This window comes from Malurus melanocephalus, unplaced genomic scaffold (genome assembly GCF_030028575.1).
Source record: "Malurus melanocephalus ecotype Western Australia unplaced genomic scaffold, MMel_1.1 scaffold_10, whole genome shotgun sequence".
Taxonomy (NCBI): Eukaryota; Metazoa; Chordata; class Aves; order Passeriformes; family Maluridae; genus Malurus; species Malurus melanocephalus.
The window spans coordinates 5,116,002-5,260,180 of NW_026623242.1; the positions used below are offsets into that span (position 1 = coordinate 5,116,002).

The 144,179-nt window shown below is 40.4% G+C and overlaps 5 protein-coding genes across 7 annotated transcripts; 2 read left to right on the forward strand and 3 right to left on the reverse strand.

Moving 5' to 3' along the window:
• Positions 1 to 6,503: 6,503 nt before the first annotated feature.
• CAPS2 (calcyphosine 2) lies at positions 6,504 to 35,328 on the reverse strand. Its single transcript, XM_057377982.1, is given in 18 exon segments — positions 6,504 to 7,524; positions 8,787 to 8,883; positions 9,918 to 10,037; positions 10,587 to 10,741; positions 12,223 to 12,298; positions 15,193 to 15,312; positions 16,576 to 16,669; positions 16,777 to 16,872; positions 18,386 to 18,460; positions 19,585 to 19,704; positions 22,042 to 22,109; positions 25,769 to 25,891; positions 28,176 to 28,325; positions 31,087 to 31,111; positions 31,113 to 31,183; positions 31,309 to 31,354; positions 32,915 to 32,961; positions 35,251 to 35,328. Coding segments are annotated over 18 exon segments (1,737 nt in total). The 3' UTR covers positions 6,504 to 7,348.
• A 2,667-nt stretch (positions 35,329 to 37,995) lies between these two features.
• CCDC107 (coiled-coil domain containing 107) lies at positions 37,996 to 46,217 on the reverse strand. Its single transcript, XM_057377994.1, has 6 exons — positions 45,995 to 46,217; positions 43,018 to 43,223; positions 41,811 to 41,877; positions 40,459 to 40,549; positions 39,270 to 39,379; positions 37,996 to 38,674 (listed from the first exon to the last, which is right to left on the reverse strand). The coding sequence occupies exons 1-6, from the start codon at positions 46,161 to 46,163 to the stop codon at positions 38,379 to 38,381; spliced, it is 939 nt and encodes a 312-aa protein (XP_057233977.1). The 5' UTR covers positions 46,164 to 46,217; the 3' UTR covers positions 37,996 to 38,378.
• A 5,800-nt stretch (positions 46,218 to 52,017) lies between these two features.
• On the forward strand, positions 52,018 to 60,257 carry LOC130579778 (glioma pathogenesis-related protein 1-like). Its single transcript, XM_057376839.1, has 6 exons — positions 52,018 to 52,294; positions 54,469 to 54,714; positions 56,431 to 56,543; positions 57,233 to 57,315; positions 59,043 to 59,069; positions 59,156 to 60,257. The coding sequence occupies exons 1-6, from the start codon at positions 52,112 to 52,114 to the stop codon at positions 59,386 to 59,388; spliced, it is 885 nt and encodes a 294-aa protein (XP_057232822.1). The 5' UTR covers positions 52,018 to 52,111; the 3' UTR covers positions 59,389 to 60,257.
• Positions 60,258 to 61,285: 1,028 nt separating this feature from the next.
• LOC130580487 (glioma pathogenesis-related protein 1-like) lies at positions 61,286 to 72,389 on the forward strand. The gene is made up of 6 exons (XM_057378033.1): positions 61,286 to 61,634; positions 66,281 to 66,526; positions 68,223 to 68,332; positions 70,044 to 70,126; positions 71,274 to 71,300; positions 71,385 to 72,389. The coding sequence occupies exons 1-6, from the start codon at positions 61,392 to 61,394 to the stop codon at positions 71,534 to 71,536; spliced, it is 861 nt and encodes a 286-aa protein (XP_057234016.1). The 5' UTR covers positions 61,286 to 61,391; the 3' UTR covers positions 71,537 to 72,389.
• A 1,144-nt stretch (positions 72,390 to 73,533) lies between these two features.
• Positions 73,534 to 80,385, reverse strand: KRR1 (KRR1 small subunit processome component homolog). Of its 3 annotated transcripts, none has more exons than XM_057378002.1 (10): positions 79,348 to 79,497; positions 78,924 to 79,099; positions 78,313 to 78,447; positions 77,865 to 77,990; positions 77,697 to 77,780; positions 77,041 to 77,097; positions 76,380 to 76,550; positions 76,133 to 76,210; positions 75,912 to 76,005; positions 73,534 to 74,378 (listed from the first exon to the last, which is right to left on the reverse strand). In XM_057378002.1, the coding sequence occupies exons 1-10, from the start codon at positions 79,490 to 79,492 to the stop codon at positions 74,236 to 74,238; spliced, it is 1,209 nt and encodes a 402-aa protein (XP_057233985.1). In that variant the 5' UTR covers positions 79,493 to 79,497; the 3' UTR covers positions 73,534 to 74,235. The 3 variants fall into 3 exon arrangements, with proteins under 3 accessions (XP_057233985.1, XP_057234002.1, XP_057233992.1); XM_057378019.1 differs by lacking the exon at positions 79,348 to 79,497 and adding an exon at positions 80,231 to 80,385 and having other exon boundaries at positions 73,535 to 74,378; XM_057378009.1 differs by lacking the exon at positions 79,348 to 79,497 and adding an exon at positions 79,504 to 79,638 and having other exon boundaries at positions 73,535 to 74,378.
• Positions 80,386 to 144,179: the final 63,794 nt, after the last annotated feature.

Below are 144,179 nucleotides of genomic sequence, written 5' to 3' on the forward strand. Positions count from 1 at the left end.
AGAGCTGCCAACTTAAGTATACCTTTAAGTTTCTCCCACTACTATGAATAAAAGATTGCTACTCCTCCTTCATAAAAGGAAGCTCTAATTTAAAATCTAGCAGCATCATAATTAATGTGAATCTTATGCTAATCTTGAGGAAAAAATAAAAAAAMCCCACTGCTTATCAGGTTCATTTACATTTTTTAATAACTCCTTGGCTTAGGCTTTTGGTATTAATTTTGAAAATTTTCTTAGGAGGTTTCCATGCGCCTGCTCCCACCCTGCAGCCACCCATCCTTTTCCTTAGGCAAAACGCATTCGAAAATACAGATGGGCAAGAGGACCTGTGGTTCATCGTCTCTCCTAAGGGAAAAGCATCTCCACGTCCTGTTTTAGCAACAGGACAATCAGCCTCATGGCATAGACTGGACACAAGGCATTTCCAGAAGCACAGATATGACACCAGCCTCCACTTACGTTTTATTAGATCACTAAACTTGACACCTACCATGTCAATTCTTGTTTGATACTTCTGAATACTTTCTATCAAGACAGATATTAGAAACCAGCAATTAAAACTCAGTCTAAACTGAGTATTGTTATGTTGTCATCATTCTGGGTTGATTTTTTTAGGTGTCAAAAGCATCTTTTTCCACCTTTAAATTGCTCATAGATACGAGTTAAAAAATCACAGCCTACATTTGTGCTGCTATCAAATATTCTCTACAGCCCAAGAGTACAATTCAATCTAACAAGTTATCAAAAAGACTGTCTTTGAAGTGAAAATGCAAAGGAACAGTTTGTAGTCCACATTTATTTGGAACGAATACAGCTACAGTTTTTAGTACTCCTTTCATTTTAGTGAGAGAAGAATGCAGTTAAGCCAGTACTATAAAGTTAGTAATCTTGACCTAATTTTGACTAGTGTCTAAAGCAACCTTGTGGACTGCTCCTTCAGGGTGAAAGGCAGTTCATAGTTTTATGTATTATTTATGTTAGTTAATTCACTGGGGAGAAGGAGGAAGGCACTGCAGACATTTATACAGTAGCAAGCTGACAGGGGGCTGAAGAAAAATCTCACCTGGAAACAGCAGTCCTCCACTATGTTTACTGAATAAAAGCTTTCACTTTACGAGGTTAGAGGCAGCCTAACTTAAGTAAAAGAAGAAAAAGGAGGAACAGGAAATAATAGACATCCTACATCTTGAACATTGTTATAGAGAAGCAAGCTTTGGCTTGGGAATTACAGTAAAGTAATTGTAGACTGAAGGTTGTCTACCTGCATTTCCGTGCATCAGACAGCAACAGGGATTACTACACATCTCAAAGTCTAATAAAGATATTTTCAGCTGAGACAAAGTATTTTCCATATATTCCATTTMCATATGGGATAAAAAATAATCAATGCTAAAACCTATTCTTATAATTTCCTGCATACATCATTACATTACATTTATTAAATACCTAAGAAACCTAAGTTACATACAATGTCTGAAAAAAGCTGTTAAACACCTCACATTTTGGTTCAGCTTTCCTCTACCCTTACCCCTGCTCGTAAAAAAATAATAATTTAAAAAATAGAATTGTCTAGTTCGTCTTTATTTTCCATTAAAAGATTCCATGCTTATGCTGTGGATTTCACAGATGTGTATCCTATGAAGCAAAACTAGGAAGGAGAAATAATACTTCCAGTCAGGTAAAGCTGATGTGAACCTGTTAGCAGCCTGAAAAGAAGCGTAAGTACAACTGAGACCCTCAAGGCCAGGTTTTCCAGCAGAAACATCTCCCCATATCTCTAAGTGTGGCAGAACTTCACCATTTCACTTCAACTGAAATGATGCAAGAAAAATCAGTTCTTGACAAGAAAATTTGTAGGTTAAAACCACAATGTTAGCAATACTTAATAAAATCAGGTTGTTGTGAAAGGAAAGACGAGAAAAAAGATATTGGATATAAAAGTAAGATCTGTAATGCAAGTACATCACTGGCAAGACCTTAAACAGAGCACCATACCTTGTGCAGAACATTCCATTCAACAAAAGGAAAGCACCAAYTGGCACTTATGGGAGAAAAATGAGAATGGTCTTCAATCCATCCAGTTAATACAGTTTTTCTAAACAATCATATTTAGCAGACTTCAGATCAAAAGGGATGTAATACTAGTTTTCAAAGCTGTTACATAAGGAAAGGAGGAGATAGCGGAAACAGTAATCAGCTTAAACCAAAGCAAGAAATATTCAGGTCAATAGCAGGCAACTTCTAACAGTGAAGCAACAGAACAGATTACCTGGGAATGTGGTGGAGCCTCCATCACAGATGAGAAAGCAGCACATCAGGTTTTTCCAGCTAATACAGGATAATGGAGTAGACAACCTTGTAAAATCTCTTCCAGACAGATTTCTTCTGACTTTAGGTAAGAAAGAGTATTTACACTGACCAATACCACAGAGTAGGCTTTGCTTCATGACTGGTATTCCAGAAGGAAGAGGGAAGTCAAAAGATATGAATGAACAAAAACATATTAAAGACTACTAATGCCATTGCAGCTACTATTAGCTTCTATCTTCCCTGTTTCCTTTCCTTTTCCCCAGAGATTTTTCTTTCTAAATGTTACTTCATATTTTGATTTTCGAACGTATTTTAGCATTATGGCTGTTACTGAAGAAGCTCATTTCCAAGAAGAATGCTCCCAAAAGGAAAGTTTGGAGGCATACCAAGATAAAATTGGGAAGAGAACTTACAAATCACATAATCTCAAATAAGGGGCAAAGTGTCAGAAAAGAAACACACGGCATATGGAAAGTTAATTATCTGGCACTGACAACTGATTCCCTTTTCACTGTGCTGGTTTTAATAAATAAATAACTAAGATTATGGATCTGTGCAACACTACTACCTAGAACAGATATCTCTCAAAAGCATATTAAACCCATAAAAAGCAGAATATTATAACTTGGTTTAAACTATGTTGCTACATAAGACACTTCCAAAATGATTGTTTTAAGGGAAAAATAAAAGCATTGGTTTGACTTCTGTTGTTGTTTCCTTTTGTCATTAAACATTGAGAATGGAGGAGAATTCAAGCATGCCTAGAGAATGAAAACAACTGAAACCTGCAGTTAATCACTGCATCTGCAAGGCAAATGCTATTGTCAAAAGAAATTACTTCAGGGGAATAATTTTACCACTGTGAGTGCAGGATTTAATTCATGCTAAGACAAATCACAGGATCCCAGAATTAGACACAGGAGTGATTAAGTGTTCACTTAGTCAACTTAGGTTGTAAGAAAAAAGGAATATTGCTTTAAGATACATCTCCAAAGGTGTTATTTTAGCTTCCACTGATATTAACCTGTGCTTTACTATAGCGGAATGGGGCTCCTCCATGTGAAGTATCAAGCAGTGTAAAGCAGTTATCCTCCAAGTGAATTTTGTGACCCCTCATGTGGGCCACCCAGGTTGCTGAGAACCTCAGCCCCCAGGCACCATGAGGGTTTGTGTAAGGCTTTAGAGTGTCACAAAGCCTACAGCTCCAGGGATACCAGCACTAGAAAAGGCATGCCAAGGGGAGCACAGCTCAGCACGGACATTGCTCCTTTCACACCTTTGTAACTGCGGACTCCCATCGTCCTGGGGTTCTCAGGCTCAACCCCAAGATGCTGCTAGGATTAGGGCTGATTACAGTTGATTGCACTGGAACAGACTGCCAGAGAGGCTGTGGAGTCTCCCTGATAGTAAAAGATCAGAAGACAGGAGCTAAAAAAAACATGTACAAGCCAGCAAAAAAACATTAAAATATTAAACATCTTTAATGAGAATGCAGCCTGCAAGAATTCAAACCACGAAGAAATGGCAATTACTTTCCTTATCTTGAAGCTGCTTCTCTGAGGAGACTGGACACACCAAACTATGACAGTGGCAACAAATGCTGATACTGAGGTTTCTGTGCACATTTGCCATTAATTCCATGCAAAACTTAACACATGAGAGAGGAGGGAAAAATAGCCAGAAAAGAGGTAACCGGATACTATAARTTCCAGGTAAATACAACAGATGCTCTCATAAATGTTAAGAAACCTGTGATAAACAGATCTAATTTTTTTTTTCCTCAAAGGTACTTTTAGTCAACTTTAGGCTTCAAGTTCCTCTCAGTGAAAAAGGTGCCCCACAGAAGTACGGGAGCCACAAAACAAACTATTTCATAGGGTCATTGTGCCATTTCATAATGTCTTACCACATTTCTTTCCTAAGAACCTTCCAGTTTGGTTAATATTTTGAAATGTCCCCTGTGGAACAAATAGCCYAAATATACCTCTTGCATCACTGGAGATGTCTGATGGTTACAACAGAGTAGCTTCTCAAAGACAAGATGGTTAACAACATGAAAAGCAAGTACTGAACTATCTCAGTCTCTGAATCTAAGTATGAAGAAGAAGGATAAACTATTAAAATAATATCCAGAAAAAAATGCATGTGATTGTCCATCTTCCATTTTTTCTGCCACAGAAACTTACCTGCTTTCTTCAACACATCAGAAATCAGTTCTAGGCTTTTTACTATGTAGAGATAGCATGCTCAAAACCAAACCAAACAAAAATTAAAACCAGCAAACTCCAAAAAATCCCTTACACAATAAAAAAAAACAAAATGCACAAACAAAAACCCCAACAAATCAAATAACCAAAGCCCATAGAAACAAAATAACCAAACTCCAAAAGTAAACAACTCCTCCCTACAAACACACAGTAGTAGATACATTTTTAATCTTTTCCTTGTTCTGCCCACAAAGACACACACAATTTTAACAGCTGGCAATAATTCTTAGCTTTTCAGTGTGAAGTAAAAATGCCTCCTCTCAGCAACAATGCCATCCCTGGTGAAGATGCTGTATTTCCACCAGCAAAATGAAGTTACTGAAGGTTTTGCTCTGTGTGCCTGTGCTTTGATTTTTCAAAGCACTCTTAAACATTCCAGCTTAGTGTCAGTGCATATTCATTTCATGAAGTAGTTACAGACCTTAAGAATAAGGATTTAAATCACTTAACTAATTTCCACTTGTCTTCTGGGAGCCTGCACATCTAATAGGACAAAATACATTCACACCATAATGCACTTCCAATGTTCTCAATTACAGCAAGCTGCTACAACTTTTTAGCAGAAGTGTTAAGTCATGGTGGCATGAAGAAAATCAGTTTATTAAGCAGTGAATTTCAGTGAAGAAGCTTCTTTGAGAACCCTACTTTAACTAAGAACATACTCTAATTTGGAAAACATGGGTAATTGTTAAAAAAGAAGCAAATGTAGAAAGTTTTGTTTGAAATACATTGAAAGGCAGTAAACCCCACAGATATTTCCCAAAAGTTTAAAAGCTACAAAACATTGATTAAAGAAAAGGATTCAGGTTCATTAAATGTTCACAAGTAAATAAGATCAAGTCAGAACACAATCAGGGCACTGAGACTACTCTTAATGAAAAGTCAATGACAGACCTTGGTTTGAATAATTTCTGTGTTTTTCTGCTGACAGTAAGCGTGGTGGGCAAACCTTGAGTAGCAGTTGGTTCAAATTCTTTGCCACCATCTGAAGTTTAAACAATGAGAGACTGTGGGCAGAGACTTTTGTGACTGCATTAAAAATCCACCATAGATATCACATCTGATGTTTTGAGGCAGCTACTGATCACAGAACCACTAAGGCTGGAAAAGACGTTCAAGATCACAGAGTCCAACCTTTGACCAAACACCACCATGTGCCAAGTAATTTCTTGAACACTTCCAGGGATGGTTACTCTCTGGGCAGCCAATGCTTAATTACCATTTCAGGTAATTTCAGAGTATTTTCCTCAACAACCCTAATTAACAAAACCTTTCCAGTGAGAGAAATTCCACCAGGAATGGGCAACAAGAAAATCATGAGTCAAAATTCTTGCTCAGAACAAGCATTGACAAAATCTGCCTTTCCCTAGAAAGCAATACATACAGACTTTTGCAGCCCCAAAAGAATCCCCCAAAGTCCCTCATTTGAGGACCTAGAGTAGAACCTCCGATACTTGTTACGATTGAGGGCAAAGTCAAACAGTCTAAAATAAAAATGCACAAGATTTTAGAACAAGGAGGTACTATATCTAGGCAAAACTAGTTAACCCCGGGGGACCAAAGTCCCTCATTTCAGCATCCATTGCCCTTTCCTTCTATGAAACACAAATTCTGTGTTAGAGGAAGGTTCTTTTAACCACAGACTATAAATTCAAAACCAGACACTCAAGCTCAGAGGAAACTTATATATTTTAATTGCACAGGTTTACGAAATGCAGTTCAGCATACAGTTAATTTCAGTGACAGGTCTATCAAAACTGAAGTGTCTCTCTCTCTCATTAACTATATGTTTTTATTTCTTAGCACAAAAAGTCTTACAGAATTAACAAGACACATTACATTGAAAAGAGTATATCAGAACATTCTGTCAGAACATTTGAAGTAGCAAAGAATATTTTAATTTATGATTTAATTTTTATGGTGATTGTTTTGGGGTCTTTTTTAAATATGTTTCTTTTTCATACTTTCAGAGTTGATAGGAAATGCTATATATCAGTTTGATAAAATATATAGTTGCTAAATTTTAGTTAAAAAAGACACAGCAGTATAAAGAAAACAAGTATTTAAATATAAAATATTTGTTTTGAAAATCACTTAGTAAAATACAGGAAAAGAAGATATGCATTACAAAATACCTATGTGATTACTAAAACCTTTGAGATTCAATGCTCAGCTTCAGATGCCTGACCAAAATGACAAATATCAGCCAAGATAGTGCACAGGCCAAGGGGCTAAATGCTGTGAACACCTCTGCACCTTGAAACTGGAAAAAGAAGACCTGCTCTCTTTCAAGCTAAGTACCAGCATAAGAAAAAATACACAAGAAAAAGAATGTTGTAAGAAAATTTCTGAAGAAAAGCTACCATTGATATTTATGCAGTCAAATCTGAAACTTTTCACAATGCATCATTAAAAAAATTTTTTTCTCTTGCACATACCCTTCAGGCATTTTGGTATTCTAATTCCCTCTTATTTTAAAATAGGCTACTTTACTCTAATATAAAAACATTATGGCTTTTGGTATGGGAAACAGCCTTAATTATTTCCAATAAAAAGACATGAACGGTATTTTTCTTAGAAGACTGGCTACCATAACTCAACAGACAATTAAAGAAATTTACCACCTATTAYTCTGAAAGCATCTAAAGTTTTCAGACCCTAAAATCAGTTTCAGACAGTAATTATAAAGTAATGCACATCAAGACTAATTCCTCTTTTAAAAATTCCTCTTGTTTAAAAAATGTCCCTTCTTCTTTTTGTCGTYTTCCACTCTAAATTCCCCACGAATTCCTTAGGATATTAACAAAATCATCATCACTCACGATTCCAAAACTTAATCCTTCATAGTAATCTTCAAACTCAGAATAGGACACTTCATTGGGGTTGCTGCATGACTCTCCTAATGTTTCTAGAAATGACAATTTAATTTCTTCTTCTGCAGCTTTGCCTATGAAAGTATATTCTTCTATTAAACACATTTTAAAGAACAGTGAATATGTAGCATTTAATATACTTCAGGCAAGAAACTTTCGAATTTTAGCTTGCAGATTCTTTTTCATGAGCAAATTCAATATTCTGACTTCAGAATTAAGTCATTGGTTCAATTAATACCATCTGTAGAAATTACCTACTTTAATGGCATGRCAGAATTAAGTATCAACAGAAAACATGGAGTCAGCCAATTGCAATGAATTATGAGGTCAGGAAGCTTTTTTTTCTTCAAATGACTGCAAAAGCTGCCAAACACATTTGTCAACTAAAATTTTGACATCATAAAAAAGCTTATGTCTACTGTAATAAAACGTCAAAGTTCTAGGAAAACTTTAAGATGGAAATTGGCAGGAAAAGTGTCCTGCAATTTACATCTGTGTCCTATCGATTTTATAAAAGTAATACTCAAGATTATTTTATAACATTGAGAAAAAAAGTACAAAAAATACAACACTATAGCATTGGAAAAAAATCACATATTGTATTCCTATACCACCATGTAACTTCAAGTGTTACCATTAAAATCACTGGCAATATAAAAATAATCCTTTCTTCTACAGGTAACAATAAAAGGGTCATGACACCATGGAGACTTTCCCAGTGATTAGTTTGGTTCATGGAGATACTGTTTTAGAAACTGACATACAAATATTTAAACTCCTATTTTTCAATGGCAGACTTTAAATATTTTTGAGAATCCTGAAAAAATAATGAAGAAACCAGCATTTCCCATGTAAAGGATGACAAACCTGTCCCAGAAATAAAGTTCCTTCCAAATAAATAATTCAAGTGCTGAGTATATTCTGTGTCAATTGGAATCCTTGCATATCTTGACAGAAAACAGCAATGTGAAAATGAGAGTATCCTATTAAGTAAAAATTTTTAATATTGTATTTGCCACTGATAACTTACAGATGAAAGCTGAGAAATAACTGCTTACAGAGGTAGGGAAAAGAACTGTTTTACATACAGGCAGTGTTTGTAGCTTGATAAAGAACAAGTATTAAAATTGTGTAAACGAACTCCATTATTATTTATAGTCTGTTCTGGAGAGACTCATTTTAAGTCCACAGATGAAAAAAGTTYCCCTTTAATGGCTCACATCTCAGCCAATATGAAAACAGTTTGTGTTTCCAACAAATTTCTGGATTTGTGATCCCTGCTAACAAGATGACTTCAGTAGTAATAGGTCTTTGTTTATTTGTTCCAGTGAATTACCTGCCAATACTAGAGGATGTTTCTTTGCACAGTAACATTTTCTGACATCTACCATAGGTACACTCCCAGTTTTGTTGAAATCTAGTTTCATATAAGCCTATAGGGGAAGAAAAGTTTCATATAAGCATCTAAGGGGAAAAAAAAGAGTGGAAAGATGGAAAGATGAAACACATTTAAGTACCTAGCACATACTTTTAGACCTTGTGCAATGGATTATATCAATTTACCTATTTTACGTGAGGTGCTGGATATCAGAAAATCATTCTAGATTATGCTGTTTCATAATTATTTAACCTCAAAACTTTTCACATCAAATATGTGTCCCCATGTCAACTCAAAAAAAATTGTCTTCTCTCCATGATTTCTAGCTCACCCTTAGAATCAGAAGTTAAGCTGCTTCCCTTCTGCCTCCTCCAATTATTAAGATTCCGCGTCATTCTGACAGAAGCCTCCAYACAGCCTCTTCAGCACTGCTAACAGCAGTTTCATTTTCATTTCAGTTTATCAAATACACAAGCTTGATATGTAAGGCTAGGACAGTCAGATCCTCCATGATTGGAAGCATGAAAGTCTGTGTCATTTTTCTTGATCTTGATATCCAGTTGCTACTAATTTGGCTGGTTTGTGATCAGTGTTTGACACTGCAAACAGCTCCACATTATATTATAGACAAATAACAAATGTCAAATATAACATGGCTCACAAATATAATAACTCTTACTGTAGGTTTCAGAAGAGACAAGTATTACTGCCTCCTGTTTCAGACACTGCAGGAAAGMAGTCTAAACATATATAGCCATTTGCCAAAATAAGAAAACAGACTGCTGCAAGAGATTGCTTCAGGATGCCAAATGCTTTATACACTGGACTGACCTATAAGCRAATATGCATGAAGACTCAAAATAATAAAGGAATTAATCCTAGATTTTAAAATTAACTAATTTAACAATGAAATGACATGTAGTCCACTATTTACTTTTATTTAGAAAAACTGATCTGAAACTTTAAGAAGTCAATTTCCAGGTACAGAACTTCAGAAAAACAACAAAGCCCAGAAAATAGAGTATGATGAGTAACTCCAAAGTTAGACTGCAACACATTTACACTTAGAATATCTGCAATAAAACTTACTTTTCTTACAAATGCTTTCCTAGATTCATTCATTTCTCCAAATACGGCATGAATAAATTCTCCATAGTTGACCTTATCACTCTTGCTATCATCAAGAAGAAACCATATGGATTCAAAGTCCTGCAATTAAAAAATATTTTGCCAAAATTCTTCACTACATCCTAGAATGAAACAATAGCTATATTGGAAAATTACAGTATTCTCAGAAAAMCCCCCAAACTTCTAGATCCAAACTCACTTAAAGATTTGTAAAAATAATGTATGTCATCAGTGGTCACTGATGATCATCATTGACATTATTCACAGTTTTAATAGCTGTGAGCTATTTTTAGAATGTAGCTTACAAAACGAAGAAAAAACCTAAATAAAGAGCATAAACTAAATTTTTCAAGCCAAAAGAGAACAAAATGGATTGTAATCACACCCACTTCTTTCCATCAAATTGTAAAAATATTGCATGTTTTAAAATATATTGGTTTTTTATCTTTAAGAACTTCACATAGAACTGAATGCAGAAATGCCAATGTACCACAAGGAAGAAAAAAAAACACTATCCAAAGGAAAATATGCAAAACTCAGGTATTAAACTACAGCAATAGGCAAAAAAAGAAGAGATTCCATAAATTAGAAAAAGATAATATCCACACTTACAATTGCCACTAGACTTACCCCTTCAGGCATATCCAAATGGAATACTTTTAGAGCTTCTTTAAAGGCAGACTGAGCCAGAAAACCATTTCTGTTCTTGTCTATTTGTCGGAAATATTTTCCTAAGCCTGTTACAACCCAAACTCCTCTTTTACGTAGTGTTTCTCTGAATATACCTAAGGATTTAGAGAAATAAAGGACACATCTGCCTGAAGTTGTCCTCTTGGTATGGAGACAATACAGAAGTGAAGAACACAATGTCTGCATATGATGGTGCTGGTAAGAAAGATGTACCCATGCATTTGGGCTCCATTGTCTTTGATGAGGGAATGTCAGTCCAAAAGGAAACCATCAGTTATTTAATGATTGAGTGGAAATCATATAAAGCATGTCTAACAAGCAATATATAACAAAGTTCTTTTAAAGAGACCACAAAAGGGAAGAAAAAATGGTTATTGTCTTATATCTGCTCACTTTATAAAACTGCCTACCTCTGTGAGAACTGACTACAYGCCCTGATTCAACACACAAAGTATGTTTGGAGCAACCACTTCAGAACCAGACAAACATTCCATTATGAGACACCTGCTTCTTTATTGTACACACTTGTTAAGTACATGTGGAAACAAGAACAAGCATTAGTAATTTGGCAAAATCATTCCCAAATTATATGCAGAGATCAACTCTCTGTGGTAAGACTTAGGAAAGTCTTCAGCATATTTACTTAGGCATGTCTGAGTTTCTCAGCATACTCTGTAAACACAGTTTACCTGCTATTTKCTTTAAATTAATCCTACCTACAATTTTAAAGACAAATAAGGGAAAGGTGAAAGAACGAAGATTTTTCTAATGAAGCTGAAACTCAGATATATGTTAAAAGATGCCTTGAAGTATACACAAACAACATTCTTCCAGGCCACACCAGCAAACCTTAGATGCAGTCAGATAACTGAAAAGTCAGATTGTACCTATTACGCAAGGGGAAAAAAGGAATAACTAGGGAATTAAAATATAACCCTAATTATTATTCCAACATTTTTTTGGTAAATGTCCAAGCAGATTCTAGTGACCAAATAATATCTACTTAAAACAGGTTTAGTTAATGACAGCAAACAGGGGAGATTGTACAAGCTTTGAGCTGCTCAGATCAACTGCTTTTGTTGACMAGGTTAAACAAATAATACACAGCACTGTAAAAACATCTTTCCATAATTTTCAACTAAAAGCTATGCCTTTGTCCTAAAAATTGTAGATAGGAAAGTGGCAGAATTTATTTACACATTCCAATGTGTACTACTCCATTATGCTCATGATTAATTAAAAGCATAATAATACAGAATATTAAAATGCAACTTATTGATGTATAGAAATAATGGCCAAAAGAAGTATCTACCACAAAATTAATGGATGAAATGAGTGTTTGTACACTCATTGTAAAGATCTTTACCCAGACTGTTTACTTGAAGAGATGGAAAAAAGCATTCTTATGACTAATTTGTGCTGGTATCAGATTCTAATGATATTCTCACAAATAGTTAACTTTTGTTTCATTTCATTTACACAAATAAAATCTTTGTAATCACTATTGTTCATTGCACTGAGCTGTAAAGATAGAGATAAGGAAATTAAAATTAAATGGGTTCTGGTAGATACAAACCTTGAATCTTCTTGAAAACTTCACTATCATCAGCCACTTGCCTGGAACATTCCTGCTTGAATACYAAGAGGAAGCTCTAAAGAAATCAAAATTAATGTTGATTGGTGAAATTACATGTAATATGACTATATTCAAAACAGCTGTAGTAAAACTCCCAACATATTGAATTTTATATTTAATTCAAACACTACTCTTATAAGCACACAATATCCACTTTCTTGAGTTTGAGAGGGACTCACGACAGCCTTTGCTGACCAGCTGCAGATATGCAGAAACCCTTTCCTACAATATTACACTGTCATCTCCTCTAGTAATTCAATAATTACGGATAATTCTTCCCATGCATAAAATCTCCAGAAATTTATTTCAAGACAATTCTAGTATCACACCACTGAAAGAGTTTGCTAAAGMTACTACATTAAATCACCAACAGGAAAAGAACATTAAATACATCTCTTTAGAAGACAAATAGCAAGGGTGTAGACCAAAAGTATATCTAGGAATTATGGTTAAATTTTGTGGGTTTTTTTCTGGTAAAATCCCTTCTGAGAAGAGCTTCCCATAAGCCCTCATCAAAAATTATTATAAAGGTTGATAAAAAATATTGTGGAAGAATCTAATTGAAGAAAAAAAACCAAAACAAAAGCAATAAAGTCCTATAATTATTTTATATCAGAATATGAAAGCAAATGGAAAAGCACTACTGTCAACTCTGAGGTGCTTGCTAACCAGTGCTTTGCCATGGCATACTCCTCCTCCTGCTCTCTGAGGCCAAAGACTTATCTCTCTGCTATCTAGTAGGATGTTTCATCTCCACTTTGGGTACTTCCCACTATGAAGGCCCTAAAATCTTACCTACATCAAATCACCTAAACTGAAAAGTCAACAACCACCTACAGAGAACAATATACTCCCTCTAGAACACATGTAAACCAAAATTTCATAGTTCGTGACAGCAGGACATTGCTGCTCCTGGGAACCTGCAATAGACCTTTTGGACTGTAGCTGAACAGGATTTTCTGTCAGTAGAGCAATGGAGGTCAGAGGACTCAATTCAAGAGTTTTGCAGCAGAGAATAGAGATCAATAACATCCTCAAATAGAAGGAAAATAAAAACTGAAATTTAATCACTAATGGAAAGAACACAGAGAGATATAAAAAAATTAATAATCTATTCCATCCATAGATAGCAGAAAATTAGAACCCACTGAGCAGGTCTTGTTTCTGGTCCTTCAGAGATAACATTGGTTCAACTCCAAATTTCACAGGTATAAGATTAGCAACAAATGAAAGAAAATGCTGTTTACTTGAGTAATAGGCTTCTGAGATGTAAAATGTCTTTCATAAACTATCTGAAATTAAACTATATTGTGTTTTATTTCACTGAAACCTTACCGAGAGGGAGCAATTAGCACTAACCATCATACAACTATATATTTCTAGAAGGAATTAAATTTGAATTTACTGTTCTATGCACTGTTAGCTCACTATGGTTCCTTTGCAAAGCTTTCCGTGTAAAGGGACTTAAAGTGAATATTACCATAACTAAGAACAAGCTTCACGTATCTAAACCCTTCAAGAAAGAAAAATAATAAAGTTCTGCTAACAAAGTAGACTTTAGATAGTGAGCATATTTAATTGAGATTAAAATTATTGCTCTGCCTCATCAGGAAGGGATCAAAACATATGATATATGAGGAGAGGCTGGAGGAACTTGAACTGTTTAGCCCAGAGAAGAGAAGCCTYGAGGGATCTTACCCTCAAGTACGTATGACTACCTGACAGAAAGGAGTTAAGAAAACTGAGACAGGCTCTGCTCAGTGGTGCCTGATGACAAGACAAGAGGCAATGGGCACAAACTGAGACACAGGAGGTTCTCTCTGAACAATAAGGAAAGACTTTTTACTGTGATGGTGACTGAACACTGGGATAGGCTGCCCAGAGAGGCTGCAGTCTTCATCACTGGAGGTATGTAAAAGCCCAACTGGATGCAGCCTTGAGCAATCTGCTGTACTGAACCCAGCTCTGAGCAGGAGAGGAGACCCTCTTGAGGCACCTTTCTATGATACCATGATTTTATGAAAATTTCTACTTTGTAACAACCTGCTATCAGTTAACACAAAATTTGAGAAATCAAACCCTGAGTGTATTTCCAACTCTGTTAAATAACTTCTGTGTTCAGGCAGGCACAGCAGTGTGATAAATTTAATACCAGGATTTAATTTATGCTAAGAAGCAGTATACATACAGTAAAAGCTAGAAACCACAGAGAAAGATACTTAATTCTCAAGACTGATCACTTCTGCATAGATAGTGGTATGAGATACATACTCAAAATTAACCATTTACCTAATCATTTGAAAAAGTTCTAAAAAATTCTCATTTTTCAAGCTCTGGAACAATATAAGTTAATAAAAACTATTTTGAAAGAGTAAATGTAGAAATCCTGTCCAAATGCCTGAAGCCTTCAACATGTAGCAATATCTGGAAGAATGAGGAGAGAGGAAGGAAAAAGAAAATGGAAAAGTAAAAACAGAGAGATAAACCCTTCAGATTCTTCTGCATGTGTTCAAAACACTTCCATTATCATGAATGATAGAAGCTTCAAATCTACAMATCACAAAAGATTAAACAATAATAATGTTGATCATAATAAAATTCCACAGATGTAGTATTTTCGTTCATTACATATAACAATTTTCAGTATATGATTTGTATATAAAAACATGTGACTTCAAACAAAGCAACTAGAACAGCTTCATAATTCAATTCTTACATTAAAATTACTTCTTATTATTCTAGGAAGTCACTGGATTACGCAAAATCCACTAACATCTATAACTAATTTCTCCTAACAACCTAAATATGGATTCTGTTTTTAGCAGTATAAGTATTAAGGTTTTAGCAGCTAAAAAAAATCTTTTTTTTGCTTAATAAAGGAAAGGTAATTTGAAATGCAGTTAGGAGCACTTACTTTAGATAATCCATAGCTGCTTCATCAATACTTATCACACGAAGAGTGAAGATAGGGATCTGCTTAACGCTTTCTGGAAGGTTATGATCAACACTTCGGAAAGTTAGATTAGCTCCCTGTTGGTAAAGTACACAATGATTTTAAAATAGGTCCTATATTTCATAAATAGCAGGAAAGGGGAAAGAGAGAAAAGCAGCAAAATAAAAGCAAAGAATGCTTTCCTTGAATAAAAAGAATAATTTAAAAAAAAGAGTAACTCCAACTGTAACATCTGTGCAGGTTTGGCKTATAGTCTCCCAAACTCATGAATTTGGAAGGAGGAGACAGAGACACTGTTATTGTGCAAGTGTCTCAACCACTAGGACTTTATGAGAGATCTGCATATCTTAATGTCAGCCCAGAAAGCATGATTGCAGATACAGAGATTCACAGACACAACATCATTCCAAAGAGCTACTGAACTCAAAGCAGTACATTTTCTGGATGACTTTATGATGCATCTCAATTCAGAACACATTTCCATCTGCAGGCTGCATAAATACACATGACAWTAAAATATGAAAATCTCTAACAAGTGGCTTCACCTTCCATATCATAAWTTCATCTATTTCATCTTTGAAATTCTTAGATGGTCATGCAAGCAGTTAGGATAAGCATGTGATTAGACAAAACACACTAAAAACTTATGTTGGCTTCTTTTACTTTCAACACTTCACACAAACATGGTTTTTGCTCTAAACTTCAGATTTGCAGGAGCATGTGAACAATTTGGTGAAAACAGTCTGTACTTGAAAACTTCTGAAGTATTTATAAACCATGAACACTTAACCCAGTACAGAAGGACTGCGGTACAGAAGGTGCAATATGATTTGTAGTCAGTCATCAGATTAGCTGGTAGATAAAACTTAACATTGTTTCCTATATTTGCTATAAAAGCTGGTGGTGCACATTTCAAATTGCAGGTTAAAAACAATYGACCTGCGATTTTTTCATGCTTAAAAAACATTTAATCATTGCTTCGAGTTAATAATGCCAGCAGACCTTGCAAAGAGTATTTACTTTTAACAAGTACTTTGGTCTACCTTCTCTTCAGAACACTCCTTCCCGAGAGGATCATTGCGCCTACAAAAAGTCCACGCTATCTGCAGTCTTGTGCCCTCTAGGGGGAAAATTGCAAACTACAGTCTAGTCTGAAACCTAAATCGGAATCTCTAAAACGTGGGACAGCAAAATAACCCAGACTTCCGAAAATCTTTAATTAAAAAAACGTTTTTAAGGGGAARACTTTTGGTCTTCCCAGAAAGATAAATAACAATTTTCAATTCAAATATGCAAATATTGCTTTCCAAAAAAATTACATTCAGCAGAAGAATACTTACAACGTAGAAGTCACTAAGATCAYAAAGTTTTCCCTTTCTTTGTCCATGATGATGTTGATAAACTCCCTTCTGAATGAATGGAAGGGCATTTGTTCTGTGAAATAAGTCAAAACTGGTATTAAAACCATTACATTTATTTAAGCTTCTTAGATATAGTGAAAAATGTTTTCTGAAACCTTTTTAAAAACTAATTTATCCTACCTGTTTTTTCCAAACTGTCGAAATTCATACACAGTAAGGGATTTGTCACATGCAAAGAAAAATCCAATCAACTCTCTACAAGCATCATGACCATTTCTAGAAGAAAAAATGAAAAGCACCTTTACRTTTTTCATCTATACAAATCCAATTCAACCCAAACTTAAGTAAATTTATTTTGGAATCAGAGTGGTTTGAGTTGGAATGGCCCTTAAAGATGATCTAGTTCCAAAACCCCTGGCATAGGCAAAGACACCTTCCACTAGACCAGGCAGCTCAGAGCCCCGTCCACCTGGGCCTTGAACACTTCCAGAGATGAGGGATCCTCTGTGCAACCAGTTCCAATGCTTCACCACCCTCACAGTAAAGAATTTCTTCTTAATATTGAATCTAAACCTGCCCTCTTTTAGTTTAAAGCTACTCCTCCTCGTCCTATCACTACATGCCCTTGCAGAAAGTCCCTCTCCAGCATTCCTATAGCCCTCCTGTAGGCACTGGAAGGCTGCAAGAGGGTCTCCCTGAAGCCTTCCCTTCTCCTGACTGAACAATTCCAACTCTCTCAGCATGTCTTCCTAAGAGAGGTGCTCCATCTCTCTGATCATCTTTGTGACCTTCCTCTGGACTCACGCCAACAGGTACTTCTCCTGTTGGAGACCCCAGGGGTGGATACAGCACTGCAGATGGGGTCTCACARGGGAGAAGCAGAGAGGCAGGATCCCCTCCCTTGGCCCGCTGGCCATGATTCTTTTGGYGCAGCCCAGGACATGGTTAGTTTTCCGCAAACTGCTGGATCACGTTGAGCTTCTCATCCACTAGCACCTCCGAGTTCTTCTCATCAAAGCTGCTCCCAGTATCCATTTTATTTCCAATGTTGCATGCTGTACAATTTATTTTTTTAAGAGCTATTTGACTATTTTCTCTAACCCACCATGAAATTCAATTTGTGGATTTGGTCACATATTTTAATTCAATATTCCATTCTCCATAATGCTAAAAACACCTCTTGAGGCYTCATGTTTTAGGATACCCAATATAATTTTCACTCTTTAACTAAAGGATTACATACAGCAGGACTACTGCATTCATTGAGGTATATGAAATTATGCTGCTGAATACTCTGCTGTGTCTAACAAGTACACAAATCACAGCTGCAGAAAAACATCACTTTCAGAACTGAAAAATGTCTATGCCACCACTACTCAAATCAGAACATTTTCAAAGATGTTCTACAATTTAATACATAAGGAGCTATGAACAAATTGCAAAGCCCTTCTTTCCAATTATAGTAGTTGTCACATCTAAGACAAGGCAAAAATAATTTTAATCAACTGAGATGCAAAAGCTAACAGCACTGTTTTACACAGCCCCAGTGTTAACTGTCCTGAATAGAGCTATGGGTTATTATTTACAGATCTTAACACTGTACAATGGAACTGTGAAACCACTTTCCATCAGCCATGTCAAAATTTGTACTAGACATGTACACCCACACATACTTTTCTTCTTCAGCATAGGGAGCAGAAATATTCAGTGCAATTAAGTAGTTCAAAAGACTAAATACCATCATTTAAAAATTCACAGAATTGAAAAGCTTCACAAAATTTGTGATTACCTCGATATAATCCTACTATCAAAGCGTAGCTTGTTGGAGAGCATGTTCTCAGTTAGTCCTGTTTTGGTCCTTATTCTGTGAAAATAATGCAGCATGTTCATGATACCTATATGCTCACAGATAAACGTTACATAAAAATCAACCATTTCCAAACAGCAAAAACATGAAATACRGTATCCTTGGCAACTGGCTGAGGAGATAATCCCTTGTAGTTGAATTAGAAAGCAACTCAGAGTTGCAAAGTCTTCTGGTATTATATAATATGAGAGTACATTCACAGACAGCATAGATATGAATGGGAAATTTTGTTTACATACACTGACATAAAAAATTAAACCTCTACCACTCACCAAACTTCCATGAATCAGTATGTTCTCTTGCAAAAATACCCAGGTTAGGGTGTTCTTTACCCATCTAAATATTTTATATTGATGCTATTACTAGCTTCAGAAATGTGATGGATATGTATGAATATAGATATGTCTATGTGATGGATACAAGAAATTGAGACTGGTTTTGTTGTCTTTTTATTAAAAAATACATTGATGCCATTTGATGAGAAAGGCTTTAGACCRGGATGTTAAAATGCACAAAGCAGAGATGCCTGCCTGAACATTGAGAAAAAATAACAGAATAAAACTCAGACCTGAAGATTTGTTTTATTTTATGGATCACAGTGTTTGCTTGGGTTTTTTTTTAAGCCCTTGGAGTTACTAATTCAATGCTGATAGTCCAGGAATGTCAATTAAATGCCAATAGGGTTAATTATTGCAGCAGAAATCAAAACATGAAAGAAAAGTCTGATTATATTGTGAAGATCTACATTAGATTTACAGATGCATATTTATGCAATTTATGCATCTCTAGGATAGGAATCTCTAAAAGGATATGACAGGATTGCAAGCATCCTACAGTTTGGAAAAGGCTGGCAAAACCTTGTGATGAATAATATCAATATAAACTTAACAATATTCTCCCAGGTTTCATAAACTCTATGAATCAATCATAACACACAGAGAATCCACATAAAAAGGTCCCTGTTATCTCACTAGGCAATAATAAGCACAGGAAGGCTACAAAAAAGGCCTCCCATTAAGCTGGTGGATCCAAGCCAAAAATAAAACATCTGGAAAGGCAAACAGACTTCACAGTGCCAAAAAAAAAAAAATACAGCAGAAAATGTTTTTCAACAAACTTACTTCGTTTCGTGGAGTGTCCTTTTTCTAAAACRCATTGGTGCTGTCCCAACTCCCAGAAGTCCTTGAGCTTCCTTGCAAGCATCAGAATGTGTGGACTGCTCTGGATCACTTATAACAGCTCTGACCACAAAGAGCAGGGAGAAGTCCTCTATTAGTATGGCTGAATTTCAGGTCTTAAATATTCTTACTCAGAAAGAAAACACCCAAGAATACTACAGTAATCCAACCCTGGAGTAATCCATTAAGATTGCATGAATTTGTGGGCCTAATTTTTCATTTGTTTTTACAAATTCTTGAGTCTATTTCTCAAAATCAAACATATGCAATAATATTCTGTCAGTATACTACTATGCAGTAATGTTACATGTAGACATGTATTATTTAAAGTATATATCTCTTAATATAAAATAAATCTTAGTATTTTGAAGATTTGTGGGATTTTTCATCATTTCCACTATTTCTTAAAATATTCCAGCAATTACATTCTTTAACCATGGCTCCCTCCAATAGCAGTGATTTCAGTTACTAATACTGGCCAATGACACCATCAGAGAATTACAGAATAGCTTGGGTTGGAAGGGATCTTAAAGATCCTCTAGTTCCAACCCCCATGCTTTGGGCAGGAGCACCTTTCAGGTGCTCAGAGCTCCACCCAATCTGCATCCAACAAAAACACTGGCATTTCCTCCCTCAAAGCACTGACTACACAGCCAAGAGGATCTCAAACCCCCAACAAGCAGAAAATAAATAGAGGAACTGGTTTTGGAACATTTTGATATTCTCAGTATCAGTTTAACAAGTACACAAAAGAAGAGACCCTTTAAAAATAAATGAGGTGCTTGTTATTCTATTGAAATGGTTTGTTATCAGAAGGAAAAAAATAATTTTGCATGGCTATTACAGTTTTCTAAACTTGCTCTCTGATCTATACAGATCCATCTTTGTACACATCAGTTATACTGATTAACTGGAAGACTTGCTCTACTAAAAAAATATTCAAAACACCTTTGTGTTTCCTTTAACAGTTTTTTTCATGAAACAGTTTTGAACTAATCTTTTCCGATTAACATCCTGATATCTGATACCAATTTGTTTGGAAGTACTGGCAGAGTTATATTTGGAACATAAACAGAGAGATTTTTTAAATTAAAACTTCATTCTGGTGCAGCTGCAGCACTACTGAATATTGTTTTGATGTTACCAACAGAAGGCTCCAGAGTAGGAGAAGGAATACGTGGAGAAAATAAGGCAAAGCAGCAGAAGGAGGTTAAACACAGAAYGGACATCCATGACTCAAGATGCAGAAAGCTGGACATTTAATGCAACATCAGTAGTACTGAAACACTTCAACATAACCAGCGTATTTTTAAGATCATCTCCATAATAATCTTTAAAAGGATATGACACAGGCCAAGCATTTATTTGAAAACTGGGGATTTCTACCCTGTATARTTCCATAATTTTAATCCTGCTAAATGATACTTGGAATTTAGCATTGTGTTTTGAGACAATTGTTTCCCTCAGGTAACCTTCTTGTCATCTCAGCTTTTAAATAGGATAAAACYATTAATAGACTGTTAAATAATATAGGTAATTTAAACTGCCATTGAAACAGAAACAAAGAAGAACTAAAATAGTGAAGTGCAACAACATTTYAACCTCAAATTCTTGGATCTGAAGGACTGGAGCACCAGTGCAGATGACTCCAGAGACTGTAAACTATGCACAGAATGCAAAATAATCTAGAGATACCCATAGATAATTTTTAGTAAGTGTAAAGTAACACACAACTATATTAAACTAGCTTGCATCTTGCTATATTGTCATAACTAGACAGCTTGCATAAAGCCCTGAATTATTAAAGCATGCTTAAAATAGAGGGATCTTTCTGCACAGAAGCAATGCTTTCTGGAAGCTAAACGGATAGCTATGAAGACAGGAGATCTSAACAGCCTGGATCCACTCAATTTATAACAGGGTCTTTGCCTGTTATACAACACGCCCAGCGTTGGTGTAATAGCCCTTTATGACTGAAAGGTGCTGTGTCAGTATTAATAAAGAATTAATAAATATTAATAAAGCTAAGATTTTTAGAAAAGACAATAAATATTGAAGAAGTGTAATTTATAACACCATGCATGTATTTTCTTGATGTGCAAGAGAGGTATTTTCATGAGCTAGTGCTATTCTAAAGCCCTTAAAATAGGTACTAGTAGAAAATTAAAAATTATTTCCAGAAAAAAAATTTACATACACATGGCACTTTAAACTGATACTTAAAAGTTGCATTTAAAAGATTTTTCATTTAAAGAGCTTTTGCAGATAATAGTACTATGTAAGATTTAATAAGACTTGGAACAAGATGACCAAACACGTCTTAAGCAAGAAAAGCCACACATTCACAGATCTAAATTCTTCTGTACAGAAAGCTGAAACTTTACATCATAAAGCCATTACCTACATAACTGATCCACCATAACTTGTTCTACAACAGCCTGTTTTCTCCTCTCTGCAGCAACATCCTCCTGCAATGAAAAACTGTCTGAGAACAATGGAAGTATGTAACAGCAGGCACTTCAAATAGTAAATTATCCTTTAAGATAGCATACAGAGGTCACAAACTTAACAATGTCACAATTTATATTTTTTTACATTTTTCATAGAGTTCTGTTTGCATAAAAAATAGACATATAATATTCTCTGCTACACACTCGATTTGTCTATGGATATTAGTTGTAATAAGTGTGAGAATTCTAGTATTGAAGCTGACAGACAAAATCCTTATTTCTGTATTGTTTCCAATACATTCTGTAAGTACAACAGAGCCTGAGGAAATTCACATTATTCCAGGCTTTATGGTTGACACAGATTCCAACTAAGAGAAGGAAACTTSACCTCCAGCAATATTTAGTCAAAAAAAATCTTTTAAGACTTAATCTCAGTTGCAAGATTTTTCTTTCCTGCATGCCACAATAATYTTCTGCTGAGACAGGCCAATCTGTGAAACCTTTCAGGAAATATCATCCTAAAGAGGAAAGAGAATTTAACATGATCTTCTTATTTTTATTAGAGTAACACTGAACCATAACCTTGTGCCATTCACTGTAACGTGTGCCAGCATTGATCACAACCTGTTACATAGAGAGAAACCAAAGCATAAGAGGATGCCCCAGAAGATATTCTGAAGCTACAGAATTCAGCTACTTTTCTAATTGGTCTTGCGTGCAAGCCAGACTCTAGAGAGATGAGCTTGAAATCCAAGCCTTTGCATGGATGAAGAAGAACTGAAAGGATCCCAAGTACCTGTAAGAGATAACTCCTAATTCCACAGAGATGTTATGGGTCAAATTCACAATCTTCACATAAATGCTGATTGGCACTATCCAAAAAAAAAAAAAAGTCCAACTGAAAAAAAAACAATTAACTAATGTAACACCAGACCAGGCTGTTGATTATTCCAAACTTATTTTAAGCCTTAGAAGATGTCTGAATTACAGGAGATAGGGAGCTTTTTAGTTTACTTTCATGTTTCAGTTTTGCACCTATCAGAAGTGCAGGATGCTTTATTCTGAGTTATTAATTCTTTGCCCATTAACTGTTGCGACAGATATATTAAAAAGCATGATGTAAAGGAGGACAYAGCGATAATACAGAGCAATGTTTGTCCATGAACCCTGGCTTACAGATCCAAACTAGTTAGCATGCTGAAAAGAATCTGATTTCTAAAAACACCAAGCAAAAAATGCCTTCCACCTTAAACTTCAATTGAATATTAGGTCAACAATCTTCCATGAATCATCTTCCATTCTGTTCTTGGACAGATGCTCTACTTAAGAATTTGCAAAAATGCAGAGGGAAAAGGCAAACACTGAACTTGCAACAGCTCTCACAGGTAAAAAAGTAGCAACAGTTGTTCCTTAAATACGACCATTCAGTGAAAAACAACCTTCTTCAGAGGTTATGCATCACATCTATAAGGAATTACACATGGACTCATGGAATTACATGAGTCACAAAATCACAGCATGAGCTGAACTGGAAGGGGCCTACAAACATCAAATCCAACTCCTGGCACCACACAGGACCATCCCTGACTCACATCATGTGCCCGAGAGCATTGTCCAAACGCAGATTGAATTCTGACACGCTTGGTGTTGTAACCATTTCCCTGGGGAGCCTGTTCCAGTGCCCAATCATACACTGGGTGAAGAACCTTTTCCTGATATCCAACCTAAACCACGCCTGACTCAGGCCATTCCCATGGGTCCTGTCACTGGTCACAAGAGTGAAAAGATTGGTATCTGCAACTCCTCTTCCCCTCATGAGGATATTGAAGACTACCATGAGGTCTCCCTTCAGTCTCTTCCAGGCTGAACAAACCAGGTGACTTCAATCTGCTCCTCACAAGGCTTCCCCTCAAGGACCATCACCATCTTTGTTGTCCCCTTTTGGACACACTTTAACACCTTTATATCTTTCTTATATTGCAGTCCCAGCACTGGAGGTGAGGCTGCCCCAGGTCAGAGCAGAGCAGGACAATCCCCTCCCTTGCCCGGCTGGCGATGCTGTGCCTGATGCCCCCCAGGACAGRGCTGTCCCTCCTGGCTGCCAGGGCACTGCYGGCTCATGTTCACCTTGCCATCGACCAGGACCCCCAAGTCCCTTTCCAGAGGGGCAGTGGYGCTGCTTTCCAKMCYCTCATTCMCCAGTCTGTCTGTTCATCCAGGATTTCCCTGTCCCAGGGTGGAATTCAGGCCTTTCCCATGTTGAACTTCACATGGTTGATGATTGCCCAACCCCTGATTTGTTGAGGTCTCTCTGCAGGGCCTCCCTGCCTTCAAGGGAGTCAACAGCTCCTCCCAGTTTTGTATCATCTGTGAATTTGCTCAGTATCCCTTCCAGTCCTGCTTCCACATCATTTATGAAGATGTTGAAGAGCACAAGGTCTAAGATGGAACCCTGCAGAACCCCACTAATGAACTTTCATCCCAAACCATAGAAAAATAATGAGAAATTCTACTGTTAACATTGGACTTTTTGGTAATGATTACTGTTAAAGAACACGTTCACATTGTATATTCTTAAACAAAATTTAATTGCACCTTAAAATCAAATGCCAACAATTGAGGCAACATATACAGAATGGAATTAATATATGTGCAGTTACCGCTGCCAATTTTCTCCAGTATTCCTACCACTATCAGAAGCTTGAACCTAGAAGAGCCTGAGATGACCCTCAAAAGACAGTCAGCCTGTGTAACCGTGAGTGCTCATCAATTACAAAAGGGCTTCTGAAGGTCCCAGTAAAAACTTGCTCAGACACCTGCTGGCTTTATTTTAAAGCATGCCAGCTACAGAATAACTTCTGTTTTCTAGTTCTGCACTGCTCCCTTTCTCAGTGCTTTCACTGTACCTGCTGTAGCATTAAGTAGTTACTCTAGGGATACTTCAWGATTTTTTTCCATTATCGTCAGTCTATAGTATAGATTTTTTACTTTATTCTAAAAATAAAAGCTTCAGTACTTTCTCAAAAGATTTTCTTATCATGAAAATGAATAGTGACCTCAGTAGTGCAACATCTGCATTCACTTCAACAAGACTAGAAATCAAATAAATGCTTGCAATGATGCAAAATTCAGAGCATAGTGATGAGCAAATAAAATGAATTAAAATTGCTATTTACTTTTAAAAATCATTATATTTCTCATGGCTTAATACTCCATGGAATCCATGGACCACGGTATACAAGCTCAGCTAAAAGCTACAGATCAGAGGAAATCACAGAATATCCTGAGTGGGAAGAGACCCACAGGGATCAAAATCCAGCTCCTAGCCCGGAATGTAACGTATGTTTAGGTTCACTCAACTCCCTGCTATTCTTTTTAATCTATCAACTCCCTGTAATTCTTTGTTGTATATATCTGTATCTATTACTCATAATTTGCATTCCCATTTATGTATATCACCGCATAAAATACAAGCATTGCAGGCAAGATTTAAAAAATGCTCACTGGACTGCTCAGTTCAGCTCCCACTGAAAGAAATATTTTAACTCACATGATTTCAATGGGTTTCAATTAGTTACCAGACCCAAATCCCCAGAGGTGTAACTTCTGTTGAACATCTGGGAAGTCATTCTCCATGTCTAGGTGCTTAGCACCATAATACCAGTCAAAATACTTACAGCTTCTGATTTCCTTATATTGTGCTGCATGTTATAAGGCTTGTTTGTGTAGCATTGTTGCAGGAGAGCTTTCTGATCACAAGTTATAAACTCATCATTATGTCCATCTTCAAGCTGTGTACCCTATACAAAAATACATTCTTTTCATAAAACAAATTTAATTAATTGTAATAAAAACAAACTAAAAAATCCACACACATTTTCAACATTTTAAAGTACCTCTCTTTCTTTCTTCTTTAAAGTATCTATTTCTGCTTCATTCTAATCAAAAGAGAATTTTTTTAAGCCTTTTCTACAGAAACCAAACTTTTAAGGAAAGAATAGAGAACAAGATTTATATCTTTTGAATACTTACCAGTTTTCATTCCTGCTGAAATAAATAATTAATAAAAAATCTCAAAAATACGGTGTTCCTACAAGCTTTGTGAAGAAACAGCAGCAAGTCACAGAAGGCAGACTCTAGTATCTCTGAGAAGACAAGAATGCATCCATTTTCTGTTCTCCTCAAGAACAGCCAAGAGGAAGCAGAGGATTTGCTTTTTGATATAAGGCTCAAAGTTCACTGCAGAGATACCGTTTTTTGACCAGTGAAGAAGTTAAATATACTTTAGACAAGGAAAAGCCAAAGGATGCTGCTGAACTGGTTCTAACAAACTAGTAAACCAGTCCCAGGACATTATGGAAATATCGCCTACATGTAAGATATGAAAAAAAAAAAAAGTATACAGGATGTTTTTACAAAACTCAGGAGGGAGGTAACATAGGAAAGAAATTGTAAGAGTAGGTTTCATTAGCAATCTCCTCCATGAGCAGCTTCTTTCCAGAAAACAAATGTTGTTACAAGTTCCACTAATAAAGTAAAACAAGTGTATTGAAATCTTTTGATTTATCCAGCTAATAGGGTACTGACAATATCACAAAAAAAAATTGTTCTGATAGACMTTATATTAAAATCTGTAAGAAGAATTGACACAGATGCTTCTAGTGTTTAGCAAGTATCTTCCTGGAATCCAAAATTACCAGAAAAAAAGCCAGTCCTGCTTTTTCTCTCCCAGTATACACTTGCCACCTATTTTCAGATAAACTTGGCTGCTCCTGTAAATGCCCTTTTGATGGGCTTCCAATAAAGCATATAAAGGACTCACTCCTTGAAAAACAGATTGATATGACAGTGTCAGACTGCYACATTAAAGTGGAATCATTAAAAGAAAGAAAAAACCAAAACAAACTACAACAAATCTCCAAAACAGACAATCTTAACTGTCACCAAACATAAAACTAAATCACAAAATAACTCASCTTTTTTTTTATTCAGCTCTTATCCACAGAAAGTTTATTAATAGGCTTTTCAGGTTGTCCTTTTTCTGATCATTAGAAGCACGACTACAAGAGGAGAAAGCTCTTTTAAAGCTATCAACAGTATGTGAAACAATCTTGGTCTTATCTAAGACCTTCCCTTTTCGTTCTACTGAATGCTAAGAAAGTAAAATCAATAAACTCATAGTTATTTATCACAAATCTTTTTTGCTATCAAAGCAATGAGCACAGTATGTTCCATCAACATCTGCATACTTTTTCATTAAGAATCTTAAATGGTCATATACCCTCAGCAGAATCTAGCATTCAACCAATCCCAGTTGTTGCTTACTTAGGTTTCCTGCTTCCTTACACCAACAATGATGCATCTTTCCCTGCTCAACCACCCTCCTCTGCTATCTCCTCCAGAACAAGATGAAAGCTGGGTTTTTTCACCCCTTTGTTCTCCAGTTTCTCTCTACTGATCTCATCTTTGCACCTTAGTTTTAATTTAAAATCATGAAAGAAACCTGGCAGAATTAATACAGCTTGCAGTACAGCTGTATGGAAYCTCATACAACATCAAAGCAAAAAGTACATATAATATCTTTCATTATTTTAACCCCATATAACTTTGCATTTTCAGTGTTAGTAGTTCTATAAGGAACAGTAACATCTTTCGTTTCTCCTTTTTTAAGTCCTGTGTACAGTCACAATTTAAAAGAATAATAATTAAAATCCTCCTACATGTAAAAAATAAAATGGCTTGGATGAATTTCTGGTTTTGGAAACAACATTTCACCAAGATTTTCCTGCTGTCTCTCCTCTTCTTATAGGCTATACCTTCATGCTAAGGCTGGAGGTGCACTATGAGGACCAGTGCTGCCTACCTTACCAGAGAACACAAGTTCTCAGAGCACCTCAGTTTCTCTGCAACAACAGAAACTTCTTAATTTTATTTCCTCCTCACCATTAGATGCTGAAATCACGTTTTTATTTCTTTACTCTAAAAACATGAAATTAATTACACACATGTGCAAACCTTTCCAAAAAGTGTAATTAGTGATATACATTTGCAATCTAAAAATGCAATTTCTATTTTGCCAGCTACCTTTATTGAAGTGTCTGGACACCGGAGGTGATCTTTCTTCTTTTCTGCAATTGTCTGAGGATGCTGCTTGGCTGATGTCTCTGCTTCATACTGACCATTCTTCGGTTTGTATCTGTCTGTGGTGGACGGCAGGTTTTCTGGTCTTGTCTTCTRCTCCAAAACAGAATGTTAAAGCAATGAGTAATCAATACAAAAGCCTSTGGCTGGTCTACTGAATGAGAACAGCATTATTTTAATTCTACCCAGTATAACATCTGAAACTTCTTGACATGATGCTTCAAATTAAGAAAAAATGCAAACAGGACAGCATATTCAGGTTTAATTTTCATAGAGTTCTTCAAATTCTACCAATTTTAAATATAAAAAGTACATAATTTCTTTACATCACTTTTCAAGAAAGAATTCAGGTTCCTTGGTTGGTCAGATAAGTGGTTCTGCCTTATAACATCACTACAATGGAAAATGTGACATTTGATTTTGGATGACTGAAAATGGGTGGGTGGATGTTTTTCAGCCAGTTCTTGCACGGCAGAAGAGTACTGGGACACTGTTCAGTACCAGCTGCACAGCTAAGCACCTTTCTAACCTCACACCTGTTTCAGGGCTTTACACAACAGAGGCTGGGATCAATAGAAAGAGCAGCAATGACAGAAATCCAAGATTCCATCCTTTTCTGTCTCCCTGAATAACTAATATCTTTAATATTTAAGGTGCTAATATTAATATTATATTCCTTCAGGGCTAACGAAAGTAAGGTGGCTTTGTCTGGCATCTCTACTCAACAGTTGCAACTCATCTTGCAATAACAATGTCACAGTGCTGCTCTAGAAAACCATTTCTCTAAACCCAAAAATATTTATGTTTTTTGAACTGCCAACTTGCTTTTTCAAAAGAGGATTCACATGCCTTCGCTGGTTAATTCCTGAATTACAAGAGTATATTTAAATTTTTCTTCCAACAGTGACCTGTTTTAGGAAGATTTACTTACACAGTTACTGAAGAAGCTGGACTCTGTCTTGCTAAAGGAAAGCTTGATCAGAGCCCCAGAAGCAAGCAATGCAGAAATAAAGGCCGCTCAGAGGAATACATTAAAACTTAAAAAAAAGCTTGAAAAACTTAAAAAAAAAAAAAAAAAAAAAAAAAAAAAAAGAGGGTGGAGTAGTCAGGCAAAAATAGGGAAAAGGAGAGAGGGAGACAGGTAGACAGGAACGGAGAGAAAGCAAAGAAGGGTTAAGTAAACAGAAGATATATTCCAGCACATTGAGCACTCAGTATTTCGGACATAATGAAGGGAGAAAGGAAGCAACAAGAGATAAAGAAAAGCAGAAAAGAAAGAAAAGACCCTGAGAAACAAACAAAGCCACACCAACCTTCTGTTAGCACTCCTGCAGCTTGACATAATGATACATATGAACTTCATTTTTTAAAAAAGGGGAAAGCAAGCAATGAAATCATAACCATGAAGAYCCAAAAAGGCCACAGTAACTCAAGTATGTTTGCAATGCACATTTACAAGGCAGTAGAAAGGAAAACAACCTATCTGCACTTACATGTTTACAGTTACATCTTAAGACAYGTATAAATACCTATGTTGGACACATATTCTAAAAACTAGTACATTCTTAGTATATTATTTTAAAACTACCAGGAAAACACCATTTCAATGTTACTGAAATTGTTTTTTCAAGTAGAGAAACCATTTGCTTATATAGGGAAACATACAAAATAGTGATCTTGGCAGATTCACCTTCAACTCCAGCCAATCTGGAGTTCTGCTCTTCAAGTTACAATATTATTTGTTTCAAGATGCACAGGTTATGTACAAATTAATTTAAAATTTGTTTTCCCTCTAGTTAAAATTCTGGTGGGTTTTTTAAACACTCATTTGAATATTTCTTAGGTTAATACAAGTTAAATACTTTTGAAAAAAAATACTTTTTATTAGTGTATCTTTTAATAGTTTCTCCAATAAGCCAGTTTCTGTCCATAAAAGAAAGTAAAACATATTACATTTTCAGACCATGCACCATAGTACTGAACTGATAATGCTTTTTGTCTGTATTTTTTCAACTAATTTACCTCCATTTTGTCCTGACAAAATTTTCTAGACACCTGTTTAAAGGAAAACAGGAATTAATATGTACCATGATCAAATAAAAAATTGTCACGTTCATTTTGTTCACATTTCATTCAGATATGAGTTTAGAAAAGCTATTTTCTTGCATTCAGTGAAGTGTAATAATTGAAAAATTAAATTAACTCTTACCACTATTATAGTGGGTATTGATCCTGAACAATACTGTAAATCAGAATGTTAACATCTGGGTTACTGATTTTCCTTATAAAACACCTCAGACTAGTGGTGATTAAGTTTCTTAGTCATCCAAGGGAAACAATGCTAACGTGATGAGGAAATTTTAACAATAAAAGAGCACTGACAAATTAGACATAATTCCAAAATTTATGTCACAGTACTGTTTTAAAGACAAAAGCCCTAACAAAAACACTATGACATGGCTCCAAGTAACTGCCAAAGTTTTCACCAGAAAGAACTATTCTTCCATAGAAATAATACTTAGTATTTGTAAACACAGGTTTTGTCTTCAATCACTACTTACTACTACTAATCTTTATTATTACTACCATTAATATATCTCTTCAAAAAYAAGTACAACAAAGGGTAAATGTATCAATCAACAAAGAGCTAAGCCATGCAATAAAACAGGCCTTTCTACATATTCTGAAAAATCTCAGTAAGAGGACTTAGCTAAAAATATTTCGGACCAACATCATTTGGAGATAGGAGATTAACCAAAAGGAAAAAAAAAAGTACATAAGAAAAGCTATGTACATTTTTCTAAATTACTGCTTAAAGGGTRTATTATAAAGATATTTGTAGTGACAGACTGACATGCTGATGCGGTGCATATGGAGCACCAATCTGAAGATGAATCTAGTTGGCACCCATGAGAACAACTTGGAGTATACAGTATGTAAGAGTCTCCATCCTAAAATCAGAGACAAAAAAGGACAAGCAATCATAATTGTTTTTACATTTCGARTGATACTTTTATAAACTCCTGAAACATGTGAATTCTAAAAACTATTTGAGAAATAATTAATTTACAATTACCTCTTCATCAGAATCTCTCAGCCTCCCTAGATCTAGGCATGGCACMCTGCAGGGAGTTAAAACAATTTTAACAGCAATACATTCCCTTATTTTTTAGATATAATAAAAGCACTGCCTATTAGTTATTATTAGACCCTTCACAAAAATTTCCCTGCAACTGGATATGGCCTAATCAGCAAACCTCTATTAGCCCCTCTTGCTAACAATAAGCAAGTGGCCACTGAGCTTCTCTTCCCCAGCAGCAGAGTACAYTGGCAGCCAAAAAGGACCCTTCTTTATTCCTGCGTTGGCTTCTCTTCACTCCCCAACTGGAGCTACTGCAACAAAATCATAAATCAGGGATATCTTACTCTTGTCTTCCACAGCAGGTCCATGTCAACATTGCTCTATAATCAGTCAACCGAGAGGCAATAAGAAAGCAATCGCTACTTGGGATGAAAATCTTCTGAAATTTTTGTGAGATATTAACACAGTGGAAGAAAACCATATCTCGATATTTTGTTCTGCTTAAAGAAATTAAAAACATTTCCAATTCATCAAAGCATCTCTGTGCCTTCTTCCTTAACTCCATGTATATTGCAGAGCACCATGAATATGTATTTTTTATATTTTACCACCAATATGCAACTCTATTCTAAATTCTTGGAATAAGAGAGCTTGTTATTTTGCAGTCTTTTTTAATAGAAAATGACAGAGAGTAYACAAAAATTGAATTTTTTTTACTTTGGTATGAACAATCAAAGGTCATGGTCAGATACACATATAAAATAATGGAGAAAGATACACTGGCTTTAAGGCATTTCAGTAAACAAAACTGCCTGAACCATTAAACATTGTCATTGGATGTGTGGATGTTCCTTATCTGCCAAAGTCACATAAGGTTTTAAATTTTAAAACCACAAACAAAATTTCCCATTGCTTGTAAAAGCCCTTCACAACAGTTTCTCTGTATTGTTTACTGTAATACCTGTAAAAGTGTCAATAGTAAAAGACAGTTTTTCTCCTTTTGAAGACATATTAAACAGATTCAAGAAAAACAATGCATAAATGTGAAAGCTCTGAGTGACACCCTCTGGAGACAATGTCAAGAGGATGAAGCCAGGATTTTTTTCAGTGATACCCAGCAACAGGGCAGGAAGCAATGAGCAGAAACTGACAACCAGGAAGTTCCACGTCAATATGAAAAAGAACTCCTTTACTGTGCAGGTGGAYTGAGCACTGGAACAGATTACCCAGAGAAGTTGTGGAGTCTCCCTCACTGCAAACATTCAAGAACCATCTGAACACAGTCCTGTGCAAGGTACTCTGGGATGACCCTGCTTGAGCAGGGAGGTTGGACCACATGGCCCAGTGGGTTGGATCCACTGTGGGGTCTCTTCCATCTTTAGCCATTCTGTGATTACACCTCCAGTCAGCCAAATGCAAATCAACTTAATTCCAATGTAAATAATGCATCAAATATTCTACTCCAAATATAAATCACAGAAAACAAACTTATGATGATAAATTTCATGGAACACTAAGTTGCACGTCACTACAAATGCACATGCATTGTGTAATAATGCACACAATTAAACAAGATGATCAAAAATAGAAGCAGACTTACTCTGGTGGGTGAGGACTGTGAGTAGCCTGTCTATTTGGTCTCCAGCCCTAAAAGAATGACACATTATTACATGCCTAGAGGATCTGGATTAAAATACATGGTTCTCTCTTTCAATTTCCCCTGAAATATTTAAAATTAATGGCTCAAAGTATCTGTCCAACATACTTGATTAAGATGCTATTAACAGTGAAAAAAAAACAAAAACTTCTCATTGAAAGCTAATTCTTACGCATCATGAGACTAAAGACTGAATATTCATCATGACAGAAAGTTTTCCAGCCATTAAGAATCTAGAAAGCATCCACATCCGCTATTAATAATACATTAAAAATAATCCATGTTTCTGAGGCTTTGTACCATCACTGCACACAAGGCTTTAAGTCACATTGTCCTTGTTGGTTGGGAACCAACTCTTAAACGAAACCCACAAGATAGCCAGCTGGCTCACAAGGAGCTAGCTCAGACTCCAAGGGATCCCTGATACTTGGTGTAAATGTTTCATCACAGCTTTAGTACAGCAGTCGTGATGATGACTGGGCAGTTCACTTGATTTTTTTTTTTTTTGCAAGGCTGCATACCACACATATCTCCAAACTCAACTGAGCAAGAACATGGCAAGAAAAAAAATACTCAAACTAGAGCTTCCTCTACCCCCTATGGCTTTCTGCAAACAGCTAGCAGCAAAAGGGAAGGGTGCTTGTGGCGAGCACAAAGTAACAATTCACCGAACTGGCCGCCCAATCCGAAAAAAAAAAAAAAAAGCTTGGGAACGTTCAAAACCAGAGCCAACATTTTTGTTTTCACACTTTTGAGCTCACAAATCTCAGCATCACAGCCTGAACTGAGCAGAATCCTATTTCCAGCAGTGCCTGAACATCTCTCACGATGAGAGAGCAACCACAAAACTGTAACTGCTTTCTTGCCATGCTCTCTTGTAGCTGCTCCCGGAACAGAAATTCGCCATCACTACCCTCTAGTGACTTCAGAACGCGAGTACAGGTATCCACGTTTAAGAGTTCTCCGCTGGCAATGGTCACCGCCACCATGTGGTCACTTAAGTAAAACCGTCAAGGCATCAAAAACAACGCATTAAATCTCACATTTATCTTTTTTCTGTACCATTTCAACTGTGGTGAAGACATAATTAAGCCTTAATATAATCCCTTTTCTAGAAGTCAAGAAATCGGGAAGAAAGCAAACAAAAAACATAGTGAATATTGGGGTGAAGCACATGGTTTCAACCTAATTTTAATTTAAGAATTATGTCTCAAACTACCAAGAATCATGTGGCTTAGGGATTCTAAATTTGGAAACTCAGTTGCACGAGAAAGAAAAAAAAAAGGGGGGGGATGAGAAATTAGAGAAAAAATTACATTTCTTTTCTTTTACAGGCTACACTAAATGCCCCAAACGTTCTTGTTGTGCACAGGTATTTAATTTTCAAAAACCTGATTAAAATATTAACAGCAACATTATACATTGATGTTGTTATCATTTACAAAAGGTCCTTTTTCATTCCAAATCAAACTGAAAAGAACAGCAACTTGGCAGTCAAACTCCAAGAATTCCTAATGGGGTCATGCAATAAATAAGGAAGTTAAATAGGTGCTGGGGGGCTGAGCAATTAACTTTAGTTCATGGACATAAAGTATACAGCATCTGTGAGAAAAATCAACTGCTAACTGCTAACAATATTAATATTTACCTTAGCAGTAAGAAAAATAATGGCTTTCAGAATCCAAGATTGTATTTGTAGGGACTTTCAAAAGTTAGCCCTAAAGTTTCTGCTCTAATGATCTTGTGAGGACTGCATACCTACCTTACCTCAAAGCATAGACTGTTAGGAATACCTGGAAGACAAAATTCCTCTTCATATAGAACAGAGAGTGCTAAGATACATTTTTCATGTCAATCTAAAATTATGCCTTTTCAAATTGTATTTTGGGGGCTGCTTTATTGTTTTATTGCTGTCTTTAAAAACAAAAACAGACACACCTGTTACCAGTTTCACCAACAGCCTGAAACAGCACACTGTACAGGTTCAAGCCTCTATTGCTCTTAATTGCCAAGTAGGAATGCATTCTTAAATTTCCCACATTCCAATTAAGAACTTAGAGTAACAGTTATTTTAGGATAGCTGTTTACACTGGAATTTCTTGCCCTTATTTGAAATGCTGTCATACTAAAACATCCTTTTCTTGCAAAAAGGATTTCTTTAAAAGATGTCTTCTCTATAGAAACGTTTCTAACCCCAAACTAAAAAACCATCTGAAATATGATTAAAATTATTTAAAAATGTAAAGAAGGAAAACAATCACATGCCTTCCACTGACCACCTGACATTTCTTCCCCCTCMACGACAACTCAGCCTTCCTTAGAGGGGATGCAGCATCTCCTTTAACTTCCGAATCCATGCAAATTCAATGACAGCTTTCAGAACAAACTGAAAAAACAGAAAATACTATTGAGAAAAGCATGTATTTTTTATCTAAGTACTTCCGGGGGGAAAAAAGTCACTGCATTAGAAAGAATTTTGGTATTGTCTTCAGCAAGCTATGAAATGCTGTTGGTTTCTTTTTTTCATCACCTCCTAATTTCAGTCCTTTATTGCAAATGCTTAACCAGATTCCAACTCTAATTTATGTTTTTGCCTCAAGCTTAACTTCCTCTTTCCCTTATACTTATCGATACTTTCTCATTCCAGTATTATTAATTTGCTACCCCTTGGCAACATCAGACCTTTTGTACTCTTCACTTGCAGCTGCTGCTTGGCTCTCCATCACTCAGTGCCCTGGGAACTGGTATTTTCAGCAAGACGTAATGGCCCACCCGGCACACGGCCAGGCTGTGAGAGCTCCAGGGTGACATTCCACCAAGTATTCCTGCTCTCCTGGCTTCTCCTTCCACCCAGCCAGATTTGAACCAAAAGCCCGTCGTGTAGTTCCCAGCAATCAGACACTCCATTTTCAAAACAAAGGCCGGCCGCACTGAGCAGTTTCCACTCGCAAGCACCCTCTCCTTTCCCGAGCAGGAGCAGGGCTGGCTGGCCGGCTCGGAGCTGGGCACACAGCACTCGCCACCCGCACAGCCCTSCCTCCCCAGGGCACGGAGAGCACCGGCGCACGGCCGCAAGCCTCGGCTGCAATGGAGCATCCTCCCTCCCACCTGAGGGCTCATTATCGTACCCAATGGTAATGGTTCACACGCTGAGATTACTTTTATCAAACAGCAATGCTCTGAGAGGCGGAATAAACATTGTGAGCTCAGCAGCTCCACGGAAATGATGCATTTTCGCAGGCAGGGGCTGTGTCTCACCGGAGCTCTCCCAGGGCGCACGGGCCCGCTCTGTCTCCACGGTGCCCGCCCCACCTGCCCGCCTGGCGCGCCGCCTGGGCCGGGACTTGCCGGGTACAGCGGCGCGGAGGGGCCAATCCGAGGCAGGCCTCGCAACCACAGCTTGGCAAGGTGCGCTGGGCGGAGCGGGGAAGCGAAATTCCCGATCGCTCCTAAGGAAATACCCTGCCGGGGCCAGGCCGTCCCGTCCTGCGGCCCCCGCAGCCTCGCCAGGCTGATCACCCTGATTACACATCACACTGATTCTGCCCTCGGCAAACCCCAGCAGCCGGAATCAGCGACTTCGAAACTGCGGCGAAAGGGCTCACGGTGTGCTTTTAGCCCTGCTCCAGAAACACAGCGATCACCAGAGGAGCACAGAGCCTTTCGGAYGAGGGGTTCAAGTGCCAACAGCATCCGAAGACTCGTGGAGATAAAGCCACAGCAGTGATGATTCAAACACTGCCCCAGGGGGGAAACGCTGCGACAAAGGACAGCGGCACCAGTGCCTGGAAGGCAGCAGGTCTGACCTGCACCCTGCAAACACCTCGGCAGCGCTGTACGCCTGGCTCCCACTCCATCATTCCCTCTGACCAATGACTTTGAAATTTCAGTTCACTTTATTTCAGAGAAAAGCCTCTATGCAATTAAGATTTTTTTCAAACAGTTCCAGTTGTCCTGAATGACCAAACCTACATCAGGTATTTTTAAAAATCAAATTGTATCCACGTACTAGTTCTGATTCATCCATTCTGTTTTGGGGAAAAAAAAAAATCTGTCACCTCTTGAGAAACCCTGGCTTTGTAGTCAGTCAATTTTCCAAAGTTAGGCAAAATCTCACTTAGTGCAAAACTACTAACACACTGACGCTAAGGATGTATTTCTGGATGCTGCTACTTCCAAGCCTCTGTGATCCAGTTTTAGAACCAAACACACCATGTTTCTACACCAGAATGAACAATTCATTCTGTTTTAGTGAGTGGCACAATAATAAATTTAGTCCCTTTAAGTACAGTACATTTCCTCTATAAAAACAAATCCACGTGCTATTTTCCTGTAAGGAGGATGGCAGAAGAGTTCAGGCATCATAACTGGCCTACTTAAAAGCCATGCAATTATAAAACAGAAAAATTAACAGTGCAGTACTGTTGGATGTACCTCTAATGCAATTCCTGTCATTAAAGGCTGACAGAATAATAAGTGTGTGCATTGGGTAAACAAAAAATGAGTACAAAAAGGAAGGTGTAAACAAAAATTATTCTGGCAAGGGAAAATAAATGCTTTTCCTAATACTGACCTAAAAAGGCCACTATCAAGTTGGCATAGTGTATTGAAAAAAGATCCCCTTCCCCACAGTTCTTGAACGGTACATAGCAATACATCTGTTAATTCTGATGTAAAAAAAAGGGTATTACTATGAACCAAAAGGCCAAATTCTATTGTATTAAAATAAATGTGAAACAGAGATACAGTACTAAGGGGTATCAATCAGTTGCCAGACAGCTGCGTTTAGCCAGTGACAAGTGGGAAAGAAATTAAGTGATACAATGTAATATATTAGGGATTAAACTGACATACAAAACTACATCATTACTCAAGAGACTGCAAATTCAGACATAATTATATTCATATAGAGTCATGGCTAAATTTCTCTCTTCAAATAAAGAAACTTAACTATGAATGAATCTGAAGGACTTAACCCATACTGCTTTTCACACCCTCAAAAATTTTACACAGAGCTGAATTCATCAGTGCATGCTCTTTAATACACCCAAGAAAGTCACAGTTCAAGTAGCATAATGCTTACTAGTAACAAAACAATTATGAAACATTTCTGTATAGTCTCAATTAGAAGATATTCTAATATTTTAGTGAAGCATCAGATATAATTACAGTGCATTATATACAGARTACAGAAATATTTTTATAGGGAAAAATAAATAGAAAAAATATGTAAACATCCTGAGTAAAATTCTGCTGCCACTGAAGTCAGTTACAGAATTGTCATAGATACAAGCAAAGGCAGTATTTCATCCCTCTTTTTAAAGCATATAGCAGTGCACATAACTTCATTTCAAACAGTTTAAAGTGCATACAACATTATAAAAAGAATTCATAAGCTTTGGAAGTTTTACATATGCAGATTCCTTTCGTATCTATTGCGTCTCCTCAGTCCCATCTCTTCTGATTCAGCAGCATCTTTGCTTATCATTTCTTCATCTTCTATAACATCTGGCTCCAACTGATGTATTTCACATTCATCATGTAATTCATGCTCTTCTATTTTGTAATCAATATCAATATTCTCAAGCAAATCTTCATTACAGTCATCTTCTGTATCTTCTCTGTTGTCATCTTTCTCTTGAGAATGTTCAGCAAATGACTGAATGAGATCTTCAAGTTTCTCATTACAAATGTGTCCAAGATCTTAAAATTCACAAAAAGTAACCAAAAAGAAAGTTTACTGGACAGGCTCTAAATTTCAGGGTCAGTTTAGAAGAAGAGTATTTTTTGTAGTTTTTTTTTTTTCTTTTATAAAGAATCGAATAATCCAAAAAATCTCAAAATTTCTAATGAGCTATTCTTAATATTTAAGATTCCTCTTGTGCTACTATGCAGCTCTTGGAAGTCTCCAGTTGAAACTAATGTACAATTTGCTGTTTAGTTTTTTATGCAAGCACTAGCCATGGCCTTGGAGGTCCCCATATGGAAATCCTTAGCCTAAAGTTAGTCCAGTACTAACAGCCTGCTTAGGAACTGACAGTCTAAAAGCCTGTTTTATCAAACCAGAATGTGACTATGTGGTCCATCCCAGTTCAATGTCTTTAGCAGCTATTCTTAAGTGATGATGTATCAAATTTGATACTGGATATATCTCAAACAAGAATAATGCTATTCCTCCAGAATAAAACTAATTCCACACAAACTACCTATGGTGCAGAAGTTGAACATTATTATAGTAAGATGTATTCATTCAAAATATAAACTACTTAGTTATCTATTTGTCTGAAAATTAAAGTACCTTTCATCTTGTTTTCTGATTTATCCAATCCACTTTCTTTCATCAGTCGCCTAATTGATTGGAGCTGTGYCATTATTTCATCTTTCTGCTCACAAGCTAAAGCATTGACACTAGAAAAAAAAGACAAATGTTGACAGCTGAAAGATTATCTTAGAAAGGAGTGCTTGATAATAATACACTTTGTGCAATATTTCTTATTGTTCACAAATACCATAGCTAAGTTTGTGAGATGTTCAGGTCTTTTCTTTGAGAACTATCTCTTGAGTAATGAGGAGCCCATYGCATCACTGAACTCTTAACACTTGAGCCCCAATGGCCACAGTAATGTAGTGTAATAATTATCCAAAGTACTGTTATTTGTAGTACAACGATGCCTACCTAATACAGAATTCTAGAAATTAAAGGCTTTTCTCATATAATTCAGGGTTTTTTCACTTTCCTCCTCATCACTAGTAGAAATTTGTTAAGCAAATTGGCCAGTGGATTTACTGCTTAATAGTTTCAGCACATATCAAGTTGAGAAGTACTCTACAGAAACAATCAGAAAATTCTACATGTTTAACCTGTGTTTCATGAAGAATGTCAGTCTACAAAATTACCTGCATGGATATTTTTATTTCTAGTAGCTGAGTAAGGCTCTAGCTTATTAAGAGCAGAACTTTTCTAAAACTACAAAGAATTTTTATATTACTGATTCCCTTGTCACGCTATAATAGCAAAGTTCTATTTCACTGAAATACACACACTTTACAGATTCACTTCAAAACACAAAAATAACCAGCTAYACCTTGATAACTGTTTTCTTCTAATTACATCTAAAGAAGAAACACACTTTGCGTGCAAAAATCTAATTCCCACAAGGGTTTTCAAATGCTGCTGCATTTAAAAATATTTTCAGTATTAGTYTCCTTGGTCAATATTAAAGTTCATCTTGCTAAGCCACAGTAACAYGACCATAAGCCTTTTGCATTTATGTGTGGTGAACAAGAGATGGGAGGCGTCTGTGGAAAAGTTCACAAATGGCAGAATTGGTATTACCAGCATAAACCTACAGAAAAATAGTAATTAATGAAGTTTGATGAAACTGTTACCTTCCTACATATAATGCTAATTCAAAGAACTCTTGGTTAACATTTTGGCGAATTTCAATTTACAGGAAACAACACTGAGATTTTTTAAAAACACTCACCAGTTTGAAAGTGGATCCAACTGAGTCAGTAAAGAATTTAACATTTTCTCTGTCTGTGCTAGGTGTTGCTCCAGTTCTAAAAGCTGATGTTCTAACAAAAACAAGCCCAAGCAAAAACAAAACAAAAAAAAAGAGGGAGGYGGGGGGGAGAGGGGGAGCAGGAGAAAAAGAACATTGTAAGAATTGTTTTTTGCAATATCATTAGGATATTAATTTATTTTTTTGGTTGGACAGATTCAAAACCAGGAATTTTCTTTCATCTATAAAATTTTATAATATGAAAAGGGAGTGCCAGGGGTAAGAACAGACACCTTACTATGCGTGAACAGAAGTCCTTGCCACCCAGTAACCTATCACCAACAGTGCCCAAAACAGAGGACACTTTTGTAGAAACTGAGCAGAAATGTGGAGCTCACTTTCTCAGTCTCAAAAACTATGCAGTTCCAAGACTTCCTGAAATGTAAGTACTGTATTTATACTTAATATGCTTTCATGTGTTTGTCTGCTCACACCTTACAAATATATTTAACATTCAAGGCACTAGAATCAAGAGGAGTAACTCCTAAAACATGATTRATCTGTGACAAAAGAAGAATGCAACACACAAGGAAGATAAGTAGGCAGTGTTGCAAATCACTGCTGAACATGATTACAGATCTGGTGTACAGACACTTAAAGATGCTGGTAGTCGTTTTAATTCACTAAAAATATGTCTATACAAGGGAGGAAGATGTATGAAAACAGCTCAACTTTGATGTTGGTAACTTTTTCTCCAAAAAACGTTTTTGTCTCTGCGTGTGCAGAATACTGAATTAGTCAGTCAAGAATACACTCTATGATGAAGAAAATGAGGGTATAAATTTATTCTGTCTCTTTTTATGAACATTTAATGGTTTTGACAGGTTTCTCATTTGGCCTAGAAATCATAAGTAATCTCTACAATTGTTTAGCCATACTGTTCCACTATAGTTCAATTCTAAATCACTACAGTTCAATTCTAAACCAGATTCTTTATAAATACTCTATTTTTAGGTATKATATCCTATTTAAATTGAGGTAAGCTGAACACATCTTAAGTGAGAAAAACATCAGACATTTAAAAGACAGAGAATCCTACTAAATTACTATAGCTGTTTTAAAGAGCATTATCTCTGGAGAATTTAAACAGACCTCAAACAAGTGTTTCAAATATATTGAATAACAAAGTGCATTTTTGTAGATTCGTAACTGTTCTTAGTAACTCAAAAGATTGTTTTCATTTAGCCAGATTGCATCAGTGAAAATACGTAGCTTTCTTCCAGTAGGAAATATGCATTTTTGTTGAACATATGCATTCTGAATTAGTATCTTACCTGTTTCCTTTGCCTTGTCTTCTGTACTTTTTTCCTTTTTGGAGTGACTTTCTTCATGTGACTTCATCTTTAAAAAATACAATCAAGTTAAATGACTTCATCACTATTTGTGTACTAAAAACTGTGTTTATAGCTTTAGAGAAAGTAAACAGCAACAATGAAAATTTGCTACATAAATGAAACTTTTATTCTCTGATGCATCCTTCCTGTCTTAATCTAACACTTTCGATTTTAAGCAATGACAACATGACTGGCAAAAGCTGTAAAAGAAAGTGGTTGCTATTTCGAAAAGGAACAGAAGAAACCTTCTAGGTTATTGGATCCTGTCTCCTATCATTAACTGATAGAATTTATTTCTTAAAAGTAATAAAGATACCATAAAAATATTTACATTTCAATCCCACAYGCCCAAGTGTCAAGAATTGTAACAACTAAAATATGGTTTTCATTATTTTTAAATCTTATACTAAGCTGGGCAGCTTTTATGCTCATTTTGCTAAGCTGTGGTATTTTTCTCATACTAGAGAAATGACTAGAGAAATGAGGATGTTGTCTCCAGTCCTGTTCCTGTTCATTTTTATTTCTCCTGAAAGCAAGCAACAATATTCCAGGTGCACTCTCAGCACTGAAAGTCCTGAAGTACCTCTTACTATAAATAATACATATCAAGACTGATTCCTTTTAAAAAACAACTGATCACGTGTTCTCCATTTTACTTGAATAAGCCTGTATGGTGAAGCTGCATGATCAAATGACAAGTCCAAATAAAATGTCAAGTCTACTCACTATTCTATCTAACTGCTAATCTAAGAACCATTGCTCTGCATGTAGTGCAAATCCATCTCCTTCCCATTCTCAACCTCATTCTGAACAATGAAAAGGGAGTGAAACACTGATGAGACTTAGGTTACAGACTCACATAGCAGCACTGTTTAGGTTCTCAGATTCTCATTTGAGACTGCAGGGTGGGTAAGATTCTCACTTYTTCAAGTATCTAAAATACTTAAACCAGAAGGAATGCCATCTTAAGGAAGGATTAGACACACTAAGATTTTAACTATRGACTTCACATTCGAAGTCAAACAGAGCAAGAAATGGCTTTTGAACAACCATATACATGGATTCAGAACTGGAAAATCAAACAAACATACCAAGAAGTTACATTTCCTCCTAACTACAATAATTTAATGCTTTTCCTATGGCTTACCTTAAGAAGTTTATATGCTGCAAACATTCCAACTCCAAGAGCATACAACGGCATGAGGGTGAATGCTAACTCTCTACCATTTCCTCTTGTTCTCTCACTTTTTATCTCTTTTTCCATTGCATTTCTCATCTGTTGAATACTCTGGTAAGTATTACCATCAAAATTTCCTGGATTCCGGTGAACTTGATAAACTGTCTGAGGACTACCTTAAAAATTAAATTGAGGGAAAGACAACAAAGTAAGAAATGAAATTAGAAGTCCACAACTGAAATTAAATTGTTTTCTTCTTGCATAATCATCTTTGTTCATCACTCTTCTAAGACAGTGTGGGCAACCCCACATCCAAGAAAAGAATTAAAAATTATTCTTACATTAACAGGATGCACAGTTAAATCTAGGCAGCAAAAATTCTCAAACCCAGCTTGGTTTCTTTAATACACAAATTTTAAGTTTCTTCCTTCATAGCAATACTGGCAAATGCTCAGGAAACCAGAGAAAGATAGGTGTAACAAGAAACAATTTAAATCTCGAAATTAAAGCAGACTCAGAGAAACTAATGAAAATGTGGAAAACAGTCATTAATAGTTTTTCCTTTGCATCAAAAGAACTAAGTTAGTTACAAATTAAATTGTCTGGTCCCAGAAAAAAAAAAGGTTTTGTTGAAAGACACATGTTATGCTGCTGCTTTTATTATTTAAACAGTAAATGCAATTTTACATGGATATTCACAGAGTCTTAAAAGTACTGTACCTCTGCAACTCAATATTTAGCAAGGAAAGATTACACATTACACAATAGCCAAAAGATGCATTCTTGGAAGTCAAAAATATTTTCCCATATAATTTGCCTGCCAGAACATGGAGCAGATGGAAAAACAGCCAGTGTCATCRTTCAACTTAGGTAACAGGTTATTTGATAGTTAAATCAAGCGTTTGTGGGACATGCACATCAGCTAAAGATTGTGGATGCATGTAGGGGCAGACAGCTGGTGCCTGAGGGATTGCGAAGTTTTACACTGATGTCTAAACTGGCTGCCTAGACTCACAAACTTAACATATCAGAACTGAGTATAGGTATAAAAACTCCCCCCAAAAAAAGACCATTATGCAAATCTCTTCTTGTCAATTAATACTGTAAAAGTGGCATTTCAGGAACTCACAGGACCATAACTCAAGTGCGCAAAGAACAGCCACAATCAGATAGAGAAAAAATTAATGTAAGTTACACCTCCCAGTGAAACAATTATTTGGCTACAGCTTCTGCCAACTAGAAGAGAAAAAAAAATTACTCTAATTCTGCTAATCTAAACTGGTACTTTGATAAGAGATCTCAAAAAATATTTTAGTATTGTCTAAAATGAGTTAGCCAGAAAAGCTTTTCAGACCTCCAGGGACRACCTTAGAGAGGAGCAGCCTTTACTGTGACATCAAAAGTGAAGTCATGCCAGGCATGACTGCAAGCTCTTCCACGTGTAATTGATCAGTCTGCAACACAACACGCACCTTTTATCTGCATGTTTGCTCACTGGAACTTGAAACAGAATTGGACAGTTACATAAAAACTAAATGCCCGAGACTGATACAATCAGAACTCAAGCTACCTTCATCATTCAATACAAATTCAGGCAGGCCTTCTCCTTTCTGGACAAGTGGGTTTAGACTTACTAAAAGTACACCAACTAATCTGGAAACTACATTTTATCTGTTATACATTTTTCCTCCTCTCGCAGTGTTTCATATTGATTCCTAGTTTTATGTTTACACTCACCTTTTCCCCTATTTTAAGTTCTGTTTATTTTTAATGTAAATGAGAAGTTTTACTAAAACACAAATCATACAAATAAGAATGTGGCAAGGGAAACAATTTCTGGGTAGAGAGGAGGAATCCCRGTGGAGACCAGTGTCCAGCACCAAGTTTATCCCACACAAAAAACAGCAAGGTGAGCTACTAGCCAAGCAGAAAAAAAAGAATCATCTAGAAAAGTGAGAATAAGGAATCTGTCTAAAATTTGTTTTACTCAGTGCTGGGCCAGTACTTACAGTTGAGTCACAGGCATGTGAAGTGTTGCCTTGTTTTTGGGATTTGGTTTTAAAATAATTTGAACTATWGGAAATATACAGCTACCACGTAAATTAAAAATAATCAAGCAGAACAGGCCAGGTGAGAGCTTATGAAGCACAGAAAGTTTGACAGCAGTTGGGAAGAACATGGTAGCAGCTCAAGCCTTGATTTTTCTGGCTGCCAGGGAGAAAGATTACAGCAACTAGCTATCTCTTGGTTTGAAAGGCCTTGGAAGGGCATCATCTACGAATCACAGAGCTTCTTCACAAAAGCAGGCTTTTTGTGATTGTCAAAAACAAAGGTGGGCCTCTGGACCCTGAGCTAAATCGTGACAGGCACTGTCATGGCTTAACATACCGGTTAAGCTCCTACAAGCAGTAAACTCTGTAGTCCATTCATTGATACCTTTTCTAAATAAATATCGTAGACTCTTTTTTAATACACCAGCAGACAGATTTTTAAGACGCTGTGCATATATTTATAAACAATAACATTTGGCTTCCTTATTGCACTTGAGTTTTYCCTTGTGACACCTCCCGGCTCCTCATCTGTCCGATTGTGCCCCTGCGCGCACTGGTCGTCACACTGCACCCATATGATATACTTCCAGTTACTGGGTGTTTCCTGCACTTAAGCAGTAGTTTCGCTAAAACTACACAGCCAAAACTCAAAGCATTAGAGAAGCAGAACAGCAGAACACCGCATGGGGTGGGGGTGTTGGGCTGTTTTAAAACGCACACAGGCCAGCTCGAAGCGCTGTGACCAGGCCTCCCCGTCAACAGCCCGTGTACGACACACGGAGCCTCCGCCGGACCAGGACACATCCCTCTCGGCTCCCGAGGTTCCCTTCGAGCCCGCCTGAGCCCGGGGCGGCTCCCGCACGGAACCCCGGGCGCGGCATCGCCACGGCTCCTACCTCTGCCGTGCTGACGGGGATCGTAATGGCCCGGGCCGGCCTTGCCGCCCCGCGGAGACCGGCCGGTCCGCCCGCCGCCTCCTCCCCCRAACATCCTGGGCATGACGACGAAGATGCAGAGCACCAGCACGGCCGAGACCAACACCTGCTGCACGGCCGACAGAGCCATGGCCGCCGCCTGCGCGCCGCCTTCCCGCGGCCGGGCCGCGCCCCGCGCAGCCGCCACAGCGACCCCCGGCGGCGCCCCGCGGCACGGCGCAGCCCCAGGGGCCCGGCCCCACGGCCCCACGGCCCCACAGCCCCACAGCCCCACAGGCCCGGCCCCACAGGCCCCGCCCCACAGCCCCACAGGCCYGGCCCCACAGGCCCACAGGCCCGGCCCCACAGGCCCCGCCCCACAGCCCCACAGGCCYGGCCCCACAGGCCCACAGGCCCGGCCCCACAGGCCCCGCCCCACAGCCCCACAGGCCCGGCCCCACAGCCCCACAGGCCCACAGCCCCCGCCCCACAGCCCCACGGGTCCCGCCCCGTAGCACCCCCGCCCGCAGGAACCGCCGCGCTCCTCCCGCCCTCGGCAGCGCCGCTGACCCCCGGCAGCCAGGCTCTCCAGCAAAAGCAAGCATGTGAACTGCACTAGAGGGGCTGCAGCGTATTTCTCGTGATAAGTGACAATTTTTGATGGAAAAGATTAAATAAAAATGAAGCAGATATAGAAAAGGCAGATGTTTGATGCTTAGTCCGCTTTGTGCCACAAGATRAACATGTTAGCCTGTGCAGCTGAAGAATGAACATCCTGAACACGCTTGGGAACACGCATGTATTCGGCAAAGGTTGTCCTTTGCTTGGGTGGTTTTTAAGCTKGATTGGCAAATAAAGTGGGGCCTGTGTGATTTTGGAAGTGATGAAGTTTGCAGAAGACACCACATGCAGTTTTAAATACTCAAGAGCAGGGAAACCAGGAAAAGTTACGACTGAAAGTATGGTTAGAAAAAACTAAAGGCATTAGAGAGGAATGAGTATCAGCAGTCAGTGGAGTTAATTATAAAGTCCACATAGAAATTAAGAGTAAACTGATGTATCAACAGCAGTAAACCTAGGCAATAAAGCATCTTCCATCAAAATATAAAATTAGGTACTTTAATGGTAAACTTGTTGGAAAACAGTCACAACTGGAAGACAAATTACAGAACATCGTTCATATTCATTAATCAGCTGCAAAGAAGTAAGAGGTAGTAGAATGAGTTACTGGCCAAGAACTGGGACATTTACCTCATGAAGCCACCTTYGTAAAACACCCTGATGTGTATTTAAAGCTTTATCATAGAAGGAGTAAATACTTGTTTCCAGAGGCTCTCTTAAAAATGCTCGATATATTTGTACTATTGAATGCACAGTATCTGTGCATTTTTACTTTGAATTATTTTTCATGTATCAAATTGAAATCCTTAATGACCTGTTCAACAACAAAAACCCAAAAAGTTTCCTGTTTAATGTGCCAGCAATTCCTTGCCTGAAGACGAAACTGCATTTCAAACATCTTTTCTGTTGTTAGCAAGTGCTCTTATAAAGTTAATTTTCAACAGTGAAGGGAGGAAAAACTTGTCTAATAAAATCAGTTCATATTTCTGTGCTGCAGTACAAAARGTCAATTAAAATAAAACACAGGTACTTGCCTAAACAAGGGAAAGTACTTCTTTATGAAACTCCATTTGGTATCAATCTGCTTTATTGCTGACTGSTTTTATCTGATTGTTTTAGATTTTGTTGTAACTTAACATTGCACAACTATTTCACCTTTCATGTTTTGCAGATGGCATGCAGCTCTGGCAACTGCAAGGGCATAGACAAATGAATGCATTTTTGAGCTTAACACATAATTAAGTGAGAAACATCAGTGCCATCCTAATTTCACATCTATTGGACAGAATGCTTGCATTGGAAGTCATGAAGTATTTGATGTTGCTGATGCCATTAAATTGGTATGGTGCGGTTGGATTCTTAATTTTCATGGTGCAGAACTATTCTAAGGTTTGTGGTTGTTACATTCAAGTAAGAGTTATCTTCAATGAAATGTCCTGGTTAGTGCCTACCAGATAAATCAGTAGCAGCTGTAAGTAATACAGAGATGCACAGATGGTAGCAACAAGCAATGACTGCACTGCACTACACCAGCACCGGCTTACCTCAGTATCTTGTACAATAATTTGCTCTTCATGTCCACAATACTGACYTCACTGAAAGCCTCAGTTCTCATTGCAGTGCCTCAGTACTACATGAACTTTATAAAATAATATTTTCTAGTTCTCCAGTTACCAAGCCATGCAGTTTGTTCCTCGAAGTAATCACAGTAATTGCAGAATGTCTGTGGGTATTCCTTAGTTAAAATGTTGACAGAAGGAGAAAATCCAGCCAAAGTAAATTTGTAACTGTATGCTTTACAGTTCTTGTAAAAAAAAATATTAAAAAAGCTAATAAACAACATTTATGATATATTTCTGATTTCTTAGTGGTAATTCTGAGACACTTATTGCTACTGAGAAATTAAAGGTTTATTTTGAACACTTAATATTTTAAGTTGATTTATTCATTCCCATGTTTAAAAAATAAGCTTTACACTAGAATTGGTTTCATCTGTGAGCAAACACATAATATTTCACTGATCTATAACATGATAAATTTAATGTCAAGTAGAGCTTATCTAGTAAAAGCAGCTCTTAAATTTCTTATCTCAGTGTTCAAAGATGCTTAGACTGGTCTCTGTGTAAATTACAGATGAAAATACTGTGCAGTTTACTTATGGAGAAACTGTTTCCAGACACAATGGTAGTTGTGAGATTCTTTTTTAGAAGATTTTGGATTGTGAAATTAAAACACTAAAAGTTACCAGAATAATTTACCAAGCATTTTCCTTGCAGCTTTTTTTTATGTCCTTTCTCACTTATTTCTCCACAAGTGTTAATTCTTGTTTCCTGTCCCTAGTTCTGCCTGTAACAAAGCCAAAAGCGAGGCTGGAAGATTTAAATTTTGCTGTTTATTTGGCARTAGATCTTTAGAAGGCTAGAACTAAACAGTCTCTTAGGAAATTATTTTTCTTTTTGTTCTGTGGCACAGTAAATTATGAAAAGTTACCTAGCAATGTAGTTTTTGTATTTTAATAATTGCAATTTAACCTTGTCTACATAGAATTCTGAAGGGTTTTGCACATTTCTTTTGGAATGATGTTCACATCTAAACTTTCTTTCCCTTTATTGCTTGGTCCTTTCCTGTCATACATACATACATACTTAAGTCATATCAAAATGTTCATGCATTTCAGGCAATATTTCAAGGAAAATTCCAAAGGAAACAAATCACTGGAAAAAATAAGCAGGATACATGGGTTAAACACCATGAACATATAAAAGTACCTCTGTCATCAGGACTGATAATCAAAGACCATGCACAATCCAGGAGCAATCATATTTTTGAAAGCTTGGACCCARAACTGAAAATGGGTAAAATCTATAATTCATAAATGATTAGGCTGTGTAGACCTGTTAAGAGAGACACAACACTGAAATCTCAAAAAATGTATGTGAAGCTGTTACGTAAAGGTCCCTGAAATGCTTAGTCCTTAACCCAATATTCAGGTAACACCACATTAAACATTAGGATCCTTTTCAAAAAAAGGTTTTGTTTGATGAACGCAACTGTTTCTTTCAGTTATAATTGAAGAGACAGAACTTGTGGGCCTTTGTAAATCAGTTTGTCAGTCTGAGGCCTATACCCTTCCTACTGCAGAGTTACTGAGATACTGAGTAAAGCTACTATGTCTGCATGCTTTCCAGAAGTGGAATGTATGATCATCCACATGTTCTAGGTATAGAACTAAACATTTTTACCTGAATTCAATACAGGTTGGTTAGTCATGTGCAGGAGGTATAGGAAGAATCTCCTAAGAAAAAATAGATATGCAAAGTGTAAGAAATTGTAAATCATCTTAATTATGGCAGGTAACACTCATTAGGCTAAATACATGCAGTGCCAAAGCATTCACACGTAAGTTCACAGGAGTAATCAGCCAGATCACTTCAAAATTATAGTAAAACTATCTGCAGTCCAGTCATAATACTAATGGCCTCCTCTGTTAACTGTGAAACTGTTTACAGCCTATTATTACAAAATAATTTTAAGATACTTTATCTTTTAATAAATACAAAATGGTTTCTTAAAGAATAATTCTTGTGGAAATTCAATACCACTGCTGTCCTTTCACATAATCTGTTTTCTGCCCTGAGGTGACACTGGCTAATAGCAGCAGCAATGCATGTCAGAATGTTACATTCTGACAGGTCTGGAAGGTCAAGAAATCTTGCAACTGCCTAATCCTGTGAACAGRATAAGGAAACTCAGCAGATCCACCCCTTTTATTCAGCTGAACCTAGTAAGACAAGGTGAGACCTTCTCTCCTCAATACTAGGAACAATACTCTGTGGAGAAGTTGATGATTTGAGGACAAAATTAAATGTAATTTTACAGGTTCCCAGGCATCATGGATATGTGTAATAGGCTGTAATCCACCCGTTTTCAGTCCTCTGACTGAGCAGAAGGGAAGAATTAAGAATGTGAGGTTTTGTTTTTATGGCCATTTTAAACTGAAAGCAGGTGAGAAGTGGGAAAGGGGAATGTAAACATGGGGAAATATTCAAAATTATGGGGCTGTAAAGCTTGCACATACCCAGCTCCCAGTTTATGGTGTTAAGCTTCACTTGAGATCTGTGCAAGGATAGGCAATACTTGTATTGTCCAGACAAATATAATGTGATATCCAAATCCCAAGACTTAATTGACAAGATCCACTGTTTAATGCTGGTAAAAGTCTAAAACTCTCTCTTGGGAAAACATAAAGGTTTGAGGGCAGGCTGGACTTCTACTTTAAGTAGTGTCACTAGATGGAGCCAGAAATGCAGGCAAGAATTTTATAACCTGGTCTATCCTGGACCCATCAAAATTTCCTACTGCCTAAAATCTCAGTTTATTTTCCAAACATTGAATTTCATCTGGACGCATATATAAGTGCAAGATGACTGTACTCTTAAATGAATGGTGCAGTTACAGTGTGATTATATTTTTTGTGCAAACTGCATTTAGTTATGGGATAATCATGGTTTTACATTAAGTCTGACCAGCAAAACTGAGCAGGGAATGAGACACATTAACAAATTTCACGATCTATTTGTAATAAATTTTCCCTGTAAACCTACCTAAAACTGGGTTATAAGACCTTAGCTCGTAAACCTTATGGTTCTTCATAGGCTCTTCAATATTTGTACAATTTGGTTTGGGTTTGGCAAAAAAAATCAACCAGCCTGTAGAAATCAACCAGTTGGGGAGACAATACAAATGCCAACATGTAGCATAATACTGCCCCAGGAAGTGATCAAACYTGGAATGTTAGACCAGGAGTGTTAATCCTGCAGCTGCTCTCCAGGAGTACAAGAAGTTCTCCAGTGATTTCAGGCTAGCAGGTAATAACAAATAGCTACAGAAGGAGAGAATCAACACATACTCAAGCTTGGGATTTCCAGATTTTATTTTTGTTACACACCAAACCAGGCCAGAATGTCTGTTCTGCAGCAAGGTGCTGTTCAGGAATCTGAAGCGCAGATTTCCAAATTCTGTTTATTCCTTGAGTTATTCTGAAATGGAAGCAATGTCCTGCAACATAACTGTAACTAAGCTGGTATGATTAAGCAATACTATTGGAAAATCAGTGAATGGCATATTTCTATTTTGTCAAAGCCACAGTTTTTATGATTGTTACAGGTTTTAAGAAAGCTGTTCTGCAGCATCTCTTCAGATAAGACCTACAATCACAGAGTAGTTTGGCAGGCAACCAAGATGGAGCACACAAAGAGATGTAAAGTTGCAGTGTTGCTCCTTGCTGATATTCATGCCTGTTTCATGCTTTACCCTTTAACTGCCAGCTATGATGTCTTATTAAGCAATTGCACTTCACTTCCTGTTTGACACTTTCAAGTGCTTCCGCACCAGAGGACAACCTCTGAAAAACTGCTCGCCAATATCATCTCCATTTACRAGATTTTTCATTTTAAAACTTAAAAACACCTCTGTAGAATGATGAAAAATACATTTTTCTTTGCTGCATTATTTTTACTAGATTTCTTCACCTGCTTTCATGCTTATCTGCAATATCCCTTGCCTGACATAGAAGATGCAAAGTTCATTGAAGATTGTGTGAGAGCTCACAACACATTTCGATCCRAAGTGAATCCACCAGCCAGCAATATGTTTCGCATGGTAAGGCRGTGTTTGTGATCTGCTTGAAACTATTATAGATTGGGCTGCTGATTTAGCCCATCTTATTCTTCATTTGCATTGGGTTATTCTTTCCATTTCAGTTAATGATCTCTGTAACATATATATTTGGTTCTTCATAAGAAATAAAAAAGACATTAATATTCACATTATTGTTCAGTTTTAATAATTTGAAGTCAATTTTTTTTTTTTTTTTTAGCACAAGATTTAGCTACTCTCAACTTCAGCCAGAGCAAAGCGTTGTATTGCAAAATATAGTGTTTGGTTCTCAGTATGTCTTCTTCCTCTTTCTAAAAGGGATAGTAATCTGTTTGTTTTGTTTTTCTTTTTTTTTTTTTTTTTTTTTTTTTTTTATCAGGTCAGGTTTAATACAAGGAAGCCCTTTGGTTTTAAAAAGTTCCTGAGTAAGCAATCTGCACAACAGGATGTGTTATGTTTCTCCTAATCTAGAACATGTGCTGAATAAAGGGCTTTGCCAGGACATCCATTTAGATACCTGATCTTCATTTGCTGTAGCAGGGTTTGAAGAGTAGGGATAGTAATATCTAGGCTGAATAGCAGCTTCCTGCAAATACAATGGATATCAGAACAGGCTATGGGTAGGTCACACGTTTTTCAGTGGAATACATAAGGAAAAATGTGTATACCTAGCTGAGGGAGGTAACCCCCATCAGTGCATATCACTTCTCCTAGCCCTCCAGCAGTGCTGCATAGATGGAAAGGAAGTTAAATGCATAACCACATGCAGAGTATGAATCATTTCTACAAATGGAAGTTCACAGTAAAGGGATGAGATTCAGAGTGCCAGTGACTTCAATTCCTTGTCATTTTAAAAACAATGTTTAATTTAAAAAGCTAGTGCACAAAAGCAAACTTACCCACTCAGAACAAAGCCAGCAATTCTGGAAAATCAGAAAACCAAATATATTTAAAGCTCTTGAATCAAAGTGTTGCATGGTTCTTACAAGCTCTTGATGGATTTCTTTCTGGTTTTTTTCAGCCTGGAGTCATACAAATTTTTATCATTCCTAGCATCTTGTGGTAAAAAGCTGCACAATCTAACCAGAGGTTGTATGAAGCTATTTCCTTGTGTTTGTTTGATTTGAGTCTGTTAATGCTTCATTTAATAGTGTTTGGTCTTTGTATTGGAAGAAGCAATTATTGTTTTTTATTTACCTACTTCACACAAGGTGACCAGATCTATCTCACTGAAGGCGCAGAACACTCCATTGCTATATGAAAGCCCCCTGAACTTGAGGATGATCATCCTACTCCATATTCTCTCTGCTCTGTCTAGTTCTAGGGTTCCTTTTTTTGAGGTGGGGTTTTGTGCTGCACACAGCATTTAACAGAACTTCTACAGAAGTGTGATTATACATGGTTTTATTCTCCATTCCTTTGCAAAGAATTTGCTTTTTAGTCTACTACTTTCAAGTGGAAATAGTCTACTACTTTCAAGTGGTAATACCCATCTCCAAACCTGTTATGAACACAAACTCAGTTTTTTGTCACATCCCTTAACTTGCATTTCCCTGTACTGAACTTTACCTGTCAGCATAAAATCTTTCTGTAAATCTCCCGCATTAGGCTGTCAAATTATCACTTGTACCTCTTTGGATGGGAGTGTTTTCTTCTCAGCCTAGCAGAGATGAGTGAGTCTTTCATTTGCTTTGTCCATCTGCTGAGGAAGGAGAAATGAAAAGAAGTAGAAGGAGGTAAGGAAGGGAGCAGCTGTGACTCTCCCCTCTGTCCTCACCAGCGGAACAGAATTCCTACCTGGTCTGGTAATAATTGCAAAGTGCAAATCTCCTAGGTACAAAGCCTCACAAGTTCCTGTACCTCTGGGAGTTTCACACTTACCCCCTCTCAGGTGCAGCAGCTTAAAGACTGCCCTCCAGCTCTAAGTATATTAACAGTCAGATACAACAGGATAGTGGATAGATACTGCGTGTCCTGCAATAGCTAAGGGAGAAAGAAGACAAAAATTTGCCATGGGAGTAGAAATGTCAAGTGAGAGAAAGAAACTGAATGCAGGGATGAGAAGTGGAAAAGGGGAAAAGAACTCTTACAAGTTCCTATTTAAAAATATTTGAATTCAGCTAAGTCACTGCAGTGAAGGTTATAGGGTTATAGTACATTTTCTTTCTTTTCTACAGTCCTGGGAYGCTGCTTTAGCTAAGACTGCCAAAGCATGGGCAAAGAAGTGCAAGTTTAAGCACAATATCTACCTTGAAGTGCCAGGGAAAATGCACCCTACATTCCGACATGTTGGAGAAAACATCTGGACTGGCACGGCCCACATCTTCTCTGTGGATGCCGCTCTCAAGGCCTGGTTTAATGAAGTCAGCAGCTATGATTTCAGCACCAATAAATGTAGTGGCATGTGTGGTCACTACACTCAGGTGAGTCTTAGATGCCCAGTGCTTTATAGTCTGATATACAGGCGGTCTAATTTCACTGAAAATCTGAGTACAGGCTTGGAAGAGATTGCTTTGGAACAGGAATTACAGCAGGGCTTTGCAACTCCCACTTCATTATCACATGAGATTGGAAATAGATATTACAACCCTCAGTAATGTCCAGGTGTCGTGGTTTGAACTGGGCCGAAAGCCAAAGCACCCAACGACGTTCCCTTCCCCCCCCCCCCACCAGAGAGGCAGAAGGGAAAGCAAAAGCCCAGTTACCACTAAAATGTATGGCTTTTAGATAAGATATCATAATTGAGAGAAAGATATGTATATGCTCCAGAAAATGGTCAGACAGGATGAATAACTTAAGTTGCAAAATKGATATATTACTAAAARCTACTAAGAATACTATCACAGTAGGGAGGGAAACAAAGACAGGGAAAAAATTTACAAGGAGAAGAAAATAAAAACAGACATTTTAAGACACCTGTTATTCTTTCTGGGAACCTGGCTCTCTCCCAGGTCGTCCCTCTCCACCCCTCCATGCCTTCCCGTGTGCAAAGAGGGACAGGGATGAAAGTTTAACATAGATCAAATTACTCATTACGGTTATCGTCCAGCACCATAGGAGAAGAGTCCTTACAGCTCCAAGCTGTGGAAGGTCTTTTCCTAAGAAACAGTCAGTGTATAACTGCTGATGGCATGGGATTCTTTTTCTTTACCTCATGGGAGAAAGGAGAACAGTTCTCCAAGGCCACGCTGTCAAATCTCCTGGCAGAACCCAGCTTCTTGCAAGCATCTGCTTGCTTCAGATGTGGGGCAGGGGAGGCACCTCTTCCCCCGCATAACACAATTTCTTCCACGTGTCAACTCACTTCGTATGTCATGGGGGGGCCAAGCCTCTTCCCCCTTTTTGGCTTATCAAARTCCTCAAATGCCAGGTTTTTCTCAGAGCAAGGTCGCTCTCTTTTCTATACAGGTCTCCCATTGAAGAAATAGTCCTTTCGAGAACAGCTTGTTTTCTCCATGTTCGAGCACCACAGCAATAGCACAACATCTGTCTTCTTCTTACTGTGATCTCCATTTTTTCCATTTTTTTCTTACATCTCCTCACCTTCCTCCTCTGTCCTCCCCCAATGCATGATACTAAAAATGAAATACTAACAACCTAAAAACTAAATGGCAGCCACACTCTATCTTGTTTTGAATTCTTCTTAAGTACAAGACCATACGTCATCACAGAGGTGTAACAAGCCTGTGCAATTGGCCCAGGCCTGACCAGCAGCCTGTCCATCAACCTCAGAGCCATAATGGATTGGCTCTAAAACACARGGGGCAGAGCTCCTTTTGCTGGAGAAGAAGGAGAAAGCTTCTAGAACTTTGTCAAAGGAGCCATCTTTGTGGTTTCTTGGTCCCATCCCCCCATCACCAAAAAACCAGACCGAGCAAAACCAGGACACCAAGTTCTACTTCCAGTAATGATGGAAAGGGATTATCCCCTGGCAATTTAACGTTTACAGGGAAGCCACATAATGAAAGCAGAAATGGCTACCTATCAGTGATTTGTCCCAGCTGCCCTTCAGGTTGTTTAAGTTGTTCCTGTGTCAGCTGATTTAAATTTCCCTGAGATACTTCCCTTCTCCTTCCTGCCTTAATGTTGTTGCTTTGGYAGTATTTGAACAGTACATTATGTATTTCCATGTCCTGCAGGTTGTTTGGGCAGAGAGTTACAAAGTTGGCTGYGCAGTTCACTTCTGCAATGAAGTTGAAAATTTTCCAGGACTGTTCAAAGCAGCACACTTTGTTTGTGACTATGGGCCACCGTAAGTTAATTATAACATTTGAGTTCTTTTTATTTTTTTAAATATCCTAACTAATCTGGTATCAGATGCCAATATGTTTTGTTGTAACAAATTGTAGAATAAGCTACATCCTCATGAAACTTGCCCAAGGCAAGCTTACCCTGGCCACTGGGAACAGAACCTACTGGACATAGCTGCAACTGTAGAAAATCCCATTCTAAAGCAGGAGAGCAGATCATAGCTGAGAGCACTCACTGTAAGACAAATGGTGGAAGAAAATCTGTTTTGACTTCATTCACTGCAGGAAAAGTGGAAAAGGTGCAATCTTCCCACTTCAGAGAGATTACATCTTTCCATAGCCCTACCCAAATTTCAAACAAGACATTGTAATTTAAGAAATAAAACAGTCCTTTAGTTTATCTGGTATCTTGCAATATGTTGACTTACTTTTTACACGTTTATTTTTTAAAATCCAGATGGGTAATAAGGGACTAGAGGCAGATTCTTGTATGCTTACAATAATACTGTGTTGCTTGAGRAGTCTCTTTAATTCCCAGTGATGAGAGTCAACTGCTCCCCATGCCAGTGACAGCTTTAATCTGGTGTAAAAGAATTTAAAACTATTTCAATGACCAGTTTTTTTTATAAAGGAATCCCTCCCCCTGATAATTTTTCAATGACAGCTAACAAAAACTGTTTCTGTTTTGCAGAGGGAATTACCCAAGAAAACCATATAAAGAAGGACAGCCATGCAGTAGATGCAGTAATGACAAGTGTGTAGACAAGCTCTGTGGTAAGACCAAAGCGACCAACTTAGAAAATTGCATAGAATAGAAGTGGTATAATTARCAGTGGAAATACAAGAAGTCAATCTGCACTAAGTGCATACGGGGTGGTAGAACATCACACAGCAACAGTACCAAACCCTGGAGCATTGTATTAGAAGGAGATAATTGGAATACTTTGCTGTTGAAAGCTCTCAGAAGTAGAAGCCAGAGTTTCTGATGCAGCGAAGTATCAGTTAGATTGCTTTCTCCCTTTTATCTGGTCAGGAAGTCAAATCCAAAATTTTAGCCCCAACAAATATTCACTGTCTGGTTCTTCTTTACCAGCAGAAACAGAGATTTATCTTCTGCTTTCTTGCTTGTTTAGCATGTCCTAATGCATTTTCCAGACAACTGTATTTCTGAACCAATAGATAGTAAGACTCTACTGAAAAGCAGTTATTTCTGAGTTCTGAAAAAGAGCAGTGAAAGCTTGTTTGTAACACTCTTCCTTAGTATGCTCAGTGTTATCAGAGTGCTGCTGGAAAATAATTAAATGAACAGTTGTAACAGAGCTCGAAAGTCTCGAGGGATGAGGGGATTTTAATCAAATCTGGAGGAGCAATTAATAAAGGACTGGTAACCCCTTTGGACCAGGCTTGGGGCAGCAGTGGGATGCCTGGCTGGTGCTGGGACCCAGTGTGGGACTGAGCTAGCACAACCTCCTCCCTAACCCTGCAAAGATGCAACAATGAAAGGAGTAAAAGCCTCTCTGGGGTGGATGTGTTCYCTGCAAATGTGTTGTCTGGCCTGGGAGAGAAGCAGGCAATGGCAAGGGGCTCAGCCTGGTCCTTGCTGCTCCCTCCCTCCTATATTGAACCAGAGTGAGTCGGTGCTGGGTCCGTCTGTTTGGTGTTAGGGTGTGGGCACAGCAGGGAAACACACAGCCTGTGACACCCTGTCACTCTAAATCTGTTCCAAACAGCAGTTTGCAGGGGTTGGACCTTTATGTCAACACACCTAGTCCCAAACTGGGCCATGTTTTAAATAAACAGAGATTAAAGGACATGCAGCAATGTCTTAAATCAAATAGAATTTTATACAGAGGTTTAATGGGGATGGTCTTTACGACCCAGGCTCTAGACAGCATCAGCTGTAGAAATTATTGAAAATTTGGTGCTCTTATTTCCTTCTGTAATATCCTGGCTGACTCAAAGTCTCAGACTGATGCATCACAGGAAAACTAGAAATATCTCAAAGACTAGGGGGAGGGAGAGCCTATCACCCGCTTTTACTGTTTTCTCCTATAGTGCAAATGAGGAATTTCAATAGGATGCACATAGGCAATCCTGCGAATGCATCAAAACTTTTAGTTAAGATGTACTTCTGTAATAAATTAGTTATAATTGTCTGTCTGCAATTGTCTGTAATAAGTTAGTTATAATTGTCTGTCTGCAATTACTGAAACTTGATATGTGTAACAATTTAAAATAAATTCCATATTTTGTTGTTATTTTTTATTCCCTCATCCCCATGACACAATTCTTCCTGATACAGCTGTTTTTTCTGCTTCTGCTCCAATTCAGTAAAAAATATGATCTCCACACCAGCTGGGAGCCTGCTCTTGCTGGCCAGCTTCCCCCTTTCAAGATGTTTTAGGCATTAACTGGCATCACCAGCAAAAGCTTACCTCTTTACATTAAGAACCACCACTGAATGATACTCACATTTCTTTCCTCTTCTGATCTCTTTGCAGAAAATACAGAACGTGAGAAGCTGATAAGTACGTATCAAATTGTTCTTAATGGTCTTTTATAATTTTGGCTAAGTCTGATGGGTCTTAACACCTGTTTCTTCCCTGACTTCCAGGTTATGCCAACTGGCATCCAGATTGGGATACACAGCCGCAGCCCCAGCCACCACGGCCCCATCCCCCCAGGCCTCCTGTGCCACCATCCATCCCACCTGCTGAGCATCCACATCCCTCTTGTGACCAATACTGCCTCAGTGTTTTAATTTTAAGGCCACTTCTTCTCGTACTGAGTGCTGGTGCTGTACTTCTAGTACAACAACGATTTCCACACACATTTTTTTATGAGTAATAGTCAATTAAGATATTGATAGTCATCCTGTATTACTGCTGTATTACTCTCATACAATTGTACTAATTTAAAAAAAAAAAAACACTTTTGGTCATCTCTCATTATCCCTGAGATGTTTATCCAGCATAGGAAAGGCTGCTTCTTCACTCAAGGCAAATATTGGCTGTAGTTGCAACATGCTTCTATGTCTGTACAAGCCTCTTAGCTCTAGGGGTAGATTACTAGAGGGACCACGGAGACTACGTATTACTCCATGTGCTTAACAATCCTCCTGGAAACCTGAGGCATYACAAAGACATGTATGAAGGGGCACATCCAAAAAAAGCAGTAATTGATCTTCATTAACCTTCAGTTATCCCAGGCACAATTTTCGCCAGAAAATGGAGATTTAACTGCAAATATTACTTTCTATAAACAGGAGTAAAGCTTGTCATTTGTTGTATTTAGCCTGTTACTCTACTGTCAGTTGCACTATTCAGTTCTGCTCTCAGTTAATCTTTGTTCTCCATAAATAGAAGAATACCAGGGAAAGATGACAGAGTAAGGATTAAGGTAGGGTGTCAATGGGGAAATCTTAATTTTAGGATGTGAGATGGTGAAAATATCTAAAATAAAGAGTAGATGAAAGCCATCCTGAGCTTTCAGGCAGCAGGAAACAGACAGAAGATGAAATGAGCCCAGGACAGATTCTGGTTTAGAAATTGAAGATTTCAGCCTCATTTAAAAAGACCAAACCACTGATGGATTCAGTTTCTTTTAAGAGACATTTACCCCTCAACCAGGCCCCTATTGTTCCAATATATGTTTATTAGTAAGGGGAATAAAGCAGTCTTTCAAGACAGGAGATTCTGGCTGATATTAGCAATGCATAACTGTGCTATCAATATTAAAGCTATTTTCCCTCCTTTATCTTTCTTCTAATATTTTAAGAACAGTGATTCCAATTCTGAGCCACACAGCAATATGTCATCCCACAAAAAATGAGCCCTAACCAAGGTTCTTGCTAACAGATCCCTTGAGGTGGGATAGAGCGAAATGACACTGAATGACTGGTATATAAATAAATAAGGTAGCTTTATTTTARAACAATTTGGTTGTAATGGAAATGAAGAAAATGTATCAGGAAAAGAAAGAGAAAAAAGCAACAGCCTTAACAGCATCTATTTTCATCACAAGAAAAAAATTTATCCAAAACTTTTCTGCAATGCATAGTGATTGCTATGAATAGGATTACAGGTGCCAAACAAATACTAACAAAGAAATCTAAAGGACAGGAGAGACGCTTGCCCACCACAAGTAAAGAAAGAAGAAAAAAAGGCTGTAACAGCTTGTGAACTTGTAGTTTAATTTCCTTATTCTCATAGCAGTGTTCTTGGAATATGACTCGTTTCCTGTGACTAACGCTGTATTAAATTACTATGGCTAAGATAAGCCATACCCACGAGTCTTCCAAGCAAAACGCTGCTGGTGGAGCTAAAACCACTTGGTACAGCTGGAGCATTCTGGTTTTAAAGCTGGAAGACTAGATGTTAAGAAGCATAACTGTAAAGAAGGGGCTAAAAACATTTGCAATGTATGCCTGAAGCAAGTGCTCGGTGGCGGAACTCGTCGCAGAAAACTTACTTGGTGCCCCAGCGCACAAACCACAGAAATGAACAGTCTTTCAGCGCTGGCCCTGCGGGGGCACGAGCGACACTGATACTTTTCCCTTCGACCTTCCATTGCGGTGTGTAACACAGCGAGGGAGTAACAGCAAAGCACAGGCAGCGGGATCCCTATCAGGACACTCCCTTTTGCGGATGCTGGCCCCGTACGACCCCAGAGCAGGCCCGGCCCCGCTCGCCCCGCGCCCCCGGCCCCGCGCCCAGCACTGCGCCGCCTGCTACTGAGGCGCCAGGCCACGCCCAGTCTGCCCCTCTGAGGAGGAACTCCATAAAGGTTGCTCAGGGAGGGAAATTGGCGATTTCAAGACTACGAGTTGGGCGCAGTGAGCGTTCAGCGGCATGCCACTATATCCACGGTGGGGACTTCCTGCTTGCACCATCTCTCTTCTACTCCCTTTCTCAATGACAAGCAGATTTGCTGTTTGTGTGCTGGCTTTGCTGCTCTGCTGTCATTGCTCTGATTCCTATGAACCATCGACATTGCCCGATCCTCGGGATCCACAGTTCATTGAGGAATGTGTGGAGACACATAACAGATTCCGGTCCGGAGTGGATCCACCAGCCAGCGACATGCGCTACATGGTAAGGGAATCTCCATGACTTATACAAATGTGTAGCATTGTGGTGGTGTTTATGATCCTCGAAGATTTCTTTTTTTTGATCGAAAGATTCGATTTTTTGATCGATTTTTTGATCGAATGGAAAAGATCAGGAAAAAACAAGTCAGCCTCCCGAATCATAAGCCTGACTGCTTTTTAAAGGAGAGAGGAAGGTTCCAATGTTCAGGTGGCTTTATACTGTGGGTATGTGTATAGTTTTGCCCTGACTTAAATTCTTCATTGGAAGCCCCAGATTTCAGCCCTCAGCCGAGCGTTGTCGTTGTGTTGTGTGAAGAGTCTCCTCGTTGGGAGGCACTCGGCTACTGGAGGTGTGGTTTTATGTCCCCGTCTAAGAGAACTTACATGCTCGAGTCGAGGGCAGAGCCTGTTGCCAAACAGCGCTGGAGAGTTTCTTTCTGAGCTTTCTTTGACTATTCTTTGCCAGGCTCTCACGGACAGAGCCAGCAGGGCAGCCGTTCCGAGGGGCTGGGCCTGCAGGGAAGGCCGAAAAGCAGCAAGTGCAGTAGGATGGTGGGGACATCGTGGCCCCCACAGCTCTGTCCCCGCCTGCTCTCTGGGCACATCAGCAGTATCTGCAGCTACTGTCTAAAACACAGCCTGGCTTTCGAGTAGAACAGCCATTGTCCTCATTCTGAGCTTGCTCTTTTTGCCCGGCTTTCTTATTACTGCACATGGTCACCACCAGAAGAGGACATAACCACAGCTGTAATTAGCAGCACCCCAGCTGAAGCGAGAAAAAAAAAAAGTTCATTTTCCATTTCTGGTTGTCAAACACTAAAAGATAAATGCCCCATTCAGGAGGGGTAACTGAGCAGTAATCAAACTTGAATTGCAAACATGACAGGAAACAAGTTAGTTTCTCTTCTAGATGAATCTTTTATTTCACCTCTCAGCTGCACCTCCTGACCTTCAGTACATGTTGCTTTGGACTCTTTTTTTTCTACATGTGTTTACTGGCCCTAAACGAACAAAATCTTGCTAGGATGTGTTAAAAGTGGAGTACTCACATTTTTAAATTGTGCCCAATTTCTCCTTTTGAAAAAGAACTGAAATCTGTAAAAAAAAAAGGTAGCATGAGAAAGAGACAAAAAATTGCATATAAAACAGAAACTAAATTATTTAACTTTCTTTCAAAACACTGCATAAACTCGTAGTCCTAAAATATGACCTCTCCCGGGAACTATATAATGTGGAGAAAGCAGTACAATACATGATAAATGTMTTACAAAAGTGAAAGCATTGGAATTGAAAACTATTTTGAGTAGCCTTTGGCACTTCAAAAAGGCAGAAAAGAAGATGGCACCTTTATTTCACAGGGAACTTTTTTTTTTGCTGGCAATAACTCTTCACCTAGATATGTAAAAATTAATCTTGATTCAGGGCATTCCCATCTTTTGGAAAAGTAGTTTTTAAAAGAAAGTATAAAATGGAAACTCCTTTAATGGCAAGTAACAAAGCTCAACGATAGATATTTGTGGTACATGTATTATAAAATTAGAATGTTGATCTAAATTTTTTTTACCTGACAATTGTGAGCCCTTTCTCATCCATCCAGAGCATTGCTTAGTTCTGTTCTAAGGCTCCTCAGAAGCAGCACAGTCTCACCAGTTTCATCAGGGCTTCACAACAGTCTCCTTTGAATTAGTGCTGCCTTCCATCACTTTTCACTTATTATACATTCAGTTTTTCCTTCTTAAATCAGTAAGCAACTTGTTATAAAGTGAAAACTGAGAAGTAGTTCATCGGGGGAAAAAAACCTGTACATATTGTTTCCTTAACAGCAGTGATATCTATATGCAAATCTCCTTGTCCRGTGCATTTTCTTCCCATGCCATTTAGTCCAATCTTTCTGTTCAAGTGCAGTATTATAAGCAAGTAAGGAGTGTAACTGCAGTTAAACTAAAGATCATTGTGAACATTTCTGTACACGGCCTTTAATCTGTCAGCCGGTGTAAGCATTCACACAAAATAGAAACTATATTTAAACTTACTAATGCAATTTTAAACTTGGTATTATGCATATTTTTATGGAACTTTAAACTTAATAATACTGTAGGATGAAGGAGAAGAAATGCATGAACTTGGAAGAAGCAGAGCATGAGARAAAAGAGAGTGTATCCCCCACTGTCATACATCTTTTGTCATTATCTTGTCATCTYGGGGCATTGTCAAGATGTAAACTGTAGCCTCTGTCTTAACTGGCAGAGTCAGCTTCCAGGACTGCAAGATAATTTCTGTACAGTGCCAKATTTTATCCATTGTCCATAAAAGTTACCTAAGGAAATACCAACTGCTCACTTGAAATAAGACCCCCTGCCCCAAATTCAATACTTTATATACTGAGTTCCTTTGTAAATTATTTATGTCCTAATTTTGTGGGTGTATTTCGTTTGCATGGAGAAGTTTTGGAAGTGGAGGGGGGGATACAGGGGTGACTTCTGTGAGAAGCTGCCAGAAGCTTCCCCCATGTCCCACAGAGTTTTTCCCCGCTGCTGGCCAAGGCCAGGTCCATCAGCTGCAGTGGTAGTGCCTCTGGGATAATACATTCAAGAAGGGGAAAGGTTGCGCACAAGCAACTACAGCCAGGGAAGAGAGAAGTGAGAGTATGTGAAAGGAACAGCTCTGCAGACACTGCGGTCAGGGCAGGAGGGTGGGCAAGAGATACTCCAGGCGCTGGATCAGATTCCCCAGCAGCCCATGGTGCAGCCTGTGGTGAGACAGGATGTGACCCTGCAGCCCCTGGAGGAGCACAGATCYGCCTRCAGCCCATGGAGCACCCCACACTGGAGCAGGTGAAGGCCTGAAAGGGGCTGTAATCCACTGGGAAGCCCAGGCTGGAGCGGGGTCCTGGCAGGACCTGTGACCTTGTGTGGAGARGAGCCCACACTGATCAGGTTTTCTGGCAGGACCTGTGATCCCATGGAGGACCTATGCTGGAGCAGTGTGTTCCTGAAGCACTGCATCCTGTGGAGGGACCATGCTGGAGCAGTTCATGAAGAACTATGCCCCATGAGAAGGACTCAAATYTGAGAAGTTTGTGAAGGGCTGTCTCCTGTGGAAGGGACCCCACAGTGGAACAGAAGAATGTGTGAAGTCCTCCCCCTGAGGAGGAGAGGGTAGTGTTTGAACAGAGCATAACCCCCAATTCGTATAACCCCCATATGCTTCTGTGGGGGAAGAGGGAGTGGAAAATAAGGACTGAAGTTARGTTCTGGAAGAAGGGAGAGGTGGGGGGTASGTGTTTCAAATTGTAATAAATACAGTTAATTTCCCCAAGCTGAATCTGTTTTGCTTATGACAGTAACTGGTGAATGATCTCTCCCTGTCCTTACCTCAATCCAGGAACGTTTGATTGTGTTTTCTCTTTCCTCGCCCAGCTGAGRAGGGCAGTGATAGAATGGCTTGGGGGGCACCTGGCCAATGGGAAAATACCTGACCCTCCACTAATGTTAGTCAAATGAAGAAATGGAAGACATAGGTTCCAAAGTACTTTCAAATCTCTGTAGATGCATTTTGGTGTGATCTTTTGATTTTTAATTACTAGTTGGTAGCATAAACAATACACATTGTCTCAGACTGAGCTATGGTACAAAAAAAGGTTACTTAGATAAAACATAGATACAAAATCTCATAACTTACTTTTGTTAGATTCTACCAAAAAATCTACAAAAAGGTACATTGTAAAGTATACCTTTTCCTTTATAATTTCTGATGCATTCAAAACAATTTCCCTAGTGATTCCATCATTTGCAGAAACAAATGAGATATTTTTATTAATTCAGAAGAGAACAAATTACTTTTAAAAAGAATTCAATACAAAATAGTTTAATGCTGGAAACTTCATTGACATAATAGAAAGTAAACTAGAACTACAAGCATACACTTACAGTTCTGTATCTACCAGAACGTACAACGATGTAATCATTCAATCAAGGTGTGTGCAGGAGAAAACCCAGCAAGGGCAGATACCACCTCCAGTGCAAACAAAAGGCATTTATATAACTCAATTGCTTAAATAACTACTTCTGTAAAATTGAATAGCAAGTGAATGAGTCATTCCACAAATACGAATTCAGCTCTAATGTTTCAAGCCACCAAACACAATGATGCTCAAAGGGTTGAGTTTAAATTGTCCCCAAAATCCCATTGTGCTTGGGAACTGCCCTGAATGCTGTGGCCTTAAGCAAACATGAGACTACAGAACACTTTTGCATTATTGGTATGGTAAGCATAACCCTCACTCTCCAGATTTTGTGTAAATTTAGTTTAATTTACACATATGTTCTGTCATRGCCCGCACTGCCTTGAAATGCACATTTTGCCACAAACACTGTATCTGACTGATGTACAACTCTTGGTGTCCAACAAACCAGTCAGCCAAGATCCTACACCACCCCAAAAATTTTGTCAAGCTTAATCAGCAATTTTAAGTTCAGATCAGGAATGAACCTACAAGCCTGCAGAGCCATGTTGCTCTGTAACCCACAACCAAAGGAAAAAATGAACCGAAAGCATCTACACTATTTAGACCCAACTTCTCCTGAAAGCTTCTCTGAATTACTGCATTGCTAATATGACAGAGTGATTTTTAATTGTCCTTATTTGCAGACTTGGGATCCAGATTTGGCAAAGACTGCAAAGGCTTGGGCAAAGAAATGTCTATTTAAACATAATATATACCTCCAACAGCGAGGGAAAACTCACCCCAGATTTGCTTTTGCTGGAGAAAACCTCTGGACTGGCTCAATTGCTGCCTTTACCGTGAAAGGAGCCATCACCTCTTGGTACAACGAGGTCCAATTCTACACTTACAACACCAATGAGTGCAGTAAAGTATGTGGCCACTATACACAGGTAGGCATTGCATTTCTCCATCTAAACCATGAACCAGCTTTACTATTTTTGTACAAAAGCTCAACATTTCTGTTGAAGATTCAATGAACTTTTCCAGGTTCTGTAATCTTGCTATATGTCTGTGTACACAGGATGTTCTTATGTTCCCACTGTGTTATTACTTTAAATTTGGCAGTTTGGGGTTTTTTTTCAGGAAGAGAACAGTGCAGCCATCGAGCAGTCAGGTTAGCCAAGCAATGGCCAAACAACAGGCATGGCAATGGCTGATGCTGCAATGCATGAGTGGAATGAGGCCCCAGCTCTGTCAGGCAGACTTCATGTGCCAAGGGCTTGAGAAGTACCATCATGAACAGAGATGTCTGCAGTTCTGCAAACATCATATGCACACTTTGTCCAACTGCTATTCCCAAAGAAAGTGGGCGAAGTGAGGAAAAGGAATGCCACTGCCGTGCAACTGTGCAATCACCCACAGCTATAGGAAAGCAGGACAGCTTGCAGCAGCAGCTCTTGGGTTAAATTTTGACCTGACACTATTTAATATTTTTTGCAGAGCTATCCATGTGCATTTAGGACTGGAGTAGATTAGGTGAAGCTGGTGGGCTTTCTGAACTTATGTGCAGAGAAAATACTTGGATGCAGAAGCTTTGAGGGGTGACTGTGTTGCTTTTTGAGCTTGCTCACAAGGACATTGCAAGAGTCAGCATATGGAAACTGCACTGAAACACACCTTACCTACCACAGTGCTGTTGACTATGTTGTTTGTAGAGGAGCAGCCCATGCAGTTTCATGGGGGTAGAATGAAAAAATAAGATCATTCTCACTTGGCATTAACGGTGATAGTGACTGTAGTTAGAAGATGTATGTCTGCCTTGGAGGTATCCATTGGTCTTTACTGTTGGGGAATTCCTCATTCCTCTTTTTCTTCCCAAATGTGGAGAAGAAATCTTTCCCTGGGCRCAATTACTGCAGTTACCACAAATCACATTCCCAGCATATTCCTCAGTCAGTGGCCTCCTGGCATGGGGAGGGGACTTTGATTCAGTCCTTCACAGTCCTCAAGGACGAAATTGTCTATGGCTGGTGCCAGGAGCAACCTCTGCTCTGCCACTGCAGCTRAAAGAGAGAGGATCAGCAAGTGAAGTAATGGCCTTGCCTCTAGATTATTTTAGTCACAGCCATGATGTTAAAAGGCAGGATGGCAGCCTGGACACAGTCCTCCTCCCTGCTCCACCCTTAATACCAGTGCCTTCTGGCAATTTGCCTATATGTCCCACGGGATCTAGTAAAGGGGCAGTCAGCCCGCATAGGAGCTGTAAGCAGATCAKGCAGCCTTTTCTGCATAAATTTGACCTCAGCTCCCACAGCAGGAAAGACAGAAAGCTAATGGATTAGCTTGAAACAAAGGAGATTAACTTGCACCTTTCTCCTTTACAAATGAGGAAAACAATCCATTACAGTCAGTTATTTCTTCTTTCARCATGGTTCTAACAAATATGTGGTGAACTGGGTAATATACCAGTCTTTTTTCAAGAATAAACTGTGATTTTGAGATCACTGCTGCTTTTCCCTGTGAAGCCTGCCCAAGGAGTCCTCCTTATCCCACCTGTAAGTCATAAAACAGAGGAGGGCAGGTCTTCTAACTCTTCAGGTGCTGAATCAAAGTCTCTGTCACCAGCATATCCATCTGTCTTTGCAGGTAGTTTGGGCTACAAGCTACAAGGTTGGCTGTGCTGTCCACTTCTGTCCCAAGGTGGCGTACACCTCCATACCCAATGCAGCGCACTTCATCTGCAACTATGGGCCACCGTAAGGTTTTCTGTTACAAATATTTTACAGGGTTTGGGTCCTACCCCTTCCTTCCCACCATTTATTAGAGTTAGTCTATTATTAGTCAGTCCATTTAGTTATGGTTTTTTGTGGGAGGAAATGGTCCCCAAAAGAGAGAAAGAGGTACACCTATGTCCAACCAGCTTTTATTTATTTGCTACATGGGGGCTGTTTATTGGAGCCAAAAAGCAGAGGGACTGGAAGAAAGGATTAAATACAAGGTGTTGACATGAAAATACTGAAGTGATCATCTGAAAGTTAATGCCTTGCTCTTGAGTGCCAAGATGGCCACAGATGGTTGCCAAGGTGCAAGCCCAAAGTCTGAAGATACTCCCACACGTGCCTGCAGAATTAAGCCCCTAAGTCAATGGCTTGGATAAATATTGAAGTGTGCAATGCTGGCAGCCTGCAGTGKKAATAGCTGAGGGCTGCTTATGAGGCTGGCGCTGCTCAAGGCAAAATTTGATCCACRGGTCCTTCATATGCAATAGGCAGTAAGATATCCAGCTAGGATGGATGTATTTTTCTATTCTCCAGCTAATTAATGCCACCACGGTATAAATGCAGCTTTAAAAGCTTTACGTGCATACCATGTTAGGCCCAGGTCAGGCCAGCCCTTGAACTCAAGCAAGTTTGGCATTCCTTTTGCCCACGCCTCATCTTTGCAAGAATAAGTACCCCTGACAGGATACCTTGAAACAACACAGCTGCTGCTCTTCCTGGAAGCCTGACTCCCAAATGTGTTGTGCAGAGGGCCAAAATCACAGTGGATTTCTTGCCTTGTGTTGGCATGGGAAAGAGGAGCGGTGCCCTCACCAGCAACCAGCAAAGCAGGCAGGATGCTTTCTGGAGAGGCAAGGGGCTCTAGAGAGGGGCTTTAAAGCTCGGTGAAGACACTGGAGATGGGCTGTTGCATGTTAACAAGTAATGTCACATCCAGCTGTTGATTCTGAGAAGCAGCAGCTTCATTGTTTTATTTCAGCTCTGCCAAGGAGCCAGGCAAGATGCATACACAATTTCCTAAAGTGAATGTACTCATCTTAGAGCAAGCAGTGAAAGCCTCACCTTGTTGAGAATAATGAAGTTTCATCTCATTCTCTTCATTTTGTATGCTGAGATTGCATACAAAATCCCTCTCTCAGTGTTGATGAGAAGTTTAAGGCATGCTGTAAGTCCTGCTTAGGCCACGCTTTGAGCAAAGTGAAGCACTGAACTGTGTTTGGTGTAATGTCAGCCTGGGCAGAGGTACTTGGTCCCACTYATACCACTGGCAGAGGAAGGAAGCAGGAGAGAGACCCACATCACACCTAAAATACTAACCAATAAATGGATGAAATCACCACCTATGAGAGGTTTTCCAACACCAGAGCATTCCTCTTCAAGACTGAATACACACATAGATACACAGTAACTGAACCTCCTATTGTTTCCATGGCTAGAGACAGCTATGAGAGTCCAGAGTCTCCACACACACGAATTACCCAGTTTTGAGGCTGCTTTAATTCCCAGGCTTGTAGTACTGCTGTCTCCAGTTTTCTAAACCTCTTCTACTTCACTGTGTGTCTTGGGCTGTTGAAAAAAACATCACTCTTACCAACACAAGTGAAGCAAAACTCAAGTTAAAACCTAATTAGCAGTAGGTATTAATGTTCTGCCAAGGGCTGTTTGAGAGCAGTATTTTCCTTTGCAGTGGGAATTACCCAGTGCGCCCMTACAAGACAGGAACCGAGTGCAGCGAGTGTGGCGGCGAGCAGTGTACCAACAAGCTGTGTCGTAAGTAGAAGACAATCAGACATCCTCCCCAGGCTGGGGATATAGAAAGGAAAGGAGTACACAGAAGATACTGACAGGAGGCAAGCACAGCACTGTCCTGTTCCTAAATATAGGCTGAAAAACTGCAGCCAGAAGCCAAGTGGATAGTGATGCACAAAGAGAGGAGAGGAGGGTGGAAAGGCCTATTTTCTACCCTRGGGAGTGATGGGGTGGGATTTGCTCTTCAGGTGCTGGAGGGTATGATGCAGCAGATAACTGCAGCTGCAGGTTAAGATGTTAATACTCCTGCCAGAAGTTACTACTTGCAGAAACAGAAAACAGAGAATTGGATACCTRTCCCATCCTGGGGGCTCCAGATTCTATTACCTGATGTGTGAGCTGTGGCTTGAGCTGCTGCAGGTCCAAGCAAGCTTTGCCCCTGCCATGCCACTGTGGGTGGGGAGAGCAGCCATGGCACTGCCAAAGCTGCACGCTCCAATGAACATCAGCCAGGCCATCTGCCTTCGCCTAAGCCCTGGGTGAGAACAAGGCTGATGTACAAGAACCTTCATGAGGATGCAGTGATCAGCCTAAGTGGCAGCCTTCCAGATATGCCTRGCCTTGGCATTGTAATGGCTACATGGAGTCAGAAGGGAAGGAAACTGGAAATTTCCATAAAAACAAGGCACTGTGCTGTGGACACTGACCTGAGGGAAACTGAGGTTATGGAAACACTTTTCCCCAGTACTAGACTGTTGGTGAGCTAAAGGAATGGGAAGATGGCATTAAAACATAGGTACTGCAGGAATGTGGGGGAGTTCTGGATTCAAAGGGCTGTTTAATGTGAGGCTGGCTGAGAATCTCAAAACACAAAGCATAGGGCAAAAGCCAAAGTCAACTTGGGAAGCACACCTGGGTGGGTGAGTTTTCTCTACACCACCTACTGATGAGAGGACCAGTCAAAAAAGTGTAATCAAGCACTCCACAGCAGAATCCTGTGAGTCACAGCASGGCTCTTCCAGAGTCAGGAGGTCCTTGCCTCTTACTGAGAACACCTTAGTTATATTCATAAGCCCATTATGATGCTCTCATTTCATTCCCTTTTGGTTAGAGTCAAATTGTCTCTAACTTGTAAGTTTGCTTATGTTTACTTCTTTTCTCTCTTCAGGAAATCTCCAGCGTGATAAAATCGTTGGTAAGTACCTGCAGAATTACTGCTTCCTTTTGTTGCCCTTGGTTGCAGTTACACTTGAAAACAAGTGAATTGTTTTGTTTACAGAGGATTTCAAATGGTATCCAGAGTGGGACAAACCTGCATGTGATGAATTCTGCGTCACCATTATTTCCGTAAGGTTAATACTCCTTTTACTGACTTTTCTGGCCACTTGGCTCCTACCAAAATAYTGGTCTATAGTACCTGCCAGTGGGTGACACACATGTAGAAGACTACAAGAGCACTTGGCTCAACTCATCTCTTCCATTCACCTAAGTTACTGGTGGCACAAACATTGGTAGATATATTGTTTGCATCTATAGATGGTTTAGAAGTACAGAAATAACATCTTCATTGCAGGTCATAGTTACAAGTGCTGATACACAGTTTCTCATTATTTAAAACCAGTTAAAAAGTTAGAAGTTAAAATGGCTCTTTATGTTAAAATTGCTTTAAAAGTTAAAAGGTTGAAGTATTATTAAAGTGGAGCAGTGTGTGTGTGTGATCCGGTGGGCACAGGAGYACACTGTTGAGGCAGCACACTAAGGTGCAGGCAGCTGCCCAACATGCTTTCTTTAGGAAGGGCTGGAGAATGTCCAGCCTCAAATCCAGGCCCCAGCCTGCTGCCAAGGCACAGGCAGAGCATGCACATCTCTCACTCCTATTGCACTCTTATCTTGGGCGCTCCTACAGCAAGCAGAGGGGACTGTATAATTTACATTTTTTTAAGGAATTTTTGGATCCCTGTGAGCTCTGGCATTTGCATCCTGTGGCAGGCAGTGCATTTCCCAGTCTCACAGAGCACTTGTGTAATTGGTACCTCTTTTTGCTTAGCATTTGTTTTTAAACTCATGGCATTTGTGCCTAAAGTTTCACCTGTGTTTAACAGTTATGTATCATTGCAATCTTTCCTGTTGTGGTTTTTTTTTCTGAGCATAGGGGTTTTACTGCTGTTTCAAACAATAAATTGTTATTTCCTGCTTCCCGTGTATGGCAATCGTGAATGTGCAACATGAGCTAAAGTTTAACTGCTGGTGCACAAAATAAATACACATTCAGCTCCAGCTTTCATGACRACAGAAACATTGCTGGGAAAGACAGAACTCCAAGTAAAATCACACTGTGCCCATAGTTACAACTTTGGTTCAACAGCTGCCAAAGAACAAGTCTCCTGAAACAGACACATTTCAGGCAGAAAGCTGCAGGGAMATCTGCTTTGTTCAGCTGGACATGTCTTCTACCAAGCAGTCACTCAGCTCAAGCAGAGTCTGGAAGCAGTAGAGCTGCACAAACTCATAGCTGGAACACAGCAATCCCTATCTATACCATTAGAAGCTTCTGCACCGTGTCCCTCTGCACACACTGCTGTAAAGGCAGTCAGGAAGTTCCCCTCACCTTCAGTACTACACCCTCAGAAATGCACTCAGTATTGCATTTCTGCACTACTGTCACCACAATRCCTGTCAGTGTTTCTGCATACTCAATAGTAACCCCAACTCCTGATCTTACTACTGGCATGGATTTTTACTGAAAACACTGGAACTGGGACCCACATTCTCACTTTTCCAGATAGTTATCTGCTAGTATTGGTTGTACTAGAATCATTTCAGTATCACAGCATTCCCCACATAAATAATTTTTCAAAATGCAAATATGGCTGGGGACAAAATTACAAATTTYCTGCTTGATATACCTTTATATGTATATATTTTTAATTTATATATACACATCTTACTAGAGGGCAAGCACTGTAGCTATGTCCCAATGCTCATGTACTGGTTCTCTAACCATGTATATTCTCAATTCTCATTTATATGCATTAAAAAAGGCCGTGTTTTCACCTAGTTTCAAATGAAAGGTCACTAACCTAAAAGGCACTGAGCCACACCCTTCTAGCAGAATAATTTCCACTGCATGCGCAGGTGATCAAAATACCAAAACCTAGCAAAAACACTCCAACAGAGTCCTGAAATTAAGTGTGCCTCTACCTTCTCCTCAATGCATTTGTTCACATGTACAATAAGTAATAGCTGCTTTGCTGGTGCACTTCATTTTGTGACGTTTTAGAGTTTCAGGAAACTCAAATACCTCTAACTTCCTTTAAAATAAGGGAAGGGGCTCAAACAAAAAGAGAAACACGATTTTTTTTAAGACACTCTTGCAAAAAGGAAATAAACTAAGAATATATTTAAAGGTAAGTAACACAACTTTATGCTTTCCCTGCAGCACAATCTCTATGTAAAGACACTTACTTTGTTCCATATTCTCTCTAAAAACCCATCAGGATAATACTAATAAATCTGTTTATGACTGGTATGCAATGAAGGTTATGGTTTGTCTGATATTTTAAAATGAAGCTGTGAGTTTGTTTCCTAGACAACAAAATGGAGGTTGTGCAGTAGATTAACTAAGGATTTAAGAATATTGCATTAAGATAGTTTATTAACATCAAGACAAAGACACATAAAAATAATCAGCTTTTACAGAAATAAAAGCATAATATAGTAATAAATCTTGCCCATTTAGCAAAAGTTATCACCGCAACTGAGGCTGCGTATTGTCTGGTCTTTCACTGAATTACCTTCAACTTTCACCTTCCCAGAGTTCTCTAACCTTTATGTTTAACACTCCACATCAAACTCCTAAATGTTTCCATTATGAAACCTTCCCTTTAGGCAGATGGATATTATCTAAATATATTCTCTTACTTTCTCAAACAACATAGCAGCAGATTTTCTTCACCAACCTTGCCAAGTCTGTACAGCTATTGTAGGTCTACTAAACTGTACTTAGGGAAAGARAATGATCTTTCTACTTAGTCTTTTCTTGTCCAGATTATACTGACAGGAAAAAATCTTCATCCTTTGAGTAAAAATGTTCACTATCCGAGGAGACGATAAACACCTTGGGTGGTGAATTACTTTTTTTTCTTTTTTTTCTTTTCATCTGCTGCCATTTTTAACTTAACTTCTTCCTCAGGAAGTGCTCCCAATTTCTTCTTCTTTGCATTCTTTACCTTCTCTTTGATGGCTTCAATATCAATCTTTTTCTCAGTGGAGGCTAGACAGTAAGAAATACAAAGGTAACAGACATGAATTTTAGTTCTTAAAAATGTTAACAGTCTACAAGAAGACTATATATACACAAAGTATACTGAATTCTGTGGCATTGGTTAAGACTCATGTTCACTTGTGATTTTATAAAATATTGTGATGATCATTTTTGTTGAAATTAGTATTAATCTAGAAATCTTATTCAGCAGAATCTGAAGAACAGTTACATAAAAAAATTCCATGCATCTGAAGAGATGCCACACCCTACARACATACAAACTATTGTCACCCATTCCTCGGAATACAGATGTACTCCTCTGAATTAATACATACATACTGTCTTAGACGAAAGCCTATTGGCTTGATTAATCTCTCATATGAAAAGAAAAATGCTGAGTGCTTATATCCAGAGAAGCTTTTACGGCATTTTTTCTTTCTGGAAGTAACTGAAGCACTAATATCCCAAACATGCCTGTCCCGTCCTTATATGCTCTCTTTGGCCATCCATTAATTGCCGCTCTCAAAAAAAGGTTGGGRAAGGGTGGGTTGAGGGAATATGATATAGATTTTTTACTCCTGCATGAAAACCTTTATTAAAAACTTCTGCAGGGAGTGCCAGAATACTGAAGTTAAACACATAGTGCTGGGCAATATGAATAACCTACACTTATGTTCACATAGGTGATGGCATTTTCTCTTTTARGCTCAAGCCATGAGTTTGGATCAAATTTTCCTATCTCACATAGTTAATTCCTAAATCTAATGGTGGGTACCAGCTGTCTTCTTTGGATTTTAGTTCTTCTCTACATACAAAACATTCTTGTCATCTATTCTTTGAAGGATTTCAGTTCAAAACACACAACAGCTAGAAAAGCATCATATTTGACAGTGCAGGCAACAACAGATCATTGGAAATTTACTACCATCACAACAAAAGAGAGTACTGAATCAATGCTGCAAAACACATGCTTTTCAAGAAACAGAAACTTTTAAATTCAAAGAAATGGTGCAATATATAATGTAACAATATGTAGGTAGTATAGCTAATACTGTATCTAGTACAATGAATATGAAGCATCACCAGTGAAAACTGTGTTTCTCTAGTGCATTAAAAATAAATCATTTGAGAACATAAGCTCTTACTCTGCACACAATGTGCTTTTACTTAAACTTTTAGCAAAGCTATTTACCCTATCTTGTACCAAAGTTGTGATGTAATTTGTTCAAGTAAGTATTGCTTTCTGTTTACAAAAGCCACTTGAATGTAAAAGTCGTGGCAGCTTCATGGTGAAAATGAAAGGCAAAAAATCGATAAATCCAGGACAACCAAATGAGATTGACTCTTCAACAGAGAACTGCCATTTTATAGGTATAGAATTATTGACTAGATGACCTTTCTATCCCTGGCAACTCTAGGCATGGATCTAACCACCAGGATTTTTTTGCATGACCTTTCTTTTTTCTAGGCTGTGTATTTGCAAAATCACTCAGCCTAGAAATTGACAAGAGATGGTTTTACAACAGGAGAAAAAGTGGTTACCTTTCTTCATTTTCACAACTGGCTTTTCCTTTGGTGGGATAAAAGCTTTATTTCTTTCTTCTTGTCTTTTCTTGATTGCATCTGCTTGCTTTGCCTAAAGWTATCAATAAAAAGGTCAAGTAGCAATAGAGCAGGGCAAAAAGGATAAAAAAAAAAGAAATCAGATTSCAAGTCAGCAGTCAAATGCTTTTTGACTGGACACCAGATTAGTAAAACTTTACCTTTATCTCTTCCATTTGCTTGCGTTTCTTCTGTCTTTCTTTCAAAAAGTATTCGCCACTTGCCAATTCTTTATCAATCTGTGTATGACAAGTAGCAAGAAGCCTTAGTTAATTCTGCATTATAAGCCAGATGTATAGTATCAAGGAATCAGAACGAGTCAGAAAAAGCCTCCCAACCTCTTTTTACAAAGAACACAATTTCAAGTTGTGCTATATTCCTGGTTGACCAAATAAAGTTTCCACTGACCTGGCTTTCTGGCTGTGGAGGTGGGAATGGTGTGTACTCCTTCTTAGTATTTTTCTTCTTGGGCTCCTTGCGCTTTTTCAAGTTCTTCCGCTTGAATTTAGGCAAAAATCTTTCCCAACTCTGTGTCCTCAGTTCAGGATCTTTTGCTAACTCCCTTTTGATCATCAAAGTCTTCAGTAGTTTCAGAATGTCACAGAGAAGTTATCAAAAAAAGAGTATTACAGTAGAAGCCAAGAGATCCAAAATAGAAATTTCATTAGACTTTTTTACAGTGCATATGCTACATCCAAAACTTACATATCTCACTTCATTAAGAGCAGAGGGGCTTAAATATGAACAGCAGAACCAGACAGATACATGTCTCACAACAACAACAGGATGCACTGGAGAAGGTACTTCAGTTTAAATGAGCAAGTATCAAGCAAACAAAGGTAAGAAAGTTTATACACACTTTTTTCCTCTGTTAATGTTGCTATGTTAATGGTGTTATGGCAATATATATTAGTAAAATGGAGGATAGCAAAGTCAGTGTTTTTTATAAAGCAGCACACTACAGAAGTTATAAAAAATAGATTGCCACACAGAAACATGTCAGTTATTAACACACAACTCTCTGGGAAGAAATAGTATTTTCTTGTAAACAGASATGCACCACACTAACCTTGATATTATAAATGGGATGTATATTCTTCATTGTGTCCAGAACAACTTTTCTAACCTGTATTGAACACAAAAACAGAAAACTCAGCAAGTATTTCATATGCCGATCAATTAGAACATCAGCTATACTATCTTGCTTCTTCTCCCTGCCTCTGCCTCCCCAAAGTATTAAGTTTTAAAATTACAGAAACACTAAGGTTGGAGAAGACATCCAGGATCATTGGTTCCAGCCTTTAAAAAGCTAAAGCACAGGTTAACTAGAGGGCACAGAAGTTCCAACAAAATTGTCATGCTTCTGATAGTCTCCAGCAGGCCCCAAAAACATTAATTTCACGTTAAAATCAATCTTACGGTGTCATGAGGAACTTCCTTTTGACAAACGTTCTTCTCCCACATAATTATTAAAATATATACTTTTATATATATTATTTATATATATACAGATACTTTTTCTTCCAAGACAGAAAAATCTGAGTCCAAGCAAAATTCAGCAGCTGAGATGACAGGACCACGTTCATGCAAATGTAGCTCACTAACACATAGCTGAAAAGTCTGTGAAATACTGCTGAGGTTGCCAGATTTTGTGTATCGCCCACTCTCGAGCTGGGAGCAGCGGTTTGTATTTGCTACACAAACAGCTCATCTATCTCCTCTTACCTCTTTTAGCCCACTAAAGGGTCCAAGAGCCGAAACTGTGTTGCCTTGCACCATAATATAACAGTTTGTTAAGAGTTCCAGGGCCTACACCAAAAAAAGAAATAATATGAAGACCTAATACAAATTTGGGTCTCAGAATTGTCTGGTTACTATGCCTACAGGAAATACCTTCAGAGTAGATCCTTTTGGACCAAGAAGCCGCGCTCTTCTTTTTATAAAAGTCTCTCTTTTTCTCACCAGAGAGCCTATCTTAATGATGTCACATGCAACATCATCCTGAAGGATACGAACGGCCTAAAAAGACAAGATGCAGGCAATGTCATCTGAATGCAAATGTGTTACTCATAAGAGTCAAGAGAATACTTCAGTTTATTCTTATCATTTTGCTTTCAGAGATATTTGCTTTAAATGCATATTTTGACTCATTTGAAATTCCCACATTTTTAAACATAGTGGGAAGTATTTTGATAGAATACAAGTAAGTATTCTTCTTATATTAATACAAGTAATACRTTTTGCAAGTATTATGATAGAATACAAGTATGATGTTATGATAGAATTTAAGACAAAGGATAAGCATTATAAGAGGTTAAAAGTTCCAGGATTTAATACAGACCTGCTCAAATGGAACGCTTCTTGCCAGAAGTTTTATTAAATCTCTGGCCCTAATGATTGCATATGGGTCAAAAGTCTTCTTAGTGGTAGTGACAGTCATGCTTCCTTCAATTAGATCCAGTGCTGCATTCACATACTGCAAAATTTGAAACAGTGAAACAATCTCATAATTCAGCTTTGACAGTAAGCAGTTAAAAAACAGAAGGACATATACTGAATGCAGATGTATTTTCCAAAATTTTTAACTTTTAGATTAAGAAAATTCACACACACACACAGATAAAAACCAGACTGAATATGTGTCACAAAGCCCAAAGCACCACCTCTTTCATCTCCCTGAATTCAATCACAACAAAGCTGTCAGTGCCTGGATGATATTTGTTGCTGCAGATTACTTTGCTGACAGCATTTGTAAACAACTGCAAGACTAGCTATACAGTTCTTCACTGATTTTGATGCCAACAAAAAATGACACCAATTCAAAATGCAAGCATGATAGCAATTTACAAATACAGTATGAGAAAAGCAACCTGCACTGTTTTGATTAGCTTAAATAAGACCTGTATGTCCCAAAAGATAAAGTGCARTATCACAATTATTAAGAATTCATACATGTTCACCCAAGGCTTTTTGGACAAGTGGCCAGCACTCTTTCAAGTACGCTTCTCTATACTTCGGGAACAGTGTCGCAAAACTGCTTTCTTCCAGCAGCCCTTTGGGATTATCCTCTCTTGTAAAGGCTGGCTCTTTCCATCCATCTGGCACAGTGAGAAGTTCAGATTCATCAACTGTTATTAAAAAAAAAAAAAAAAAAGGCTATTGTTATGTGTAGATTGGTTTAATACAGCAACCGCTGTTGAATGCGGTTTGCATCTCTTCGGACCTTAGAAAAGTTACTGCTTTAAATTATTACTATTTCTTAGAAAAGAAGAAATCGTCAGCTGAGATACGCGCTGGTGATCTGGTATATGCAAGATTATCATGCAAGGATATGATACAAGAACAGGGCACAGACTGAAGCGAGGAACCCAAGTACCTCGAGGGCGAGCGCACCACAACACGGCGCGGCCGCTGCCGGCCCCATGCACCCGCCAGCCGCCTCTACCCTCCGCAGCGCCCCAGGCAGGGACCCTCAACCCGCGGCCCTCCCGGCGGGCCGCCAGCCTCGCACGGTCCCGCATCTCGCCCCCACCTGGCGCCGCTTTCTTCTTGTTCTTGTTCTTGTGCTTTTCTTTCTGCTTGGGCCCCGGCCCGGGCCCGGCCTCCTCCTCGGGCACGGCCGCCATGTCCGCGCGCGCGCCGGAAGGGGCGGGCCGAGGGCTTTCCCCCGCGCCGGGCGTGAGCGGCCTGCTCGGACAGCACGGGGGAAACACCCCGCCGCGTCAACACGGGTACCTGAAAACACGTGCATAAATGCTCGAGGCGCTGTGGTGCTCATAACTAAAAAAGGGATTCCTGGTGAGACCTAATTTATCTGGGGTATGCGCTGTATCCTCCTCCCTGATCCTTCCTGTRCCTGTAACTGAGCATTTCCTTCAAGGAAAGAGCAAGAATGTGCCTCCTCCGCTCTGTTTATAGAGACCATGAAAAGCCAATGGAGTGAAAAACTCGAAGAGACCTTTAAGAGCAAGAACACTCTGAGGCAGGATAGTGTTGTCTTTGGCAGGTGTTCACATCTGTTCATAAAAACCTGTACTCTACAGTGTTTAATCACCTAAATGATGGTAAAATATATTTCTATAGCCTGATCTATACCTAAGTGAAATATTAGTTTGAAAATCAACTTTGAACCGCCCCCCCACCTCCCCCCCAAACTTTCCTTCGGACCCGGCTGCTGGCTTTTCCCAGCCCGCACCCTCTGCCAGCCCTTTCCCTACCCCCTCTCCCACAACGAACAGGACTCCCAAGATCCCTCCTACCTGCACGCTTGACATCGAGTTGATACAAGCTTTCAGCCATTTATTTTCATTTCTGGCTGCCAACATCCCTGAATCGGGGAGCCCGCTTTGGGAGCGCTTCCCACAGCAGGAGCAGGGGAAGGGGAAGGGGAAGCGGCGCGGSTCTCGGCAGAGGGTGCTGGCAGTCCCTGCGACCCTTGGCGAGGGGGGATATCCATTCCCGGTGTCGCTAGATGGCACTGGCCGCCGCACTAAGGGCAGCATCCCGAGCCCAGCTGCCGTCCGCCCATGGCTCCCGCGGGAGGGACGGAGGCGGTGCGGAATGTGCTCCCCCTCCGCCCACGCAGCCCTGCCTCTCCCGGCACCGGCCTTGGGGTGCCGGGTGCCATCGAGGGAGAGGTTCCGTGCCCCTGGACAAGCACAGGGAGGCACATTTGCCTCTCTCAGCTCTTGGACACAGAAGTTTTCTGGGGCCGCTTGCTGGGCTGGTATTCCTCAGCGCTGCTAAGCCTTTGAGCATGGGAGGGGTGGTCTTGCCCGGGCACAGGTACCCGGTCGATGCGAAGGAAGGGCTGGGGGTCCTGGGGAGGCGGCACAGTGCTCATCTCTGTCGCCTGAAACCTGGCCACGTGTTGCCAAAGCGCAGCAAAGCAGATTTGGAAAAAGTGAGAGAGGCGCTAATTAGTTTTGTTCAACACTTACTTAGTGTTTGACACCCTTGTGCTGCAGGTCACCAAAAAAATCACGGGAGCGGGCTGTGGAAGGGGTACTGAGTACTTGGCGATGAGGAATAAGCCTCATGGCTTATGGAATGAGAGGAGAGAGGTAGAGAGGCTGCAGTCCATGGAGCGTTGAKAGTGTGAAGAGCTACAGGCTGCAGCCACCAGCCTGCCAACCTCCCGGGCAGTGTGCTTGCTTCATGTGTCGTCCCCCACCTGTGCAGTGGCAGTGACAGCCTACTCATGTGCCCACTCCTCTCCTGCATCCCAGCCCCTGTGCCAGCTGCTGCAGCAGGAGCATTACCGAGACCCCAGGCCCCTGTGCTGGAGGAGAATTGAACAGTGCCTTGTGTAAGGGGGCAAGGGACTGGGGCTTTGTGACTTCTTTTCAAACGATGGGCAACCCCTCTGGACCAATGCTGCACTGAAGCATTTCTATGCCTGATCAAGACTTTGAAAATGTCAGATACATTGGAAATAACAGAAAATAGAGACAGTAATGCTAACAGCCTTAGAAGCTGTGATTTGGGAAGGGCCCTCTTTCTTTAAAGGAGGCTGTAATTTCTYATGTTTCCTCTTAACCCAGTATCTGTGCTCTGGCTGGATACAAGGAAGCCACTTCCCTAAATTCCTAGTAGGAACAGGATGCTCCCACAGACTTGCTCTGCTTCTCCAGGCAGCCTTCTTGCTCTCCAGAGCAAGAATTTTTACTATATAATTGTTACTATTCACAGCTCAAATGCAATAACCAGCCATTGCTCATCTGGCAGGGTTAGGAAGCTGAGGACGGCTAGCTACAGGGACAGTGGCTATTGAGGAGACAGGTACTGATGCTGGTGTCCAGGTGACTGGGATGGGGATTCTGCAACCCCACAAGAGTAGGGTCCTCTGCATGGTGGTTTGAAGCTGAGCTCTCAGGCAGGAGGGACAGTGTGAGTGTCTGTGCAGTGGTGGGGCACAGTTACCACATGTGGGGATGCTGTGAATCCCTGCCCTCCACCACCCCTTCCCCCAGGGCCTGCATGCCCTCCCAGTTCTTCCAGAAGCAAAAAGGTGCTTTTTCAAAAAGCAGCACATAACATGTTCAGTGTTCTGTCAGCCCAGTGTGGGATGCAGAGACCYAGGTGCAAAGGGTTCCTTTGAAGACCTTTGTCTGAATAGTACAGATCCTACTGGATCCTACAGATCCTATCTGGCAAGACCCCTACACCTGCTGGAGCCAGAGCTGGTCTTGGGAGGACCTGGGTCAGCTGTGTGTGTGGTTGTGTATATGCAAGCAGTTTTTCCTCTTMAAAGCAAAGTGAAGGAATGAAACAGCACAGCCTCCCTTACATGCATTTCAGGCAACACGGTAAAAAGGGCAGACCACTGCTGTTAGAATGAAGGTGCCTCTTTATTATGCAGTGAAGTAATTATTTCTCAGTCAGAAKATAGGATTCCAGCCACTTGGCACTTCCTTATGTGCCATTTTCCAATCCCAAAGAGCAACTTGGGATTTTGTGATAATTCAAGCAATCAGATGAGCTCATGCACATGGCATTCATTCGCTGGAAACGCCACACAGATTCCATTCAGCCTTAGCACTCATAAATCCATGTGACACTTTTATCTATTTATAAACTTTTAACAGCAGGTTATGATTGTTATGCAAGCCATTTTCCAGGATTAATAAGCAGCTTTTGTTGATGGCAGCGAGAAGAGCCATTAACTGCTCTGGGACAGTCATTAATCTGTAGTAAATGCTAAGCATCTGGATCATTTCTGTGTAATTTAATAATCAATACTGCTTTTTGGTTYGAATAACCGGAGAATTGTATTTCAAATTTATCTTGGCTCAGGGTGTTCTTAATTCTTTTAGTTTACAACAGGGCAAGAAACATGTACACGGGTAAGTGAGAGCTTCTCCTGGTGTAACAGGCTCTTAAATGAATCATGTATTTCACATAAAACCTGTCAAGTTATCAAAATATCATTCAAACTGGCCACCAAAACCAATTCATTGGATTGGATGGAGAAAAAAAAAAATCATGTGTTGTCCTTTTTCTGTTATAACAGAGTGYTTTCATTATTGGAATAAAATTAGGTCATTGAGTGACCTGACCCTGGGAGGTAGCCCGGCAGAATTAAAAGAATCAAACAGAAACTTCTCTTGCCCAGCCACTCTCAGAAAAATGCGTTTTATTTCATGGCCATCATGACCTCTGTGCCCTCAGGCAGATGAGGCTGTGRTGTTCATTTCTCTTTACTGTCTCCCTCTCCCTCATCTTTTATCTTTCTGCTCACTGGTGTGAGTCACTTCTCCAGTTTTGTTTTGTTCTTGTTTTTGCTGTTGAATCCATTGATCTGGAAAGGTGCTCACAGATGATGGTATTGGTACCCATTGCAGACCTGGCCAGGGACAACACACTGCAGTGGGGCTGCTGCCTTCTCTGTGGACGGCTGGGGAAATGCCCCAAGAGAGTTCATCTTTCCTTTTAAAGAGAGCAAARCAAAGAACCTTTGAAAGAGGTTCAGTACCTGCTGAACCCTAAGAGTAACAAGGAGCTGAAAATGAGAGGACTGTAAACCATAAATGCATCTTAGTGTGCTAGCTGGAATAGCAATGCAAATTCGTGTCAGAAGAAAGAGCCCAGAGTAAGAAGGCAGACCCTATGGGTAAAAGAGACCATAGCTTTTTCTGGGAAATGACTTGCTTGCAATAAAATTGCTGTCAGTTTAGGGACAAGAAAATGATGAGAGCCAAATTGGGAAAGGAATTTAGTATCATGAAATCAAAGCAGCAGGTTTAGATCAAAAGTCTTTGGAGCAGGGGATGCACCTAATCACATATTCACACAGTGACTGACAGAATGAGGCTTTTGCCTTGACTTGAGCCTCTGGGAGTTGTCAGAAAGTAAACAGCAGACCAAGGCAAGCTGCAGCAGCACCTCTGAGATATACATTGGAGAATAAAAATGAGAGAATGAAGGTGAGTGCTGGTCAGAGGTAGGTGTATTGCAGACTGGGGAGGATGAAGGGAAGAAATGCCTAAATCATGGTATTGGTCCAAAGTCTCAGAGGGGAAGAAAGTGAAACGGGGATGAGAAAGTGATTGTTCCCATCAGCTTTAGGAAGTTTCCCATATAGTGTGGGGAGCACTCCCAAGCTCCCAAGGACCTAGCAGTGATGGCTAACAGATTTCTCCAGCTGTCATGTATCCATCCTAATTAGGTAATGCCTAACATGGGCTGTGCCTGCCAGGACACAGCTGGTCTAATRCCTCTTGACTCCCCAAAGGAGGAGACATCCCTCGCCACCTGTGGATGGTCATGACAGTAGAGCCCTGAGTGGAGACCAGGTGCTTAAAGGCTCAGGTCTGCTGCAGCACTGCAGGGTCCCCTCTGCCAGTGCCTGTCCCAGCCCCTCTGCATGGGAAAAGGGGCTGCTCCTTTCTGAATCAGGGCAGGAGAAGCACCCCCAAGACCCCATCCTCCCTGACAAAGACCTGTGCCAGGGCCCAGCCAGAACAAGAGGATCTGTTGTGCTGCTCCCTGTAAGCTTGCAAAGAGCAAACACTTTCTTAGAGGCATAAATGCCCCAGGGCTGTGGATTAAAGCTGAAAATTCTGCCCCCCCCCCCTACTCCCCCGAGGTTTTAAATATAATTTTAAAGTCATACCTGAAAAAACAGTTTGAGCAGGGTTTTTTATTTAGGAATTTGCATGTTCATGTGCCTTATTCTGAAAAACTCCCACTRTCTATTTTTCTCTTGTACTAGAATCTGGACATTATTATGCAGATTTCCACTATAGCAATATTACGGCAGAATAAATAGCTCTGCTATACACGAAGGGGAATCCTATTACATCTTCAGTAACTCTCAGTAAGCATTATCGCTATTATACCAATTGAAGAGACAGAAAACAATTTTTAATTAAAAATATTTATAGCAGGCATAATACCAACTGCCAGTTTCACTATCCAGTGAATGCATTTTGCAGCTGGTACTAATTCTCTCTTATTTCTATGAAGTTAGCCAATATCAGCTGTTCATTAAGGAGAGGACATTTCAGGAATATCCATATTATATGCTGTAACTAAATAAGAAGTTCTTCCTTTGACAGATTTTAGGAAATCAAGATTGCTTGGCTATGTTATTCTGGGACTTCATAATAGAGAGGTCGTTTCCCAGTGATCTGAGTGGGCTGCATCATCAGTTTTATTCAATTCAATCCTACAAAACTGCTTTCCAGCAGATTAGAACATTTTAATTAGCAATATATCTTTTGTGTTCTATCTTCAGTGGAGTAGGGGGTGGGAAATGGATTTCAGCACACCCTTTCTTTTACTGGGAGAGCAGCATAATCAGAAGGTGTCAGCAGAACCACAGGCAAATTAATTTTGAGATACAGAGCTTTCTATAGCAAGCCACACAGCTTCTCCTTGCACTGAGTCCAGCCAGGCTGTGTGGGCAAGTTCACTGTTGCTGTTGGTGCCAGATGCTCCAGAGGGCAAAGTCTGATAAGGCTCTCTTGGGTGAAGGGTATGACAACAACACATCCTAAACCCTCATCCTAAACCCTCTCACAGTTTCTGTGCCACAGAGCATGTAAAACCTCAGTTCTTGTTGTTGTTAGATGTATATATCAGTAAATGTGCATATGTTTAGCTGTAGGTGATGGACAACTCTCTAGAAGCTGTGAAAGCACCTATCTGCTGCAGCCGTAACTCAGGCTCAAAGGACACCAGCAGGCAGAGGATGAGCTGTGGAGGAGCCCTATTTCCATATCTCCCATAGTCCTACCTCTCTGTGCCGCAGGACATGTGTCTGAAATATGTAGCGGGAACATTGCCTCCCAAGTTTTGTGCCCATGGGGAGCTGTTTCCCCATAAGTGCATGGTCATGCATAAGTCAGTTTGCTTTGGGTTTACATTCAAGTGGTTCAGAGGGATCATGGCATGCTGAATGCTCCAGCCCATCAAATCTAATACAAAATCTGATACAAAATCTAATACAAAATCTAATAAAAGTCTAATTCAAAACTTCTGTATTCACCCCAGGATAGCTGGCAGCCCARTCAGCTTGTGATGAGGAAATCCCCTTGTGATTTGTCAAGGTAGCAGGTGGGAACTGAAAAACCAAGCTCATCATAACCTAGCATGTGAATTGCTAAATCCTATATGGTTATTGGTTTTCAGTTTAAAATATTATAAATGAGTTTCAAAACACAGAATTTAGCAAGGTGTGTTTCATTACTGGAAAGATCAAATCAATTTGGGTCTGTGAAGCCATTTACAACATGCTTATCCTTCCTGCAATACGTTTCACAGCAATTTCCCTTGGTCTGTGTCTGCAGTGGCATCAGAAGAGCCCAGGAGACAAAGCTGGAAACTTTGAATAATGGGAAATGGTGGAGACGGGCATCTGTGAGGGGAGCAGAGGCTCTCCCAGGACGTGATTCAGAACAAGAGTTTAATGTAGGGTTGTGCTCAGTCACTTCCAGGGGATCTTCCCTCTGCCCACTGCCTGCAGATCGACCTGTGAAGAACAGCTGCTGTTGCTTAATTAGCATTTGTGAATATTCTGCTTTAATCTGTCTTTAAAGCTCACAAAAAACTATCATGTCTGTGTGCTGATCTTGCTCTAGGCAAGACTATACCAGTTATCAACAGCTTCAAGAAGCTGAGATCCGTCAGCAACATGTGGGAATGTCCAAGCTATTACATCCATTTTCTTTTAATTTCAGGAAAATAAGTGTGTCGGTCAACCAACAAACTTTTCTCACACAGATGGCCGTAAGGGCTTGCGGAGCACTTTGGACTGAGTGTATGCAATGCAGCAGTCCTGGATGTGACATTCTCAGTAGTCATAATGTCCTAGCTAGTTCTGATTCCAGTCATTCCCCTTGGTATTTCATGGAAGTGAGCAGTGTGTATTTCAGCAAAGTGCCATTTGGTTTCTAAAGGTAGGAGCAAAGTTTCAGGGAAAAAAAATTATTCTAGTCAAGCCTCTGGAGAGGCAGTCTCTGAACAAGTGGAGAAGCAGAGCATGAAGCATTCCTTCTCATCTTTTTCCTATTTTTTCATGGAATAGCACATGAGAAAACTTAATGTTATTTCTCAAAAATGTTTTTTTCTGGGTAAAGTAAAATTTGTCAGTTGAGTAACAGTGAATTTGCATGAGTCCTGGAAAAGGGGAGTCAGTTTAAGGGGAGTCAAACAGGAGTCAGCCCTGCAGTGTGCCTGAGGACCTGGGTACCCATTTCCAGAGCTGTTGCTATGCTTGGGAACCCACTTTCCTTGCTTACACTAAATTTGCAAGGGCACAAACTTTTTCTCAAATATGTGTTTGTCCAGGAGGGCAATTTGAGATAATCCTATGTGATACCACTGCAATGCAGACTGCTAGCTGCTCAATGCGGAGTTTGTCATTAACTTATGTCCAGTGCAGAAGGAAGTACAATGGAGCTGGTGGGTGGGAAAGTAGCTGTTAAAACAACTATTCCAAATAAAATGTCACAGACTGAAGTTTGATGGATAAAAAATTCATTTTTGCATGCTACCAGGTGGAAGAAAAGAGCCCATCTGTTCTCCAAGCATTGCACACTGTTAAGCAAACTACTTGCATCTTGGCAGATCAGAACATTACAAGAAAAAAAAATTTAAAAGCCATCCATAGATGAGCATGAATACAAGATGAGTAATTGAAGTTTACCCAAAAACAACATAAAAATGATGGTTCTTGCCAGGATGTCATGCCAGGGTATTCTCATGGGCTTGGCTCGCCGTGATGGGCAGGCAGAGAGAGAAAGAGGCAGGGAATAGGGGTGCATTCTTCCGCTGCTGAGGCTGGCGAGGGCCGCTTGGCTGCTCGCTGCGGGGAGAATGCATGTGTTTGTCTTAGCAGACAAGGGGCACCATTATCACATACCTCAGCAGGGTTGTAGATGTCAACCAAATAATTGGTTTTATTTAGAATATGACATCCAAATGGTGAATAAAGCATTTTGGGTGTCCTGGAAAGATTTTATATACAGACCAGCTGGAATCSCATTGACAGGAACAGCCTCTTCCTTTCCCTTTTGAGTCAGACAGATCTGGAAGTGGCTGAGCAGAGCTCCAAGAAGCCTGTGCCTTTGAGCATAAAGTCTACTGGTGCTAAACATCTGACACTTGTTCATTAAGAGAGACCCAGGCAAGCATTTCATTACTGAGATGAGTATTTAATACATGAATGGGTATTGAAAAAACATATTTGTGGCCAATTCAAAAGGCTGTCATACAAGGAGACTCCAAGTCTGAGCAGGTTGGGAAAGCTGCAGGGTGCTTTGGAATTCTCTCAAATGAACTCAGACTTGTAAAGCACAAAGTTGCTGTTGCAGCCTCCAAAGAAAAGTAAGAAGTAGGGTGGGCAGTCATGGGGCAGGAAGCAGGTGCTGGACTCCAGCCTTCCTTTAACACAACTGAAGTTATAGGGAAGAGGGAACCCTTGCACAGCTTCCCATGCAGAGTATCATAGTTGYACCCATGCCAAGACTCATCCCATCACTCTACAGCTGCATGAGTTACGTGCTAGGATATTCCCAAACTCAGAGAAAGATAGCCCGTCCTGGTAGCCCCTAGTACATGTGTCTCATGACCAATGCCAGGGAGATGCATTTTCTTCCTGTGCCAATACACCATTTGTTCAAGGAAAATTATTCAGTGTAGGTGTACTCAAAGCAAGAACTGAAAGTCTGAAGGCCTCCAGTAGCTGAAGATTAAAATACATTTTCAATGCATTACATACATATATTACACACATTAAAATACATTTCAAATGAGACACAAAAGGACATTTAGTAAATTGCTTATTCTCTACTTTTGGAAGATGGCTGGCTTCTGTAACAGGAGCAGAGCATGTCTTGCACATCCCAAATCTCCCAGAAGAGAAGGGAGTGATTTTGCAGCAACTTCTTAAGTGCTAGAGGAATTATAGAAAATTTGAAACAAGATTGTGATGTGCTAATTAAACAGGACAAGTAGGAGGTCACTGGTTGAAAGATTTTCATCCTGAGTGAAACTATAGAAAAGCTTGATGTGCAATTCAGTGATCAAGAGGATGTACATTTAATCACTGACACCATTGTTTCATAAGAACAAGCTGACTTTGTTTAATCTATCCCTTACTTTTCCATTTTACAAGTTTGTCTCAAAAAAGGCAGCCAAGGACATGACAGACTGCTAATCCATACTTGTTGTAGCAAGCTAGCTGGGTGTTATCTCAGAAAAACCCCACCAGTATCARCAAAAACTCCCTACTACATAATACAGACAGAGCCAGTGGATTAAGCCCTCGTGATTTAACAGTGAGGAACAGTCATGAAATGGACTGCCATGTTTCTGACTGAGGCAGCCCAGGACCAAGGCACTGGTTTTGTTCAGCACCTGAAAGCAAATCAAGAAATCTGCAAAGCAAATGTGTGGAGATGCCCAGTTAGTAAGGGAAAACCTATTTTGACACGGCAGTCATGCAGAGTGAGCTGGAGCACTTGCTCAGCTCAAGTCACCCAAAAAGAATGATTTTATCACAAGGCAGTGGAAMACCACACATCTAGGGATGGARTGTTGGATCCATGGGGCAGAAAATKGGAAGCTGGTAAGAAATTACTCTGTAGAGTCTGGGAATTAAAAGAGATCAAGCAATGCAACCAAAGTACTCAGAACAATGATGTGAAAATATAAATAAGAAAGATATATGGACAAGAAAATAGTGAGCAATACAGTGATGCAGATGCTTAAATACAGCATTGATGAGGTGATCTTGAAAACCTGTGTCAAGTTAATGACTACATTTCTTACGAAATTAAGTTAGGTTACAGAAGAGACCTACCAAAGAATTGGAGCATAGGAAAATTGCCCAGAACCCTGAAAAAAATATAATTTGTTTGTCAAAATCTGTAGACAATGCTTCTGTAGTATCTTAAAATGCCTAGTATTAAGAAGGTGTTAATATTTCAGATGAATGATTCAGTGGTAATATTTAAATTATCAACAGATAATAATTATCAGGTTTAGGCAGTAGAAATAAGAAATGCATTTTTTACACAAATACATTTTTTCAGAAAGAAGTTAACAAAGGGCTGAGTTATAATTTTTTTCTCCATTTCTTAATGGCATCAGCTGAAGATTTGATGCCTTTCTGGATGATAGGCTTCAGTCTAACACAAGTTATTGAGCTCAATATATTAAACACTCAAAATTAAATGATCTATTCCTTTCAGGTGATTATACTAAATTTAATAATTCTTTCTTGCTTTAAGATTRGTGACCCTCCCAGTTCTCTCCCCACATTGTTCTGCACGCTAAGGATTGCACCATGGAAATCACAAATAAATTATAAAATTTAAAAGCTTGTAAAATACCGTGGTTAAGCAGCGGTTCTTATTTCAGATTTGAGATCTTTTACAAATCAGGAGAAAGGAAACAAAGGGAGTCAGCACAATAGACAAGACATGCCAATAGCAGTAGTAAGTGCTAGGATTATTAGGGTCGTGGGCACCAAACAGCTCACTGGGACCAAAGGACACTCTCTCTTGTGGGTCAGGTGGCCCRATTTCAGCAGGTGCTGGACTGAGAATCCCACATAAGTGTTCTCAAAACCTTTCTACTGTAGATTTGGGCTGTGTGCTGATCCTGTTATCAGGTCTAAGAGCAGGATCTGTGGTCCTGCCAAAATTAGATAAGGCTTACAAAAAGAGAAAAGGGCACCAGCAGACACTGTTGTCAAACAGAGTGTTTGCTTGTGCTCTTACACTTACACTTACACTCATCAGCAAATTAGGAATAAAGGAGCATGCAGGCAGTATGTTCCCAGCTGAGCTGCTATAAATGTTGCAGCATTTGTATTGACACCACAGAATGCTTGATCACAAAAAAAAAAAAAAAAAAAAAAAAAAAAAAAAAAAACAAAAACAAAAACAAAAAAACAAAAAAAAAAAAAAAGGAGGGGGGTGGCAGGGAGAAAGATAGTATTGCAAAGAAGATTGTTTTTCAAATGAGAATAGTCAAATGTCCTTAATTAAATCTACCCTGCAGAAATCTAATAATCACTATATTTGAAYGATGGCCAAAAGATAAAAAAGATAATAGACTAAATAGTAACTCTACATCACTGATAAAAACTACTTAAAACATATTAAATGTCTTACACCAAAGAATAAATGGGAATAGGACAAAGATGTGATAGAATTTGAGCTGTTTATGTTCATKTTTATGCATCATGTTTCAGAGCAGGCACTGGGTGATGCACAGAGACTCGGGAGTCATTTAGACTGCAAAACCAAGAGGGATAAATACCATGGGAAATACTGGCAGCTCAGATGAAATTGTGCTCTTGAGAGTCAGCAGTATTCTGCAATCACTTGAAAGTCTCCAGAGTCCTTTAGCATCTCTTGGCCTTTGGTGAACAAAGCAGCATGATGGGGCTGGTTTCTGCATATAGCAGTGCCAGGCAGAAATGGGACCCCAAGTTGCTAAAGGGATTTTATGAAATCTCAATGAGGCAACGGCTGCCCCTTTGACAAAGCTCTGCATGGTTAGAATGACACCTGTGATGTTTTGAATATCACAATGCGTCATTTATTCCGTTTCACACAGGAGGAAACTTCTCTCCATATAACTCATGAGACTTTGGTAACAGCCAGTCTGTGACATCTCTATGGGGAATGAGGAACCTTAGAGCAGATACCACCTCATGAGTAATTCCTGTAAAGATGAGAAAGAGCAGCAAGAACACGTATCTCTTCAGTCATGCCATATCACTTACCTCTGCCTTGAAAGAGCAAAGTCAGGACACATATTGCAATGGGACAAGATTTTAGCTGAGGAACATTTTCATACCAGATCCATAAGCTGGGACAAGACAGCATAATTATGCTTGCCCACTTCTACAGCAAGAACATTTCATCCCATGAAACTCAGTTTGGCTCCCTTGCCTAGCCCTCAGGTCCTGCTTCAGATTTGGTCTTCATAGTATTCCACTTGCATCAGAGGGCTCAAGGGTAACTTGTTTTATCCTCAAAGTTTCTCTCCACCAAGATCAATGACTCCTAGTAGTAGGAAACAGTGAAGGCATCTTCAGAGAACAGTGCTTGTGAATAGACTCATCTCAGCCAAAGGGCTTATAATCAGTATCTTTAATTACAATATAAATTAGCAGCAAGACACTTTCCTTTAAATAATTAATTTTAATCTTGTTCTGAATTTCTTCTTTCCTTGATTCTTTTGCAAGGGAGAGGTAGACATTACCGATTACTAGCCACAAAGATATATTTGGAGTTTTTATGATCTTGCACAGACTTTGGCTTTTTTTTTTTTTTTTGCTATCCAGGAGAACACATGGTGAACATKTTTAAGCCATTACCTAACTTAACTTACCCTACTTAGGTTCCTCATTCTATGTAAAAGAAGAACAGCAAATGAAAACTGAAAAAGCAAAGTCTTTTTTTTACTTCCTGCTGTTTATGGATGAAAAGTGGGATTTAATAAAAGTACAGAAATCTAAACCTATGGTAAATTGGTTTCATATGTTTCAGTTACTCCTCTCAAACTACATTTTGCACTGGAAGTTAATAGCTTGGTTATCCATAGTCATGGATTTTAAACAACTAAAGCAAAACAAAGTGGATATTCCTTCTGTACCTAGAGAAGAGGCTGCTGGGAGCTCGTGCATCTCCTTGGTGAAAACCTGGTTGAAGATGATAAACTTCTTTCCTAGASCTCCAACTGTCTCAAGGACTTTGAGGACAAAAAAGTACTGTTTGAATACTATCTATCAGTATTYATTGAGTTCAGGCTATTTTAATACCCTATGATAACCTTTAAATAGACCATCATGATTGTGAATTAAATATCAAATATAGAATTAATTTAAGAGGTAAAAAAAAAGCTAAGTTTAAAATAATATGTGAGTCAGTATGTAAATTGAAAATCACATTTAGTAATATTTGTTAAGAAATATGCTGGATATGTTCAAATAATAAATATTTATTTGTTATTGCTATATGGTATGGATAACAGTGCTGTAACCTCCACTGCAACTGACTGAAGCCATGTAATGAAATTTGTGGCCCAGCGTGCTCAGGGAATGGAGGAGGGCTGGGCTGGTCTAGCAGAGAGCTGGACCCACAGGTGTAGTAATGGGACCATGTGACAGGTGCTGAATTAGTGGGGTGTGGGTATTTATCACATTGTGGCTGGCAATAGCTTTCCAAGTTGTCCCTCTTCTGGAGAGGGAGTGAGGTGCTTCAGAGCAGTGATTCCTCCTTCCTGTAAGGGCTGGGGCATTTCAGGGAATACTAGCTGCATCCAAGGCTACTGCTACCCACTGAGAGGCCTTATGGCTCAGGGTTTCTCTGAATCACCATGCCAGAAGATACCAAGTCATGTATTTATGAAATCCAGGGCAGACTCACAGCTTTAGTGTGAGAAAATTTATTATGTTGTTGTACTACCCTTTTGATCCCAACATTTACAGTCCATTTTCACCAGGACTTTAGGTTATAACTGTGCTGTAGCTGCATATTGGATTGTGCAARCACTGTGCCGTAACAGCGTTTTATTCTGACAGTCATTTACCCTCAGCTATAACCGCGGCTATGAGCAAGAGCTAGACATATATGCTGTGGGAGAAGATGAGGTTTTTTTAATCAGTCCCTGACAAAAATTTTGAAACGAGCCCCCACACTTTGCACATACAGTTARTATAATCATTAATGCTGCTAAAAAGCAATGGAAACAGTTAATTTTATTCCTTGTAAGCTTCAAATCCAAATATGAGAGTAAAATGATAGCAGATACAGAGATGAAAGCCCCATCCAGGTTCTTTTATATKCATCACTGTTCTATCAGAGGAGGTTTTTTAGTTATCCCTGCCTCTAAAACTGTCAGCTTCACTGCTGCATTCATTCAGCCTCCCCCCAAACACCAGCTTCAAAGCCTCAGTGCTTTGTGAGCACCATTGGGCTTTCAATTACAAAAAAATATTGCTTTTTGCTAAAGGATGTGCTTTGTTCCTTTTGTTGKATAAGCAGAATGTCCCGGCAGCCTCGGCACTTCATCATTAACTGCGGACCATAATTCACACCCAGCTTGGGAGAGAACTGGAGCAAAAGAAAAATGGTTTTGCCTTCCTGCCCCTGACCCCATGCCACCATGTTATTTGTCACAAGTTTGCTAAGCCGTTCATGAGCATAAATCAGTATCATTCAGAAACCAATGTCAAAGGAAACAATAAAAATCCCAGGATTTTATGAATGGGAAGGATTGTCCTGTGCTGCCAGACTTGGATCAATGCAAAGCTGGCAGGGGAAGCCACTGTGATGCAATAAACGCTGCCATCTGTTACCTCTGAGCTCCTGGAGCATGTAAAAGAAACCAGTGAAAATCCACCCTGCCCCAACACGGGGTACTCAGGCAGTTCCTTCCACCCATGAGGGCAGCAGGCAAAGCTGGCGTGTGGTGGCAGTGCTGATGCTTTGCCTCACTGRTGTCACCACAGGGAAAGGCAGCTGGGGTGCCAGGACTGTTGGGGGCATCCCCATGGTGGAAAGCCTCCCTGAGCTTTCCAACGCTCCCACAGCACTGGCRCAGATCAGTGCCTTGGTGGCATCTGGGCCCTCCTTCTGCCCRGGAAGGTCTCATGTGCCGCACACTATGAAGAGCTTTGCATAATTTTGTGTGCAAAAAGCCACCATTCCCACTACAGCACCTCATCCTAGGGCTGAGGGTGATTCAGGAGAGCATGCTGGGCAAGGGGGCTGCCTCCCTCCTCCCCAGCCCCCTTTAAGCACTGATCTATCTCCAGGTGCATGGGACATGTTTCGCAGGTTCTCCTGAAGATGTAGAGCAGGGGTTAGATATTTAACTCACAAAATGATCATGCAGATACAAATGTGTGAACAAAAGTAAAGGCTGGAAACAGGCCAGAGAGCAAAATATTTGACTCAGGCAAGTGGGTGCAAGAGGTTCTGGTCCTGAGCAGTACAGGTGTGGATTAGAGGATCACAGGGTGACTCAGGTAGGGAGGGACCTCAGCAGGTTGTGGGTGTAGCCCAGCCTCCCACTCAGAGCAGGAGCAGCCCCTTTGCCATCTGCCTTTGCCTTTCCCTAGTTGTGCTCTATCACAGCTGACCCTGGGGATTGTCTTGCAGCAGATGCAGCCAGGTTCTTGCAGTGGTGGATCCCAGCTGGTGCCACTGCTTGCTTTCCTGGGTGGTGAGGAGCAGTGCTGGGCTGCTGGGTGATGTGTCATCCTTGGGGAAGGATCGCCTTCAGCCACTGCCTCAAGCCCTTCACCACCAGCATGACCTGAAACTGCTTTGAAGTGTTCAACAGTCTTAAAAATGGAGATTACTGCTTTATTAAATATTGCACAATCTAGTATCAGTATTGATTCGATTTGAATATATGTATATTTACACACAGCATGCTGCAGAATGTTGTAGAAACCCTATTTCCATCAGGCTGCCTGCAGAGATCGGTAGGGGGGACCAAGAGATCAGACAGGCAAACAGGAAGCATAAGGCAGCCCTTTATTTGGACGTGGRGCTGACAGAGGGCTTGTCTCTGGATTAGTAACAGTGAACTGCCACTACAGGAACCTGTTTTGTTACTGGGACACGTTACAAGTCAGCAGACAGCCACATTTTTCTGACTCATCAGCTGATACTAATTAATGACTTGGGAGCACACCAGAAATCCCCACTTCCATCCTTCCTTGAAAGGCTGTGATTGTCTTTCTCCCCTTCCCCCCAGCTTTAGAAAATAAATTGTATCAAAAAGCTGTACATTTTAAATACGGAAAATGACCAAAATAGCTCACCAGTCCCAGCTTAACTCCCCAAAAAGGTGCAAACACTCCAGAAGGAAGGATGCAAGCCTAATAAGGAATATAAAAGATAACACCAATAATTTTTTTCCTTTCTTAATATGAAAATCAACATTCTCTGTTAACAAAACTGCCCATGACAAAGAAAATGTTCATGTCTGTGGGCTTCTACTTATCTCTGCCAGCCAGGCTAGCAATGCTGAGCAGCAGATTTCAGGTATACCCATTGAAAATATCTTTGTTCTCTCTGGAACAAAAGAATGGGCATAACTCCACAAACCACAGCATTGTCCTTCAAAGTGGGTAGGTAGAGTCCCTTGTCTCCCCAAGGATACAGCTATCTTTGATTATGCAACATCTGCATCCTCAATGGGGCCAGCATCAGTTAAAACCCAAATCCTAAAAGCCACGGTTACACACTGATTCCCAGCACCTGTATTTCTCTGTCCCACAAAACAGAACCACTGATCTTAAATTCTTCTCAAATCCCTCATCCTTTATTTAATATCCAGTTTCTCATTTAAATAATCTGTGTTGATTTGAAACCAATTTTTCCCAAATCCCCTATAAATATTAAAACTCAGGGGAATGTATTTAGACAAAATGTAAATAGTTTCCTTCATGTAATTTTGCTTGGACAGAACAACTGCCACCAAGATACAGTGTGATCTCCAGGGTACCATGAATAGTGCTTTCATACTTTTCTGTCACTGGTGTGTAATTAAAAGATCTCTCTTTTTTGTCTTGACTCATTACTGCATGAATAAAGCCTCCTTGTGAATTACCTCAGTCTCCTTCAATGCAAACAAGAACACAGAGCAAAGCTGTGTTTTTGAATTGTTTTTAACAGATATAACCTTCTCAGAGTTTAACCGTGTCTTTACAGACACAGATGCTCAATTGCATCTTTACTTTCATTCTTAYGCTCCTATACTGTTTTGTGAAGCACAAAGGAGCATTAAATGAACTTGCCCTCATTCCTGGAGGACATCTAATTGAGTGGTAGTCCTGATAAAATAATTCCACCCACATCTTGTATGTATCTAACTCCAAATGAAATATTAGCAAATCTTAGAGATGAATAAAAGGGGCACAACTACCCTCACAGTACATGAAAGTGTCTCCAGCAGAAAGTTGGATAACAACAATTTAAATGACTTGCACACATGCAGAACTCACTCCTGTGCAAAGTTGTACCTCAAAAATACATTCATGAATACTCCTCTTTTTATCTCTGTGGGCTTCTCAGAATAGACTTTCTTGGGATGGTATTTTTGTTTGACTCTGCTGTTCTTGCTTTCACATTTCAGTGGCTGGAACATACAAAAAAACCCATCCTGGCATTTTCTTCTTCCCTCGAATGCATGGGCCTAATGCATATTTGCTTTGGACTAATGACCCATACACATTCATGCTCATGCAGGGGCTATCAGTGCATTATGAAGATTGTAAGAGTGGTTGACTTACAGATACCTGCTCTAACAGGGACTCTGAAAGGGTTACTGACTGCCCAGGGCCAGAGCACGGAGGCCAGCTGGAAGGTAGGCTGAGAACAAAATCACACCTCTGTAAATTCAATATTCAGAAATATGAACAGCTTCTCATACAGGGGTCAGAATTTAAAAGCTGATAAATCACAGCATAAACACAGGCATCTATTATTTACTTTATCCATTATCCTTATTAATTCTGCATTGCAGCCTTGCTCGTCCAAAGCTTAGGAGTAATTTTCTGTCAAAAATTCAAAAGGATTTGAGTGTTTAGGCTAGAACAAGTTTGCTAGTAAATTGGCTAGCTTAGGAATTGGTAAGAGCACAGAGTTCTCTTTTTATCTTCTATCTCTATTTAATTTATTTAAATAAATGTTGTTTTGGTTTTTTGCTATGAAGGTTCCCAATGGGTCATTTATATCAGAGGARAGAGGATCTGATGAAAAATTCCAGATTTCTGTCTACCTTCCACACAGGGCAGCCATGGCTTTCTCTTCTTTCCCACTGACGACCTGTAGTGGGGAGTGTTGCTTTGAAATACAAAGACGWGGCATCTTTTACAGAAAGGGAAGAAGAAAAAGAAACAAAAGCAAAGAAACAAGCATCACCAAAACCACATCTGTTTTCCTATGACAGGACTGAGGAACCCAAGCTGTACTGGCTACTGACCTAACAAAACAAAGTTGATTCTGTACATTTTTTCTAGCAGAATACTCAATCTCAACCCTCWTGTGTCTGTAGACCAAATTTGCCTCAAATTCTGACTAAGATGTGCATGTTTTGAACATGTGAAGCCTTAGGCTTCACAGGGGAACAGAAATACAAGTATGAGCCAAGGCTTGGCAGTGATTTCTAAAGCAAGCATGGAAACAGGGTCTGAAGGTTTCTCAGCTAAATTTTTCTGTGCTTTCTGGTGCTTCAAATTACTGTTATTTATATGCAGAGGGTTTGAATTAACTGCATGTTTGTACCTGGTAAATGTGAAAACAGAGTTTGACTTTAATAATGGAGTTGATAGCACTGAAACACTGAATCTAAAATCCTGTAAATAGCAGGATTTGTGGGTACCCTCTAAGTCCAGGCAGTAATCCATGCTTTTTGCATTGAATTTTCCCCTTTGCTTCCTCCATTTTGGTAAAAATAAAAATACAAAGTTATCTGGTCAAATATGTAAGCTTGCCCCATCCATATTCATGGAGTAAATGTGTTCATTTGAGTTTGGGGTCCAAATCAATCCACCTGATCTGGGTCACCACTCTGTGTCTGCACATACCAGACTAGCTAAAAAATGAAACTAAAAGGACTTTGGACTGCTCTGTGTCAGGAGCAGAAAAGTGAGTTGCACGAGTCATTAAAATAGACATCCTAAACCAAGAGAACTCATTAAACTAACCCTAATAAAAATATTCTTTCCTCTAATTTTGCACGCAGTATTTGGGAACATTATCTTCTTAAACACAGCAGCTTTTCTATTTTTTTTAGCATATGCATATGGCTAATTCATAAATGCATTGTTATAAAAATGCCATGTGTATTATATCCATATGCCACAGCTTTGTAAACGCTTTATGTAATAACAACAAAAATGAATGTATCATTGTAACAAAATGGTGACAATGAGATACTATACCAGTGAATGATCTAACCCAGAAATCCCTCCAAAAAGGAAACTTTTGTTCTCTTTAACATAAGGCACAGGCAAGGTGTTGCAAGAACAATAACTGAGCTCAGATACTTGTCCTGCTCTCCTTGCCTCCAGAAGACAAATGTAAAATATTCATCTTGTAGCTCAGTATCCTCTAACATCCTCTTGGTGTGGACTTTGCAGCATACAAGGCTAGGCAAAACCACATTACAGAAATGCATTTCAGCAAGCACTGCATTTAAACAAGGTGTCACATCATGTCAAAAAATGTCACCAGGCCTCATGCAAACTAGCAATGCAAGATTTAGTTTTTAAATTATCTRCTCCTGAATACTTACTTAAAAATATATAAACAAGTATAATAAAATAATATAAATTTAATATATATAACCAAGTATAATAAAATATGATTATAGGAAATACAGAGGGGTCAACCAGGTTGTTTTTGAGTCTCCACTTCGCAAACCTTTGGTAAAAACCCTGACTGTTCTTAGGAAAAAAAAAAAAGAGGTTTTTGGCTGAAATTCCCTAAGGATAGAGAATCAGAATCAGAATCTAATAATTTATTTTCATAATTGGCTGCGATATTGTGGAATGCTTCTATGAAGCTTTGGATATTGCAGCCCAACTGTTATCTGCCAGCGATGTTTATACACACAGAGCTAAAGATCAGCCAAAATTTCATTATAGGAAATAAAAAGGACTGGGAGACAAATGCAAAAACCATTTGGTAGGAATCATAGACACTGAAATGAGACCTTTTTCCCAAATTGAATTAGAAACAGAATATATTACAGAATTAAGATCCAGGCAGATCTGGAAGAGATGGCTGAGATAATTTGGTTTGAGATTTTGCAGAAAAAAAAGTCAGATTTCCCTGTTAATCCCTGTTGGATCCAGAGCATCTTTTCAGCAGGAAAATAATGCAATCTGTGGTAGTTACTAATTAGGTTAGTTGTTAATTACTCTTTTTGTTAGACACTTATACCATGATCTTATTCTGGAGTGATTCTGTCTTTGACTCCTCTYGCTGGACAGTGTTCTATATTTTTGTTTCCTCTGTAGATATTCACAGGCTGCACTAGCCTTGTTTTTGATAAGATAAACAGACTTCTCTCCTTGAGACTTCCGCATGTTTTCCTTTTATTTTTTTTACATTCTGATAGCTCTTACTTGAATCCCCTCCAGTTTTTCAATATCCTCTTTGAATTGCTGACACCAGAAACKGACTCATTTGGCCAATGTGCTGCTGCCAGACATGGAGGTAATACATCCTACTYACTCCCACTCAGTATTCCCATGTCTTTAATCATTTGGCAGAAGGGCTGTGTTAGCAGCTCATGTTCATCATGGTCTCCAGCTCTTTTCCAGTCTGTCATAGTTTCCTCGGAGGAAGCACTGCCCTTTCCCCAGAAGGATGCTCTGCACTGTATCTCCCTGGGTGTCTGGATTTGAGCTTGGCTGCATTTTTTAAGTGCGTGTTTTTTAGCAACAACCACACTATCAGGTCATGCAGTCTGTTGTGTGGCAATGCCCTGTCTGTACCTCATTTGCTGTTTCTCCTACCTGTACATCGCTGTCGACCTTCAGGAGGATGACAAAGCTTTAAGATTTATTTCATGTTCCTTCAAAGCAAGGGAACATATTTCTCTCAAGGGCACACGGACGGTCTCTTTGTTCAGGGATTTCTTCTCCCCCAGTTTTATTTCTGTCTAACTGCAGGTCCGTGGGCACCAAACTATATACTGTCACCAAATGACAAAAAGCAAATGCACCAGGTTATGTACAGATTAAGTTTAGTTCTGCAACGGACCGGTTCTAGTTAATGAGAAAGCTTAATCATAAAGATGTGTCTAACAATCATTGTCTGGGAATTTGAAACATAAAAACACCCCACTGCTTTGCTTCTCTAGGGATGTTGGGCACTTCTTGACATTTCATGGGAAAGTACTGCTGCAGCCCCTCAGTGTGAATGCAGCACACAAGACTGTATGTGCTTATTAATAATTACGTTCTTATGGATACTTCTTATCCTTCTGGCACCCTGCTATGAGCTTTTACAGTGTGTCTTTCTAAGCTGCGAAAGGCAGTTTAAAGCTTGTCATTTGCCTGTAAAATGCTGTAATTCCACTCAGGTATGCCTGCTCACTGCAAATCTACAAAACATGTCCATGCTGGCACCAAACTGCCACACCYTTCTAAATCCCACTAGAGAACCCCCAGTCACTCTGGTGTCAGCCTGCACCTGCCACAGTGCCCACCACAGCACTGCACAGCCCACCTGTCACAGAGCCCTTGCAGCAGGCATGACAGAAACCCGAGGGGGGACTGTCACCTCTTCCAGCCAGGACACAGAGCCAGCTCACTCTGTGCCCCCACACAGTCGTGCCACTGGCACCCAAGCCCTCTGCTGGATTCCCCGAAGATAGGATGACTGAAGATCGGCAGCCTGCTGCCCCTCCAGCTAGAGGCAAGGAAAGTCTTATGGAGTGGGATGAACCCAGTGTGCTACAGCTCTCAGGAGAGCCAGTGAAAATAGCTCAAGAACAGTGATAAGAAACGCATGGCTCATGTGACACGTACCAGAAGGGTCTCCCTGCTGAAACCTGTCTGCTGCTTACAGGCAGGACACAGGACCCACAGCAGCGTGGKCAGGAGAGACAAGCTGGCAGGACCTTGCTGCCAGGACACACATCGCAAACGCAGAGGGAGTCACTCCATGAGCGCTGCCGAGCGCAGCTCCATCAGCACATTGAGCAGCTGCACACAGATTCAATTGTTTCTTTTCCTGTTTGTCTGACTGTGAGCAGAAGGGCTGTTTAGCATTAGGGGCAATTTGTATTATATATTTAGGCAGCATTGTGTCCMCCTGGTGCCTTTTTTCTCCCCTTCCTACCCCCTGGGCACCTGACCTCACTCCAGCAAGCTGCTGTACAGCAGGATTTTTCCAGYTGGTGCTGGTTTAAAAGCATTAACTGATCCTATTAACAGTCTTTGGAGGAGCCCACTTTGCAATGGCGATGAGATCACGACACCCCTGACGCCTCTGGAGGCCTGATGTTTCGTTATAAGATGATTAATGGAGCAAAAGGCTTTTCTGCTTTGTACACGTAGACAAAATCCCTGGAGCCCACCCCTCCTGCTCTAATCCCCTCCCCACCCTCCCCCACCCCTGCTCTACCATTTTACACTGTTTTTTAAACAACTGATTCCTGGGGAAAAACACATCTCATTTCAAGCTTCAGTGGAAACCAGCCCAGCCCAGCACGTGGAGGTGATGCTTAAAGATCCATTGGGTTGTGGTGCTGAACATGACACAGGCAAGGGTCAAGGACACCAGTGTGTCAGCCGAGCCCATCTGGAACTTTCCAGCACCACCTCTTGCCTTCATATTCACGTCAAAGCTGAGCTAATAAATGCACGAGCTCTCCTGATCTTTCTGCAACCCTATTTAATGCACATGTAGTTCTACTTCTCATAATTCTTGCTGCCATCCCTGTGAATCCTGAATTATTAATATTGAAAATAATTAAGTAGCCGTAAAAACTGCATTATAAAGCAGATTCATTCTTATTTGAGTGATGCTGGTGCAATACTGCAGGGCTCCTTTGTCATAAGCTCTGAGATCAGTGCCCAGGGAGTCCTGGACAAGAAGGGCTGCCCCAGTTAGTGACAGTGTGAAGGGTGCCGGGGAGCCTCTAGTGATTTTTTGCCCTCAAAGGTGAAGGCATTGCTTCACATACACAGTAGTTTTTAGCACAGCTGGCCTGCACGTGCAGAAGAGTCATGGACACTCCCAATAAGCCTCTGTTCAAAACCTGAAAAGGCCAGGAAGTGTTTTAATGTAGTTATTCTCTGCTATTAAAAAAGCACACAGAAGAAAGCAGGCTGCTTTCTTCCATTTCTTGGCTGGAAAGAGCTTTAACAACCCCCCTGTCTAAAATAAGGGAAACTGAATGGCAGGTTGAACAAGATGAAAGGGACTGAAATATTACTAGAGCTACAGCAATCTTCTGTTCTTATAATTGTTTACATTCTTTCTTCTTTGCCACTGTCCTTTACTAAAAGCATGTATTGATTTTTGTTATCTGTTCCTCTGCCTGCTCTCCCCCAGGTCATTTAGATGCTCACAGGAATTTAAATAGACTTTCAGAAATTGTGCTTCCAGTTCTGAAGGTTGTTTAAAAGGACACTGTCAAGACATTTCCTTTGTTTTTATTTTAAAAGTTTGTTGAGTTAAAATTTGAAGATATTTTGTTTTGACTGGATTGATGTTTGTACAAGCATAAGTCAGATTCAAGTTTCCCTTATTACCTGGCCTCTAACTGAGCTAATATAATTCCTTCATTGGAGAGCTGCTACCAACATAAACATTCTTCACATTCAACCATAATAAACTTACGCCTTCTGTAGAAAAAAACTAAAAATAGAAAAACTGATCGTGGCATTAACTTGTTGATTTATGTAGTTACAGGAATTAGTACTGGAGTATCTTTTTTTAATTATTTCTTTGATACCAAGATGCACGGGGAGAAGGGAAAAATCATCAGCAAACTCAAGCTTTCATTTCCAGCACTTACTTAGACAAATCCATGTTCTTTTTTCCCTTCAAATTTGTACAGTGACAGTCCCAGTGTAGGGAGACAAGAGCTTGAGTCCACAGCATGGTGCTGACACCTCCTGCAAGGGGCACACGGCCACTGACACTGAGGTCCCCAGGGTGCCAGTGACAATGGAGATCCCCAGTCCTCCCCCTCCATTCTTCTTTCAAACTAGGAACCTCCAGGCTCTCTCCCAGAGAGAACAAAGCAGCTGTTTTGCAGAGATCTTCCATGYTTTCCAAGATTTCAACAGAAAGAGGAAATAATTTTCTCTGAGAGTCCCTAAGCCATGTTCTGTGCCAGCTTTATACTGGGGATATCTCTCTCCTCTATGGAGCTGGTGGTTTTCTTCCTTTTGGGGGTGGGGAATGAAGTCACACACACTGTCCTTGATCCCACTCAAAGTATTTTAAATATTTAATTAAGGCCTCAACTGGTCCTACTCTCCTTTCAGCAGAGAGAAGAATGATAGCACCAATGTCTTAAGCATAGGCTTAGCAAAGCATCACACAATGGTACTTTTCTTTGTGACCTAAAGACCTAAACATCAAGCAAAGGGTAAACACTTCTATATTTCTCTTCCTCACTGATGGGCTTGTGTAAGGTTTTGTTGATTTTATGCCTTCTTCTAAATCTCACAGCACAAAGAGTGCCATTAAGCTGCTAGCATTTGAGCATGAATAAATAAGGTGGAGGGCTTTTTTTAAAGGGCTTCAGGTTTAGAATTTGTTGATATCTCCTTGCTGCTGTGGTTCAGCACTGAAGCACTGTCATTGTAGAGAGCATCTTTGAAGTTATCCTTTTAAAGGGAGCTGACTGGGAAGACCAGATAAAATCTATTCTGCTGAGAAATCTATACACTTGTTGCAGCTTTTGCTTTTATAGATCCATTTTTTTCCCTTCTAAGTCTAGTCCTTTTGAACTTTACTTCAGTAACAGGCCTTCTTGCCTCACAGGCTGAAGCAACCACAAAAACAATCTTTAAAAATCACCTCTATGCAGCTGAAAGACACTAAATTCCCTTCCACTGGCTTGAACAACCTTATTCTACATGCAGTAAAATAAGAGCTGATCCAGTGTCTCACTAGTGGTATTTTATAATCAGCATTTTCTTTTATTAATCTCCCAAGAGCAACAAAAAAAAAATCCCATGTCACAACAAAAGCATTGTTAACGCAAAATAAATATTTTTCAGAATTTCATATATATGTCCTTGATTATCAAGGTAAAGTCTAGCAGCCATGTGGATATGAATGATGATTAGGACAGTAAAATTCCAGGGAAGTGGTATGTCTCCAAGTATGATACAAACTTTCCGGCTAAAATGGTCACGTACCATTAAGTATCTTTTTCCCATCTCGGAATAGGAGACAATACTGATTCCTGTGCTCGTCCCAGTCCCAAAGAGTTTATAACCTTTATAGGGAAGACAGTCTCTTACACCATGTGCAATGCCAAGACTTAGGGATCTTCTAGGACTGGGAACTCCCAGGCTCTAAGCTAATATAAAGAAAAAATTATAATTGCAATAACTAACTTGCTATTAATTGAGCTGAAAGATTACTCAGGCTGGTGTTTGGCAGCTGTTCTGTTCACTGCTCTGAAGTATTACAGGTTTTTAGCTGTTAATGGTAACAATTGTCCTGGTTTACAGTATGCTTGAGAGACACAAATGTGAGTTCAATTCTTATTAAGGAGTTGAAAGTCATTTGAATAAACCTTTCAATTTTCTCACTTACTTTAGGGAGATATTTGCCAGAAAATAACCCCAAACTAAGCCAACAAGGAGGTTGCAAGTGAAAAGATGCCACCAAGTGTTGATCCTTCCAATACACGATGTCTTCCAGGAATAACTTGGGACTTCATTTCCACCTTAAATGGAAGGCCAGCTTGGATTTTAGGCAAAACCAGGGYGGGTCAGAGACAGATGAAAACTTAAAGATAACTCAAAAGGAAACAAAAACAACATGAAAAATTTGGAGATGCTTTAGAAACATAAATTTCCACCCAGCCACTGCAGAGCTAGCAATGAAATGCAGTTTCCTTGAACAACAATAAAAACTACMCATTTACTCCTGTGAAGAAGTGTAAACACTTTCCTCACTTTTGCAAGCATTATCCCATAAAGTTTTGAATTGCAGCAATGTATAAAGTAAAAAATAAGAAAACAATATGGGTTTTTTTTCAGTACTGAAGTTAAAAACTTCCAGAGCTCATTTAAGAGGAATGACTTCCTTGTGGTTTCAATCAGTTCCAGTGAAGACTGAGAAGGAGGAAGTTTCTGCWCCCCTTTGTTCTGCAGCATGAAGCAGTAGAGGCAGATGATACACTCAAGAGATGTGCACACTTACAAGCTTGGATCCRTTTGTCATCTTTCTGCTGGGCCATTTACTCCATGCCTGCACCCATGTTGGTAAATGGAGCTTTGTGTAATGGCTGAATGCTGTCAGGAGATCAGAGGGGATCTGGGACTTTTGGGAAATTTCTAGTGGGTGACTTCAAAGAGGATTCCATCTACTTCTTTCCCTGTAAAGGAAATGGGTTCACGGTGTGGGTTTGAATGCCAGCCTATGCCAATGTGTGCTCTCGAAAATAAGAGAATGTCCTCATCAGTTGTCTTTTATAAATACTCTACTGATATTACATTTGCTGCTGAGGTCATTTTTACGAAGAATTTGTGACAGAGGAACTGTCACTCAGACACTGCCTGCACATTTTTGGCAGTGAATGAACTTGACACAAATGCTTCTTGGTGTGCTCTGTAAGAGAAAGGTCTTCAAATGCCTGGAGATCCTCACCAGCTGTGGAGGTGAGACCCAGCCTGCCCAGCTCCCAGTATGATTGACCACAGTGTCCAGCACCAGAGGTAAAAGCTTGTGTTCCATCAGAAATTATGTTTCCTGGGTGGTATTTTTATTTGCAAAAACCGATATGGTCAGATGTGGGGGGAGGAAAAAAAAATAGCTTCCCTGAACGTTTTGTGCAGTTTTCACATCTCAGAATGGCATCTGAAATGCAGGGGGTTAAGTTCTGGTAAGCAGATACTGTTTTGGCTAGCACAGGAGACTGTTCTGTAACTTCATCTTAGCTACTGAACTAGATGTTCCCTGAGTGGGAGGAACTGATATCTGAATTTCAAAGCAGTTAATAGTCTTACTTTCACTTTTGCAGTATTTGGAAAGTTGTAATTAACCAGCTTTGCTAATTTACATTTTTAATATTTAAATGTTGCTTGTTACACAGAAGCTGATTGCTGTAGTAGCTTCATTCTGAAAGCTCATTAGAACTGCTAAAATGTTTAAATACACACAGCTGAAGAAATACATGCATTTTTATAAGGCAGGTATTATGGCAATACTTGGAATTTCATTGGCCTGTGCAAGTATACCAGACTTCTGCCAGATTTTTTAATCAAGCTTATTTGCATTTGCTTGAAAAGGTACATTGCTGTTTTTCTGAGCTAAATACTTAAATTACAGTAGCTAGCAGAAGTTTTAAGTTTACATTTTTCGCTGTCATTAACCTTCTATTATGACACAACCAAGRAAAATCAGACAGGGAATCTCTTGTGCTCCGTGTGATTCATGCAGGATGTAGATAAGACATGGACACGAGGAGCAAGGCTGGCATCTGGAATTTTCTTTTAAAACATACCAATATTATTTAGGCACAATGTCTCTTTACTTAAGGATGTATGCTCCTTTTCCTGAGCTGGGATGAAATTAATTCCTGTGGGATAAGAAGAGCAAGTATTACCRGCTCACTGATAAAGGTAATGCAGATGGAAGCGTAAGAAGGGGCAACCAGAGAGGAGGGATGTGGCAGGAACAGGCTTCTGCTGGATAATGTGGCATGCCCTGACATGAGCATAGGACTGAGATCTGGGACAAAAAAGCCTCTTGCTATTTTCAGTGTTGTGTTCTAGTCCTGTCCCAGCCAAACCAGGGATGCAGATCACCCTGGCACTAGGGCTGTTTTGCATTGTAAACTCTTAATACCATCATGTGTGTAAAACTCTTAGCTCCTGTGGTAACACAGTGAGAATTTTCCTTCTATTTCMTACCCCTTCTGTCATATTTTCCCTTTCATGATTATTTTGCCAGCTCTAGTGGCTTCCTTTTCCCAAAATATAACTGATTCCTCTCCATAAATATCCCACAAATGTGCCGAGTGTCAAATTATGATGAGGAAACTATCAGTGGGCACATCTGAATGCGTAAATACCCCCTTGCTCTAAGGGCTTTTCTGTCTGTTCAGCTCTTTGGGAAAATCACCTCAGAAGCCAAAAGCTAAATATACAAATATCAATATAGAGAGATAGATACACATGCAGAACCCTTCAGTCAGCAGATCTTGTAAATGAACTGGCATTACCCCACCAGCAAAAACTGTGGCGTGCTTAGTTCAGCAAGCTGAAGCACAGGGAAAGCCTTGTTCTTCTGGGCTCCTTACTCCTCCTCTTCACCTTTCCCTGGCACTGCCAAACTCCTGCTGCTGTCCCCTCACACTTTTTCCACTCCTCCCAAAACCTAACTTCACCTTCTGCCTCTTCCTCTCATGCCTGGAGTTTCTCTGGAGGCCCTGGCATGGAGCCCAAGACAATGAAGTGCTTATGTGAGCGGGTTGCACTCTGCTGATAACTGCACACCTCAGGACTTGGAGATGCTGCTCTTACAGTCCTCTTAGTGATACAACACAGGACTAAAAGACAGAGCTACACTGTTTACTGCATCCCTYAGGCAAATGTGGGAGGAAGCATTGAGTTCAGAACCTGTGGTCAGGAGAACAGAGATGCCACATGAGGCGGCRCCACAGACCCCACAAACCAGAGATGGTTATTCATCTCAGGAAAGCTGTACTGAAAAAAAAAATAGCTAGCAGAGCTTTTCCAGCACTGCTGTACTGCTCTCACTCCTGGAGGGACCCAGACATGCCACTACTGGGCTGAGCTTTGTCTACCCTGGGTGCACCCATGCTGATGAGCCTCACTGAAAGGGGGCCTGAAAATGTGGTGCTGGAAAGCAGGAGACAAAGAAGAAGGCAGGCAGAAGAAACCTGAGGCTCACCTTTTTGCAGCAAGTGGTCTGTTCTGTCTTTCTAGCTKTCCTCACCTGCAATCAGAACCCCAGCTGACAATACCCAGGAGGAACATAAGCTGGAGCTAGAAAATAGCCAGCCTGTGTTACTTTCCAGTTCCCCAACAGTGACAGACTCCTCAGGAGTTGAGCAGCTGTACCATGCCATTGCTGCTTGGCTTCCACACCTGAGAGTCTCCAGTTTCACAACTCCTTTGGATAAGGAGGATACAAAAGCTCTCAGTCCCTACAGAGCAATTGAAGGGCTTGTTTCTCAGGCTACTCATGCCTCTTGATTTCCTCGCTGTGTCTGGGAAGAGAAGAACAAGACAGCTCTCAGTTTGCTGCAAACACAGGGGTACCCAGCACTGCCTGCTGTTTGTGTTCGGGCTGGCTGGAAAGTCAGGCCACTCGTGGGCACAAAYACTCACCCTGGCTCTGCATGGGAGCCACGCTTGTGGCAGGTGGGTGGACTGTCACCTCCATGTTCCCCCCAGACACCCCCTAAGTTACCTCTGCACTGAAACCATTGCAGAGGGACTGCTTCAGACCAGGACTGGTCWCCCAAAGCAGCTGGAGGAAAGGGGTTAATGTTTATTTGTCTAAATACCTTGCCACRGTTGCGGCAACACTGCAGCCCAGCTCCAGAAAACTGTCTGTCACACGCCTGGATGGTAGTGCTGGTAGTTGCCTGGACGAGTTTTCTCTTTCCCAGCCGCTYCCAAGGGTGCTGCTCATCCCAGGAATGGGATTCCTATTTCCTGCTCGCTGACCATGGCACTGCACAAGCAAAGTCACAGCTGTGTGGTGACCCTCACAAGCAATTCTGCATGTGTGCATGGAAAGCAGACACGCTTTCCTTCTCACAGGGCTCAAGTAGCATGAAATAACTGCTTAAACCAATGGCACTCACTCACAATCCTAATGATTCCCTTCCTCCTCTCCTGCTCTTGTGCAGAGAATATCAAGTTACTCATCGGGGCTCTCAGTACTTTCCACTTCTTTCCCACTGAATGGCTCTCACATCTAGCCAGAAACAAGCTGATACCTTCCTCTCCTTAAATTTGGATGGAACCAGGCAGGGAGTGAAGCCTTTTGAAGGGCTGCTCAAGTGAGAGTCGTTCTASTGCAGTGGAAATGGTTGCCACACGATCAGAGTGGCACAAACCTTCATAGGATAATGTACACAACAAATTAATACTGAAAAACCCAGAGCTACCAACAGCCAACCTCGTACCCTTCAACAGCCAGAAAGATCTAAGCACARAATCTTGGCTCTGCTGAGAGAGGGGATTTCCATTGATCTCAAAGGTGCCAAGTTTTCAAGAAAAGGTCATTTTTTTATGTTCACTTATCTATATTCAGTTTCTACTTATTCCAGAGGCATTCAAGAAGTACAAGTCAAACATGAGGAAATCTATCTCTGCCCCCAGTTTGTGACAATGCATTACAGGAAAGGGGCCTTTATAATAAGTAATGGAAAAAACTTAATRAAAAGGGGGATTTTAATGAAAATCTGCGCAGTAGCATAATTACAGCCTGAAGTACATGAAAATACCAGAATGCAATGATCAGATTTGGGGGAAAATCTCTTTCAGAGTCTTAGTCTCAATAACTGAATAAAGAGGATGATTTAAAAACAGCATTCACTGCATCTGTTCTCCATCACAGGGCCTCCACAAACAGCCTTTTACTAAATTACAGGCATAGTTAATCTATTAAGCGTAGCAAGAAAGAAAMCTTATAGCATCATATTTTCCCTTCTAGCATACTAATTGCCTGCCATTTTCTTTCTCATTATAAAGGTAATTTTGTAGTTTGTCTTGGTGCTATTGGGAGGGGCAGGAGGGGAATCCTGAGCCAGAGGCAAGCAAAATGCTCTGGTTGGAGTATTGCAGAGACATACTGACATCTTTTACAGGAGGAAGAGTGTGTGTATGTGTGTGTCTGKAGAATGTCACTGCTCACATGCAATCTGGTGCAGCTTGGCAAGCYGCAAGCACCGTGCCCACGTTGCTTCAGTGCAAATGGTGTTAATTCCTGTGGACATCCCCCACCATTAAAAGTGTGGCAAGCTGATAAGCACCGACGTTTACACAAGATAACTCACAGTAATGCTTTCAAAATAAACGCTAGAAATCTGGACCAGCATCAAGAGCAGAATAATCCTGTGCTTTAAGGTGGAAAAGAAAGGTCTAACCCTCCAGAAGTAAATGCTCACATGGTTGTTGTGTTGCAACATTCTCTGATTTCATGGCCTGTGCTATTTCATGGCCTGGCTATTTCTTTTCACAAATAGCCCTTGGGTAATATATCTGAAAATACAGTCCTASCAAATGAAGCAGGGAGAAGTAGCTAAACTCCTCATATTGAGCTCCTATCCTCCTCAATAGAGGAATCCAGCTCAACCACCTGCCAACTGTTTTGGCAGGGGCAGAGGTATGTTTTTCTGCTACTTTAATTTTTATCATCACTCCTGATGAGTTAAGCCTGATTATGAGAGTGGTATGGCAGGAAAAAAAAATGAGAGGGTGGAAGTCAGGAGAGATGAGTGTAGGGAAGGGCATGTTGGAGTGATGCTGAGGWGAGAGGAGGGGAAGGAGACAGAGGCTGGGAGCCAAAAGCCGTGTAACCTTGAGGTCACTTCCCATCTCCACAGTGAAAGCAGTGCCAGCTTGATTGTGAGGATGTCATTGAGAGGAGGGGTKTGGCAACATAATTTCTGGGTCCTGTTGCTAGAGATTCCATCTTTGTAATTTTCTCCTTAGTGCGTTGTGCATACCAAACGCTTCCCCCACAAAAGCGGATAAAGTGCTTGAGTGCTGCCGAGTTCGAGATACAGCACCTCTTGCTTCACCTCTGCTGCTTCCAAAGCTAGCCTGGAAAACATTTATGTAGCATTTTAATCTGTCATCTATATTTTTAAATACTGTCCAAACAAATAATCTTTCATAAGGAAGGAGGGCTTAAAAAACAGAGGGTTCAAAAAGAGTGTACAAATTCTTACTCTTAATGTACCATATAAAATTACAGTTTCATCAGCTGTAACTGCAGAAGTCTAAGACATAATTTCACATCTCTAAACATTTTTTCATGTAACATGGTAGTTATAGTCAATTAATAAGTTATTCAATAAATATTTTAATTGATGTTTAATTAACCCACTGTGGAATGCAAATGTATTTATAGCTGCTGCTAAAGACACATTTCTAAACAGTAAAATAATGGTATTTTACAGAAATTGGGTGCATAATAGCAGAGCAGTTATATTCCTAGATGCAATGTGCATAATTTGTGATCTTTTAGGTTAATTCTGCCGGGCTGCACTCCAGTACTCAGCAGTGGCAGGCTTTGAGCAGCAGTATCTCCCTGAGCTGGTGGCTCCCTCCTGCCCTATGCATACGCCTTCAGCCAAGGACACATGCAACAAAACACGAGTACACCTGAAAGAGCGATCCTGAGTTGCTCAGAGGGTGATACTGCGTGAAAGCAACCAAATCCCCCATTATGGCACTCAGCTAAGGGCTAAAAGGGAGTTTCAGGCAGAGAAGTCCAAAAATGCGATGCCAGATTGCAGCTGCTGCCTAGTGCTGGCAGTGCCAACATCTCTGAACACTTGGCTTTTTTTTCCTTAGGAAGGAACTGCTGCTGTGCTGGGAACATCCGAGTCGGATGATGCTGGACAGTCGGTTCTGTCCTGAAGTGTGTGTGTTGAGCTCCCTCCTCTCCCTTAGGAGCACCAAAACCTCCTCCTGCTTCCCACCTGACTGCCTGGACCACCACATTACCCTGAGAGGAGGCACCGGGCTCTCATCCTCTCAGTGAAAGCTGGTCACCTCTGGAGCAAGGAGTGATCTGGGGCTGAGCACAGCCTGTGCTGGGAGATCAGCAATGGCCCCCACAGCCAGGTGAAGAATTCTGAGAAGGATCACAAAACCACAGTATTGTGGGGAGCTGGGTGGAAGCTSTTCCTTCTCTGAGCTACTGACACATTGCATATGTGCTGTTCTGGCAGCGTCTGCACTCAGTGTTGTGCACAATTAGGGCTCAGTGGTAGCAAACACAGGTGAAAATAGTTGGGTAAGAGGCAGAGGAGGGGAAGCTGCTCCCCTTGAGTAGACAGAGGTTGAAAGTGGAGCCTGTTCCAACAAAATAGGTCATCAGACAAAAAGGAAGCTCTCAGAAAACTTGGCAGTCATTCTCCAGCATCATTATGGAGGAGCATGCCTCGCCCTATCTTGTGCTGTCTGGAGATGGCCAATTAAATACTGTAATAAAGACAATTCCCATTTGTTCTATATAACGAGACTGTCCATCTGTTTTGTGAACTCAGTAATAATCTCACCAAAGCTGCATGCCTGAGCAGTGAAGATCATGTCATATTGTTTGGCTTGGGGAAAATCATGCAGAACTCTGATTTTCAAAGGCACAATTTTTCAAATACTTCACCACACTTTGGGTAAACACAAACTGGGGAACAAAACAGATGCACAAGTGTATGCATAATGTCATTTTTTAATCTACCCCCTCTATTTGCTCTGGAGCTATTAATATTTGCTGCTGAACTTCAAAGCTGTGTTACTACCTTGCTGAAATAATTCTGTCTCAGTAGTAACTTGCCATGTAACTGTCTGCACTCTCCCAAGCTGCTGCCAGCTATGATTTCCCAGGTGCACTGTCTGTGAAACTGAAAACCCAGAGTTATGGCATTTTCTAATTCCATGACCATAAAAGTGGGCATTGCATGTGCTGACATCCATTGTGTTCTGCTGCAGTGAAATACAGGAAGAAAAAAAAAAAAGAAACCTTCCTGGCGCCAATGCTGATATTGGTGTTTCGAATAGCTAACAACAAAATCTAATTTAACATGGTGTGTTGTCTGCTCTGATGGCTCCTGGACCCCTGCAGTCCAGCATTTAAGTAAATAGGCAGGCAATAAAGGAGGCAAAGTGTCTGTATGATGCAAAACAGAATCAGGTTATCTTGTACAAGGTGACACAGAGGACTGTTACAATGACAATATCCGTGCATTGCCAACTGGTATTAGCTGGTACCACATCCCTTGAGAGGGATGCAGAACCTGGAATATGCTGGAGCATGAGGATGGGGCTCTAACAGTAGAACTGCAGGAGCTTTAGCATGTTTTTGGATGGGTGCCCGTCTGGGTATTCCTGTGAAGACAAGCAGGGTGTCCTTACAATGTCTGCATGATGATTTGTAGCTCTAACAGAGCTTAGCCCCTGGGCCAAAGCAGCCAGAGCAGAGGCAGCTTCAGCACTGAAAGCAGCATAGATGACAATGTGATCCAGATAAGGAACTTTTTATCCCTTTGGTCCCTGAAGGCTACAAACATAACCTGGCTCCAAACAAATCAGCTCTGCAAAGGCCCTGCAGCAAACAGGACTTGGCTTCCATGTGCACGAACCTTCAGGTGATATTTGACATCTTGGTTAAACTGCAGCTGGGCCCTTGGAGGGAGGAGGTACCATGCAGAAAAATGCTATTGGGAGGTCCCAGAAATGTTCCTCCCTAATTCAGTGGATGCTGCCTGATGTGCCACATCAGGCAAAGCAGCACCGGCACAGCCACCAAGCCGATAGCACACCCACTTGTCCCTGCTCCAGCAGCAATCTGGAGCTAAAGGTAAGACAACTGGGCTTTAATTATAGCTCAAAAAAGAAACTCCATTGATTCTCGTGGAGTTCAACATGGGGCTGAATTTCACCCATTGTTCACCATGCTTGAGATACAAACAGGCTTTTCTTGAACATCCATAATTTCTTACACCACTGAATTGTAAATATGTTTATTGTGGGCAACGGTAAGAAAACAAGTCACCATTTATAATCGAATTTCCTCCTATCCCATTTGCTCTAACAACCTTAGGTATTCATGGGTTGGGACATGCACAGTGAACGCTTACATCTTTGTTCTCCCGAGGCAGCAGGGCCATGCCACAGCTGGTAAGACTTGTGCTATGTTGTGCCAGTAATTGTGCCTCCCAGGAAGAGCCTCWCCCACTGTCCACCAGCAACAGAAAGGGCCAAGTACAACAATTACTTGTCATTTACTATTTTGTTGTAAAATGTGTCAGACAAGAAGCTCCTCTGCTGTATTAGAGGGGGGTGGAGAGGCATGATACGTATTCTTTAACAGAAGGGCTGTATACATGTAGTCATGATAGAGATATTGAAAGACTGGGAAAGTATAAATGCACTCAGGATTGAAAGAAAAAGAAAATATAACTGGAGAAGACATAAAGTCTGAATAGAGAAATGAAGAACAAGTTACTTTGGTTGATGSAAGCACTAGGAGATTGCCAGAAGAAAAGAAAGATCAAATTTAGTCATATAAATGCTTTTGTCCTTGTGGACAAGAAAAGGGCACCTACTTTGCGCATATTTTTAGCTTTGGATTTATTAGTTTATTTGTAATTGCATTTTTAATCTACTTAGGGAATATCAAAAATGAAATTTAAAGCAAGCCTCCCAACTCCTTCTGAAAGGCTGAAGGCAATACTTTAACCTTGTCTTTGTCCATATTCTGCTGAGTGTGTAACTCTAATTAGATTCATAGCTCACATTTATATTGTGGAACCTATTGCTCAGGAGTCACATCAATATTTCTCAAACTTTCCATATGAAAACTATTCATAATTCAGTGTTCATTGATTTTTAAGACTGATGACATTTGAGTTGCTGAGAAAGTAAATGGGAATCATTTGGGGTCACGTCCTTAATCCCTGTGTGCAAGTGATATCTGGCTTCTGCTGCTCCTTCCCTCAACTCAGAAATAAGCAATGAAACTTAGCATGACCTAATTGATACTGCAGTCCAGGGAGCCAGAGAAATAACATGAATACTTTCTTAAAGGAGTTCATATAATGCATGTTCACAAAAGCCTCAGCTGGCACTAGGAAAAGATAGTGGGTGAGTGAGAAAGTTTCTGGAGGTGTTATGTTTGCTGGCTGAATTGTGTCATCCCCTCGCTTCACACTGGCTGCAGCCAAGAAACGTAGAGGCAGAGCTGTGGAGCAGTGTGACCTGCCCTCATTCCCAGTGTGCTCTGTTCCTGTCAGCTCATCCCATGTGAGGAATCAGCAGGAAAAGAGATTGTCCCCAGGCTCAGACCCGGTGTGCTCCATGCAGAGGGACAGCAGCTAGGTTTGGACCTGGTACGTGGTTCATACTACCTTGCAGATTTTGGAGATGCTGTCCAATAATGGTGGACTTCAATTTGATACTGTGGATGGATGTAAGGAAAAAAGGTTTAGAAGAAAAAGGCCCAAAGCATTTGCAAAAAAAAAAATGTGATTCTTTTGGTTATAAGAGTCTTTCATTCTGATGGGCTCATGGAAACACCACCATAAATCACCATTAGGGAAGAAAAGATGACATTTCTAAGTCAGGGAACCTCCTTTCAGTTCCCTAAAGCACTTCTATGAGCTCAAATTYGATTTTCAGACACGGTGAGTCTTGCCTAATACTGTTTAAATTTAATCTGAGCGRCAGGCAACCTGCATCCTTGAAGATCACACACTTATTTAGGTTCTTAATGTAGCTCTCCAGAGATGCCATTCTTCTTGAACAATGTGAAAGAGCTCCACTGAGTCTCATTTTAAATTGCAATTGTGCTCTGCATGTCAAGACCAGCTGTCCTGAGCTCGTTCCTGCCTGGGACCAACAGCTTCTCCTAGGCTATGGGAGAAACTGTCCTCAGCAGAAAAGTGCCAGGCAAGGCAGACTAAATAAACTCCAGCCCTGCAAGACTCTTTTCTTTAAGGGTAGACCAGCTAGGGAAAACCAAACCCTTCTCCTTCTTGCTGTAGGTATCTTTGATGAGGGAAAAAATTTCCTAGCACTCCTAATCTCTCATCAGGTTTCATTCTTCGTATGTTTGTACTACTGTCTTCCTAACAGCCCAAATTGTTACAGAGGTACTGTATTAGAGGCAGTAGGTGTTAAAGGCAGCCGCCTCCCTACAATAATACTATTTTAGTTCACACTGAGAAATAAGAGTTGGGAAAGCATGACTGACATGAAGAAGCTGAGAGAGGCTCTCGTGGTTTCCATGGACTGTCTGTGTACACAGTTTTAGGTATGTTTGTCAGTACCTAAGCAAATACTCAGTTCAACAAGAAGGGCGAGAAATCCAATTTAATTGTGTAAATATGCAGTCGGATATTGTGTCTAGAGAAGCAAGTGATTTCTGATGTAAGCATTCATGCACAATTTTGAGTAATGACTGATTTTCATGTTATGTGAATCAGATTTTCTAGATAGTACTCTCTTGATAAGACATGGTTGAACTTAATGTCAAAACTGAAAAGTATTCTCAAAGCTGTTTACATGGTGGTGTATTATGCTCATGAAGGCATGATTTCTACTGTTCTGTTGGTTACTTTCATTGCTCTGGCTATGGAGAAAATGAATATTTCTGCATTGCTAAAGTGTTTTATAATTCATATTCGAGGGAGTAGGAAGCAAGTAAAAAAAAAATAGATGTGCTAGGCTCATGCTAATAAAGAAAAATACACTTTTTATCTCTCTAATTTTGTCTCRCAGCATTTACTAATTGTTCAAAATGAGACTGTGCCAGTCTTCTACTTCTTGCTGAGAAGGTCCTGGTGGTCAGGACAAATAAATCCAGGGGAAATTGGGAAGTCTGCATTCACAGGCTATTCAGATCACCTAAGCAGACACCTACACAGAAACAGTAGCCCAATTTTACCAAACTATGGCACATCATTTGCAAATCTTACAGGTGTGAAAGAGGTGAGAAAATTCTTAACATACCCAAACTGGCAATACTGCAAAATCAGAAGGTTGGGAGGAAAGAGCTGAGAGACTTATATTTCTGCAAAAATAACTGGCTTTCAAAGCATTTCTTACAGTGTAGAGTATAAAAAGGTTTCAAAAATAGTACAAACTTTGGAATACAAAAGGCAAAACTGTGACAAATGGCAGGTGTCATAGGAAGTGAACTGAAGTATTTGTAATCAATGAAAAGCTCCCTGTGTGCCAAATCACAAAATCACAGAGGCTAGAAAAGACTTGTAGGATGGGTTATGTTCTTGTTTTTCCTTTGATCATGGCACTCATGACAGTCCTCCATGCATCTGGTGCAAACAAGAGCAGGGGCATACATTTCAGACAGCTCAGCATAGGGAGTTAGAATGACCTCTATCTTTGAAAGTCCCACCTGAAGCTCCAGGAAATTCCATGTGAACATGAGGAAGAAATTCTTTATTGTGAGGGTGACAAATCACCAGCACAGGTTGCCCAGAGAAGTTGTGGAGTCTCCTTCCCCAGAGATTCTCAAAAGCCATGTGGACACAGCCTGAGTGATGTTCTCTAGAGGACCCTTCTTGAGCAGGGTAATTAACCAGGTGGCTTCCAGTGGTCCCTTTTAACCTTACCCCTTCTGTGATTCTGGGAAAGCAAACAAGAATTAGAACGTGACTTTGGAAATACTCATCAGGAAAAGTTCAACTTCAACCTGGTTAAACAGCACATGTTTACATGGTCAAAATATTATYCAAAAGGAAGCTTTCTGAACAACCAACAATCTCTGTAAAGCAGACAAACATCTAGCCAGGCAGGAGCATTTGCTTTCCTCATGATGCTGAGTCTCAGAAATCACTCTCAGAAGCCCGAGAGTGCAGCATTAGCTCTGTGCACCTAAGGAGGCTTATGCTCAAAGTCCTGCACACAGGGAAGTGCTCTTCTCCTGCAAATTTTGAATGCCAAAGTATTTTAACAAATAAAATGTTCCCTTAATATCAAATCAAAGTCAAATAAGTTGATGCTTTTCTCTTCTAATACCAATCATGAAGTTCAGGGTGCTTCAGGGCTCTATGCTTATGCATATTATTACAGTGTATTCCCTTCAGCCTCATTGTCGGTTTGAATTATTCATGAAAATATACCTTCTACATCTGCAGAAGATGTCACATTTTCAAATCAAAGTTCTACTTTGTAATGTAAAAACACCGTTTGTGGCAGAGAGGATGAACAAGAAGTCAGGGTATGGGTTGGCACAGGTAACAAAATCTGTTCCAGTGTCTGCCACTGTCCTGATACAGAAATTTTGCATATCAGGCCAGAAGACCAGTGGAAGCCCAATAAAGAAACAGGAGAAGTTTAACAGAGCTGGTCTAAACTTTGGCTTATGACTCAGGATAAGTCATGTCATTATTATACACAAACAGTAAAGTATGAAGCAGTAGCACAGGTATTGAACTGTGCTTGTAGAGTTTTTGTGTAGCTTCTCAATCAGGCTGTATTAGAGGTCAAGAATGTAAAACAAAACACGGATGACATAAAGCAAGTTGTAATCAGAGACCWCAGCAGTCTTTACCCTGCAGTCTGCTTCCTACCCCCACTACCCAGTTTTTAACATGTCACCCAACAGCTGTCCAGATGCTGAGCTGTGGGACCCTTCACTGCAGGTCCCCACTGGCTTGAGCATCACTTAGACACCAGGTCTGTGCCCAATTAAGGACATGGTTAGGGTCAGACCAAACATTTTGGGCTTATCCAGGAGTTCTGYGGATAGCAGGTGGGACCATCCCTCCCCATCTCCCTGCCATGCTCTGGGTGTGCCTGGCAGTTTGTGATGAGATCTGGGTGAAGTACCCTAATCTGGGGAGAGAGAAGCAGGACTTGGAGTCCTCTAGGGAGGGTTGGTTGCTCACCTGCTGGAATTAACCCCTGCAATTAGGAAGGAGTGTTTGACCTCAGACATTGACTGTGAGACATTCCAGGATGAATTTACACATGTATACAAGCCCATATAGGATATAATTACAAGCTCTGCCAAGACTAAACTTGTGAATAAGTTTGTACAGGGGCAACTGTAGCTTTGGGCTATGTTTAGAAGTCTGAGCCCTTCAGGCAGCTCCCCAGATGATGTTCAGCCTGCAAAGCAATGGCAAACCAAGTGCTGTGCATGCAGAAGTGAGCATGTGAAGGCTGAAGAAGACTGAGGTAGCTGTAGCTGTAATCACAGGAGGCTGATGGAATGCCACAGACACTTTTCAGCTCTATTACAGCTGAACTTGAGCCTGAGGACATTAACTTGACAGGAAGGTCCTGGCAGAGAGCACAGTGTCATACAGCCCCACGGACACAGCCCTTCATCTCCCTTCATCACATTCCCTCCACACCTGCTGCCTCTGCCTTTCCTTTACTACGTGSTAAGGAATTTGAGGCAGAAAATGCATAAATTACCATCAACTGGACACTCTTTCAGACTATATCAGTTTGAGAACATTCTTCATTCACTCTCTAATGCCTCCGGTGCATTATTAAACACAGTTAAGAGTGTTGGTCTCTCACCCAGGAATCTGCCAGTGCATGGATAGCAAACTGTACCTTGAGGTGTTATTAAATCCATAGCCATGCAGTGGAAGGACTACTGCCTTCATAAAATATGCATTTACCTGGCTCTGAAATCAAGCTTTCCCCTGACCTTCCCAGATCTGCCCTGCAGAGACCCTTTGTGCGTGGTCCATCCTTTACCCAAGCATTTCCTGCTCTTCCTGAATCCTTCAGTCTCCCTGTTTCTCCTCCTCAATCACACATGTACACTGAAAAAAATAAGTTTAAAGAAGGAGTGCAAAGGCACTACAGATGATTTGTGTCAGGCTGGCTGCATCAGAAGAGCTCACTGGAGCAAAAAGGCTCTGGATCAGGAAGAGGTCAACCCACTATTTCAAGCGTTGTCACTGATCCGGGAACACGTTACGGTTGGGGGCATCAGTGAAGCGCATTCATTCATGGATCATTTTATGCAGCAGGACCTGAGGCAGCAAAGCCCCCAATTCTGCCTAAGCTGTGATGGGATTTGGGCACCTAACCCTCTTAAATCCTTTTGTAAACCCCAGTGTAAATGTCTTTGCTGCAAAGTAAGAAAAATCTCTCCTGTCAATAGAGCACATCTGTACTGGTTCTTAGACTGTGCCAATCCTGTGCAACATAACACCTCCAATTAACAACAAACACTCCTCACACCCTGACTGTGCCCGTCTCTGTGGATGGGACTGAACGGAAGGCTGAGTGAAAGCATATCTTGAATTTTGTAAGTGCAGAAAAAGTGAAGAGAGAACTTTTTCAATCACTAGCATTTAGAAACCCACTAAAAAAATTAATAACGCTGAACTGAGGGTATACTAAGTCAAACACAGTAAGGAATTTGTGCTGCTGGATGCATTGTCCGTGTCCTCCTTTCATTAATATGACACAGAAGCAATATTACCTTATACTTCTGGAATAAGTTTTAGGACCCAAAGCAATTTTACCAGAATTAGTCTCATAGCAGCTCTGGATATAGGGCAATGATCGAGCAGGGAASTGGTGACAGGACTAAGTAAAAACTCCTTTTTCTGCTGGAAGTAGGACTGCCCTGGAACACCACCGTTGGCCTTTCCCCATCTCTCAAAAATGAGGGGTTTGCATGTTTTTCTTAGCTCCTACCCCTTATTAAATCACCCTGGAAAAATACAGATCGCTCCATGGTTTCTTGAAGTCACGGGTTTATTTTGTTCTCTCTGCCTAAAGACACAAAGATCATTTGGACGAGCCAGAAAACAATCCTGACAGAACAAAGAAAGAAAAGCAAATATTTCCCTCGATGACTCTAAAGTCAGTATGTAGTGAAGTGCGAGCCCTGAAGCAGATGAGCGAGTGCAGCAGCGACAGAGCTCTCAGAGGCGCCTTGATGTGCCCGAGCCACAGCATCACCATTGGCAACCGCTGCAGTGTCACTGGCAGCAGGGGCACACAGGGGGATGCCTGCTGATCTAACACAGCTACAGACAGTGCAGTAGAGACTGACATGGATCAGCGCCTGCTGTCTTTCAACTTCTTTTAATGTAGGTACTGTCATTCATACTCTATAACTTTYAGAAAAGAGGAGCTAATGCTTTGCACACTCTCACAATGAGGGATTTCCTGTCCCTCACTGCTCGAAGCGCAGCTAACCTCCGACCCACCTGTCTGCACTGTCCTGGCCATATGGGAACAAATCCTGCTTTTTGCAGGGCTCACAGGGCAAGGGGTTTGGCACAACCAGCAGGAGCTTCCAGTCACTAACATAAATCAGACTCCAGCAGAAGAGCTGCTGTTTTAGCTCAACCTCTCTTCTCTGGCTTTACCTTCCTTTATAAATGGTGCATTCACATCTCTGACACAAGCCTTGGTGTCYGTGAAGCAATGAGCTGCTTTATATACAGCAGAAAGTAACAATCACAGCTCTTGTCRAAAAGGGTAATTTAATTACAGAGTCTGGAAAATATTTCTTCTCGAGATTCTTGTCCCTCTTCCCAGATCTAGGACAGTCTGGTAAATATTCAGATTTCTGGATGCTTATATTGACTAGCAAAAGCTGTTAGCTTGTACATATACCCATTTTTAATTCTTCTTATTTTCTAAGAAGCATAATAAGGATGCCAGAGGAGATTATKTCCCTTAAAGGAATAATCCTCTAAAAGGATGAACTACATTAATATGTAATTTAAACATATTCCTTTTTAATGATTTTAGCATAGAAAATTCTACATTTTACCCAGCCTCAGATAGACCAGACATATCCTCTAACATATACACTTATTTTTCTTCATCGACAGAGAACACTGTTTAGCTTTGAGAAGGAGTTATAATATTGATGAATTTTTAATTCAAAGGTTTTACTAAATGTGTAAGTTGGATCAATTTGRCACATTTGGAAAAAAATTCTGGACAAGATCCAGTAGGAGCCCTAGACTGTCTTTTCTAGTTAACATTTTTCATCATAGTACCAGATTAATTTTGACTGTGAATCTGCCTTAGATCTGCCTTTTACTACTCATTTAAGACTTTTTCTATTTTCCTATTCTTCTGAGTTCAAGAGATTCTGTTCTAAATTTTTCCCTCCTTTTAGTTTATAGGGATACCAGCAGAAGTGGWGGTGGTAGCAGATTTTGTGCTCTGCCCCATCACCTGAAGGAGCTATTCAGCACTTTAGATGGCATGAATGTAGCACTTTACCGTACCTTGAATATAACTACTGCAATGTTACACATCTTCAAAATCATGTTCTCTGTAGTGGAAATTACCTGCATGAAATGGATTCTTAGGTTAGTGTTAAAGCCCTTATTTTGTTGCTGTAAAAAATACCGATTAACTGTTACTCCCCTTTCTCACTCCCTCCTCTTTCCCTCCCCCCTTCCTTCTTTCCTTCMTTCCTGCCTCCCTGCCTTCTCCATCTCCTCCTCTCTCCTACCCCTTTTCTTTCTAAAACTCAGTTCTACCTGTTGTCAGAACCTTTGCTTTCACATTTATTTAAGGGCAATTTCTTCTGCAAATCAAATAACCAAGTTGTGTAGAGGGTAGAGCCCAGCACACACAACTACAGTTGCTTCTGCTGCTTATTGTGTTTCATCTGGGTCAGAAGAAAGGACATTTTCAGTGTAGATTTACTGCATATTCTCTAAGTAGAGCAAACATCAGTGCTTATTTTCTTCCTGGGTGAAAAAGAATTCAAAGTCCCTGAAATGAGTTCGAGTTCTTTTTTCCCAAGTCATTGAAGTCAATGAYATTTTATTGCATGAAAGTCACTTATTTGGTTCAAAATAGTTAATGTCAGAGCAGCCCAGATTAGCTGAGGAAGGTTTTATGCCAAGCCATGCTGAAAAATAACTGCAAGGACCTACCCCTTTTTTGTGGCAAAATGCCACTGATTTGGACATGGTCCTTGTSTGAACAAGCCCTGCAAAGTGTTCTAACTGTGGGGCAGGTATGTTCCATCTGTGCAACTTTGYAACAGTGCTTTCTGGAGTCACATTTTCCAAGTATGCCCTCAAAGCCTGGCATTTCAGTTATCTYCTCAGAGAAAGGAGACATACAGGGCTGTGTGCTTTTTTGCCTTTATCAGTGGAGATATTTTTTAAAGTGCCTTGCTACCAGCCAAGAAGATGGCAAAATTAGAAAAAGCATAAATGAAGAGTGTGGTCRCAAGAATATAAGGAAAGAAAGAATTTGTCTAAAATAGTGAAACTTCCTTCTACTGCCTGTGCCAAAAGCCCCTTCAGGCGAACAAGTAGAAGCCTGGCATCACAGAATGGTTGAGGTTGGAAGGGGCTCTGGGAGTCATCTGGGTCTAAGCTCCCCTGATCAAGCAGSAACAGCTAGATCAGTTTGCTCCAGAAAATGTCCAGTTGGGTTTTGAATTTTGGCAAGGATGGAGAGACTCCATAACCCCTATGGGCAAACTGTGTCAATGTTTGACCATCTTCACTGTAAAAAGTGTTTTCTTGTATTCAAATGGCATTTCCTGTATAATTTGTGCCTCTTGCCCTGTYTTTGGGCACCACTGAGAGCCTATCTCCCTTGTCTTCATTGCCTCCCATCAGGTACATCAGGTACACACTGACCCCTGAACTTTCTCTTCCCCAAGCTGAAGAGTTCCAGCTCCCACAGCCTCGCCTTGCAGGAGATGTGTTCCAGGATAACACTCATCCAGTTCCAGTATAATAGTCATCTTAGTGGCTCTTCACTGGACTCTCTCCAGTATGTCCTTGCCTCTCTTGTACTGGGAAGCCCTGAACTGGACACAGCATTCCAGGAGAGGCTTCACCTCCACTAAGCAAGGGGAAGGATCACAGCTCTCCTAATGCAGTGTGGAGCAAGACTGGCTGTTTTTGCTGTGAGGGCATGCTGAACATTCGTGCTGCTCCCCAGGACCCCAAGGTCCTTCTCAAGAACTCCAGGGTCTGCTTTCCAGCTGATGAACGTTCAGCACATATTGGTGCATGAGGATGTTATTTCTCTCAACCTGCAGGACTTGGTATTTTTCCTTGTTGAAGAAGTAACTTTTGCTTACAGTCCCCCAGATGTTTAGCAGTTTGCACATGGGATTTCTTCAGTTGTGTTTCTAGAGTCCTTTCCATGTGCTATTGTCATCAGCAAAGTACCACTTTCCCTCACAATAATCTGACTCATATRCTGGGCTGGAATAATTTTTGCCTCTCCCAAGCCTGCATTTGGCTCTGCATAGCTCCTCCTCATGATGAATGCAAGTAACACAAACCCCTGCATTGGCAATAGCTGCCTTGTTGAGAGGGAGGTAAATAGGATCACTCTACCCCCAAAAGGAGATTGAAAACAAAACAGGGAGATTAGAAACAGCTGCTGGGGGAGTGGTGMTGATGGGGTGGAAAGAGGACACTCSCAAGGCAAATATGACTTCTGCATCATGGCTCAAACCAAAATAAACCAAACTAATAATAGAGGRAACTCAAGGGATAGTCACTGGATATAAAATGTGACTCAGACCGTACTGAGGGACAGGACAGGTGATGCAGGATGTTGGACACAAGGCTGTTTACCCTGTGTGGAGAGGTGCTGTGAGGGCTCTGATGGCCCCAGAGGAGCTTCTTCCYTGCATTCCTGGGTAGGCCTTCCCCCTGCAACCTGTGGGGTTAGGAGGGGYTGTCTCCAGCTCCACTCACATTTCTGTGCTCCCTGGAAGCCACTCACTCCAGATAACAACAGGGCTGCCAAAACATGGGCAGTACAMACCTTCTCCAGATTCTATTTTTGATGTGCTACCAAGTCATGCCAACACAACCCCTTACTCCTCASCACCTCCTGATGTGGCATCAGCCCCTCACCTGCCTACAGCTGGCTCTTCCATTTGGCCACTCGCAGCCATGGGCAGCAGCAGAGCCAGCTTAGATGGAGAGGCCATATCAACACCGGGTTCTTACCCTCAGCCTGGTCCAGGCACTGCAGTGCTCCTCCAACCAAGAAATCTGTGCTTTTGTCTTCAGGTGAGATGAGAAGAGAGGACTGCTAAGATGGGTGATATCTAAAAAGAACCTGTAACCAGGCATGACTTGCTCATAGAGCAGAGCAATGAAAATTGGAAGCTTYTCTAAAAATGGGCTCAATGTAACAAGAATCAATGCCTGTAAGAGCACAAGTGGAGCAGAAAAGAATCATCAATCTACTCTCTGCTATAGGCAGTTTGTTGTGGAATTAAACTCAGCAGAACCTGTGTCTCCAATTCTAGACAGCAATCAGTGACTGCCATGGGAGAGCTCACAGCTCCCGAGCCTTGAGCAGAAGGAATAAAGACTCATCCCTTCTCCTTTGTTTAATGAAGAGACACCTTCAGTAAGTGTGTATATGGGAAGATTGATTCCCAAAAATAAACCCCAAAGTGCCATCATGCTAGTCACTAGCTTCTGAACTGAAAAGTAATGTTATACAAATCTACTACAARCATTGATTGATTCACTGCTGGGGAAAACTTATATTGTTTATGGAAAGGGAGAAACGAGAACAAAAATATGTTAACAGAAACTGTTGAAGTGGAGTTGTTGACTGTGCAAAACCGTGCGGGATTTTCACTAACCAGGCACCAAACCTTGACCAAGMTCTAAGGAAACTGGTGCAAATTGGATTGAAACTGGTGCTTTGGGTTTTTCATGTCAGTGATTCTTCTCTGTCAGTAGGCTCAGGCACCCATCACATGAGACTGACACTGCAAGGAAGCTGGCTCCACCACAAACCATTTGAAGACAAACTAATGCAGCCCCATTGCTTCTGGTGTTAACTTCACAATATGATTTCATTACACGCTTGATGAATCTACTGGCTGGATAATTTAAACCCATTGATTTATAGATTCTGCCTTAATTATAACCTGAATGCTATCATTCCATTTTTTCATTTTCAATTAGTCCAGTAAAGCTGCAGTAAGTGAGCCTAACACTCAGGTCCCTCTGTTTGCCTGTTTGCACTTAGTGAAAAGATGCAGAAAAAATATGTGCTAATAGCTATTTAGGATCCCAAACAGTGGGAAGGAAAGCCATAACAGATTCTAGATATGTTTGGCTTTTTTTCCCACAACTAACYCACACAAGGTAGAAGATAACACCTCTCCCACAGAGATAATGAGCCACAATGACCAAAGAAACGATGAATTATTGACAAGACACTGCAATGTCACACTTTATCAAAGTGGCACTGATTCCCCCAGCGTAAGAGACAGAATGAAAACCAAGGAAAATGAAGAAGAATCGTCAGGACAGAATATTCTCAAGCAAAAAGTGCACAAATCAGTGCATTTTCAGAGAAGTACTATTGAAGAAAAAGAAATACAATCGTTWTTGAGACTTTTCAGGGATTTTCTTTGCTTCAGGTTTTGACAAAGGAGAGGAAGGTCTGGACAGGGAAAAGGGGAAGGACRCAAAGTAATTAACTGAAGCAAAACTATTTTAGATGTGCAGCTGTTTTGTAAGAGGCCCCCCTGCACAGCACTGCATTCTCCCACATTAGGGAGAGTTCCCATTTCCCTGACAATGCTCAGAAGGCCATATCCTCCGACCTTGTGTCTCTTTGCCATTTATTGMTGGCTGCTTTTGTTTGCCACAGTGTCAGAGAAAACTGCTTGAGCTTACTCTGCTGCTCTTTGTACAGGTCTCTATGCAGAGAGGAGGCTGGTGCCCTCCCCCATCTGTTGTCACAGAAATGAAATATTGCAAAGTGATKGCCTTGTGTGCTGCACAAACTGGGGAAGTTCACAGCACTGCTTTGATCTTTTCATTATTCCACAGAGTTGCTGCCTGACTATTGAACCCCTGCTTGACAGCTTGGATTATTAAAAAGAGGGGTATTAATGCATTTAATGTATATACAYGATCAAAATGCTGGCTGTTGACAAGGTCAAAGAAAAATAATGAAATGCCATAATTAACAAAATATATTGGCCATTAAAATATGATGCCTTATTCTCTTGACGGAGACACTAACAAGAAAAAATGACCTTATTAAAAGTCTTCATGTCCCTCTAAATCAAAGGCACAGTTTTTACAGTGCTGCTGGCCACAGGTTCTAAGCAGCAAAACCTCTGGGAGATGTGATGCTGTGAAGCACTGGGAGGGAGTGTCATGCTGAATTAGAGATGGAGAACACCGCTGAAAGGTCTTTACCAGCACTTGTCTGCTTTAAACCCACTCTAATCTGCAGCCCTCTGAACTGAAGTACCACAGCATGGCTAAAACGAGCCTGGCATGTGTGCTGCAGCCAYAAATGATGGTGGGACTGAACGCAGCTGAAGAAAAACATACACCAGCTAAAAGTATCCAATAGTAAACAGCACTGTCTAGGAGATACCAAGGCAAAAGTTATGSGTTTCTCCATCTTAATTTACAGCAGGCTGTTTCCAGTCTTCATCCTTTCCATTATTCATCTTTCCTAAATGCAGAAGAGGGAATTCACTACCCATTTATAGCACTCTTTGCATTCTGGAGAAGGGTGATGCCATGCAATCTATTATTCCTATTGACAGTTGGGGCTTCTGGTATTTTGGCCTAAAATCTGAAAGCCCATTACAGGGTATATCAACATAACAGCTACAAATAAATCTTTTAGGTTTGAAAAATATTTCTTCTCTGGCAGCAAAAAAAACAAGCTGCTGTAACATTAGGAGGAGGTTGAACTAATTGGAAGTGCTTAATGTATGCTCAGCAACAGCTGGAATAACAGAAAGCTGTGCCTGACTAGGAACAGCAGATGTTATAAATTTCGTCTGGTCAGATCCAATGGCTGATAGGGAGGTCCTTCTCCACATCTGTGAAATATTCACCAGATTCCACACACACAAACTTTCTGAAGCAGGCATTACCATGCCATTACTCTTTAGAAATAAAGGAGTACATTTGTTCCAGAAATGTTGACAAAGGAATGTGTAACTCTTAGGCAGCCTTCAGAGTTGGATGAAAAAATAGTGATTGTGTAGAAAAACTTTATAAATGCCAATGGTGAACACCAACATGGTTTAGAAACCCGTGACATGTGCTCCAAACATGACAATATGCAATTTACAGCCAGAGATTAAGCAATTTAAAATTAGAAACAAGTATGGGATTTTTATTACAGTAATGATGCCACTGCAGTTTCTGTCATATATGACATTAATTATACTCTGTAAAAATGTCTTCTGTATCTTGTGCATTCATAAAAGAAAAAGCTGTGTGGGAATAAACCCAGTGATGTTATCAAAGTCAGACAGGTAACACGAACAGGATTCAAAGAGCACTTGCATATCAGATGGGTTACAGGTATCTAACAGCAGCCTGAAAAAAAACTCTCAACARGGCCTCTATGCCTAACACACCAGGAGTGTTCCCTCCAAGCAAGCTATGGGCGGGAGGACCCATGATCAAGCTCTGTACAGCATCCTGCTGGTGAAGGGATCTGGACAGGGAATGAGAAGCCCAAGGCTGGGTGCTTTCTCCCTCCAAACCTCATGATTGTTTCTGATTTTAAATTGACTAATCTCAGGCTGTAAAATTGCATATTGTCATGTTTGGAACAGAGGGAATGACAGACTGACGGGAGAGAGACTGAAGGTGGGATGGGGAGAAGGGGAATCTTGCCCTCGAGTCTATATTCTGCAGGGGGAATGAGGATGCCTGGCTCAAAAGGCTTTTTACAGACCCACGCGTAGGAAGGAAAGCTTTGTTCTGTGTTTCTCTTCATGGAATGATTAAATTTCCTTCCACTCATTTTTATTGACTGTGACCAACCTCACTCATCTGACATTCATCCACAACAGCTTGGGTGTAGTTTCTGACAGATGTCCCCACAATGTGCTGTACTCTGAGCTTCTGAGATGGTTTTATTGCTGCAGGAGGGGGAGGAGGCGAGCGAGGTGCAGTCGGGAGCGGAGAGCTGACACAAGCCAGGCCTCTGCAGTCTGGTCTAAGCCACAACAGGAACTCTGCTCTTCCATTATTCCCCAGCTCGTTGCAATCCCGTTTGTTCATTCGTGCCTTCAGCTTATTTCTGTGACGACCATTGACACTGGTTTTTGATCCAGTGGCACAAGGCTGCATATCAGTCCTGTGCTTTTTTCACACAGGGGACTGCAAGGAAAACTTCTTTCAACCAATAATAAAATAAATTTAAAAAATTGTCGAGCCAGGCTTCATGCTCCAATTTTATGGTATGAGAGACATACGGAAGAAGCAATTGTCTCATTCCCAAAATGGTCAGGACTGGTTCTGGATTTGAACAAAGTACCTTTCATGTTTTCCAGATATTCTTCTTCTTTTCCCACTTTTCTCTTCCTGCTGGCTCCAAGTGAGAAACCTCATCTGCCAACAAACACAAAATCAGTTTCTTTCAGCAAGAAAGTCATCTTATAGCAGGTTAAAATGCCCAGTGAATTTCAACCTTAGTCCCTCCAGGCATTAAACTACTAGGAAGCACCTTGTGAATATTTCAGATGGATTTGTTCTGGCATCAGACAAGCTGGATTTGGTGCTGCCTACAGTCACATCCCACTTTTACGGCTTCTAATGCCACTTCCTTTTTTTTGGCTCCATGTCTGGCCCTCTGCCATTGTTTCCTGGGTTGCCTGCCTCTTTTCTTCTTCACAATAGCAGCGAACCTGAAATATGGTTGTTAAAGATCCCTTGTGCTTGCAAGAAGACAAAGCAAATCACTGGTGCTAACATTAAAAAAAAAAACCAAAAAAACAAACAAAACAAATGAAAACAAAACCTTTCACATTCATCTCATTATCTCATTATATGTGTGCGAAGCCTTAAATATGCTCAAAGCCAGTGCTCTGCAGGCTCCATACCCATTTGTTACCCTAGCTGTCTTATGCTTTAATAGCCCTCTGTGCTTCTCTTTCCGGGCTGAAGAAAGAGTGAAACACAACCAACCTGCTTAAATAAAGATGATGATACGTTAAGAATCCCCTTCACATCAAATGTTCAATTTTCTAAAGTTAGAGTGGATTCTAATCACTTGGAAAAAGATAAAAAGTACAAACTCTGCAGTGGGGAACAAGTGAAAAAAGAGAAGAGAGAATGGGTTTGTGAGGTGCTTGGCTGTCAAGTGCAGGTCAGCATAACATCAGTCAAAATACCATGGCAAATAAATAGAAGCACATGAGAGAATTGTCCACAGATATTGAAATGGCACATAGAGCTACTTACTTGCTAGAGAAACATACTGCATACCAGAAGTGGCTGGCATGCTTGCACCTGCTAAATATTTTTTGGCACTGGTACTGCCTGCCTGCCAGCTTGAGGTCAGTTTGACAAATGTATTTATGGAGCCACATCTCTGTTCTTGACTCTGTGAATGATTTCTCATGCCTATGTTGTAATTACAGTGAAGCAGTGGAATTTGACAAGTTCATGGTTTATTGACATAAAGTGAAAAGAGCAAAAAATCTTCCTTAGGAGAATAGAAATTGGGCACTGATCCTCTGCACCAATTAAATCAGTCAAATTTCTCTYAAACAGGTTGTTGCTTTAGCTGAAAATGCCTACAACATTAGGCTAAGGCATAGCAGACAACTGTGTCTGTGCCAGCCCCCAAGAAATCATTCCAGATCAGTCAAAAGGAAGTGTTTTGTTTGTCTGAATCCAGGTCTTCTACGAGCTAGGAAGGAGGTGACAGCATCACCTCGGGCTGGAGAGAAGCAGGATATTAAGGATACAGCTGGGATCGGACCTGATGCAGTCTGTAAGTTTTTTGCATGGATTAGCCCCAATTTCTGTTCCACTCAGTTATGGATGATTTCACCTGGAGTTCTGGGTGATAGACACCTCCCAAAATTGTCACTAGGTCCCAAACCAGAAAAGTTTGTGAACATGCTAGCGTAATTGCAAATAAAAGCGAGGATATAGAGTAAAGGCAAAATGCAGGTTGAGACAGTTAGGCATAAGAGGCCTGTAGAAAAATCAGAAGCAAATCACCCATTTTTGGCGAAATGAGAATCCAAACTAACATCTAGTGTCTTGTCTTTAGGACCAGGATTCCTACATCAGCATAGGATTGTACAGAACAAGCAGCATTACTCCATGTGAATAGCAGGCGAGTTGCCTGGAGGCGCCCAACCAGGTACAGATGTACTGAGGAGGGAGGGAGGGAGGGAGGGAGGGAGGGAATGTGTTTGGAGTCTCCCCTCCTCTCATTCGCATCTCTGCTGCATCCTGCACAGCCCCCTCAGCTGCATGGAGTAGCTGTGGCCATTCCGTCACACAGCTCACTGTTTTTCCCTCCCTTCCTTCTTGCATCCACCGGCACAGCTGGATCTGTCCCCAGTGAGGAGAATTAGATTCCTCCCATCTGATATGGATGTTCAATGTTGAACAACAAAATTATTTTGTTAGGCGAATAAAACACAGACAGATTCACTGATAACCAAAATCTCCCTGTTGCTGTCAGTGCACTTGAAAATGTCTGCACTGCAATGGGAAGATGCTCTTTATTTAGCCTGAATCTGCAGCCTAAAAGGAAACAGTAAGCTTTTCAAATTRGTACTGTTCTTTAAAAGCTTCTCTTTGGTAGTGTTAGAAAAAGACTTCTTCCATAAAAGGAAATTTCTAAATTAATTCTCCAGCTGGTAGTACTTYGCTGTGCTCATAAAGATGCTGCTTACACTGAGGAAAGAGAGATTTTAACAACCACTCCTCAGCCCCACCCCCAGAACTGCTTTTATTTTGCTTGAAGAGATGATGAAATGTTTTTGGGGAAGCTGAGCCCCAAGATGGAGAGGATCTGCACTGCCTGCCAAGTGGTCTGCCAAAAAGTTTCAAAGGCCACCGTGTGCTCACGGACAGTGTGAGCAGTGTTTGACCTCTCTAAGCTAAAATGCAGGCTTCGAGATAGGCCAAATCGCTCTTTCTGGCAACTAGAGAAATGGGGGAGTGGKGGGGATAGAGATGTAAGTTCTGGCAAACGTTAGAGCACCCAGCAAGAAGAACTGCCATTGCTGAAAAATTGCTCTTTTCTGAAAATATTCCAGGAGCTTGGTCATGTGTGTGAGGTCACAGATTTCTAGAATGTAGGGTTGGAAAGATTTCATTATTAAAAATTGCCAAAATTGCTCCTTGGTGTCTTGAAGTACTCTGCAGCTCAAACATCCTGTGCTCTATTTCCTCTACTGTAATCTCATCTTCTTGCTCCTTGTTCTCCTAAAGCAGAATATGGGTGGTGCATGAAATCAACCACCATGATGATCTTTTACATATTTGAAGACTGCAGCCTACATTTCCTTCAGATTTTCCTCATCTGGACTGTTAATGGGTTATATTTTCTGGAGTATCTTTGTTAATTTCCTTTAGGCTCCTTCCACCCCTCTTTAAGTGAAGTGGAGCAGCTGTATTAGCAGATTTACRTTAAAAACTTCCCATTTAAGTGTCCTCATTTGGTGATTCGGTTTGTTTGGTTTTTTTCTCATCAATATAGCACTTGCATTTTTTATGAATTATCAACTCCCTCACATGTTTTTCCTACATTTTCATTTCCATACCTGCAACTGATTCTTCCTAAGCCTATGTCCTCACTTAGATCCACACTGGCTATTTAAAACTACTGCTCTGACTTGTCATAATCCCTTGAAATCTCACTCATTTTGCCAGTCCCTTCCAGACTCTCAATCCCGGACTAAACAAATACATAGTCCTATGGATGGATGGATGGATGGATGGATGGATGGATGGATGGATGGATGGATGGATGGATGGATGGATGGATGGATGGACACTCGTCAAACCTCACACAGAGTAGTCTTCAATTAGTAAACCCTTGGTGACATCCATCTGATTTCACTTTTCTAAGGTATTCTGGTGCCCATCTTACCATGGATTCGTCTCGGCAGTATTTCAGTGGCCTGTGATGTACGACTGTGTCAAAGCCTTACTGACACCAAGACATGACTAAAATTTTCTGATGTTGCTTTTGATAGAGAGGACTAAAAAATTTTATTTGGAGGGATCTCAACACTATGGAAAAGCTACGAAGAACCAAGTGCTAACAGATGAGAGAGCCAGAGTACATATTGCCCTTTGAGAGTGCTCCGATTAGAGCTCCTAGCCCTGCTGCAGTGAAAATGGAGACAAGGCTGGCACTCATCTCACTTGAATTTATCCTCCTAAAAATTAATTGCCTGGTCTGTGCCAATCAGGCAGGSTCTCCTTCCCTGTCAATGGAGAGGCACAAACACTGGTCTTCAACATTGATCTAAAATTAAGGTAAATCACCATCAAAAAAACCTAATTTTTTTCGATTAGCTGAACTAGGTAGCTCATATGAGCTAAGCTAATTCTTTCCTCTGTGTGTTTTGTTTTCTTCCTTCTGCAGAATTTCATTTGTATGAAGTATTAATGCTCTCACTGACCATCAGCTTGAAGTTCTTTGCAATAGAGATGGGTTTCCACTTACTTGTGCAGTGGTTCTTGTCAGCTGAGGTCTTTGAATAACATTCTGAAATCAAGAATAAAGAAAAAATGTTGGGTTTTGTTCTCACCCTACATCACAGTATCTGGAATTTTAGTATTTGAAGAGAATCAGGCCATTTCTCTTTGCTAGGCCCATCCCTCAAGGCCCAGAGAAATGCCCAACAAAAGCAAGTCTTGGACTGGCCATCTGTTTCTGTTCAATAGAAAGACTCTCTCTAAAGCACAGAGAACTTCTTTGAAGCTCATCCATCAGGGCCAGATTTTAGGTCATAACCCAGCTGTCAGACTGACAGACACAGACAATTAGACTGGGGGAAAGAAACATCTTTGCTCAAGCAGAGATACTGGAGCTTCCTCTTCTGCTTCTGCAGGAGCATTCCATTCCTGATTTCAGGTCGACCCACAGGCGACAAAAGGTGAAGAAAAGACACAAAATTTTTTCCTGAAAGTTTCATCAGAGAGAGATGAAAGGGATGTGAATCAGTCCCTACGCAGCTGCAGTTTACAGTAGAGCTTCTCAGCGTGACCCTGGGTCAATGGCACTTCCCATAACACGCTGGACCGAGGGCTCTGCTGGCTTGGGAGCTGACTCATGAGCCTTCCTGTCACCCCTGCTTCAGGGACATGACTCCCTGACGGAAAACAGGGCAACAGCTATGAAAATCCATCTTAACATGCCGCCATGGTGTGTCAACACCTCTGAATCATCTCCAGAAAGCTGCACTTGCCCTTCCCAAACACTTCTGCACCAGCAGGTTGACTCCACACTTTTACCAGGGACAGAGCACTCTGCACCCTTCATGATTCACCCAACCACCGTGCAGGAGGCCTTTTCCAGGAGAGCCATGCCTAGGGGTGCATTTCTGGAGGGCTGGAGGGACCAGAATGGCACTGGCCTTGGCAGGGAGACTGAGGTTTGCTGTTCTGTGGCCCTGGTGTAAAGCTGCCTGGATTCTGTCCTGAGCTAGAGAAAATTCTCCAGGAGTTTGTGTCACTTTGCTCAACTGCCCAGCATGCGTGTGATGGCATGCAGTAGAAATATCCATGTTCAAGATTTTACTTTTTAATTAAACAAGCAATGCTTTCCTGTCCGGGTCGCTGCTACAGGCCACTCTTGCCAAATCTCCAGGCAGTGGTATGTCATGAGTGGAAAAGCATAGTCCAGCATTCAGTTTTAGAAAAGCATCATTCTTAACCTCATTACCTGTGAGTTGTAAGCCAAAATTTCTTCCTATAAATTGCCACAAAATTTCTAAAAATTGCCATACAGGCATCCCCGGTGCCTGCAGTCCTCTTTTCTCTTCTCCATCCATTTTATTGTTTGCTGCTGCAGTTACTTTCACTTGGTGGGAAGGGAAGTGTGAAGAGATCATGCTGAGCTGCTGAGTTCAGTCTGCCCAGTCATGGTTCAAAAGGTCCACAATACACCTATRGGTTCAAAAACATGTGGCAGTGCAAAACATGAGCTCAAAAGCCCAAACACCAGATTTCCCAAAAAGAGCAGAGCTGAGTAACACTCCAGCTCCTGTGAGACTCATCCAATACTGTCCCTGTACTGCTAGCTGAATAAAGAGCGCGAACCAAAAACTTTCCAGGAAACTATTGCTGTTAAAGGCAGTCACTTGTTATCTGTGCTCTGAGCACACCACTGCTCCAGCCAGTGGGAGGAGTGCCCAGCTATTTGCCACTTCCCACTCTCAGACCTTTTATGTGAAAAACAGTTTGCACCAGGCCAGTGATATGCCTTTCGCATACAGGGATGATGGAGCAGAGTGGAAAAGGGAGGAAAGGTTAGCAAAGGTTTTCTGTGTCATCCTAGTCTTGGTTGTGGAAAAAAGACTGCCCTGAATCTAAGAAGGGTCTAGGGTGAGAAAGGCAAYTCTCCTTTTAACCAAATTACATTTGGATCCTTTCCTAATCTACTAGGAATTTATATATGATTAGCATGGTCATCATTATTATTCAGAATAATCAATTTTTCACAGCAGGATTTAGCTATAATAAATATCATATCTCTTCCAATGTTCAAGAAAGGGATTTGGGCGCAAGTCTAYAGAATAAGAGAGGGTCATTTCTAGCTCTATTTCTTTTCACTTGCATTATAATAATAATAAATAATTACGTGTATTAAGGCATATAGCTTAGCTGTGGGAGAAAGGGATACTGTACAGCCCCAGAATAGCTTTGCAGGACTTCCATGCATGGGGAGCTAATGTGTGCCATATCCAGCTCAGCCCTGCACTTAGCACAGGTCTGGTTACAGACCTTCTGCATTATCATCTTACATTTGTAGCCTCTTGTRAGATGAAATAATGAAGGAAAATCAGTCAAAAACTGAATAGCTAGCATCCCCTTTGCATAAATCTGAGTGGGAAAATGTAAATCTATTCTCTCACATAGTATAACTTAGCTAAGATTACAAAGAAATGAAAAGCAATGTATCCAGTGTCCAGAGCAAGCCTTTTCAGGAGAGCACCATTYATTAGTAATCCTTCCCCACACACAAACTGCTCTTCTCCCTTACATGCTTTCTGTCTCCTGACACCTGTTAGTTTCAAGGTTAGGATAATGGAGTGCACATCCCCAAGGAACCACCAAAATGAGTACGCAGTATTTTACTTTCCAGAAAGAATGAGCTCAGCTCAGACAGACTGTTTACACAGACAGACTGCCCAAAACACTCGTAGTCTGTGTTAGGTTTACTTGTTGTCTGCAGGTTTATCTGATCATACAAGTGATTTCATCTTACTGCAATACATCAGCCTAACAGGACACATCTTTTGCAGATCCCTGCTGAGAGTGTGCATTGGTGCTCCACAAGTAACAGTGGTAATAAAGTGGGTATGGTCAGCAAGGCAGGCATTTGCATTCTGCCCCAGTTTTTAGGAACAGAGGCCTATTTTCAAGATGAGTCAACTCATTTTATGCCAAGACCAGTTGGTAGCAGCGCTTACCAAACCATGTATGTTGCCACATTGTGTTCAGTCATTTCAGTTTTGCAATCATAGAGCCAAACAACAGGATGTGAGTTAATGCACCTTTGATTAAAGCTTAGGCTTGTTTTAGCTGTTAATGAGCATCAAAGCTTATTGGCTACCCAAGAATGCAGTGACCTCAGAAGAAAGTTCATATTATTTTAGAAGAAAAAAAAGATTCCAGCAACATTCAGTCCTTCTATTAAATTTCTAGGTATTTCACTAGTGATGTTGTGGCTAAAGGCATCAGGGTGAAATCAGTAACCTTTTTCACTTCCGTGATACAACTTTCCACTTGCATTGTAACTGAGCACAGATGAAGTATCTAAGCTAGGGACAATAATAAAACAATATAGGTTTATTATGACAGCATAAAACCATAATAGGATCTGGCACTCTTCATCTGTGATTATCCTGAACTGCCTCCTCACTGAAGCTGGGGCACTTGCTGGAATAAGCAGTAAGGGAGGGATCAGGAGCTAAATTGTTTTCACAATGAAGTTGCTTATAGAGAAAATGTGGTTGTTAAGAAATTATGGTCCGTATTGTCTGCTGTGTCTCTTTTTCAAAGAAAGGGAGGGAAAAGGTAAAAAGAAGAGTGATAACACTGGAAAAAGATCATTTGTCCMGTTGCTTAAGCTTTTTCCTAGACATCTGGACCTGGGCAGTGCTGGAGGCATAATGAGGCTAGAGGAACCCTAGGTAAGGGACCCTAGGTCCCTTCTTATGGTAAGGCTGGCTCTACAGCGGTGTCCCTCATGTCCTCACTGATAAAGCACAGTGCTAATCAGAAAAGTGACTATACTGACTGTGGAGGTATTGTTCTGAATAGCTACAGTGCTTTTTCTGAGCAGGCACAAGGATATTGCACACATAGACATAAATCTCTACTTTTCTACCCAGAAGGCAGTTCACTTTATGGTCTGCAAACCTGGCTGAAATCTTGCATAGAAATGGCTGGAACCGTGGATGATTAGCTTCAGCAGAAAAWAAAAATGGTTTTTGTAAAGAAGCTGCAGACAATGTCTTACACAGTCTGTATTGCTTTCATTTAATGAGCTAAATAAAGGTTTCATGGATCTGACCTTGTCTTGCTTTTGTGACTCTAGAAGAAACAGTTTTGCTTCCTTATCTCAAAATTGCTTGAGTCATAGTCTTAGCTTTGCCTTGACACCACTTGTACCTGTAAGCTTGCCTAAGCATAGGCATAGTGGTTAAGAAGTCTCTGTGATTCAGCTTTGGTTACTCCCTGCTGTAAGTTGGATGCTCAAGRCAGTACTTAACATGTAGGGAAGGAGAGAGCCTCCTAGCAGCTTTTAAATTTTTAAGGGGCTTGTATTATTTCTTCTTTCCTTTTGTTGGTTGTGTTTTTATTTTTGTTCTGTTTGTATTTCTCTCTCCTCCATTCTCCCTTGAACAATGCTGCAGGAAAACGTGAGAACGAAGCACCATTTTGCCATTTAGCCAGCCAAAAAGGAATGGGAGAATTGTCTCTTGTACAGGTGCTCTTTACTCCAGGGGAATTCAAATACTGCCTCTGCAGCAGCCCAAGCTAATACCAACCTGACAGCAGTAGGTGAAATACGGAGGGCCCTCATCACCACGCATCACCTTGGTGCAGGAATGCCATTGAGCAGCCTGTGTGAGTTACATTTCATCTATAATGAAATCAGCCTCCTACTCTCTCATTTCCTCTGAGAATGAAGTGGCAATAAGCAGAAGCAGTCCCTCTCCTACTTCAAATTCACTGAAATTAWGCAAAGAACTCATCACTTTGAAATATGAAAGAAACTTCATGTCCTTCTCAGCAGGATAAACTCAATTAGACAGAAAAAATGGAACAGCTGCTTTTTCAAAGAGACAGATGACCTTATGGTGTAATTTTCACACTCGGTCAATCAAAGCTTGTGGTGTGATTCATTGACCATGAGAATGAAACTAGACGAGAGACATAGTTAAAAGGTCATTCCCTTCCATGGATATAAGAGACTCAAGTAAAATATTAAAAGAGCACATGGCCCTCTTTCAAGAGATGTTGGCCACACCTCTACCTGCAGTCAAACAAAAGAAGAGAAGAATGCAAGCGCTGTGCAATGATGCTCGACAGCCATGCTTAGACTTCAATGTTTTTTTCCATGCCCTTATGGTCAGTGGGGCAGGTTTCCTAACCCTGAGCTCCCCTAGGGAGATTGGACCTGGCCAATGAAGCCAATGAGAATGTGTGTGCTGATAACAATGGGCAGGCCTGCTATGAAGGAGAATGGAGAACAGCTGAACAGAGATGACAGCTACAGCTTATGAAAGCAGGTGTTGGGATTTAGCTTCAACTGTTACCATTTGCCTCATTTAAACCAATATTCTCAAGCCTGGGGATCTATAAATACAAGAAAGGAATGAAAGCCCCCATGGATGCATGTGCAAGTACAAGCCAGGAAGCTTTTTCAGTTTATAATGATGCCTCTTGCTTCCTTGCTGCAGGCAGCACAGTTGGCATGGGTGGGACCTGAGCAATCCTTTCCCCTGCAGCTTTGGCTTTGGGTCCAGGAGGGGGATTTCATCTCTCCTGAGCAGAAAGTACAGAGGCAATGGTTTTGGGGACCATATGTCCAAAGAGAGGGTGACCCCACTCACACCTTCTCACCAGTGAAAATAATGTGGGGATGAGCAGACCACTGTTGAGAAAAGGGAGATCCTCAGAAGCCATGCTGGGGAGAGAGGGCTGGCCTGTGACAAAGATCTGAAAAGGAGAAGGAAGTGTCCACCATGCACACACAGAGAGACCTGTGGYCTGGAGCTGAGACCCTGCAGGGAGGGATGGAGGAACATTTCACACAGGAACATGGGGCATTGCTGCTGGCACTCACCCTCTTGTGGGAGAGCCCTGTGCTGTGTCCTGGCAGTGTGGGTGCRCACACAGCTGGGTGTTGGCCGCATTTTTGGGTATTGAATTAATGATGAAAAGCTGTCTGCCCTCTGCCATGCTGGGTAGCCATGTGGCTAACTCTGAACAGAGCTGTTCAGTTCTTTTATTCACCTACAGGAAACATCCAGCCCGAAAGGTCCTAATCCCGGCTGGATTGTTGTCACTTGTTTGTGTCTTTGTCCTGCCCAGTCACTGTTGGAGTCACTGCTCCAGTGCTGGGTCACTGATCTCAATGGGCTCTTGAGAAACCTCCCTCCTGTGTTTCGATCCTRTGCCCTGTGAGTCCCTTTCATAACTTTCAGACAGGCATGCAAAACACCCCTCCTGTTAACAAATCATCTGCTGGGCTGGACAGAGCTTTTGACTGGAACCACTTCTCTGTACAAAACCCACAGTTTGGGCCCACACATACACTTAATGATTTTATCAAATCCTATTGGTTAAAAACTCTAGCACAGTTTTCCCTCTAAAGACTCCTCAGCTTCTTTTATTTTTACAATTTTTGCAGGGAAAAAAAGAAATCATTTGTGTTCATTTCTGTATTAAAATGACATTTTGTTGACATATAGTTAAAACACGTAGTTAAAACATATAGTTAAAAACACAGAAATTATAGCTCAACCCCCAAATTACTTGCAGGTCTTTTCCAGCTTTCTGGAAATGTTTCCCAGCTGTACTGGTTATCTGTGCAGATCTTCCTTCCCTTGCCCTAAACAGCCTGTGGAAGTCCCAGTGTATAACACCTGTAACCAGGAAGGCCGACAGACTGCTCCTCCACAGTGCTCACATATTACCCTTGTTTGATTCATCTGGAATTACCCTTGTTTGACTCTCCTACAAGTCTGTTGACTTTGAGTAGAGATTTACATAATTTTCTCATGGGAATTTTGAAGGCTGATAACACACTGCACTGAGAGTGTTATTTCCCTATTTTATTTCCACAGCAGAATAAATCTGGATATGCTCCTGCATTTGCTGCACCTGATGTTTTTTTCTATTCACTTTTGATTCGGGAAAAAAGTAATATCATAGAAGATGTACCTGCAATTGTTACTTGGCTACGGTTAAAAAAGAAAGAACACCCAGATAAGACCATTTTGTTATCTTTGTCAAAGATGAAGAAAATACTAATCAAGCACTTTGACAATATCTTCACACTCTATATAGTGCCAGGAAATGGAAATTGAATGCACATGTGGCTGGAGGCAGCAGCACAGCTGCCATCTTAGTACAAGACTCATAACATTAACACTCCTCTCTGCTCCTGACTGAGTCTGCGTTATACAAGGTGCTCATCATATCCCAGATGAATGACAGAAGCTGGGATCAGCAGACTCATGAGAGGACAAAGATGGGAGCAGATTTAATGATTTCTTGTTTGGTGAAGCCAGATAATAGAACAGCCATGGACCTGATGAATCTGGTGTATGATGTCCAGTCATGGTTTATGTGGCCTTAGGTAATGAAAATGAAATTTCTGTGTTTGAAAGTCCTTTTAAAATGTCTCAATTTCAATGAATAACAGCAGGGTGTGGGAAGCACTTCAGTAGGTGCACAAACACACTGGAAGGAGCTTACCATTAGGCATTTTTCAACCCTAATTTTTCTCATTTGCACATCAGGAATGGAAAACTTTAACTCACAGCCAGGGTGTCAAGATGCCTTGTGCAAGAATGAAGAAGACCTAGAGCTGCACAAGGAGCTATGAGAGTTTAAATACCTGAAAGTTTGGGCATTCTCTGATAAACTAATTTTCTACATTTCCATTGTCTTTAAATCTGTCATCACCATCCTCTAAACATTGCAGTTTTCCTCCTTTGACCAATCTTGTCTGATATTTGACATTTTGCTCTAGGGATCTGGCTTTTTGCTCATGCCCTAAGGAAATTAACTGGTAGGAGTTCAGCATACATTTTCATGAAGAGAAAGGTTACTAAATTCATGAAGCACTGTTTTACACTGCTGCTGTGGAAGGTGAGCCTTAGCAACAAAAACCACAGCAATTTTATAACACAGTGGTCATCATTAAGATCCACAGAAGGTGGACAACTGTACCTATTCCTACCTTTTTCCACAAAGAGCTCAGTAGTCATGCCAGTATCACAGTTCATTTATTTTCCAATGCAACCTACTTTTAGTGGAACCTAAGATATGTAAAATGCTGTACTAGCAATTTCAATATTTTCTTAATTGATACATTCCCTTGGAGTCATTCCGCACCACTGGAGCAGATCAAAGAAGATTGGCTTTCACTCTCAGTGCTGCAGCAGAGCCAAAAGCATCCTAATTTCAAGCAACACAGGAAGATTTCTTAAACACCATAATTTGAATTTTCCTGAGTGCTCAGCTATCAATACACACTGTTCCCTTTACTTTCTCTTTCCTGTTAACTCATGAACCATTCTTTTGTCCTTTTGCTTCATCTGTTCTTTTGCACCTGTTAATAGTCCTCTTTATAATTTTTGGAGTTTATTTTTTCCCACGGTGCTGTTGCTTCATTTTCTCCCCTTCCTGCATACAAAGCCCTTTTTTTCTATTTGCTGCACTTGTCCTGGGTATTTTTTTTTTTTTTACTTCTCCCTCCTTTCAGCATACCTCTCCCTTTTTGCCCTCCTGCTCTTCCAATTTTTATTGTCAATCCCTGTTTTACTTTCCCACAGAGCATGGAAAAGGAGGATTATCGTGATGACTCTGTAGCTTTGCACAAACACCTGAAGGCCTGGTGAAAATCAGGATTTATGTCATAGCCTTGCAAACAYGATGACACACAGTCCCTGCCCAGGGCATTTGCAGTCCTTTTCCTTAAGGAAAGATTTCAAAGACTGGGAGGGAACTTGCCTCGCATCAAATGGTATCTTGAAAATCTCAGGTTAAACACATGAAGGGCTGGATGGGTGATCTGACTTGCTCAGAGACATGGATTGAGGTTGTGGAATAAGGGATAGGAATTAATTGCTCATCTGCCCCTCTGGTAAATTAATGATGCGATAGGAAGGAGACAGGAACTGCATCAGATATTTTCCCCCTATGAAAAATAACGAAGAAATTGAAGCAGCATTGCAATTAGCCTCACAATATGTGCAGCAGTCTGGAGTTTTAAACAAGAGAAGAGCCTACTTTTTTCCCAYCTCTGTCCAGCTGGTGTTTTAACTTTGGTTGCTTGTAAAATACCTGCCTTGCAGGGGCAGGCAGCACCAGTGTGATTTCTGTGCAGCTCTCCAGACACTTGGGTCCTTAACTCTGGATTTATTTTGCACGTGCTGAATGTGGCCAAAATACACCATGGTCAATGAACAGCTGTTTCTGACAATTCTGCAGAAGTCTGCAAAAAAATTATGTCACTTCAGATGGGGGCCAAAGGCACACAGGGAGTAGCCCCTGAGTAGCTCTGTTGTGTTCTTTGCAGCATGGAAATCTGATCAGTGATTTGCATTTCCCTTCCAGTGTATTTTTGTTAATGAGCCATTTTAGTTTCTGGTGTGATTCTCTAAAAATAAAATGTTTTGGACTGCTGTGTCCAACTACAAGGCTGAAATGCTTGATCTCTCTAAGTGTATTTTCAGCACAGTGGGGCTGCCTTTGAACTCTCCTCTGGCTTTCCCTTATGCTAACACAAACATTAAGGAACCAGACCTGCATGGCTGAATCATACTTGTGTGTTTTCCAGGCAGCTCCTGAACCCCAGAGCCTGTTCAGAACAGAAATGTCAGGCACAGCAGGACTTAGTCTGGCATGTGGGTGGATTCACTCAGGCATGGAAATGAAATCTGGGCCCAGGAAGCAGTGCTTGATGGCAATGGGACAGGGCTCAGCCTGCAGCTGGAGCTGCAGTTCAACCAGCTGGGGTAGCACAGCATTGATGGAAAGGCATGGTACTGTCCTGATTTTTTTTTTTTTTAACTGCTCCACTGGGTGTTCTGATGGGTTGACTGGAAGGCTTCACAAAATGAAGGAGGGGAAAAACTAACAACTGAATTCATATCTAAAATATTTTGAAAAGGTGCAAATTGAATTAATTTCTCATAATTTCTTTTTATTTCCATCAAAGTAGGAAGAAATCATACTTGTATATTTGAATTTTGAAATGTACATGAGCATACTGGTCCTTGGTATTTTGCTATTTATTTTTAATAATGAAAGCAAACGAGAAAAGGAAAACATCTGTCAAGCATGCAATGCTCTGTACACCTGCCAGAAAAAGACAGGCAGCTTCTCCCCACTCTCAAGCCCAGAACGCAAATACACTCTGGAGCAGGCTAAATCTGAACAGCCCATAATGTGCTCCTATCCTCACACTTTTCTCTCTGCCCAGACAGAGGAAAAGTCAGTACCCGGACTTTAGAATTTAGCAAGAGATTGCTATTACACAAAAACTGTTTCCTTCAGGTAAATGAAGAGAAAGGAGCAAAAGGGTGCACAGCCAAGGAGAGAGAGAACTCAGAA

Bases quoted from the DNA above. Each gene is read 5' to 3' on its own strand.
- KRR1 (XM_057378002.1), bottom strand. From the start codon at position 79,492: ATGCGGGACCGTGCGAGGCTGGCGGCCCGCCGGGAGGGCCGCGGGTTG. The intron at 77,991-78,312 runs GTCTGTATTAAA...TTGTCTTTTTAG, and splicing joins GAAGCGTTCCATTTGAGCAG to GCCGTTCGTATCCTTCAGGA. The intron at 76,551-77,040 runs GTTAGTGTGGTG...AAACTACTGAAG, and splicing joins ATCCCATTTATAATATCAAG to ACTTTGATGATCAAAAGGGA.